At 39.2% G+C, this 112440-nt stretch overlaps 3 protein-coding genes and 1 long non-coding RNA gene across 7 annotated transcripts; all 4 read left to right on the top strand.

The window, feature by feature from the left end:
- Positions 1 to 10304: 10304 nt before the first annotated feature.
- Positions 10305 to 34059, top strand: SLC17A8 (solute carrier family 17 member 8). 2 transcript variants are annotated; one of them, XM_054631937.2, is made up of 12 exons: positions 10305 to 10420; positions 17038 to 17290; positions 19377 to 19495; positions 22872 to 22986; positions 23451 to 23538; positions 25385 to 25471; positions 26397 to 26536; positions 28031 to 28180; positions 29721 to 29853; positions 31130 to 31240; positions 32600 to 32727; positions 33360 to 34059. In XM_054631937.2, exons 1-12 carry the CDS (start codon positions 10320 to 10322, stop codon positions 33696 to 33698), a joined length of 1764 nt encoding a protein of 587 aa, XP_054487912.1. In that variant the 5' UTR covers positions 10305 to 10319; the 3' UTR covers positions 33699 to 34059. The 2 variants fall into 2 exon arrangements, with proteins under 2 accessions (XP_054487912.1, XP_077034119.1); XM_077178004.1 differs by lacking the exon at positions 28031 to 28180 and having other exon boundaries at positions 10320 to 10420.
- Positions 34060 to 57198: 23139 nt separating this feature from the next.
- NR1H4 (nuclear receptor subfamily 1 group H member 4) lies at positions 57199 to 87392 on the top strand. Of its 3 annotated transcripts, none has more exons than XM_077178003.1 (9): positions 57199 to 57283; positions 65286 to 65648; positions 70933 to 71073; positions 74807 to 74940; positions 75450 to 75548; positions 76101 to 76200; positions 77165 to 77311; positions 85978 to 86091; positions 87154 to 87392. In XM_077178003.1, exons 1-9 carry the CDS (start codon positions 57199 to 57201, stop codon positions 87390 to 87392), a joined length of 1422 nt encoding a protein of 473 aa, XP_077034118.1. The 3 variants fall into 3 exon arrangements, with proteins under 3 accessions (XP_077034118.1, XP_054487999.2, XP_054488000.2); XM_054632024.2 differs by having other exon boundaries at positions 70933 to 71085; XM_054632025.2 differs by lacking the exon at positions 70933 to 71073.
- Positions 87393 to 91454: 4062 nt separating this feature from the next.
- LOC143694043 (uncharacterized) lies at positions 91455 to 93812 on the top strand. The gene is made up of 3 exons (XR_013182218.1): positions 91455 to 91548; positions 92303 to 92429; positions 93792 to 93812. It is a non-coding gene; the product is annotated as an uncharacterized LOC143694043 (long non-coding RNA).
- Positions 93813 to 94855: 1043 nt separating this feature from the next.
- GAS2L3 (growth arrest specific 2 like 3) lies at positions 94856 to 103616 on the top strand. The gene is made up of 7 exons (XM_054632143.2): positions 94856 to 94984; positions 95376 to 95494; positions 96202 to 96343; positions 98917 to 98980; positions 99646 to 99784; positions 100629 to 100736; positions 101448 to 103616. The coding sequence occupies exons 1-7, from the start codon at positions 94945 to 94947 to the stop codon at positions 102807 to 102809; spliced, it is 1974 nt and encodes a 657-aa protein (XP_054488118.2). The 5' UTR covers positions 94856 to 94944; the 3' UTR covers positions 102810 to 103616.
- Positions 103617 to 112440: the final 8824 nt, after the last annotated feature.

Genomic DNA, 112440 nt, shown 5'->3' with positions numbered 1-112440 from the left:
TTACATTCTCCTGCAATAATTAGTCAAATAATCAAAGAAGAACCTCCATTTGTAACTACATCAATGAAAACATTGTTATCTTTTACCTGGGAAGCAAGGGGTTTGGGAGCTGAAGTTATAACACAGGCAGCCTTTGTTCATGTCAGTCTGATTCTCCTTGATGCAACCTAGTACTTGTAAGAGTAAATAAAATCAAAACCTTGTAGAGCTTGATTTCCAGCAGGTGACTTTAGAACCACACACCACACAGAAGAATAACTGCTTATCTTCTGGACAGAAAAATCAAATTCTAGAGCGGAGAACTAAAAAAACCCAAGAATTGGAATTCCTGCTATTGCCACACAGATGAAATAAACACTTACCTGTGGTACCAAAGCTGTGAATAAGCATTTTAACCAATGTCACAGCAGTGACTTCAAATATTGCAAATAAGAAAATGCTAATGAAGCAATCAGAGGCCTCTGTAATTACTGTAAATTTCATTTTAAGAATCTATCCTAACTTGGCAACAGATAGGTATTTTTATTATTTCTATTTTTAAGAATTTCTAAAAATAATTGTGTCTTACAATGATAATCTTAAAAAATCAAAGCAGGAGAATCAGGAAAAAATAAAATTAGACTAGAATATAATTTTCATACTTTTGTTGTTGAATGGGAAATTCAATTGTAGATCTTCCTCAAATAGCCTAATGCTACAAACCCTGGCTTTACTTGGCTACAAAATAGGAAAAAAAAATCAAAGTATTTGTAGAACTATGTACAATTTTGATGTAAGCTGTGCTTAAATTATTGATCTGTTATATAAAATAGCAACAGAAGTATTTTCTGTGTAATTTTCTGACTTAGTATCTGATAGATACTAAATGTCATTTCTGCATTTGGGGTGGTTTCACTATAAAGTACTAACATTTTAATCATTATTCTGTGTATGATTAAATTATTGTTTCTCATTTTTATTATCTAGCAAGCAGAAAACTGTTAAATTAGCTGATTTTTTTTTTCAGTTTGATTGTTCTTACTGGTTATATGTTTCCTAAAGAATTCATTGCTTGAGTCTTACTGATTTACAGCCATTACAAACAAAAGATTTGCAGTGAAATAGCAAATACCTCTTGCAATATCTTCATTGCTACATTTTGCAAACCAGAGCCATACAGCTGGAATACTTTGATTTAGCAAACAGTAAATATTTCTTAAGCTAACCAGATCATTAACTGGGTGCTGGGTAGGAAGTGTTATCTTATTCTATTCATGACATAGATAGGACAAAGCTGTGATTTCCGGCACATTGCAGAGATTAAATAAGTGTGTCTTAAATTATGTGAGTCTCTTCACACATAATTTCCAACTTAACTGAGCTCAATCCCACATGTGGCACTTCCTTTGTCAGAATGTTCCTTTGGACCATGTGCCTGCTACTTTTCCAGGCCCCTTTTGGTGAAGGCATTTCTTGCATCTACTTTCTCTTCAATTTTTTCCTGCATCATTGCTCCCTAGCTTTAGAAGTAGAAGGGCAGCCAAACTCAAGGGCGTCTGACAATTTCTTTTTTCTGGTGATGCTTGGTAAGGGAATGCTGACTTTATGACAGTGACAGGCTGAATTTTGTGCTTGTTGCATTTCAGCTGGAGATTGTTGCTTTGCCATGAGGGGCTGCAGAAGGGAACCTAACATGGGGCTCTGCATCTCAGCTGGATGGTCCAGCTCTGGCAAGGCAGTGGAGTGGCCTGATGAGTAGGCATCTGGTTCCCTTGTCATCTGTTCTACAGGCAGTGTGAGCCTGAAGTAGAAGTGTTAAGAGCAGCTGCAGGTGAGTGACCTGAAGGATTACTGAATCCCAGTGCCAGAGTGATAGAGCAACCCTTCAGTGCAGAGAGGCAGAGTTCATGGAATTGTTGAAGGAAAAAAACCAGGAAGGACAGTGGAAACTGTCATCTGCAAAATGCCAGAGTACCTAGTGCCTGCCCTGCAGAGTTGGACCTATTTTCTTTGAAATTCTATCTCCTTCCCACCTGCTCTCTTCACGTTCCTGGGGCTTATGCAGGGAATGCTGCTGGATGCTGTTTTATGGAGGAGCCTGACTGGTCCTGACAACTATTACTGCTGCTGATGGGCAGCTGCTTGACCTCTGCTTTAATCTAGTCTTAACACTCTTATTGGAATGTTTCATTTCTCTGTATTTGTTTTTTGTTGGAAGTGATTACCTTGTTAAATTGAATGACTGCGATTAGGAAGTTGAATAATTAACTTTTTTTCCCAGTCCCTGTTTTGCTGTAGCAGACATTTTCTAGTGAAAGTTAGGTCAAATATTCAGTATGTAAATATACATAAAGGTTAGAGACATTAGAAAGGGACTGTATTAAATCTGTGTGTTTTAAAACAAAATTTATTTGAACAAAAGCAATAGTAATTAAAAGTACTGACCTGAACTGTGAGTTACTAGTCACTGTGTCCTTCAAGAAGCTACAGTTGTTTAATTTAATTTTTCTTCAGTACATTTTAGTGCAGGCATTGTGAGGGAAGAAGCTTTGCTTTCTGTGTTGCTCAGTTTCTTAGTTTTGAAATACTAGTGGTTTTAAATTGAAATAGAGCTGGTTTCCCTTCTGTTCTTTCAAAAGAGCTGCAGGACATGCTAGGTGTTTACTCAGTCATTTCAGCTACCTTAGCAATGGAAATACCTTTAAAATGATGGCAAAAGTATGTGGGTTTTAATTTTTTAATTTATAGATTGTAAAAGATTTGACATATTTAGTCACAGACATCTGTTAATACACTTAACAGTGTATTAATTGACATCTGTTGGCACTTAAGATATTGATTTTAAACAAATATCTTGCTCAAAGAAAAAAAAATCTTTATCATTTTAAGCTGTCTCTATGTCAATTTTAAAACAAGAAAAGGTCACGTGAAAGGTACTCTGGAGCTTATTTTATTCTAACATAACTAAGCCCTAACTGCAGTTCAGCATAAACATAACTCCTCTTTCAAGTTAGCTTGAGCATTTGAAGATTTTCATCTCTGTTTTTAAGATTAATGTGAGTGCTCAGTCATCCTTCTCCCTCATTCCTTCTCAGCCCCTTGCAACTTCAAACCTGCTGCCCAGTTTCCACCCTTGTTCGATGCAAGTGTTGTTAAAATGCCAAAGATAAAGAATTAATGTAAGTTTTATGGTAACTGTTGCCTCATTAGAGGGACCAGCTTTGTACCTCAGGTGAGGGAAGGGCTGTAGGTAAAGATAGGTCTGGTTAGACACTGGAAAATTCATGTAAGGGAGAGCCCCAGGAAGACAGGTTTTGTAGTTTCTGTTCTTCATGTAGTAGTGAGTTTTATTTTCATGTCCCACAGCTTTGGTTTCCAACAGTATGTAAAAGGAAAAAAAATTCCTTAACCTCTATCATGATATTTTCTTTTAAAAAATTTGGATCTAGGATTAGAGAAACACACTGAGCTACATTCTATAATTTAGTGAATCAATCAAGAGACTGTTCACAAATTGGTATCACCATAGGTAGGTATGAATAGTACGTTTTAACTGTACTGCTTGGCAGAGATTATCTGTTAAATGTGGAGAGAAGATAATGCCAAAGACTGTAAAATATATTTTTCTAGTAAGAGGAAAAGGGAAAACACAAATTTGAAGAGGTGGAATGATCTTTTGAGTAACTTGTAACTAAAAGAGTTCTAAAAACATTGAAACAGTTCCTTACTGATAGTGACAGGCTGTAAAATGTTAATTTCAAAATGATCTGTCAGGTACAATAAAACTGCCATAAGGGGTCACTATAACCCAAGAAACTTTCAAATAAGTTCCAAACATTATAGAAATAGTCTTGTCCAGCTACAAGACTTTTCTTCTATAGTTTTGTGAAAGTAAAAAAGACCTTATTTTTAATTAGCAAACTGTATTCCTTTATGCACAGAAATCATCATCAAATATATCTGTGTTAGTGCAATGATGTAAAAACTCTGCCCATTTTTTTTTTTTGTGGAAAAAAGAACATACTTCAGATAGGAACTTTCCACATAGAAATGCTTTAAAAGCCCTCTTACAGCATAAGGTAAGAAATTAGTACTTAATTAGTAGTTTTCAGTAAGGAAAATTATAAATAGGAATTCTTATTTCTATTGTTATTTCATATGTTATTAACATCCCAGGAGCCACTATTTTTATTTTGTCCAACTGTGATTAGATGTTTTTCATACCAGCAATCTGATCAGGAAGCAGAAACTAGAAACTAAAGAGGGATTTTTTTAACCCTTTTTAAATTTAGAATTAGTGCTGGTTTTGCTGCAGTTATCAGGGAAACAAACATGGTTTGGGCTGACTCAACATGAAACGTTTTAACCTGGCAGGAAAGCACTCAGTTCTCATATATGGTAAAATAGAAATCAGGATTCTGAAGTCTTTGAATCTATCCTCATTTATGGCAGAATACTGTAGGTGTAAAGCCATAGGTTTCAAAATCTGAAGGACCAGACTGACCATTTACTCTAAACCCTTATATATAACATGGGATCCCAGATCACCACTTTTATCTTTGACAGCAGATGCTGTAGATCTCGAAGGCTGAATTCCTACAGTACTCCCTTTTTGATGGAATGTTACAATGCCTTTCACAGGTGCCAACAGAAATAGGGTCTTCAGGACACCAGACACTGTACAAATACAAAGGAAGAATTGGCTTAAACCCAAAATTTTGTGCCTAACAATAAAATATGCTTGTCATCTGAGTGGACTCTTAGGCACTGCCTAAGGACACGGTTTAGTGGTGGACTTGCCAGTGCTGAGTTAACAGATGAACTTGATGATCTCAAAGGTCTTTTCCTGAAAGAATGATTCCATGATTCAATGGAATCTACCAGACAACTTTTACCAAGGCCTTGTTCTTGGGCACAGCATTGTCAAACTCCCAGTGCTGTAAACATTAAAGTTTGCCAACCCTAAGACCTATGTGCAGATGAAACCAATATTCATTATCTCTGCTTCATTACTTTGCTCCATTTGCAAGAAATGGAGGCATTTAAAACTCTCAAAGATACTCAGTTTTGAAACATCAAAATTTTAAAATTCAGTTTAATTTTAAGAAATCTTCCTTACTAAGAGAGGTCACTCAGGATTTTCTAGCATTTGAGCTCTTGGTAAGAGCTAAAAAGGCAAAGTCATCTTGCTCTAACAAAAGAAGGTTCCTCCAAATAACAAGAGCAAATTATGTTCTAAAAATCACCTCACAAGCACCAGGGATGTGATCACATGGCCCTGAACTGAAAAGAAACTGATTAAAAATTGACAAAGTCATTCTTGTGTATTTCCACCGGAGGAGCCCAGCAGCCTCTGGTTATTGTTAAGGTTGATCACAGCACAAAGTGAAGCATGCTTATGCTAATTCAGCAGACACCAAAAGGTTAAATTTTCTTTCTCAGGGTGTTGGTGTCAGGGTGTCAATTACTGTGATAATTAAATGCTTGTAAAGAGATCAAAATTTTATATTTTACAAGCATTGGGAGAAGTGACTGCTTGCAAGACAATCACCACATGAAATGTATATGCTATCCAGTCTGCACTGAAAGCAGTAGCAAAAATCTCTTTTAAATGTCCAAAGACTTTACCTGTCCATTATGTTGAGGAATCATCAGTAGGAGCAGCCTAAAGATGGTATTTCAAGGCTTTTCAACAAAAGAAATAAGTGTAATAAATTAGACAGCCTCTAGGTGTACATTTACTTGTACCTGTAAAAAGTACTGTTCCACATAAGTTATGTTTATTGCTAGTTCTGATATTTGCAAGCTTGGTTTTCTTAAGTGTGGAGAGCTTTGTGGATAATTGGCTAGCTGAGAAGGGCCACTTTGATGTGATACCGTTGGATAAGGATAGGGGAAACAAGCTGGGGATTAAGTAATAAGAGTCCAATCACTGACAGAGGTCATGGTGACCTTCGCTGCAACAGGAAGATGGGGGAGAAAATCGTTTGCCAGAAAATGAAGATAGCCTAGGTAGAGTAGCTATAAGAATGTAAACATAGAAACAAAATAATCATTAGAGCATTAGAGAAGGTGTGGTTGATCTAAGTGTGCTTTAACCAATAATGAGCTCAGCTTTTGCAATATGTATAAGCTTCATTAACACCAATATAAATAGGTGTGCGTTATCAATAAACTTTGGGATTTGCTGTTCACGCATATTGTGTGCTGCAATTCTTCCGCCGTTCACGACAAGGGGTTGCTAAAACTCTGAATCAAGCCCTATGTCTGCAAGGCACAGCTCTTGTTAGGAAGGCACATCTCCTGTGTGTGCACTTGACCAGTTTTGAGTTTTCTTGCAGCTCGCTTTACTCTTAAACACCTGAGGTAGTGATGGTGTTATGTGCACTCAGCAGTGCCTGTCTGCATGCTGGTTTAGGTCTGTGTTGAGTCTAAAATATGGTTTTAGTACACTTACTAGTTGTCTCTAGGGATAGGACAACTGTAGTTTCAACAGTAGTAGTTCAATTGAAACTTGTAGTTTCAATCTACAAGCTATGTGAGCCATATAGTTTTAATTTTGCAAAGTATTTCCTTACAAGTGCAAGCAAATTCTGTATCTTGGACTTAGCTCCAGCTTGCAAACAGCAGACTTAAAATGAAATTATGTAATACATTGTGTTTTAAGGAGGTCTGAGATAGCAAAAGAAGAATCACAATGTGGTATAATTTCTGAAAAAGAAAATTAGGGCACAGGTTAAAACAGGAAAGAAAAAGGCAGTAACGATGGCAGCTGGGTCTCTAAGGGCTGTTATCATGTTAGGTCTTATCCAGGAAGAGTTCCTCAGCTGATGCTCTGGAATGCGCGCTGGGATTAGTGCCACAGGCATTGCCATGGCCTCATGCAGCACATTCCTGTTGGGAATTGGTTGGTTCCCTGTGGATGGTGGCAGCAGGAGCAGGGCACTGCCAAGCTGCTGGGACAGTCTCTGCAGCAGGGCTTTGGAATCCAGGCAGTTTGTTAGCTTGTGAGCCTGAGGAGGAGGAGGACACAGAGAAGCGGTGCTGCTCCTGTGGAGCTGCCTGCCCTCAGAGAAGCAGGAGTGAGTAACACACTTTCTCTAGACCTTAGAGAAAGGATCTGTGAATTTCTAAAGGGGCTACTGCTGAAGCACTGCAGACGTGCAGGAAGTGAAGGATTCCTGAGCGTGAAGAGGAGGGAGAGAGGAAACCTGCTGTGAGAAATGTGTAATTCTGTTAATGGTGAGGTAAGGTGAGGGGTTTTGCTAATGAGAGACCCCTACATCCTTGAGGGGAGCATACTCTGCCAGGGGCCAGCCAGGATAGATCTCTGAGGGAACCACTTGAATCAGCCCCAAATGCATGGAGGACAGGCTTCAGACATCTGTGCTAAATGCAACTAGAGAATGTGTGGCTAAGTGAACAAAACACCACATTTTAAGCATAACTCCTTTCTTCTGTCTGCTCTGTGCTCTCTTTTTCCAAACCAGGACCAGAAGACCAGAAAGATGGACAAGATAAAACCCTTTTTTCCACAGCAGCTGGCAGGTATGGGTTTTGAACACCACTTTCCAACCTGAGTTCCAGTCTTCCAAAGTGAATTCCTTGCACTGAAGCTTGCACCATTTCCAGTTTGGAGCTGGGTTCTTCCATGATTTCAGGTGTTCAGCTGTCACAAGAGCATTCACAATACTATCTCAGATGCCAGCAAATACATGGAAGACAATTTTGTTTTGTAGTTTCACATGTATATATTCCCAAACCCATGTGTACCTCTGGTGTCTTGCAGAGGTGCCTGGTGGAAATTGGAGGGGCTGCTTTAATCCACACACGTGGTCGTGTTGGGCTGTGCCATTGTGGTGACCTTGCTGCTTTGCCTGTCTGCACACCCCAATGGTAAACCAAGATTAGGGGTCTGGAGTGAGACCAGGAGGAATTCCTTCTTCTTGCTCAGTTTGGAGATGCCTGAGCAGTCCAAGCCTGGGCAGTGTGAGGAGGAGGAGGAGGAGGTGCAGCTGCTGCCAGGGCAGGGGATGTGCTGCAGGGAGGGTCACTGGTCAGTCCTTGAGCTGGCAATAAGAGCAGTTGCTGTTCAACCCAGCTAGAGAGAAACTCACCCAGAGAAGCCCTGCCAGGGGCATGTGGGTAGTGCTGAGATCTGGAGGTACCCATGTTCTAAATGCTTGCTATGAGAGGACTGTTCTGCAGGGACAAATGTGCTGGCTGTGCTGAGCCAACGCTTCCTACATCACATGAATTATTCAAAGAGGAGAAGAAACTCTAACCAGTGCTGCAACAAAAGAGACTGCAGCAAAGGCAAACTCTCAGCTCCTAAGTATGCTCCCTCTCCCTCTCTTCTTCCCTCCTGGCTTATACTAGGAATAAAGGATTTCAGTGAAAGCTGCTTGCCTGCCTCACATAACCCTGAGAAAATGTATTTTCCAAAATTGCCTTCCTCAAAGTGGAGCTGGGACAATCCAGACATTTGGTGTTTGTATTATGAAGAGTTCTCAAACCCAGAGATTGGGGGTCCATGTAAGGAGCCAGGAGAGGAATGGGTGGATGAATAGTCCTTGCACAGCTTTGGCCCAGATTTACATCCCACTCAAACCTGCTCACTCAGTTCAAACACCCAAATGAGGAGTTTTTAGGTGAAAAGAAGTCAGATCCAGTTTGTTTCTCTGGAGGAATAGTTTTCTGGGTTTCTTTTTTCCTTGTGTCTCTCTGTAGAGTCTGGGTAGATCAAGCTCTACAGAAGCTAGGGTGAAAGTGTGGCTCCTGAGCGTGGAAGGAGATGGACAGTGTAGGGCAGGAGAGAGGGTTCAGAGTCACCCACTGGCTCAGGGACACCAGGTGGCCTGTGGCAGAACAGGAGATGGGGTTGGTGGGTGGGCAGCTGCCTGCCCTCCACATGTCAGCTCTCAGCTGGGGACTTCCAGGGGCAATCAAATCTTATTGTGCTGCTGGCCTGATGAGGCACTGACAGGTACTTAATTTCACTTTTCTTCTAGGAGTGAGGTAATGTGCCAAACACAAAGCTCTCCATTTTTCTAACAATCTACAGAGTTTCTGCCTTCCTCATCACCTGAAGGGAGGGACTGATGGGAGAGGGAATATATTAAATGGTTTGTGGCTTTGGGCTTTTTTTTTGTTGTTTGTTTGGGTTTGGGGTTTTTTTTGTGTTTTTTGTTGTTGTTGTTGTTGTTGTTGTTGTTTTTTGGGGTTTTTTTTTTGTTCTATTTTTTGTGGGGGGTTTTTTTTTTTGTTTTTTTGGGTTTTTTTTGGTTTTTTTTGTTTAACTTGTCCGTAACCCAAATCCAATATCTGAGGCCTTGCCAAGAGCAGAAATTCTTCATTTGACCCCAGCCAATGTGCAGGCATCATGAGTGGAGTGGCCAGCTGCATTTCCACAAGAGTTTTCATTAGGTACTTTCTGCCACGCTAGGAAGAGTGTTGTTGTCACAAAGTCCCACTGAGTTGGACTGGTTCACCTCTTTAAGCCACTTTGTGTTTCAAAAATGCAATGGATTCAATTTATGGCTGGTCTTCCATTGCTAATTCAAACAGCATCGCACCAATGCCCCTCCATGCCTGTCTGCCTAAGGGACCAGCAAAATGAATAATAAATGACCAGGCATGGGAAGGCAGCTTTGGGCTCAAACCAGCAAGTGTGTTGGGGCAGGGGTACACACCCCCCTGAGTGGGGGGTACACAGTGAATGGGAGCTGTAGCTTGCAATAATTCCCTCCCTGCAGAAAGGTCTCGTAAATATTTAATAAACTTCTGGCCCTTGCCATAGATGAGGTCTTATTAGCAAACTGGAGTGGCTTGAGGACAGGTATTGTGTCTGTTACTATAGCACCACCTTGCACAGGATCTCGGTGTGAAAGAGGCAGGGGAGGGAGGGAGGGAAGAAGAGAGAGAGGGATGCACTGAGGATGAGCCCCAGCGAGGCAGGCTGAGGTTTGCCTGTGGAGCAGGCAGCACCTCCTGCCCAGGGAGGCCGGCCTGAGCAGCACCTGCAGCTCCCAGCTGCAGCCCGGAGCCGCTGCCCCGCGCAGGTACCGGCAGCAGGCACCAGAGCTGCTCCCAGGGCCACGCCAAGCCCCTGAGTGCTTCTGGGGGGGCTTTGCTCCACAGCTTTTCCCTTCTGGCTTTGCAAGATCTGACTTAATTTTTTTTATTATTATTTTTTTACCCACTCCTTTCTTGAGCAACTGGTTGTTGTGGAAGAGGTCACCGAGGGGACTGGTGGAGGCTCCTGGCTCTGGCATTGGGAAATATGACAGCAGAAGTGAATGCTCGTTAACATAAGGGATTTACTGAAGAAGAAAGACAAAATGCCTTTCAAAGGGCTTGGTTCACTGAAAGAAAGATTTTTTAACCCAGGAAAGGAAGAGGTGAAGAACACCATTAGTGACTCGCTGGGGAATCTGAGAAGGTAAAACTCAACAGAAAATTCCCAGACAGGTCCATTGATTCCATTTATTAAGAGAAATGTAGTATAGAAAAAAATGTATAAACATAAAACAGACTACAGAGTTGCAAAATTAATATCCGAGTACAGAGAGTGAGACAGCTTGCTGTAAGACAGAAGATGTAAAAGGAGCAGTTACAACAGCATATGACTGTAGATCATAGAATTTTTATATTAAACAAAAAGTTGAAAATAAATTATGAAATAATGTTCTAATATTAAAAAGAGCTTGAAGAACTGTTTCATTAAAAAAACCTTTAAATAATTAAATGTGACTAATTCTGTGGTTTAAGTTGCATGAGAAAAAGCAATAATTTAATGGGAATTAACACTCCCAATGATGCCACTCTTGAAATTAGACTAAATGTTCTTAAATTACAGGTTTGGAGTTTTTTAAAACATGTTCCAAATCAGTAAGAGAAAATATATTGAATAGAGATGTGTATGTGTGAGTTTACTGACACTAGCAAATTAGAGAGAGAATAAGGAGAAGCAGCTGTTTGCTATCAAAAGCAGAAAAAAGATTTAAGATTTTCATCTTAACCTGATGGTTTTATGAACCAAGAAATGGAGGATTCTTATTTTTAGAGAAATGAAAATCTGATGTAAGAAATGACCAGCTTCATAAAGGGGAAGATATTTCCTATTTAAAGAGAAGCTTATTTACGTTTGTAAAGGCTACTGACAACACCTATTTGTGTAATCAATAGATGAAAGCCAGAGAGGTTAGTGGCAATGCTTCAATGCTTGATGTTGTGTTTTAAATCTTTGTGTGGATCAGGCCAATATTTTAACCGAAGGGGTTTCTAGTGACTGAAATGTATTTGCTTTCATATCCACCCCTTTGCCTTCTATTGGGAATGCTATTTTGAGTCAAGAAATAGTATATCTAACCAAGCCTTTGATCACAAGAAAATGTGTAAGAATTTACACATATTATACTGCAGTTATTCTATTTATCGTGTGAACAGAGTATCTGTGTTCTATACAGTTTCTACTTAACTTTTTTTAATTTGCAGTGTTACAGATGAAGCCTGATGTTTTGCTTCTTTTTCTACTTTTACAATACTCTACAGTAATTCCAAGAAATCTGTTTATCTTTTAGAACATTGATTCAAGTAATTTATTCTGTGATAAATTCTCTTTGCTGTGGGCTCTGCTGGTCAATTTGACCAAATACCTGTAAGGTTTGTATCTAGTGAATACGTGATGTGACAGTACACTGGGCTCACTATAGATTATTTAGATTGCTCTCCTCTTGTAGCTATGTATTAAAGCTGTCATGCTAGTTTCTACACAGTACAGGCAGCCAACTTCAGCAACACTGCTCCTGAATCAAATTAACCCAAATATCACTTGAGGTGCAAGGAAGTTTGCTGAACTTAATTATTTTCTGTTTTAAACATAGGTATTTCAGAGCCTTCCTTAGATGTACCAATCAGCAGAGGAAATAATCCAAACTATAAAATCTTTTTATTATGTCTGCAGTCAGATCTAAGTAAGAATTGCTGCAACTTGAGCAGTCCTGTAGGAGATATGCAGTCATCTTTGAAAGTTTCCATAAATGAATGAAACACGCATGTTTTTAATATGAACTTCATTCTCTACAGCTTAGTCTACAAATGACAGCACACACTTGTGTTTTTATATGGTGGCACATATACCTATATACCAGCTTGGAAGACAAACTTGACTTTGCTCTTCATCCAATCCAATTGTCTTTAATGCGGTGAAAATCAGCAAAGAATTTGGTTTCTCTTCTAGCATTCATCATAGTTTGATGAATTATTATAATGCACATCCTTGATTAGACCTCCAAGTGTGACTTCACTGACTGTGGTGTGTTGATGTCAAAACTGGCAAAGCGGGTAGAAAAACATGTTTTAGCTTTGGTAAATATGACTGGCCTGTGCCTTCCTGCCACATTTCCTCTGTCTTGCAAACAAGAGAGAAGCAGATGCCTGGCAAGAGCAGCTGCTCCATGGCAATTATCCACAGTCCAGCTCAAGTGCTAAAGCACAGGCAGCATAAAGCAGCTTACTGCCTCCTCACAGGTGTGCTTATTTGGTGGTTGCTGCAAAGTAAGAGTCTGCTCACAGGAGGAGACTTTAGGGTGTCTGGATCCTGGAAGGGAGGCAGGGAAGACTGAATTGAGAGACCCAAGAGCCATCCTTTCTTTAGGCTGTTGGCAGCTGTTTAATTTGGGAGATCTTAGAAAATGTTTTAGAAAATGTTGTAAATGCTTTGCATAATTTTTTTTTAATTCAAAAGTGGTTTTTTCTTGATTAATTTTATGCAGTGAGGCAGTTAAAAAAATTAGAGAATTCAAGGCTTGGGTGAATGGATATCAGAGTTGTGGCTCTGTCATCATTATGTTTCTCAGAGAAGAAAGATTTCCTGCATATCTTCTTGACAGACAAAAACACTTTGGTCCTTCTGTGAACTTACTGCAGTCAAGGAAAAAGCCAAAGACTGAAGTAAGATATTAGGCTCTCTCTACTCTAAGGATTTCTGGAGTCCTGGACCAGCTAATGGCAACTGTGGAGTTCTTGGTGAAGTGGGAGGTGTTCAAATGGGTTTACAGCCCAGTATTGTCACTTTTAATGTAAAAAGACATATGGGCTATGCCACATGGCTGCTGTATAGAGTGTAGCTCTGATAGGTGTAGTTCTGACTGCTGTAAATGTCCCTTGGTGAATTAGCCTAAATTGCTGAAAACTGCATCTTGAACCTGGGTGATAGACACTTGCATTGGACAGGGCTCCTCTGAATGTGCTGGATCATGGAGTTATTCCTCTCAGATTTTCCCTTTGTGCAAAAGCAGGGGGCACTTGGTGCCTCCCAGACTGCGCAGTGCTGTGAACACTGTGGGTGTGCAGACCCAGCTGATGCACAAGTCCTGCCTTTGTAGCACTGTTAGTGCCAGGGCACAGAGCACTCGTGCAGCACCGCAGCACTGCAGGGGCAAACATCCCTGCTGAGGACAGGATGCCCTGCAGCCCAGGAGTGCAGCACCTGGGCCATGCAGTCCCTCATGTCTGAGCCTTGTTGTGGGTTTCATGGAAATACCATGCAGAAACCAGCAAGAGAGGTCCCATGCCCTGAGTAACTCGAGAGAGTTTGGATATTTGTGCTGGGATTTGGTACCGATGCATCAAATACAGGATTTCTTATGGAAAATTATCACCTGGACAAATCCCCAAAGAATTAATAAGATCTTAGGAGATTGTATCTGCTTTTGGATTAATGATATTTTTTGATAATACTGGTATTTCTGGTTATTGATAATGATAATTACTGGTTTCTGAAGTTACGCAGGGATCATTGTAGTTACTGGATTTGTAGGTGTGAGCTTTGAACATTGTGTATGATTGTGCTCCAGCTGCCTGTGAAAGACTGCCACATCTGGTGAAATCCATTCTACAATGTGTTTTAACACAACAGATATTAACATTGTTTGTTACTGTACAATCAATGAGTTTTTAATAAATGAAATTAAATTCTAGTACACCTAGAAAGATCTAATTCCTCTGCTAAAACCCCCTTAAATACAGAGAGCTGAATGTATATATGCTCTAGGGATTTTATTTATTACTGATAAATAAAATTTTAAAATTTCTTTCATGATGGGATTTTTAAAATTTCTTTCATGCTTTCAAAATTCTGTATATGCCAGAGTAGGCATTCAATAAAAAAGAGAAATTTTGCATAAAGTTTAATGACATTTGGGCACAGAATACGGATGCAGATTGAAATAACTCAGCCCTTACTTGTCAAGTGTTGTATATTTGCTGAAAAAAGCAAAAACATATCTAAGAAGTGAACCTGTCCTGTGCAGGAAAATGCACACCTGCATCTCGTGCATGAGGCTGATAATTAGAGGAGAGCACTGGCCCTGGAGCAGTTTCCTTCTAAGTCATTGGTATACAACTAATAAAAATTTTCACTGACACTACGAAAATACATGGATCAATTGGACGACAAATTTCTCATCATTTCATGGAGTTGCCATATTTTCATTATGTACCTATTCAATAAAAAAAAACAAACAAAAAAACAGTGCAGACACTGGCTTTGTGAATATCTGCACTTCTCTAATACCTATGTGTTTGGACTGCTACTGAAAAATAGTTTTCTCCGAGACAAGCCTGGTATAGAGGCATTGAAATTAATCTCTGGGAGTAGGAAACAAACTATGTGGATTTGGGGTGATGGATCAGTCCTCAACTTGCTTCTTTTCATTAGTCAAATAAAATAGCAGGATAATGAACTTCTCTGCAGAGACGATATTGGCCCATAGGTCTAGTCCTAGGTCACCACTTTTAGCACTGCATTTGGAGCAGAAGGATGTTTTCATGCCAATCTGAATTGACAGCCAGCTGAAGACGTCCAGATGTTTTGGCTTTGCATGAAGTGTCTAATCTTTGCCAGCTGCCCAAAATAATGCACTCCCTAAAGTCTAATGTCTGGTAATATTTGGAAAATTGTTAATTGATTTAATTCCATCAATATCTTATATTCTGTTAGAGGAAGACAAATTATTTCTTTTGGCTTGTTAATAACACTTTGGAGATGACAACAGTTCTAAAAAAATAATTATTCAATTGTTTTTTCACTTCCTGAGGTCTTTATTTTTGGTATCTCATTCTGTTTACCCTTACCTCTATCAGTACATAGAGCACAGAATATTGGTGTCTTGTTTTTCAAGAGCCTGACTGAATTAGTCTCTGTACTGCCATTTCACTAACAAATGCTGTTCCCCTGCAGGTGAATCATAAGATCTCCATCACCCCCATAACACCACAGTAAGATTACATTTTCTGTGTTACCTTGCTTGAATGGAAAGTCTTTGCTCCAGTCTGACAATGAGCTAAGGATCTAACTTTGCAGTGAGCACTGGTTTGAGAAAGGAATTAAATAAAATAATCTCAGGAGTTCCCTTCTGGCCCAAAACACAGTGATTCTAGTGCTTCTTGAAAATGTGAGCTGATGGATTGCAGTATGTTTATTTTCTTTTTGCTAAGACTACGGCTGAAACAATGGTTTATATTGTGATGTAAAAAGGAATAATATGGTAAATGATGCTCCAGTTAGCTGTAGAGCTAAAAATGATGAGATTTTTAAGTGGAACTTTATATTGGAAAGATATATTTAAGTGCACAAGAAGCCATACTTAGAATCTTTATCTGCACACTGTCTAGTGCAGAGTACTATCTGTTAGATTATGGGTGGTACATTAGAATTAAAGCAACTGGGAAAAGCAGTGATTTAGCCAACACTGTCCCAAAAAACCCAGCCCAGTCAGGTGTAGCCCATCCATGTATGCTCTGTCAGCATTTGTTTATGGTAATTTTGATACTGAAAATTGATGTTTCAAATACATATCAAAGATATACATTAGATTTCAAATACACTCAGCCAGATGCATGGAAGAAGGAAAGAAGTTATTCCTTATCAGAAAATAGTGAATGAAATAATCTCATCATTTTCCATGGCAAGCTGGGCTTCCTTTAGGTTAATTAACTGTTCATATTTTCACAGTACTCCATGGCAGGCACAAAAAGAGCTGGATCCTGAGCTCAGTGCTGCTGATCAAGGCCTCTCTTAGTAAAGGCTTAACCTTAAGCTTATGGTTAGTGTTCAGTGGGTTAGTCACAGCTGGCCATGTCCTTAAGTGTTTCAGCATGTCAGGAAAACCATAATCTGCATTTTAAAATACACCTGGAAAAGTAATGTTAGAAAAGGAATTATTTAGCTCTGGTCTGGTAGGTATGCCTAGTGCTTTCTTACCTCACTTTTCCTGCCACAGACTGCCTGGTCCTGCAGCATGATGTTGATGGCCCTAATCAGATTGAGAGACCAAATTAAATTTTAATTGCCCTATCATGCAATTCCAGATTGCATGGAAGTGCCATTTTGTTTAATATGAATATCTCAGGTAGATTGCCTGTAGAAAAAGGAAAGGCTGGATATGCAAAGCCTGAGGAGCTGCACTCCTGTGTTAGTTGGTAGCTGATGGGCAAAGAAAGTCTGGGCCTGTCACTTTTGTGTCTTTAATAGGGGACCTGATGCCAGAGAGGTTTCTCCCCTGCTGTACAGCTCTGATTTTTGTCTCATGGGAGAAAACAAATTCCAGGAAATTTGGGGCTGAGTGAAACCATGCTTTGTGTTGTATTTGCCTTTTTTCTTGAAACATACTGGCGGGTCTGCTTAGTAAATCTAGTCAGAAATTATGCTTAATTTAAATGTAAATTTTCCAAAGAATCAATGGAATTTATCACAAGAGACCTCCAGTCAGATCTCATAGTTACACTCATGAATAGCCTGTGAACATTGTTGCAGTTGGCTGTCTGGCTAGATGGCTCAGATGTGCAACCTTCAGAATTCATTCAGGCAAAAGTGTGGTCTCTGCTAACCTTTCACAGCCTGTTCAGCATTAGGTCACCTCACAACTGCTCGGAGAGAAGCACCTCACAACAGGAGCTAGCAGGTGACTGGAGCACAGAGCTGTCCATCCATGTTTCAGCAAATTTTACTGAGACGACAGGGCACCTTCATTTTTCCTTCCCTCATGTGTCTAGGAAGCTCGATGGCACCAATGTGGAGGAGGAGCCCCTGGAGCTGACGGTGGAGGGGCGGCCCGTGGCAGCGAGCGGGCGCCGGGCCGCGCTGTGCGAGTGCCACTGCTGCGGCCTGCCCAAGCGCTACATCATCGCCATCATGAGCGGCCTGGGCTTCTGCATCTCCTTCGGCATCAGGTGCAACCTGGGCGTGGCCATCGTGGAGATGGTCAACAACAACACTGTCTATGTCGATGGAAAGCCAGAGCTGAGGGTGAGAAAACGGCTTCCTTTCACTGCTCTGAGCAGATCCCGCTGCGAAATCTCCCAAATGCCACATAGCAAAGTCCTGTGTATGTACAGATTAAAAAAGCAGAATGAGGGAGACACATCAGTCTTGATGCACATAGATGAGCAGGCACTTAATTCCTACTTATGTGATGAAGTCACATTAAAAACCTTCAAGATCTGAGGATTTGCAGTGTCATAGAGAGGGTATAAGTACCTGAAATGGGAACTGAATTTGCATGTCTCCCAGGTAGCTGATCTGTCAGCTGAAGACAGATTTTGCTGTGGTGGCAGAAGCTTTTGCTCTTTACTCCCTCTCAGAGAAATGTGCTGTGATGCTGCTGCAGAAGGAATTATCAATTATTTTATGTAGGGCTACAGCCACTACATTCATATCAGCAGATGATTTTCAAGACCTTAAAGCAGTCATTGGCAATACGACATCAGGTTTTTGGCAGTGTAGATTGTTGTCAGGAGCTATTAAGAGCTAGGTGCCAAGCTGTTTTCAAATTTGCAGTGGATGGCATGTGGTCCACAGCAGTTCCTACACAGCTTTATCAATGCACCCCAGCAGGTGCATTCAATCCATACCACAGCATTCCCCATCCTCCCTCAGTATTTGGCTGTGATGTCAAGTGTCCCTTTGTGGATTTCATGAACTTAAATCTCTACATTCGCTCTACTTGTTGACTTATGTTTGGATATCTTTTGAATGTTTTTGGCCTAACAAATTCAGAGGAATCTTGACTCTTGAATGAAATGCTGTGCAAATATTTACCAGCTTTTCTCCTACACCTTTTAACTTTTTGGTAAAGAAGAGTGCAGAAAATGTCTATCATAAATTTCCAATGTTAAAAGTATGCCTGTCTCCATGACTCATGATCATAGGAGCCATGCTTAGACTTCCTGCTGAGTTTGTATTTATTCAGTCTAATCCCTGCTCCCCATGGTCCTGCTGGGACTTCCAGGTTCTGTACTTAAGCAAGAGAAAGTACATGCCTGCATAGGTTGGGAAACTCAGAAGAGGTAGTTTCAGAAAATGGGAGTAAATTTCTTCCACAAATCTAAACTCATAGTGTTTGGGTATGAGCATCTCCTGAATCAGGAGGAACCTTCTTCCATATCTCATGGTGTTTCTGCCTTCAGAAATTAACACTACCTAGAAACTCAACTGGAAATTGCCAGTAGAAAGTTAGGTGTTTAAACAGAAGTGCTTCAGCACAGGAAAGTGGGACACATCAAAATGAGTATTGATGGGGAAGGAAGCCCTTTAGCCTTCTGTAAACATGTCTGGCTAATCAATGCCATCTGGCTGTAGGTCAAATAGTGAGCTGATTCCCAGTTTGCTTCTTTGTGAGCAAAAAATCAATGTAGTGGGAAAAGCTGTTTTTCTTTTAACATGCAGAAAGTAATATTGAAAAAAGAGATGTCACTACCGTTGCCAGTTCTCTGTGGTATTTTAGTGATAACTGCTATTCTGGCATCACTTCTAACAAAAGATAAACTAGTCACTGGCTAGTGCTACCTGGTTTTTTTTTCAGATTGCTTTGTCTTCAGATGTTCTCCTTGCCTCCAACTATTTTCTGCTCCATGCCATTTAATGCTGACAGTGGAGGATCAGAGTTGGGCCCTGACAGGGAGAGCCATGAACAAATCTGACCAGGAAACAAATCAACTCCAAGGATTTAAGCAGCCTTGATAATCTTGGGAAAATGAATATGTCCATTGAAAGGTATCAGGCCCTTCTTATAACTCTGAGCAGTCTTGAAAGCAAAGGCTTCAAGTTTAAGGAGCCCAAGGGGAAGCAGTGGCAAGTGGCAAAGTTGAAGGTCCAGCATTAGCTACTTTATGGCTGAAACCTTTCCCACTCCTAAGAGTGAAAGCAGTAATCTCACAGGGGAATTGAACATCCTTTTGCCTTAACTGGGGGCTTTCAAGCTCAGCAATCCTGAGCAGCCAGTGTAAAGAGGCTTGATTTGGTGCAATGAGTGACTTCTGTGTGACTTGTAAGCAACAGTTACCTTACAATGAGTATGGTTTATCTTGCAGCATGTGTCCCATTTCCTTTACAGACAGCCCAATTCAACTGGGATCCAGAGACTGTAGGACTCATTCATGGCTCTTTTTTCTGGGGTTACATTGTGACACAAATTCCAGGAGGGTTCATCTCAAACAAATTAGCTGCTAACAGGTAAGAAAACAACAAGCAAATGAATTAAGCTTTAGAGCCCGACAACTGTTTTACACTGTGTAAATGGGAATTATTAAAATAGCAAATTAGTGTTTCAGAAATGCACATCTGAAGCTGAAAATTCAGTATTTATCAAGAATTATTATTAATAATAATTAATAATTAATAAAAATTATTTCAGAGGACAAGACTTCCATTATGGATCTATTGCTGTTTTTTTCAATTTAACTTGTTCATCTCAAATATTTATGCATTTCTTCTCTAAACAATAATGCTTTCTGGAGAGTTCAAGGAAAATCACACCTAATGCTTCCAACAAAGTTTGAAGCATTTGTCTTTAAGAAGTTGCCTTAGTGCTCTTTACCTCAACTTAACATCAAACAATGGTTTTCCAGCAGTGTTTAGTCTTCCTCCTTTAACAGTCCACAGTCCCTGTGGACTGAAGCTGGGAATAAAGGAATTACAGAACTATTTATGATCTGAATTCATGAATCTATCCTCATGCACACAAATATCCTTGCTAAGGCTGGATACAGTACTGACTGTAATTAAGATTGCATACAACTTCTAATAGAGCCTCTGATTTCTGCTTGGTGAAGTCTGAGAATCTGCACAGATTTTTTTTTTTACCATCAATGTGTCGGCCAATTTTTATTATTTTATAAAAAATTCAGCTGCTTTTGAAAATGTGAATAAGAAAAACTAGCTAATTTTGTCAATGTTAACTTTGATTTTGTACTTTACTTCAGAACTTTGAATATTATCACAAGAGAGAGGGTTGTTGTCCGAAGACAGCTGGTTGTGAATGAGCTCATGAGATATGCATATTAAGGCTACTTGGAATCTACAGATTAAAATAAAAAAAGATGGCTGATACTAACTTTGTTCTCTGCAAACGAGATGTGACTTATCTGCAAAGTGTCAGGATTGGAAAGGGTCTTTAAGACCAGTTTTATATTGTACTTTGCCCCAAATCAAAGTACTTTGCTTTCTGCATTCTGCAAAGAGCTATGAGGGTTACAAGACTGTGTAGATGTTCTTCCCACCCATATGCCCTTGTGGAAATTTCTCCAGAACAGTCATCCCACAGAACTACCCAGACTGTTCAGTCCCACTCTCCTCTGTCTAGAACCAAAAGTTACTCAGAATTTGGTTTGCACTGCTTCTTCAGCACTGTTCTCATCCTCAATTATTTATTTCTCTACCACATAACAGTGCCTAGGCACAATATTTTTCCATCTGCCAAGTAAGCCAAACAAATTAGCTAAGCTTAATCACTTCTCCAGCCTTTCTAGTCTTGCCACCAGCTTTTGCAGCAGAAGGGCTCCAAAACACAGATGTGCACACTGTTGGCTGAATAATTTGGCATATTATTAGTTTAGCTTTTGTTTCCTTAATTTACTTGCAAGCAGTAAAATAACAATGTTTTCACCATAACTTGATGTGTTCTGTCAGCAGTGTTTCCTTAAGTACAGGCTGTTCACAAGCACAGAAAGCTCTGCATTTATCCCCCATGAGAGTTTCCAACTCAATCTAGTGCTATACTATAACATCACTATCCCCGTGAGAGTTTCCAACTCAACCTAAAGCTATGCTATAACATCACATTATGGATTTGCCCATCATAACTGGGTTGAGGAGTAGAATTTGCTGAGGAACAAAAATAGCTCAAGAGCTGAGCTCAAAGAGAATTTCTATTTGCTGTAATAGGATTCACTAAATCCATGTTTTTCCTTTAATTCTTGTTTACCCAACCAATTTCAGCTTAGGTATGTTCACCAGTGGTGCCAAGTTTCAGTTTCAGTTTCAGGGGTTATTTGCTAAGACACAGGGCAGAAAAAGAGGTGTCATGTGGCCAATGAACCTACCAGCTCTAAAGAGAGGAAAAACTTTCTTTTGTCCCAGATGCACTCTGGAAATGAGATTCTGTGCTAATACTGACCTTATAGATTTAGGCAAAGACTCCTTTGCCACTTGTTTAAACTGTGCAACCTTGAACATATCTACCCACCCCAGGCACTTCTCTAATGCACATAATTATCTGTAATAGTGAGGGATTCAAATGGATCTCATAATGGCTGAAGATATTGAGTTCTTTATGGGTTTGCACCAAACCCCTCTAACAGTACATAATTTACTCAATACATTCACCCAAATTGATGTAGATCTGCATTCCACCAAAAAGTTCATCAGTCATTTACTGCCACCATCCCTTTAACTTGGTGCTTATCCTCAAACATGCATCTAAATGTGATTTCAGAATTGCTTGGTGGATGCATGAAATACGAGGCACCTCTTGATATCAGTTTTCAGGAAGAGCACCCTGCTGGGCAGAGGAGTCTGTAGCTGAAGAAGTCTGTTTTGATCCAAAAGTGGCAGCTGCCCAGGAATTGTGGTAGCAAGGACAGAAGAATACGTGAATTAATTGAAAAAAACTGGAATATTTCTTGTCAAAGTGAAGACAAACTTCTTTGGGATAAACGGCAGTGAATTGATGAAAAGATGCTGCCTCTGTGGAAATAATACTCAACTCTTTAAATAGTAGCAGAAGAGTGACTGGCTCCAACTCAATATAAATTATGCATTTACTACCTAGGAATATTAAGAGTTGGCATCAAAAGAAGTAGCAGAGATTGGAATCTCAGTCTTTAGAGATAGCTGTTTGGATAATTTAACATATTCTCTTTGTTACAGTTTCTTCTTTCACATGGTTATTAATTCACATGGTTTGCTGAGTCAATAGTGTTATGATAACAGACCTGATATTCCTATTAGTGGTAAGAAAGCAAAAGGCAGAAGTCTTTTCTTCAGGGATCACAACAGAGAGATAGTACTTATTTCTCAGTTAAATGTTTACTTGACTTTTAAAGCAGTCTCCTAAATGTCAAGATATGACTGTGGGCTTTGTATTCCAATTCATATTTTCAGACTGTTTTCTATATAAATCAGTTCCTTTTTCACTTCTCTAAGTGACAAAAGAACTGATTTATATAGAAGCCTGCTCAGCTTCTTTGCTTTTGTGCTCATCTGTTTAGTGCTTTCTTGTCACTCAGATAATGAGTGGGTTGTTGCTTTTGTCAACAGGTGTAGAGGATTTAGATCAAACAGTATTGTTCTCTGACTGTAAATTTTTCATGCTCTAACACATTAATCCTACTGTGAATAAGACCAGACACAAAAATGAAGTCACATATATTTCCTGTGAACAAGTTTTCAGAGGCTGAAATGCAAACAATTTAAATACATATTTTAAAGAAAAAGAATTGTAACAAAATATTTTAAAATAAGTTTATAAATATTTATAAAGTGGAACATGAAAACACTTCTGAAGAATGGATAATGATTGTATTCCCTTTCATGCTACTTTTCTCCATAGGGTATTTGGTGCAGCTATCTTTCTAACATCTACACTGAACATGATCATCCCTTCTGCAGCAAGAGTGCATTATGGTTGTGTGATGTTTGTAAGGATTCTTCAAGGTTTGGTAGAGGTAGGAGCACACACCATTTTGGTCCTTTCAAACTGAGCTTGATTTTGAGATTTGGTTCTAGAAGTCATAAGATCTCTTTTGATCACAGTTTCTCATCAATATACGGTTGCTCCTTTTGAGGTGATAATTTTTTAATTATACTGATTTATATTTCTAAGTTTACTTAAAGTAAAGGAAAATGTATATTTCTGGTGCTGCAATTTGAGTTATTTTAGTTTTCTTGTGCCATCAACTGCATATACTAAACAGTGTTTTTATCTCAGAACATGTTACTATTCAGGTGATAGGTAATTCAGATCAGTGTGACATCTTCATACTCAAGCAGTCAAGTTCTTCCAGACTTACCTTACCCTTCCTGTATCATTCCATGGTGACAAACAGCTAGGCAGTAGGAATAGCATCAGCAAGTATTTCAGGTGGAATACAGTGAAAGCAAATAATGTGATGTGTGAAATGTCTGCCAGGGCGTCACGTACCCAGCCTGCCATGGGATGTGGAGTAAGTGGGCCCCGCCGCTGGAGAGGAGCAGGCTGGCTACCACTTCATTCTGTGGTGAGTCCATGGGCTTCTATGGTTCGTGTAAGCATGTGTCTTTATGAGATTTATTTTATTAATTTCATTATTGGAAGGAGCTGCACAGACACTCTGCCCTTTGCTACAACCACCTTGTACCCTAAACTTAGGAACTTGTGAGTCCTTTTTTGTTTAATATGCCATCATTTTATCATTTAAAGCCAACACGCAAAATGGCTCTCATAATAAATGCGTCTAGAGGTTCACATGTGAGAAATTATATTGTATTTTTTTATTTGCATCATCCTTAGGGATTCCATTTATTATACATACTCAATACTTGGATACTCCCAAACAAGCACACATTTAAAAATTATCTGAAATTATCTTCATTGCTTTAGGCTGGTTGCTCAATATAATGCAGTGGAGGTGATGTAACTTCTTGCCAGCAGCTGCCCTGCTTCATTCTGTTTTGAGTTATGATCAGACATATGCTTTGCTCTCTTCTCTGCGTCCCTTTCCAATGCTGACTGCTGAAGATGAATGTCTGTAGGAGAAAATGTTCAGTAAAGATGTAGAAATCACAGGAAAAAAAATTCTGTCCATCAGCAGATGGCTGGGGAAAATACAGCACTAAAAAAAGATAGAAAATAAAAGGAAGTGTGGAGCAATTGGAAAAAACCCCATGTTTGTATATTATGGGAATTTTATTTTTACTACAGATGGCTTCAGGTTTTAATTATTTAGGTGTTTTCAGTTCCTGCAGAAGAAAAGACCCAAAGAAAAGCCTCTCCACTCTCAGTGTTCCTTCCATGAAATTCCTAGCATGGGATCTCTAGAGAAAGATTCATCCTTCAGCTTGACATCCATTTTAGTAGCTACAGGTCACTGATCCTTGCACTTGAAAGGTGCATTGGAGCAGTGAAAAATTAGGAAAATCCAGGTTAAGCAGGTTCCTGGTTTTTCTATTTACATTCTGGCCTAGGGCTTTTCTGTAGGAAAGCTGTAGGAAAAATTAATTACATGAAGATGAAGGAGAAGGATCACTGTGAACCATTGCAAAGAAGTATTTGCTAATGAGTAGAGCATTAACAAATGTTTATTAACAAAACATGTACTACTCTCAAAACCACAAGTATCTGATTTCCTAGAATAATTCAGAGCAACACTCTTCATATATAAAGCCATTGGCACTGTCTTGCACTGAAACCTATTATCTAGATTGCACTTAAGTACTCATCTCTTCCCACAAGACACTTAGAAATATATTTCACCAGTATTATGTATTTCCCAATCAGAAACCTTGGCACAGACAACATTTTTATCCTCTTTTATCCCCCTGTCAACATTTTCCAATTTATTCCAGCTGTTTGTTTATGTTGATATGAATTAAGCATGGTTACACAGACTCAAGGTTGGTTTGAACACCCTCTCTGCTACCAGTGCTTGTGTGGTCATGGGTCTAGGGCCATGACAAGAGCCTCCCAACATACCTGCAGTCATCAGGATTCCTCCATGAAGCTTCTGAAACTTGGTCCTTTATCTTCTCCAAAACTCACCTCACACAGTGCCAGGTGGGATTTCCCACTCAAGAGCACACACATAGGTTATGTCTCTGCTGTTGTCTGTCATCTTGGACTTGCAACTCCTATTTCCCTACAAGGCACGACTCTGCAAAAAGAGACTGGTGATGCATGAGGGGTCAGTGCTTCCTGTCACCCAGTCAAAATTTTGCAGCTTCCATCCCATTCTCCAAGTTCATAAAAAGTCAATCAGACCCATCCCTCCAGTTCTGCTCTCGTGAGCGCCTGTTTGGATCATCTGCTCTGAAAGCTGGGCACACCTACCACAGCTGACATGTTTTACACATCTGTTTTCTCTTCAGGGTCTTATGCAGGCGCAGTGGTGGCCATGCCCCTGGCAGGTGTGCTGGTACAGTACATAGGATGGTCATCAGTCTTTTATATTTATGGTGAGTTGCCTAACATGAAGGACATCTGCCACTAGATCAGTACTGCCAGTTGTTTGCTAAAACCTGTCTAACAAGGATGGATCAAAGTTATTTTGATGAATGAAGAGGTTGCAAATGTGTGCTCCAATTTATTCCCTACTCATTGCAGATTCTGAGAGCTCTCATTTTGTAATCATCTGTTACAAAATCTTGTAAAATTGTAATGACCAGGCTGCAGCCCATGGTCACCCAGTGACAGGATTGGATGTGGTTGCAAAGAAGGTTCCTCTTTGCAAGCACAAACACTTGTGTGGAACCTGCCCCAGAGTGCACACTAACAGCAAAAATTACAGCAAATGCTGCTGACTGGGAGCCAAATGGATCTGAAAACTTCTGCCCTGAGAAATCTTCCCCATGCTACCCACCTTTAATAAAGCAGTTACACCTTTACAAAGTGGTCCCATGTGTATGGCCTTGCGGCTGATCTGCGATGCCTCATTCTTCCCCTCAAAGTACGTGGCAGAGGTGGCTGCAACCAACCTTGCACATCAGCAGCCCAGTTAAAGTGGGTTTTCCCTGTCTTCCCTGGAAATACAGGACACAGCACAAGATTTGCCATTGCCATCTTACAGTGAAGTCCCTTCATGCAGATTCCCACCACTTTCTGGCCCATCTGCTTTTCTTTTTCCCCTAGGTTCAACAGAGAGGTTTTTTCCTGCGTTTTCTTTGCCCCATGCATAATGTAATAAAAGTGACAAAATGCTCAAATGCTTTGCAAGCAGGCATACAATATACACAGAATTAGTTGCCATATTTTGTTATTCCCTGGGCATAATTTCTTTGCAGGTTTTGTTTAACTGGCACTTGAAATAAACTTCAAGGCTTGCAGATACTGAAGTGTAGCTTTATTGGCTTTGAAAACCAAGTTGCTTTTCTGCCTCTTCAGGAATGTTTGGGATTGTTTGGTACGTGTTTTGGCTGCTTCACGCCTATGAGAGCCCTGCTGTACATCCAACAATAACCAGTGAAGAAAAGATATATATAGAAACAAGTATAGGAGAAGGAGCCAGCCTAGCTAATGCAAGTGTAAGTAAAAAAAAAAAGGCTTTCCTTGTTGTCATTTGTGAGCCCTTTGCAGAAGACGAGCATATGACTGGATGGATATTGTTAGCAGGCTTTTCTTTTCAAGAAAATTACAGAATCAGACTCTTGCAGCTGGACTGGATGAGTACAGGAAAACCCGTAATGCTGTTTAAGCTCTTGGCTTATGGAGGTTCTCTGATCTAGGGAGGGAAGGGATGGGTTGGGACGGGGAACCACACATTCTGGTCTCCTGCTCTTGAGTAATTGTCATGCTTGTTCTAAAAAATATCAATGGATTTAGCTAAATAAGAATTTGACTGCAGATATTAAGTTATCCAGCTGCCTTTTGAACTCCTTTTATGGATGATTGCAAATCTAATAGCTTAAGGACTGGGTTTCTGCCCTGCTCACTCTCACAGCAGCTCAGGTCCTTTAAGACTTCTCATCCTCTCTCTGAGAAGATCCTGGAAACTTTGAGTTAAAACCTATTTTCCCATCAAATTTCCCTCTGTTCCCTTAGGCAACTTTTTTGCCAGTAGTGAAAAACAGAGGTGTTTTTTGTTCATTCTTAGCTTTCAGTTTTCAACGCTCTGGAATAAAGTAACTCCAGGTTTTTCCTCTACATGTTTTGGGTAGCAGCAAGGCTGGGAGTGTAAAGTACCAGACTGTCTTTTTGGGCATGCATCTGAAATTCATCTGATCAAGTTTTGGCTGGACATACACACACACTTGTCCCAGGTTGTGGATGTTCCTTGCAGTACAATGGTTTTTATGCAGAAGAAACTGGTACCAACTTCATGGGTGCAGGCACAACCGCAGGCATATGGTGGCCTGTAGAACACAATTAACATTCTTTTTTAAAAAAAAGGAGAATATCAATGTGTATTGCCATAGCCACAGATTTCAGCTTCTGATTGGAATTCGATTAAAAATCAATAGGTCTCTGCAGTATGTTTACTGCTATATGGAGTATTGGAGCATAATACTAATTGAAAATGCCAAAAAAGCAAGTAACAGAAATTAAATTCTGTACCAAAGGCCTTTTCTTTCTGAATTAAACTAATTAGACTGAAGCAGGTAGCTGCTTATTGCTGTGCTACTGCATGTGCCTTAGCTTCGATAACCCTTTTTCCCCATTCTTTTCAATAGAATGTCAAACTGCATCAGCCAAAAAGTGGGGAATGGCACAAGGTTTTCTCTAGTTTTCTTTGATTCTTTTACTGCTCCTATTATCCCACTAGCAGGATTCCAGAAGACCTCATGTAATTTCAGTAAGCAGGGCAATAGCAGTGCAGTATCCACCTTTAACATCCTAACTTCTAAGAAAGATTCTCCACCTTGTTTTTTGTCAGCAATTCAAGAGATATATTTTACTTGCATTTTAAGTGATCTGCGATGTAAGTTGTATGCAATATATCTAATAGACTTGATAATAAAAGATACTGGTTCTTTATTTTGCCTCTATCAACCCAATTTTGTGGGTTTTTTTCCCCCTAGAAATTTAGTACTCCATGGAAGAGATTTTTCACTTCAATGCCAGTTTATGCAATCATTGTGGCAAACTTCTGCAGAAGCTGGACCTTCTATTTGCTCCTTATAAGTCAGCCTGCTTACTTTGAAGAAGTCTTTGGATTTGCAATAAGCAAGGTAAATGTCTGAGAATAAGCAGCGACTTAGGAGATGCAGCAGGGGAAGTTCAGGTTGCACATCAGGAAGGATTTCTTCACTGAAAGGGTGGTTAAATATTGGAGTGCTTTGCCCAGAGAGGAGGGGAGCATCATACCTGGAGATGTTAAAGAAATAACTGGGCATGGCACTCTAGTGGTATGGTTTAGTTATTTGAGGAGATCCAGATAGACCTGGAATCATTACTGTAGATTATTCCCAGTATTTGGGATTACATACTTCTGCTGACCTGAGTGAAATAAAAGTCTGCAAGCATGAAATTATTAGAAAAAGGAAAGAATGGAGAAATTATTTTGGGAAATAGTTGATTAAAAGCCCCCACCTATCATGAAAAACCACTAAGTGAGTAAATAGAAATGTACATTTTGTTTAGTGTTGACCGTTCAGCATTTAACCAGATAATTTTTATCCTCTTCTTGATTTTTGTGACTTTCATTTGCAATGAAGATCAAATTCTTTATAGGTACATATTCGGTGCCACCACCATTTCATTAAAATCAGAATTGTTACACTTCCTCTTCGGCGCATGAATGAGGAATACGGAATAGTTGTTTTAGAAAAGTTTTTAAAACTCTTTCATCTGAGAGTGTAAAGAAGATGAAAATAGGCTCTTTTCATAGGAGGTTCCTTCTGAACATGGGAAAGACTTTTTTGCTGTGAGGCGGACTGTGTACTTGAACAGGCTCCTCAGAGTCCTCAGATCCTTTGATCTTCATTGCTAATGAAAAGTCACAAAAATCAAGAAGAGGATAAAAATTACCTGGTTATCTGGTTGTGGAATCTCCATCCTTGGAGATACTCTGGAGCTGTCTGGACAACATTTCTGGGCATCATTCTTTATGCAACCCAGCTTGAGCAGAAGGAGGCTCCTTCCAACCTCAACAATTCTGGGATTCTGGGAAAATGAAAAAAAGGTGAACATCAGTTTGTAGGCTGTAATCCCACAAGAATAAAAATAAATCAATGTTTTTACATATATGATTATTTAATTATTTGTAAAATTATTTCATTATGTCAGGTTTTATGCTGTACGGTCTTCAGTCCCTGTGCAATGTGCAGGTGCTTCCTTCCTTTACACAGAGGTAGGAAGCAGGGATTGATTTGTTGTTCAGGAAGGAGGTCCTTGAGAACATGAATAACAAAAATATAAAAACACAGTTGAAAACCAAGATAAAGCACTCCAGTATCAGGACAAATGGCAGGGCTTTGTGATGTCTACAATAGAATTTAATATAAACAGTCTTCTGTGCAACTCTTTAGAGCAACCATAAGTACTTGGGATATTGCATGGCATTTCTAAGGTGAGATTCTCACTTGTGCTCTGGTTTCTCCTCCTGGACCACAAGGAGATTTTTCCTCCCTCACCCAGCTTTGAGCACCTACTGTAATCAGATAAAATGATCCAGGGGAAAAGAGGTGAAGAATCATTATGGTTCCTGTTCTCTTGCCTCTAAATCTTGAAGGAGAAATGACAGTTAAGCACGCATTTGTCTAATTGCAGGTTGGCCTTTTGTCTGCAGTTCCTCACATGGTCATGACAATCATTGTGCCCATTGGAGGGCAACTAGCTGACTTCTTACGGAGCAGGAAGATCTTAACCACTACCACTGTAAGGAAGGTCATGAACTGTGGAGGTACTATTGGATTCTAAAAATATGGCATTTCAATTGTGTGCTGCAGTCAGTCCAAGTATCATAGTTTTGCCCATGTTTAATTTTAACAAGAGACAATTTACTCAAGATTGCATTTATAGCTGGTTAATCTGAAGCGTTAAGTGGAGAGCTGATGCCTCATGACATAAATCCTTACTCATATGAGCATGCTTTAAAAAAGGGAGGAGACAAAAAGTCTGGTTAATAATTGAATGGGCAATAGCATAGTATGATCAAATAGGCCTCATCCTGCAAACTCATTCAAAGTTAACCCCGTATCATGGTCCTGGAGAGACCCTTTCCCAGGGGATATATTCTTGAAGTAACTGCCCATGTTCCCATTTGCTACTCCCAGAAGAGCCCACTGACAAGTTTAGACTGGAAGGTTTAGGGTGGGGGTAAAAAGTGAAAGATGAACAGGAAAATTTTAACTCAGCACAAAATAATTTGTTTCCAATTCCATCACTGAACTGAAAAATCAGTGACATGTAGGGTTGATATTGAATTAGAGAAAAGATTTCAAGCCAGACAGCCTGTGGAGTAGTTAGTTGCCCTCTGCCAATTGCTGGCTTGCATTATTTATAGATGGCACCGACTCATAGAAGTGGAGATGCCTGCAGCCAGTGATATCACATAACTTGGCTATGCATCTTCAGAAAGGATGGTTAAATTCATTGTATTTTCAGGGCATATTAATAGTGTCATTAAAACAACAAAACAGAAGGGTTGTAATGTTACATATTAGAAAATAGTAATTTCCAATAATGGCAGAGACTGGAAGCTCCCTGTGATGCTCAGGGATGTCCTGTTGTGTTGGTAACACAGTTGTATGTAAAACACTCTTTTGCTCCATTTACCAAGAACTTCTTGTATCACTACAACCATAAGAAATTAAAGGCAAGTGTTTTTCTTCTTTCACTCAAATGTTTGTGGGTTTGTGAATTTTTCTGCTCTTTGCACATACTTGCTTTCTCAATTGCCTTCCTGTGTTGCTCAGTGAATACAGTGAATTAACTTTACCAACTGTTGGGGTCACGTATACAGCAGTGAATGAGGAGAAAAAAAGAATATATTCTCAAACAATAAATATACAAATACTTCTGCAAATGTACAAAGCTCCCAGTTGTGTTCAAGAATAGCTAAAAGATACAAAATAATTTTCTCTCATTTTAAGCTGCTACTCTGGATAGTGCTTATTAGTATTTTCATGGCAACTAGAAATTTAAATGTAATTCATTCTCATGTGTTTCATTGGAAGGCTTTGGGATGGAAGCAACCTTGCTTTTGGTGGTTGGTTATTCTCACACAAAAGGTGTGGCTATTTCCTTCCTGGTGTTAGCAGTAGGCTTCAGCGGCTTTGCAATTTCAGGTAAGAATTAATCTTATTCTTGCTTTTACTATTCATGATAAAACTGATGTTATTATCCTCATTGTTCTTACTGTCAGAATTTCTATTATTTTGTTTGCTCTTAATGTGGCAACTTATGGGGTGTTTGTTATTTCTTCCCATATCAGAACTAATTTACTTTGGTATCTATGAAACATGTTGCACACAATACCTGAAGCTTTGAAAAGAACCTGCTCTTTATTGATCCCAATTTACATCAGCTTTATGCTGTTATTTTCTAATATACTTTTACATTGTCAATCATCTTTTCATCCTATTTATCTGTATGCCTAAAAGGAAAGAGAGAGAGAGAGGGAGAGAGAGAATTACTCTGCAGTGAATAGTTGCACAAAGGCTATCAGTTACAATTCTGCCCCAAACCCTAGCACCCAATTTCTGCTTTCTATGTCAGCCCTCCCTCTGTTGCATCCTACATCCAGCCCTTCTCCAGAAGTTGTTTCTAACACTTTCACAAGTCTCACCCACGATTTGCAAGTCTCAAGCTGTTTTGTGGCACCATCAGTACCAGCATCACTGAAAAAAAATCTCCTTTTGCTATGAAGATTAAAGACTTTCTTAAGATTGAAGATCTTCCAAGAAGACTGCCAAGAACATGAATCTGTTGAACAAAATTGACCAGCAAAGTAACTGCTGGTGTTCAGTTATTTCAAGATTCTGCAGATGGGAAGTGGTTTTGCTGCTCAGTTATGAGGTGCTTGCATAACTGGTCATTTCTATCAATCAATTTTTATTGCAGGATTTTCCCAGTAGTCTATTTCTTACCTTATTTATTACCATGCACTTGGAATTAATCATCACTTCTTGTGATCAACCACAGTTAATATGACTAATTTTCATTACCTAAGGAATGATAAATATCTCAGCTGACATTTAGTATTTGTTTTTATTTCTTAATAAAATATGTGCTCAGAAGACACACTACAGTAAGGATAATTGTTTTTCCTACTGTCTTATATTCTGGTTTTTTATCATGTTGTTAAACTGCTGTTAAACCACTCAAGTGGTTAAAACACGGAAAGAAATTAATTAAAAACACTACTACATAAATAAAAAGACAAATGACATTTCACTAATTTGTGGCGTTGATTCCTTAATTAAAAATATTTGCCAAGTTCACTGTTCCAGTATGAGAAAATGGAAAGTACAGACACTTTAAACAGGGCCAAACTAAACTTTATTTTCTATACAACATAATCTTTGGAGGTGCACTAGGGAGGTTGCTAGTCCTTTTCGTTTTCTTCAGCCAGAATGGCTGTAGAAAGCGCTGTTGGCCGGGTAGTGCAATGCTGTACAGCTGATTGTTTCTCTCATTTTTTGTAGGCTTCAATGTGAATCACTTGGACATAGCCCCTCGTTATGCCAGCATTCTGATGGGGATCTCCAACGGCGTGGGGACGCTGTCAGGAATGGTGTGCCCACTCATCGTTGGTGCAATGACAAAGCATAAGGTAACATTTCTCCATGTTTTCTAGGAAAAGGGTTAGGTAATGCAACAAATTTAAGACATTTTAAAGATTCCTGGGGATGCCATTCCATCATTGGTCTCTGCACCTGCTTTTTGTTTGTCTTAAACATGCACTTTTTAATTACCACTTTGGCCTAATTCTCAGCTGTTATAACTAATTACCTGTGTAGGCAGATATTTTTTAGTACCACCTGAGCCTGAGTCTCTGCAGCATCTCCATACAACTGTGCAATGCTTATAGGGCTTGGAAAACTCCTCTGCAATGCATCCATACCCCCATGGTAGAGTTTCTAAGCAAACATTAATCTACAATAATATTTGTATAGTTGTTAGAGAAATCCTTGCATTTCCAACTCCACAAATATTTCACATGCAAGAGAGAAACTTTACTGTTAAAAAAAACCAACAAAGAAACCCAAGTTTACTATATCTGCTGTAGTTATATATAGTAAAAAAAAAACCTTTGCAATGGTTCTCATATGTTGTTCTATCTTCAGCATCAGGAATCAAACAGTGCTCACAGTCATTCCTCAATATGAGCTAATTTATGGCATAATTTGGAGAGTGACATTTCTTATAACTGGAACCTTAATGAGACCTGCACCATTCTTTCAGACCCGTGAGGAATGGCAGAACGTCTTTCTGATTGCAGCCCTGGTGCATTACAGTGGTGTGATATTCTACGCTATCTTTGCCTCTGGGGAGAAGCAGGAATGGGCTGACCCCGAAAACCTCAGTGAAGAGAAATGTGGCATAATTGATCAGGATGAACTGGCAGAAGAGACAGAGATGAACAATGAAACTTTTGTAAGTCCAAAGAAAACGTATGGTGCTACCAGTCAAAATAGTGAAGTACAGAGAAGGGAATGGAGGAAGCAAGAGCAAGTAACTCAAGACATGGAGGAACAGACTTCTTACCATTATGAAAATGGAAATTTTCAAGATTTGTCTTAACACTTGAAACTGTAAAATTTGTATAGCAGCTACTCCCATGACTCCTGCCTAGCTGCCCCAAATCATCAGGTATTCACATTTATTGTCTTATTCAATTATATAACATCTGGCCACATGGCTAGATTTGAGGGGTGATAGTTCCTTCCCAGTGGTGTGTAAGAAGCTAACAACAATAGGACTGGGATAAGTGATCCTAAATCTTCTCCTAGCCATTATATGACCTTGGGAGAGCTTCTGTGCCAGTTAGATGACCAGCCCTGGCAGGGCTCCTGCTTGATGCAAGCTGTAGAACTTACTGTAGGAGCAAGGAGCAAGGAGCAACTTACTGTAGGAGCAAGGAGTTCCCTCATCATCTCATCTGAACAGAAAGGACAAGTGATACCAGATGGTGGATCCATGGTGATCTGTGTGATCCCTGGGACTCCAGTGGTGTCACAGTCTCTAGTGAGCAGGCCTGCTTTGCCTTTTTAGGTTTCCAGTAGGGTGGCATTTGAACTGCTTAATCCATGTCAAACCACAAGTTCATGCTGAAAGATCAGAGCAGAGGGAAAAGCAGATTTATGACAGTAGGTTGTAATTAATTGCTAATAGTCACTCAACAAGGGGAAGAGGAACATGTGGCAGAGGTGGCAGGATTGTTTTAACAGTTCCTACAAACTGATTGGCAGATATCTTTATATGCACACCTCACAGAGTATGGATAAGACCATAAAATGGATACTTGTTAAATTTCTCCCCCTCCAAAGATTTTGTGCTGGCATGAGATAATTCTGAATTCAAAATCATCGTTAGTGATGCAATATTAATGATCCTTATGAAAGGAAATCTTAGCCCTGTTTTGGTTAGGATTCTCACTCAATTCATCATTGCGAAGTAATTTGAATATATTTTTCTAGTATTATACTGATAGAGTTCCTGCTCTCAACACCAACAGTCCTCGTTTAGGCAAAGGAGCTTTCTTACAGGAGCATTTAGTTCTGGATCTGTAATTTTCAATGCCTCAGTCTTGGTCTTGCTATGAATGAAGCTCTGTACTATTTGAGAGTTAACAGGGTACCTATGTATAAAAGTAATTATCCTCTGCCATTGGTATATATTTGACAGTATAAAGTGGCTTTAGCCTTTTTCTACCATTTTTAGAATCAAACAGTGGAGCATGCTGTATCATCTCAGTTAGGTGCAACTCAGAGACTCATTGTGGCATTAATACTCTTTTCAGAATGGATAATTTCAGTAAGATGTGATTTAATTTGTCTCTCATTATGACTACTGCCTCATTAAATTCAAGTGAAAGCTATATTGTCTGGCCTACGCTGTGCTTTGTGATGTTTCAGTATTATTGTTCTTGTGTACCACATGCAGACACTATGATGCACACAGGATTTGAACATTTCTCAGATGCATTTTGCTATTTTATTGAAGTGCAATTGAATAGCATGAGTGCAATTACACGTGTACATTCATTTGAATCCATGGATGATTTATCTTCCCTTCAAACAGGTATATTGGGTAGTTAGCTAATTCTCTGATGTGTCTCTTGTGTCTGTTCTACTCAGCAAAATCCAATCTGCAACTGTATATGGGTAAGAAGGAAAGTGAGTTGGATGCCTAATTTGACTACAGTGAAGACTTTCGATATGAGCAGATAATTTAATGAAAGGGGTAGTTTTATGGCACAGCCCAAAAAAACTTCTCACTTTATGCTGTTATTCAGAAAATAGTACTTTTTTTCAAATTCAAAATCTCATTTTAGACTGGAGTTCGTTATTTCACTACTGATATTTAGAACAGGTACAAGAAAATATCTTATTTCTTTCAGGTGATAGTCAGCTTCTGGGGATTTAATTGGCAGGAACTTGGGTCAAATATTAGTCTATCACAGTAGCAGGACCAGCTGCTGTCAAACTATTTTGCAACATTCACCACAATTTACAAAAGAAAGAGGTCCACCACTTTGCATATGTGCAAAGCAAACAGCTTCTTCCTCCCTCTCCAGTAATGTAACATTCATATAGTTGCTACAGGAAGTCTAATAGGGAAAACCATATTATGAAGGGATTCAATATAAGAATCTGTGTAAGTATAATCTGAGGGAGAAAAGAGAAGGCCAGACAATGTATTACTCTAGAAACAGTAACATTTGCTTAGAAGCAGCATCATTTTTCCAGTAATGATGAAGGGTAACTTTCCTGTTGTTAAGAGGAATACAAAAGGAGTGGATGCTGTTGTTATGACAAAGAATTACAAACATCCCAACAGTTTGGGAAATGGCCAGCTGGCCCATGAGAGCTTGGCTGCCTCTCTGGTGAGTGTAGCTGCTATTTTTTTCCTGTTGCAGATGCACCACAGCTGTCACAAGTGACAAGCCACAGCCCAGTTTAGCAGGATCATTTTGTATCCACAAACAGACTGCACTGATTTAGTTCAGTGGAAGTTTGACTTCAGTGGACATTTGAGCATTATTTAATACTATGAAAGAAATAGCTTAAAAACATCTGGAAAACTTTTGCTTTTGAAAACCCCCTTTCTTTTTTGTCTGAATTTAACTGTCTGTTAACTCAATATACCAACTGGGTTGATAATAATATATCAACTCTTACCAGTTGCATACATGCCACAGTGCTTTTTCAGGCACTCACGGTGAGATGTTCGGGCTTTCTCTCTTTCCTTTTCATTTGTTTAAATATTTCAGGTGCATTGCATGAAGTGTAAACATCAGCACTGGTTGGAAACTAGGTTTTTTTCCTGGAAATCTCTGTACTTAATCAACTCTTTGATTACACAGTGGCTTCCACAATCCTGTATGACAAAGAATAAAGACAACCTGTTGAGAACAAATGGACTTTGTAGCTCCAGTTTTGCTGGATGTTTCTATCTGCAATATGCTTCAGTAGAATTTTCTTGTGGAGTCTAAGGAGATATGGTCACTGAGGATATTTTTCCTAAAAAATGACTTTTTAAAATATGTCAGAATTTGGAACATTTAAACATTCAGGGAAACTGGTATATCCTACTCAGACTTCTAAAAAGTCATGTCTCAGATGGTAGTGGATGTGAATAATTAAAATGATATTTTCTATGGAGAAATAGTAGTTTGATTACACTTCATTTATTACACTGTTTGAATATTTTTCTGTCCCCATGTCCAAAATAACTTTTGCATATTTTCAAATATGACAGTGCTCATACAAGTCAGAGTTTGATTTGGAAATGGCTTTCTGATTGCAGAAGGAAGCAAAATTTTCTTTACACTGGAATGGAGATTTTAATTAAGCCAGAGGAAGATTCAGCTCTCCATAAGCTGAAATGGTAGAATAGTCCACAGGAATGAATTCAAGTCTCAGGAGAAAAAAAGCAGTACAGTCCCAGGAAAATGTTCTGTGTTGTTATCTACTGATCTTTCTTAACAAAGAAAGCTGTAGCTTTTATTTCTTTGACAGTTTATATTTTTTAGGCACTACCAGTAGACATTTAATGAGAATTAATACTGCTCTTATATTTTTGTAAGAGTTAAAAAAAATGCTCCTTTTAGTGAGAAAGGCCAAATTAATGACAGAAATGATGAAAAATTCACCTGAGTAGGAATTTCTCCAAGGAAATAATAACAGTCCAAAAGATTGTACAGACTTTGGGGTGAAATAGATAATAAGGGCATCCAGATGTTGACAAAGCGCCAGGAGGAGTCTCATGTGTAACATAATTAACTGAAAGCAGGAAGGCAAAAATTAACTGAAGGTCATGCAAAATGTGTTAAGGCTTCACATGTATGTTTCCAACTGACTTCTTTTGACACTTACAGAGATCTGTAAGTTTAGTCATTATTTTAGGGAAAATTTTGTAAACCACCAGTTTTTTTTATCTTAATTTTCTCTTTATTTTAAATTGAAGATCTTAATTTTAGACTGCTATTTAATTATTCATATTTTAAGAAAGAGGAGTATTTCTTGGGATTTAAAGAATAGAAAGGGGAATAGAGAAAAAGAGAAAGAAAATTGCTGCCACAAGGCCATGCAGACAGAAGGCTGAGGATGGATAAGAAATCAAATTTCAAATCCTGGAAATAGAACTTGGAGTTCTCTAGATTTTTGAGTTAAAAACCTACAGGACGTGTGCCATGGTCTCATATTCTGCATCATCCTAGGGTCCAGAGAATTCACTCTCAGGTCCCATGTCAAAGCTTAAGTCTCATGAAATCAAGAATAGATTAAAAACTCCTCATTCTTATGTCTTCCAAATGTTGGATTAGATAATACTGCTGGAAAAGTAACATTATTAATAATATTGCAGCTCTATGTGTCCATGTAGAAGACAGGCTTCCTAGTAAAAAAGCTTTCAACTACTTACATATTGGTATCAGTTATTTCTTAACTTCCATTTGATAACAGTGTTTAGCTGTGACAGAAAAAAATTGTCCCTTTTTTATCTTGACTTTTTTGGTTTTGTGTTTATATGATTTATCATTTTTACAGCTCTTCTGCATGCAAAATTACACAAGTACAGAAGGAAAATTATGTAAGAAATGTAGTAAGATTGTACTTCTTCATGCTGAACTATCTATAGCATAATAAAAGCCAACACATTTTTTTCCACAGAATATTTGAGTATTTTAACTCTTGATCACAATAAAAGCTTGACCCATTTATTTTGCTGTCTCTGTCCCATGTTGTCTTGTACTGCCCCTCAATTTAATTACTGTATTGGATATCTGCAGTAGCTAGCAGACTAAATTTGTTTATGTATAAGCATATTTATCTGCTCAATAAAGTCAGTGCTCAGACACGTGCTGTACAAGTTTTTGACAACGATTTCACTCCTTGTTTTAGACTTAGTTCTATCCGCATGGCAAATTCAGAACTCCTCTGAGAAGGTCATGGCTGTTTTGTTAAATATGTGTCAAGAAAACAGTGGAACTCATGAAAAATACATCTCCATTGGCTCAGAGTTTTGGCTGCCCAGAGGTGTCTGACAAGTCTTTGAAGCACCAACCAGGAAGACAACAATGTTTATAAAACAGGAAGTATTTGAGAACCCCAATAAAGATGCCTCTGAAGCTGGCAGTCATCACCAGAAGCAACATGCCAGGTGCTTTCTCTTGGCTGGGAATAACTGTAATGAACATAAGGGGAATTCATGGGAGAAACTTGCTGATGCAGTGCTTAAGATAAGAAAAATGGGACTTTCTCTTCTTCTAGGGAGGGGACTTTGATCCCATCTGCTTGTTCCCTGCTCCTTCTCTGGTGTGCAATCAAAAGAAAAATGTCTGCAGGTCCTGAGAGACCCTATTTTTTTTTCCTTGGCAGTGATCAGCCATGTAGTTTGTACTGGTACAAATCTGCAGGAGGCTGGAAGTGGCTTATGGGCCCTTGCTGATTTATGTTGGGCAAGGGGAAACTGTAACACTAACATGAAACTTGAATTTAGACATGAAAGAGATTAACATTAAGGACAAACAAGTGAAGGACAATCAACGTGAATGGATGTAATGTTACTTCTGTGGAATAATGCTGCTGTGTGGTGCAGACATGGGCAACTGGGAGTAACCCTAGCAAGTAGGTTTTCCCTCAGCAAGGGAATGTAATGGAATTACCTCTGTCCTGCACTGTTCCCTTCCCATTTCCCAGTGCCCCATACTGCCTGCAAGTTTACCTGTTACAATGCTTGGATGGAGTGAAGAAGATTATTGCAGTCACACCAGACCCCTATCTTTACCTTGTATTTTCTTGTTTTCATGAGTGGCTTCCCTTGACCCTTGCTAAATGATGGACTGGTACACTGGACACCGGGACAGCCCAAAGCCAAAATTATCAAGGGTTTGCTTTTTAGCATATTCCTTATTTTAGTTTAGTTTACTTTGGTTTAGTTTAGTTTAGCTTTATTTTTATTTTATTGTATTTTAATTTTGCTAGGAAGTGGCAAATTCTGTGCCAAGGTTCGTGGCAGCAGAGGCTGGAACCGTGTCCTTGGTGGGCAGCTGAAATGTTACCCTGGCTGGCCAAAGGTCAAGGCCACGCTGGCCTGTCCTGCCCCCTCTGCTCTGCCAGAGCACACAGCAAACTGTCACGCTTGTAGGGGGCTGAAGGGCAAAGTTGCTGACAAAGCTGGGAGGGGAGCTGCAGTCAGGATCTCTGTCTCCTACCCTTGTTGGCTGACTGGGTACAGGAGCTGTCAGACCATGAGAAACATCTGGTGTTTCTAAGAATTTTCTGCATTCCTCATCCACAATCTTACTATACCCAAGGAACCACTTCTATTCCATTTTAACAGAAAATGGTGAGCAGCTTAAAATGCCCCTTGTCAACTGGCATCTTCTCTCTCCCAAGATGTATCCCAAGCCTGGAGCTCATTATGCATCAGTGCTCCCAATCTCACCCTCCTTCAGTGCCCTTGAGCTGTACCTTTGGTCCATGCACCCCTCTTGTCCCCACCTTTTTCCCCAGCATGGTGGCAGGTGCCCCAGACTGGGAATCATTCAAGGTCAGGGTGGATGGGGCTCTGAGAAACCTGGTCTAGTTGAATATGTCCCTGCTCATAGCAGTGGGGGTGGAGTAGATTGCCTTTTAAAGGTCCATTCCAATCCAAACTATTCTATGATTCTATGATTCTTGGGCAATTTTGTGTCTTTCAGAGAAGATATGGTGCTGACTCATGCCAGATATTGGGTAAGACTTACCTCAAAAGAAATGTGCCTCTTCAAAAAACATGCAGGAGAAGTTTGCTAACAGGTTGTTCTCTGTTTGTGTCAATGGCTGGCATTGGTTTCAGAGGACGCAGACACATATTAGTTTGAAAAAAAATATCACAAAATGTTTTCTTGAGCCATCAAATTACTGCAAGAGCTGAAGGTCAGCAAGGCTTCCAGCCCAACACACCACACATGCATATTTCCTCACCAGGAATGCCTGGTACAAACCCTACTAGGAAGCAAAGCGTTTCCTCCAGTAATACTTTCTTTAGTGCTTCCCCCAAGAAACTATGAAATATCTAAGAATGAGCAACTGAAGTCCACCAAACTTGCACAGAGTTTGAGTTTCCACACCTGATGTTCTCCCCAAATTGTGGCTTAACAGTTTAATCTATTTAGTGATGCTATATTTGGAGAGATAGGTTTCTGTACTAGGGTCTTAGTGAAAGATGCCCAGGTCAATTTGGCTACTCCACAGGGCTATCCCTCCCCAGCTACAATACTTGAAATTCCCTTTGTTGAAGCTTGTAGGATACCTGTCAGGCCATTTCTACAACCTGTCAAGGCCCCTCTGAGTGGCAGCATGAGGAGCTGTCGCACTAACCGCTCCTGCCAGTTTTGCATCATCTGCAAAGCTGTTGAGGGTGTGCTCTGTCCCATCATACAAGTCATTAATGACTTGTATTAGTCTTTAATGACTGGTCTTAGTCATATTAGTCATTAATGACTGGTCTTAGTCTTCGGTCCTGGGATATACCCCAAATCACTGCCTCTAGCTGGGCTTCCTCCTTCTCATCCCAAACCTTTGAGACAAACAATTTAGCTAATTTCAAATAAAACTCACTGTGTACTTATCTATTACGTGCTTTATGATTTTGTCAATTAAGACAGTGCTGAAAGCCTTGTTAAGTTCAAGCTCTGCCCTTGTTCACTGAACCTGTCTTCTTTTCATAGAAGGTTATTGGGTTCCTTCCCTCCTTCCTAAAGACCAGAGTGGTTTGATTGTTTCCCAGTCATCAGGAATCTCTCCCAGTAGTTACAGCCCTTCAAAGGCAAATGAAAGTGGCCTTACAGTGGCACCAGAAGCTCCCTCAACACCCTTAGTACATTCCATCAGAACCCATAGACCTACGCATGTCCAGTCTGTGTAGATGCTCCTTAAACTGATTCCACGGAGGGCAAGACTTTCTTGGACTTTTATACAGGTTTCAGGTACCTGGAATTCCTGGAGGCTGCTCTTATAAGTGAAGACTGAGGCAAAGGCAGCATTGAATACCTTGGTTTTCTCTATGTTTGTCAGGTAGTCCCCTGTCCTATTCAGCAGCAAACCCAAATTTTCCCTAATTTTCCTTTTTCTGCTTATGCACATGTAAAAGTCTTTCTTGTTGCCCTGCACATTTCTTGCCATATGCAATGGTGTGGTCTTTAACTTTGCTAACACTACTTCTGCATGCATTGCATGCTCTGTATTCCTCCTGGATCATGTAACACTGCTTCTACCACTTCTACACTGCTTTTCTATGATTTTAGTTAGAAACTCCTTGTTCATCCATGTGGGCCACCTGATGACTTTGCTTGATTCATGCTTTAAAGATGGACTGCTCTTTAACTTGGAGGAGGTGATTTTTGAATGATATCCAGCTCTTGTGGACCACTCTTCTCCCCAGGGGCATATGCCAAGATATTCTTCCAAACAAGTCCTCAACATGCTGAAGTACACAGAGTTATGGTCCACCATCTTAAGGCAAATAATGGAGACACATCAAATTTTTAATTAATTTCTAAAATTCTGAACTGAGAAGTAGATTGCTAAAATACTGTTGAATTGTGAAATTAAGTGGAGAGATCAAGCATAGGTACAGGAAAAGAGTGTTTTTCCATACCTCACTTATTGCCTTGAAATAATCCAAGGTCAGTTGTAAATGCAGTCAAGGTCTCATTTCATTTTAGCACCTGCTGGCTGACATTCTGATTAGAGAAATCATGTGTCTCTGCCCACTTTAAATGGTAATCTCAAAAAACTGTATCCAGGCAATTATGGATCAAGATTTTCCACCTGAAGAAGCAAGGAACAGTATATTAACAGAACAGAGATTTATTACATTCAAGAAGCCTAAAATATATGGTTAATTATAGTTAATTCCTGGAATAAACTGATGGTATTCCAAACAAGATTTTATCAGCTTCTTTGCAATACAGTCCATTTTACTGGCATGGTGTTCAAAGGTTTCTATTGCAACTCATATTTAGGGGAGTTACATAAAGCTTGGTGTAGGAATAAGTGACAAAGGTTTTGTTTATTTCATATTATTATCTGTTGACTTTAAAAGGCCTAGGTAACAAGACAAGTTAAGCAACAAGTCAATGATTAAACGGATAAGATGGATATCAACTCTGCTAGTTTAAAAAGATATTTAGAAAGTATGAAGAAAAAAACCCACTTCTCTGAGTTGTAAGAAATTTGAAGTACTAAAATGTTTCTGTTCTGCTTATTTAAAGTCTCTGACATTTATTAATTGTCCTCTTTCTCAGGCAATTTCTTTTTTTATCATTTTTAATATTTGAGGAGAGGCATATTTTTGCCATATTCCATTTATAGATCAGCTTTACAATACAGAAAAGTTAGGCTTTGTCAGTTTTCAAAAAAGATTTAAGACTTCTTCAGAGCAAACATCTTGCAATATAGACAGTATCATGCAATAGCAGTGACATAAAGGTCTTGCAGAGTTTAAGGTTACAGTTCATCACCTATCTGAACAGCAGTTCTGTCATTGGGAACATAGCAGTTCCCTCACATTTTCTAACTTTGACTTACCACCCTTGAACTAAATTGAAAGTGGTAAGAGCTAGGTATATTCTTCCTTTGCTCTCTCTGGAATTAACTGGATGTGGAGAAAAAAAAAATGCAATTTCAGGGTTTATAAACATTTCCAGATTGATATCACATATCCAGTTGAAAAATGTTTTCTGTTTTGAAAGACTAATGTTGCTACCTGCATTTTTTTTCCTCCTCTATTAATCTTTTATTTGGCATGTGTATATATGCATGTGTAGCAGCTGCACATTAGTGAGACACAATCTGAAACAGAATCATCTGCCTGTATCTTGATAATTTTCATGCATACAGGAAGGAATCCCTTTTGTTGTTGTGTTACATGAGGGTGACTTTCTGGAGGTATACATTACATACTGGAAGTAATCAGTTTAGTAATATTAGAACAAGATTAGTTGCATCTAATAATCACACTGTTATTCCAGTATTTGGTACCATTGATGTTTCCATCAGCTTCTGCTGCTGAGTTTATCAGCATCAGCTATTATGGGGAAAGACAACTGGAAAAAGAATAAGATATGACTTTTTCCCCTCAGTTGTTGGTGATGTCAATTTAATCACATGTAGAGATTCTCCTTCCTTTGAGTAGAAATAACAACACTTACACATGGACATATGCGTGCTTCACCTCCCAAAAAATTAATGTGTAATTTTGCTGCAGCTGAGACCTATCTGTCATCCTCATGATAACCAGAACAGCAGCTCCCATTATTGGTACTATCTTGTTTTAATTTTTCACTCAAATTTAATAGATGAGAAACTGGAACCGTACTCTCTGTTCTATGTGGTGGCTGGTTCATGTGGACTGCGGATGTTCTTATCAAGCAGTTCTGTACATCAAATGGGTTGGTAGAAAGCCTCCTGAAGCCTACTGGAGCCCATTTCTTTGCTAGTTCCTGCTGGACAAAAGAGTTAACACCAGGGCTGGATGCTCAATCCAGTCACTTCTCTGAAGACCTTCCTAGCTGGTATTTCTGTAACAATAACACCTTCCTTCCCCCATTTCCCTCGTGGTAACCAGTTTCTATGCCCAAGAAATACAAATATGGCTGCAATTGGCTGTGATATGTAGGAATGAATCCTGCAGGCTCTTGAGGATTTATTCCACCATGGATTGTCAGCTGAGAAAAGGCCATTTCCTTATGAGCACAGCGCATCTTCTGGGAAGGCAACTCCATTGACCAAGAGAAATACAAGTTTTGGTGGAAGGCTTTTAAATTCAGAGAGCTGTAGGCACAGTCCCCCCTAACTTGAGGCAATTTTGAGGAAACCTCAAGGGAAAGGATAGAAACCTGTAATTTGGCTCCATACTTGTGAAGACCCAGTGCATAGGGAGGAACAATGGCTTAAGTTGCTGATTAAGTTGCTGAGTAGGTGAGCTGCCATGCTTTGAATTGATTTTATTTTCCCCTTTTCCTCATAAATTTTCTTATATTACACACCTCCTTAGAGAAAGAGTTAATGCCTAAAATTCATTGTAAGATTCCCTCCCTTATGAAGGTTTTGCAGGAGGGGGTCACAAAAGACAAGAAACAGAACTAGACAAACTTTCCATGCATGCAATCTCCTCTAGATAACATGGTTTTGTTATATGTTTTGTGTTTTGGGATGAGATGGTGAGATGGAATACATCAGCCAAGTGAGATTTGACATAAATGAGGGATCTGCCAATGCAAATGATCCCATATTTTGGGATGAGACCAAATTCTGGGCAAAAATGGTATTCAGATTAGATATTGATAAATGAAGCTTTTGTTCAGATTGAGCCCAAGCTAATACTGCTATGAGATAAGTAACCTCTCCATTTCCTGATATGCTTTATATAAATTTAATAAGCTTTGTACATTTAGTTTCTTTCTTCTAAAAAGGAAAGTAAGTTGTTTTCAGAATGCAATGATGTCAACTGAAGATTAGGAAAGAAAGGAAAAGAAATTAATTCTTCCAAGATCTATTGTTCAATATCCCTTTAACTTTCCCTTCAATGACCACACTTTTCCTTGATCTTCAAATCCCTTTCTTTCCTTAGTACCAGCTCTTTACTAGGTGGAAACTAAGAGCATGATCAGATTGACCTGGGCCCTGGTACATGAAACTACTTTTCTGAGTTTGGAAATACCTCAGCAATGTGCAGAGCCCAACATTATCTAATTTCCAGTCTCTTTCATCTCTTCTTAGCTGAGTGGAGTCATGAGTACTCTTCAGCTAAACTTGTGACATATCTCAGTATTTTCTCTGCTAATTGGACATTGAAGGTCTAGTCCTGCTGCTACTCCTCTTGCCTGCCACAAGTGATCATAAGTTCATTGTTTGTCTAAATTCTCTTAGGGAACAAGGAAGAGTCAACAAAAGCTTTGAGAGCTGCTCCACAATAAGGTCCTGAGGTACTACTAAGCTTTAAAACAGCCTCATCTGGAGTCTCCCACATGCCTTACCTGTGGGTTGAGGATGCTGTTTAAGTTCAAGCCTGGCTTTCTAGTCCTGGTTCGTGTTAAGTTTCTGGAAGTGTGTTTGGTATTGTGTCCTCATGCCCTGGCTAATAAGTGGATTTTTCCCCAGGTCGAATGTAGGTGCTAAGCTGTAGCCTGCAATATCTGCAGTCCTTCCTCTGCTCTGCCTCCTGGAAGGAGCTTGGTATGGGCCTGCACTTGGGTGCTTCCCCCTTGGTATGGGGCTGCACGCAGGGTGCTCCCAGCCATGCACCTGGCCCCACCTCTCCCTGCTGCTCTTGGTTGATCCCTGGATGGCCCCTCATTCTTTTTTACGATGTTGTCTCCCCTGGGCCTGGCCACTCAGGCAGTGTGGAGATGTCCTTAGCTCCAGTTTTATCCCCTCATGGAACAGCTCTGCTCCTGCTCCTGCTCCTTCCTGATGTACAAGTGCCTGCCTTGCCAAAGGAAGAAGGCAGCCTCTCCCAAACTGAGCACTGCAGCATTACTTACAGTGGAATCTGATGTTCTCTTTCCTCTCAAATGTCCAGGCAGATGTGATGACATCTCCATCAGCTGCTGAGTGTGAAATATTCCCATTTTTCCCTGGTTATCATGGACTTCTTGGGACAGGATAGGGATATTCCCCCAGGCTTTGTCCTGGGGACCTCTTGTGCATCTGATGCCAGCTCTGCAGCTTTCCCTCTCAATGAGTGAGAGCAGTCATCAGCCTGCAATGCTTCAGGGCATGGTAGAGCCTCCTCTAGAACAATAAATTGTACACCTGAGGGTTTAAGAGGTTAACAGTGACTCTGCCTTGCCAGATAGCATCAGCAGAGCTTGTCCTGCACCTCCACTGCTTTACACTGTCCATTCATATGCTGTCTAGTCTACACTTCCTCTCCCCTCCTGAAAGAAATGGTTCTTAGCTAGCTACTAAACAAGTCCTTTTAAACATCTGTCTTTTTCTTGACATTAGACAAAGTATGAGAAAAAAGTAGAGTTTTAAAAGTTTGCAGAATGAATTTACTTGGTGTGATTATTATAACAATTCAAAAACCCATCTAAAAATATTCTAACATTTATTTATTAATAATACTTCACTGGTCACCTTTGACATTTAGTTTAAGAGAACTACTTATTAATGAAAGGACAGTGCTTTCATTTACTGGAATAGATCAACATTTCTTAACAATTTTATCTCTACAAATATTTACATAAATGAAGGCTAACCCTTATTGAACTCAATCTCTATCACACTGTAAAACATCAAAATGTCAAGAGAAAAAAAACTGTAAGAATAAAGTATATATTTAGCCCGAGGCCTCTAGGAGAACTTCTTATCAGCTAATACTGTACCAACATGTTTAATTTATAGCTGTGATTTCTTTAGGAACTTGTCAACTTGTAACCTCTAGAAGGGGGTAAGGGTGGGGAAGAACATGTAATATCAGTGTGTTAATTAAAATTTAAAATAATGAGAGATAATCTAATGTGGAATACCAGAATTTATTAATAGAAAAACAAATCCAAATTTTCAGTTAAGTTAGCTGGAGGGAAGTAGACCAAGTTTCCCCTACTGAAACTTAACTTTTTGATGCTGTAGCTGATTCCACATATAGTCAGCTCTCCTCTTGCACCCAGGCAGCTGTAAGATGGTATCTTACATATATGATCTCACTAGAGCATGCTGGCTAACAATTAACTGCCTGTCACCAGGGAGGAATTCCCCCTCTTAGGACAGATTGTTCTGTGGTCATTTTACCCTTCATGATATTCCACTTAAACTATGTGAGTGGCAAAGACAGATTATTTCATCAGGGCAAAATATAGGATTATTGAATAAATTTTGCCCTGCTCAGAAACTGAATAATCAGAGAGCAACTTATAATGAAGAGGCTCTGGTCAATGAAATATTTAATCAACAACTAAACTAATCTTAAAAGCAGTAATTCCTCCACTTTTAAAATGCAGGGGGTAAAAAAAAAAAAAAGATTAACAGACATAAGAATTAACTTAAACTTTGCAGGCATTCCTTACCAATTTTTTAACCTGTACAGAAACAACCATAGCTATTAAGATTACTTAATTGTCTTCAGATGATAAAATTAATTGTAAGCATATGATAATCTTGGGCCTCTTTCCAGAAATGAAAAGGTGAGGGTGCCTGAGAGTAAGAAATGGCTGGTTTAAGGAGACAAACCACGGCCCAAAGTGGTGTAGAGGATGTGAATCCTCTGGGTAGCAATGATAAATAAGGCGTGCCACAGGGATGAATGAAGAGCTGAGAGTGACTGCTCTTTAGTGGCAACTGTTTCTGGTCATTTTGTGAACACTTTCTGAACTGAAACTGATGGTTTGTGCTGAGGCACAATTTAGTTTGCATAATCTCTCACGTGTCTGCAGTACCATTCATTCCAGGAGATATAAGAATAGGGAAAAATAAATCCTTCAGCAAAAGTAGATCTTGGCATATGAAACAAACACAGATCCAAGGCATCTCACTCATGACTGCTGCAAATTGGATCTTTTGTCAGGAATGCCCAGGTGTTTTCAAAGTACTGACAGCTCCAGGTGCCAGTTGGAAAAGCTGAATTATCCTTCAGCCAGACCAGACCTACTCCTTGTTGCAACTCTCACTTGCCCCAAGATGTTTCCAGAAATCCCTAGGCCAGGAAGGTATGTTTTCCCACTGGCAAGACAGGAAGTTTCTCCCTTTGCATCTTGGAGAACAGAGAAATTAATCCATTGGCAGAGATCTATCTGGCTTTAGCTCCTCATCCTTACCTTCCCTGTGGGAATGGTTGTCTAATGCAGGAAAGAATCTGCCTCCAGTTGTGCCAGGGGGGATTGAGATTTAATATTAGGAAAACTTTCCTCACCAACAGGGTTGTCAAGCATTAAAACTGTCTGCCCAAGGAAGTGGTTGAGTCACCAACCCTGGAGCTATTCAGAAGTTGTGTAGATGTGGCACTTATGGACGTGGTTTACTGGTGGATTTGGTGGTGCTGGGTTAATGGTTGGACTCATTGACCTTAGAGATCATCTTCAACCTGAACAGTTCTACAGTTGTCATGTGTACAATGTTGTTGGAGCTCCAGAAAACTGGCTGTGAGTAGTCAGTAAGCTTTTCAGCTGCTGGAAGAAAATTCTGAGCAAAAGGAGCAGGTACTGGTTATTTGTGGGTGTATTATTTTTGTTTTGTTTTTGGTTTTTTTTTTTTTTTTTTTTAATGTGTGATGATGCATTCATTTGGATGTGGAAAGAAGGAAATGTTAAAGGCGAACACCCAGCCTACTTTTTTCTTCTTTCCCTCTATCTCTTTCTGTACTACATATTTCCCACCCACACTTTTGATGGCAAACTACTTTGTTTCCAGGACTTGTCTTGCCTTTCCATGAGGTACCTTGTCAGTGAAAGTGTGGAATGTCATTTATTTCAGTGGAGAAAAGACAGAGTAGCAAGAGGAGGAGTAAATGAGCTATGGCAAACACCCCTTTCTTTCATGGAATGTGAAGTTCATGAAGTGGTATTTTCTAGGCAGACAGATTTCTAGCTCTGAATGTTATCTATGTCCCTGATTTTGTTGCTGAACATGTATTTGGACTGCTAATGACATAGATGTAGTGTGGAACACATACTCTTTGTCAATTACAGAAGTAATGTTACTATTGTCTGGAAAAGTTTCAGGATGTCAGATAATATTCTGAAATTTAAAAAATTTTAGAATGCAATGCTATCTTAGAGGAGATATTCCATTTATAAGTATCTGTGCTTGAATATTTCCTCCTTCTATTCTCTCCCTTGATGCTGTGTATGTAATCTCTTGAAACACCACAGAAGATATATTTAATTTGCTCCAATTCCTTTCTTTTCAATTCTCATTTGTACATGAACCACAATAAATATGAACACCTGGCTTTAACCAGTAGTGCCACATGTCATTGCTACGGGCAACATCTCCTCTTTTGATCATGTGGATGATTTCTTTGCTTTTTCCAATAATATCTTGAATATATTGATAAATGGACAAAGCACCACTTTGGCACTTGCCTCTTTATTATTGTAAGGAAAGGAAAAATGTTTCAATGCAACAAATGTGTTGGTGAATAGGGGCATTAAATTCCATTTCCTTTGTGCTAAACTCTTAGCTGTCTGACAAACAACATCCACACAGAGGAAAATGCTTTTTGAGAAAGAACATTTATTGAAAGTTAGTCTCTAGGGACTTCTAAAAAGCAATTGCTCTGTGTCACCACCTATATCAACCCAATGCTGGGGGAAGCTGAATGATGAAAAGGAAATTTCAGATCTTTGAAACCTACCAAGAGACCGAAAGCTCCACGGCACATAATATGACATTTGCTGGATTTCTTGCCTCCACTTCTGCTTTTTCTCCTGGACAAAACCCATCACTGGCCTCAGTATGACCAAATAAATTGGCTTTTTTGGCATACTAAAATGGCATGTGCTTTCTAGGCACCACTGGAGTGGACATATAGTGGAAAGTGTCAGATGGGCTGTTGGCATGCTTGGTTGAAGAGACCACCTGTCTCCTGTGGATAGGGCTGTTTTGGAAGAATTCTCTTACTTGAAAGTACTTTGTTGATTTTGCTAAATATTAATTTGTCAAACAGAAATCTCATTGTTTACAGGAGTGAGATGATGTTCAGAGAGTCAGACATGAGGACTGAGAGAGCCTTAGTCTTAAATGCATTTATCATGTGTCTAGTGCCTGCTGGAATGAGTTGTAGGTATAAATCCCTGGAAACAGTAGTCTCTTGGGAGTAAGTATCCAGTGACAGCCTTATGGCATCATTCTCCCATTGCTCTCTTCAGAAATCTGTCAGACCAGGAGTGTTTGGGTGGCTACCAGGTGAATTTGCAAGGGACAGAACACATAAGAGACTCATTATTAATAATATTTTCATGAGAAATATAGAGAATTTATAGAAAATTTGAGTTGCCCTGATAAAAGCTTGAGGATTAATATACCTTTTTTAAGTATTTTTTTTCCTCTTAAAATGAGGGAAAGTGGAGGAATTTTATTCTTGGTAATTTTAGGGCCAGCAGCTCTCACTTTTCTCAGAGAAAGGACCGTCTTTGTTGCCCAGTGCCTCTCTTTGCTCAAGTAGGAGGCACAGCCTGTGTCTCTGTGTATTCAATCTTTCTCAGACAGTGTAAATATGTAGGGAAGGATGGACATCATATACTGTGTGGCAATCATAAACTCACTTACCACGAGTGATGCTGTCAGTAGTCTCCTCTGACTGAAATTTGTCTCAGTACCACTGTCAGATCAACTCATGCCCACTGGGTATGTTTAGCAATGCAAACCAGGGAATTATTATGCTTCCTGTGCAGGTGGGATGTTGAAATAAAACAGCCTCAATCCATTTGTCTTCACTTTGATTCCCTCTGCAGGGTAAATTGGGATGTGGTCATTCAAGGTCCCCTTTCTGTCGGTGACAACACATCAGCATTTTCAGATACAGTGCAACCCACTCAAGGATGTGGTTTTCCATCTACAGGCACTAATTTCTTCTCCCTGTGCACACCTAGTGCATGAGTTTGATAGATTTAAAATTAGGGGCCTCAGTTTCTTGTGTAAAGCTTTATGTGATGAGCCCAAATCAAAATGATGCAATTTTTTAGAGATTGTTGCAGATACAGGAATTAAACTTCAATGTCCTCGCATCCCTGTGATGGTGAAATTTATAGCCTATTCTGCTTCAGTACTCAGTGTAATGCTCAGTCTCCATAAAAAGTATGAAAAAATAACAGAAAGACTTAAAAAAACAAGTTTATGTCTTGGAATAACATCTAGGCTCTTTGGATGGGAAAGACAAGGAGGCTGAAGATGTCATAAAATGTACGTGTGCAAGGAAAGTGTTATAATTAGCAACAAGGTACTATCACCCCAGTGTCTGAGTTAACTTCCCCTCTGCACTCGATCAGAGTATTAACGAGCATCTCAAATCTCTCTGCTGATGGTCAAGCTGGAATTCACAACATTTTAATACAGCCCATGTTTGGAGAGTTTCGCAAAGGAAGAATTGTTAATGAGTAATCCTTGTCCATTAGGGCACTGAGCCAATAAACCCAAGCTTTGATTCATTGTGTTATCACTACAGGCTTCTGCTAAACATGAAAGAAAAACAAAACAAAAATGTTCCTATGTGAGAATCATTAGGATACTGAACTGAGTGCAGAACTGTCTTACATCCTGCCATCTGCAGTCTTCCAGAAAAGAACAGTAAGTAATAATTCCTTAAACTGATAGCTTCTTGCTGTTGTGTAGTATAAAAGTAATTTTATCACCTGAATTATTTAGTAGATGTTAATGGATTTTTTTATCAGAAACAAAAATTGAAGTGAAGAATAATTTAAGAAGTCATTTCATCCACAAAACTGTCTCAACAGTAGGAATTCCCTTTGGGAAAAATGATAAGGTGAAAAATAAGGTCATGTTGAAATTTTTCTTTAGAATCTGGATTCTATGTGTCACCGGAACAGAAGGTGGAAGTTTGATATTGAGACTTTCTTGCAACAGCAGTATCTAGTTAATTGTGTGCATTAGCTTTGAATTTTTTTTTCTTCTTTTAGAAAGAGGAGATATTTTCAATGTGATTAATGGGAGAATAGAGAAAAATCCAGAAAGGGAAAATTATATTTGTTTCATCCAATTTTTTCTTTCACAGTTCTGTGTGTATATTTCAAGAGCATCTTCCAAAGTTGAAGATTTTAGCATATATTTCACATAACTACGAAAAGTAAAAGGGGGTTTCAAATTTCAAGTGATTTGAATCCATTGCTAGTTTTTAAGAAAATGTAATTCTACTCTGAGTGTTTCTGCTACTCATTTATCTTCAGAAAACTATCACTGTGGCAGAACACATTTCACTTCTGTTATTTTTATTTCTATTGCTTGTGTTACAGAGAACCTAAAGATTGGGAAATGTATTGGAATTGCACTAGTCTAAATGGCAGTCCAAAAACAAGTTAGAAGTGGAGGGCTTGCAGGTTTTTCAGGTGAGACATGAAAACCATGCTGGAGAAAGCAAGAAACACACAGATGGTGTTTAGGCAGTAATCCCAGGCAGAGTCAGAAGCTGGCCCTGCTCTTTGAAGTCACTTACCTGCTTACAGAAATGTCATTGATACTTCTCACAGAGTTTTCAGTTCTACTTGGGACGCAGAATTAAGAAGTAGGAATATTCTATTTTTTTTCCTGTGTCCTGTGTCTCTTTCCTGCTCTGATTTTAAACTCCATATTAAGAAATGTAACAGAAAATTTCAAATAACCCCAATAACGCTCGTCCTGCCTCCGCTTCTCAAACTTGCTCGTGTGGTTGCTCGCATTTTGCAAGAGTTCCTGTGTAGTTGCCTGTAGTGCTGTGCTTGCCAAAATGACCTGAGAGCAGCAGGCTGGAAATAGAGAGCATGAATCTTCCTAATGCTTTCAGGTCCCTTTGATACACTTTAAAACAAATCGGTAAGCAAATAAAATAGCTTCTCAAATAACTGAGGCACTGCATTAAATATTTTACAGAAAGGCTATGAGGCCACATCAAAAGCCTGTGAATGAGATGGGAATCTATCTTCCCATTGATGTTAACAATGTTTGGATTGAGCCATAGATTAATGATGTTATTGAAATTTCTCTTTGGGCAATAGGCAGTCAGATGTGTGAAGAATAGGAAAATATTGGACAGATGGAAGGAAATGTACTTCACTAATATTCGTGAAAGATTTTGCATGTGCTTTGATACATATTCCTTTGCTGAGTAATTGAAATAGATTCAACCATTCTTCTGAAGGTAAACCACAATTAGAGCTGTCATGGAGCTTTTCTGATGATCAAATGTATTTTTACATTTACTTGAAAGTGTGGGGCCATTATGCTTTCGTTTTCAGTGAAGCCAGTTGATTCAACTTTAATTATTTCAGTAAGAGACCTGGCTTTGCTGGCACAGAAGCCAGGGAAAGCTTTACTATTGACCATAGCAAGGTCAGGGTAGTGCATAGATAAGAGCCGACAATACATCTGAAACCCAGAGTTCAGTGGTAAGCCCAGTTGTCTCTACATACCTATTTGTATACCTCAATGAACATGCATCCCATAAGAAATCTGAATGAATAGGTATATACACCCACACAGTGGAAAAACGAGCCCCATATATAATAATATACATGTAAATTTTCTTAGTTAAATATAGAACAAGTAAACACACCTTGATTGTTCTGAAGTATGTTAAAGGTTACGTGTAACAAAATTTTATGCAATTCCGAGCTTCTAACATGCAGTTGAAGACAATAATTTCAAGCAGTTGTTCGCATATTTTACTTTATACATGCTGATCTCTGTTTTCCTTTGCTGTATATTTTAGCCTATGAAATAATCTCCAAAAGTGGTGGAGTAAATTGGTTTATTTAAAAAGTTAACTAAAAATTATTTGGAAAAAAGAATTTTTAATTTATCACATGCCTTTTCTTTTCTCTTGAAGGGCTCTTATTTTGGAGAACATATTGATTTCCTGTGCTACTATTGCCTTTATTTCAGCTTTTACATGTCAGATGCTCTTTGTTTCTGTTGTTACACCTCAAGATGGAGTATCAATCCAATATAGTGACCTACATTATTTCCCAGAACTGAACAATTATGGAGTAAGTGTAGCTTCAATGCTCTGTACTGTGTACCTACTGTAGGTCTTGGAGCTGGAAATCAGCACCTGCTCCTTTTAAATACATGAGAAATTAATTATATGGATAAATCTAATGAAATTATCCATATAATGCTCCTTCTAAATACATGTGAAATTAATTATATGGATAAATCTAATGTAGGCTAGATAGCCCACAGCAGGCTGGACTCAGGAGAAAATCAAAGCCAAATATCAATCAGTATTTAATAAAGAATTTGGTTCAGTGAAATCTCCAGTACCAAAGTTAGATGCATTGGAAAATATATTTCTGGTCTTTTTTATGGTGATCTTGTGGCTTGCAGAAAACCCAAGAAGATAGGAATAATCTCTTCCATGAAATCTAGTAAATGGTCTACATCAGCTGGATATATTAAAGAAAATGAGGTATTAAAATGATGGGAATGGAAAAATCATCATGAACATTTGGCTTGAACTGAATCAATCCAGACAAAAATATATGTGGCAGAAGGCATAGAGTTACAAAACTTGAAATGTCCTACAATAGTGCAGATTATAACAAATATGTCCTCAAGATTCTTACTATCAGCAAGGCAGTATTAAAAACATGAGGGTTTTGTCTTTTTGTGTGCGAAGAAAATAGATTCTAAGGAGTCCATCTTGAAGTTAAAGAGGTCATTATACAATGACATGTTAAAAATGGAATGTCCTCAAAGAAACGAGAAAGAAGTTTATAGACATATCAAAGAGACTATAAAAACATAGACCTTTAGAAAGTTTCTAAAGGCTTTCTATAAGCCTTTAGAAACATAGCTTGCCCTCTTTCTTCTTATTTGCAGCACAAACTAGCAGGATGCAGAATATAGAATTTACAAGCTAAGAATCTATGCATTGAAAGTCTGAGGATATACTGGCAGTAAATACTTTTAAATAGATGTCTTCTTGGGACTGTATTTAAAGTATTTTGATATAGCTTCCAACATTCCCTGAGAAGATAAATTCTAGGCTCTGTATTAACATAGAGGAATTCATAATCCCAGTGCTGATGTTAGGTGTTGCAGTGTTAGGCCCTCAAACAGGGGCTGATGAGGAGATATGAGAAGTAGGATGGCAGTGGTGGAGCAGTCTTCATGTCTGGCTGTAAGGTGAGCTGATCCTGCAAGGAACTCTTGGGGCTAACTCTAAGGGCTGCACTCCCATGGGCTGCAAGGAAGATATTCAAGGGCTGGGACATGAGGAGAGGGAGCTGATGGTCTCTCTTCTCTGGTCTTCAACAAGAAAATCCAGACAAATATTCATTAGCCCTCTGAAAATACCTCATTTTGATGCTTTTCTTGCCTTCTCCCATCACAGAACACTTCTAATAGGCTGTAAGAGGACTCCCATTCTAAGGGTTTGTCATGGGTATTTCATGAGAAATCTGTCTGTCAGGAATTTTAAGACCTTAAAGCCATGTGAGTAGCCCCACATCTTCATTTCAGCAGATAACTTGCCTGGAAAATGAGGCAGCAAGGCAATAAAATGGTTGGAATTAAACATGGACATAGTGGGGTGGCTGGGATGGTTGCCAAACCCCATCCAAGATACAGGGAGTTTTTTTGCTGTTGCAAAACTATGTTTCTGTGCTAGATTTGAGACTGTGTTTATATGTGATTTGCCTCAAGAACCCTATCTGGTCTGTGATACAAGTAGCTTTTGACATTTCTAAGTAAACTGTTTAAATTATCTGTGGGCAGACATTTAAAATGCATCTGTCTAATTAGAGGGCCTCTGTTTATGTTAAAAAAGAACTTAATGAATCCTTACAGACAAATCTGAATATAATTACAGAGTGTGCTTGTCACTCACTCTCACAAGTTACTTCCCAGCCTGCTCAGCACTGGCGCCTCCTTCAGCATTCACGTTTTTGTCAGATGATTTCATTTTTCCTCGAGAAACATGCTGGGCCCTCACTGAGAAGCAGACTGGGCTAGAACTCTCAAATGCCTTCAGTGAGTGGAAATGCAGTCCCAGGGACAGTCCCACGGTAATAAAACCAAATAAAGAATTAAGACTGTAAAACAGATTGCTGACAACTTTGTGCAGAATCCTCTTGGTGTCTGTATAAGCCCTCCAACATTTCCTCATTGGAGCTCTATATTCTCCTGCTGGTCCTGCCTCAAATGCAAATCTGGAGTTGGCCCAGTGCACCCAGGTGAGCTGGGCAGGGGAGCCCCTTTCACTCCTCTCCCAGCCTCCCCAAAGGAGGCTTGTGTGGCTGCTTGAGACCAGAGAGAGAGGGTGGCTGAGCCTGGTTATCAGAGCAAGGCTTGGCTTTCTGCTGTTTCTGTGCTTCTGTGGTTTTTTTCCCATCTCTCTTGTTCAGTAATTACTGAAGACAAGATAAAGAGCTGGTCCCTCGAAATTAAACTTAAGTTTCCCATCTGTGTTCTTCTGATCTAACCATAAACTTACACTTTTTCAGGAAGTGAAAACAATGAAATGATGAAAGGGTGGTGAAAAATAATGCAAACAATTGGTATTGCATGGTAGGGGGGCTGGGCAGCATGCCCTCAGGAGGTCAGGCCAGTGCTTCAGTCTGAATATTTGAATAAATTCAGGCATGAGCCGCTATTAATTTAAAATTACCAGAAAGAGGGCAAAAAAAAATATGCCACAGCAAGGAAAAAACAAACAGGCTGGATGTAGCTTTTTATTTAAAGGCTGAATTAGGTTTTGTAATTTCAAGACAATATTTGTTACAACAAATATTGAAACAACTTTCTGCATTCTGCTTTACACTAGGTACACAAAAGTTAGTTGTCTTGTTTAAAATATTCTTTTTTGCTTCATATTTTTCAGGGTCTCTTTTCAACCTCCTGTTTAATCAGCATATTCCTCCTGAACTGAAGAATAAATGGGATCTGAAATGAATTTAATAGGACATCATCAGCTAGCCTCTGCTGATGGATTTCCTCTTGCTGAAGGTCCTCATTTGTTTGGTAAGTCACCAAACTGGGTTGAAATAGCAAGCTGTCCTATACTCAGAAACCTAGGAGAAAATGGACTGAAATTTCAAGTCAAGGATATTAGGCTGAAATGTGCCAACCTTCTTGAATCTTCAATACCTGTGAGAGGAATAACAAACAATAGATCTGTGGTGTTAATGCAATCCTGCACATTCTTGCTCTCATCACTGCTCACAGTCTCACCTACAACCTGTAGGTTGTTTTTGTGACACTCTTCTAATACTGGAGATCATTTGGCAAAAACAGACCTTTGTATGGAGGCTGGATGTTACCTTCATGTGAGTCACTTAAATCAAGCTGAGCAGATATATTTCCAGTTAATCTGTAACGAAATTATAGTGCAATGTATTTGTATTGCCATATTATGCAAATTTATGAAAGTAATTTCACCTAAATTAAAATCCTTGTCTTATTACGGCCATTAAAAACTTATCCTATTAGTTTCAGTGCACAAGAAAATTTATAAAGCAGGCTGGAAGATTCTCCTTGCTCCAGTTTCACTGGATTTTTCAAGGCTAAGCATGAGTTTGTTAATAAGTGAAAAATTCTTGGTCAATATTTTATAAGCATGGGTAAGTTGTTTTCTGGTATATGTACCACTAAGAAAAAAAAAAAGTAATAATAAATTGTTTTAGCCTTTCATTTGACAAGACAATGGGTCCTTCATTGAATAAGTTATGATACATTGAGGGCCTCACACACAATACAGACCCCCACAAAATGCTGCAACACTTCAGAAGTTTGCAGTCCAAATAAGACCAGAATTCTGCCTTTTTGAGTGCTGGAAAGACCAACACATTGCAGTTTCACCTGTCTGAAACAGGAGTATGGCCTGGGGCCTGGAAGGAAGGGCTCTGGCACGCAGAGCCACTCCAGCTGCAGAGCTCCCAGGAGTCAGGACCATCTCTACGAGTCAGACCACTTGCAGTGGCCCGGCTCCACACAATTAAACTAAAGAATTATCACTAATGGTAGGCAGAACCCACTCCATTATTGAGTGTTACCAGTTTTTATTCCTCTTTGTTTTGGGGCTTGGTTGGAGAAATGTTTTGGAGTTGTTGAAAAAAAAATATGCTAACAGCTAAAACACTCCTTTGCTACCTTTTAATTCCAGTGTCAGGCCATGATATACAGAGAGGAGAATGATGTTCAAATTTAGGGTGCCAAATTTTATATCCAGTGATCTTTCAAAACTCCTGCATACGCGAGCTACTTCAGATTTTTATTAATACATTCCTCCCCAATATCTACTTTTTCATTAATTATTTCATTAATTAAAGGAGTAATTATAAGGTTGCTTAAAAATACAAGGAAGAGTGTTAATGTAAAATACTTTCCTTCCACAGGGTAATCTTACTTACAAATTGTGAAGCTTTCAGAAGAGGCAATGTGTCTCATTAATGGTGTTCAGAGCTTAGCACAATGGAGATTTAATTCAAACTGACATTTCTGTAACATAAAGAAATAATGTACTAAGGAGTTGAATCAGGGGTCTTATTAGGAAGAAAACTTAGGACTCCTGCTGTGTTTCACTTAAGCTGACTTTTCTTTTGTGGGGTGTCACTCTAATAGGGTGTCTTTTTTGCTTTTATAGCTGGAAAAAAGCCTATCAGAAATAATATGCAACTGAGTGCACAGAGAAAGTTACTCATTGTGAAAATATGACTCCATCCCCACAAAACACTTGTAGGAAATGGCTTTGTCTCTCAATTCTTTATCTTTGTAAATTATTTGCAATTTTTGTCATTCCATTTTGGCAGGAAGTGACTTGTGAACCCCAGAAAACAGGAAGAAAGTTTTTCTTTTAGATGGTCCTTAGAATGCATGTTTCTTTTAGGTCTTCTCATACATTTCAGCTCACAAGTTAAAAATTGCTGGCTTACAGACATTACCCTTTACACAAACAGTCTCCTTTATTCAAAGATGCATGCTCTCATTCCGTAAAAAGACCTTGGAAATACATTTTGTTTTCACTCTGCTTTATTCAGTCGATGGGGAGAGTGTTCTTAGACCTTCAGAAGCAAATCTAATTGCTACTCCAAACATTAACTCCGGGTTCAGGTCTTTCAAAAAGAAATGTTGTCAATTCTGAGTTGCTTGTGCTTTGAGCCTCATCACCATAGAAATTCCAGGGCACTTCTACATTCTTTGCCTCAAGACTTTCAGATGCAGCAGGTTTCGGAAAAGGTTGTCTACCTTTCAGTAGATGAAAATTGTATGTTGCCATTTTAAGAGTATATGTCTAAGGTAAAGTATCTCTGGATGTCTTTGGAGGTAGTGTGTTTTAACCATAGTTTTTCACTTCTGCAGTGATGAGTCCCTGGGGAAAGGGCCTCAAAATGCAAATGAGGAAGGATCTTTAACCTAGCTAAATTCAGGGTCCTGCCCTTCCACCCTGTCTTCTTGCAAAACTGCTTTTTTTCTAACTCTCTACTCAGAAAGGTTATATACTTGTGTGGCACCTGAAGTATATACAGTATGTGACCCAAACTGTCATTTCTATGATAAGTAGTTAGCTCCATTTTATTTTCTGTGAAAGCACCTCATATACAAGTTGCTAGTATGCAGGATACTAAGTGTGAAACTTCAGATATCAGAAACTGAATTATTTCTAAGAAACTGAAAAGAAAATAAAATCCTTAGTTTGAATGAACACCTATTTCAAGTATTTTCAAGTATTTCAAATATTCTTGATGGCCTGAAAATGTTTTCTTGTAATGTGATGCTAAAAATATAACAAGACAAGAAATGCCAGCCTCACTGTAGATGCATCTAACTGGGAAAGAAGGTTTTTGGGGGAAATGAACACTCTTAAAAGCTGTGGAAAGGATGAGGAACAATAAGAAAAAAAATGACGTGTAACAAAGGGGGTAAAAAAACCTGTATGCCTAAACTTCTTAATGAAAGAACAACAAATATAATTGAAAATTAATTGTTGTAGACACAGAACAGGGCCTAAGAGTAGCTTAAAAGACTGACTCCTTTTAGGTAAATCTACCTTTTTTTTTTCCGCTTTTTTTCTTGGCTTAGTTTGGATTGGTTTGATTTGTGGTTATTTGGGTTCTTTTAGTTGTTGTTTTTTTGGGGGTTTCGGTTTATTTTGTGAGGATTTTTGGTTTTGTTTTATGGGATTTGTTTGTTTGTTTGTTTTGTTTCATTTGGTCTTTTTTTTTTGTGTGTATATTTTTAAAATAAATAAGAGTGATGAAAAAGTTGTTAGGGTCAAGTGTCCAAACTGATTAAACAGCTTCAAGATCATAAGATATGTTAAATAACTTCTTGTCTTTGGCACCACCTGGCAGTTGATGCAACATCTGGCTTCATCCCTGCAGAGAAGATAATTAGGCTCATAACTGACCCCCAAATCAAAAGGAACAAACCAGCACAAATTAAAACAGAAAACATTGGATGCATAATAATTATTAAGAGAGCCAAACCAAACAGAGTGGCAATGTGAGTAAAAAAATTAATGAGAAGGACAGATTGGATGTGGCTTTCAGCAACCTACTTATGAGGAAGGTATCCCTTTCTATTTCAGGGTTTGGAACTAGGTGATCTTTAAGGTCCCTTCCAGCCCAAACCATTCTGTCTTGTCATACAGGTGTGTCCAGTATGGTCTGAGCACTTTGGCCTTTTTTTTGAGAACGCAACACTTCTCCACTTAAAAACCCTGCTTCCTGTGATACGGGAGTGGTTAATCTATTGCACAGAACCACCTGACCTTACCAAATATTGATTGATAGAAAATTTGTTTGGAACAAAACCACAATAGGTACAAAAATACAATGGCTAGGCTACTTGCAGGCATCCCCTCAAACTGGTAGCCAAATTTTATCCAGGTAAATCCACACTGGGAACAGACATTGTTTCCGGCATCTACAAACAAGTTGCTCGTAATGAAGTTAATTAGTAAACTATACAACCCCTGGTCTGTGTCACTCCTTTCTAATCTTAAAGAAAGTTCTCACAGTGAACAGGACACAGACAAAGCAGAATTAAGAAGTTTTATGTACATGTAGACTTTAGGAGGTCAAAAAAGGAAAAAGAGAGAGAGAGAGAAGGACTGTGGCACCTTAAGGAGAGTATCTTTCATCAGGAAATGGACAGATTGAACGCAGCCTGAGGTAGGATATTGCCATATTCTCCCTTGGATATTTTTGTTATCTATTCTTGCACTCTTCCTTGAAATTGTGGGATGCTAGTAGGCTTTTTACACCAAGTGATCTTTAAAAGATGCACAAATAATTTGTTTGGAATTAAACCAGGATTTTGATAATGGCTATGCCATGGTTTCCGAATGACCTAATTCTGGATATTGTTATTTTATTATGTTCCTTGATGAATAATGAAGGAGAGCCAGGGGTTCATATTTTAAACCTGCTTAGAATTTAGTTCTCTTTGTTGAACTTTATATTAGTGGAACAATAACTTTTACATTAAAATGTGATCTCATTGTAATTTCTGTAATATTCTGCAGAAAATCATATTTAGCTTGTCCAAAATCTCAGTATCATTCTGTGAACTGAAAACAATTTCTTTACTCCTGCAAGGAATATTTCTACAAGTCAAATATTTTTTGAAGCTTCTTGTAAAGTATTCAGTGTAAAATTTAAAGTAACAAAAGTAAAACTCGCTAATAAGTTTCAGTTGCAAGTAGAAAAAAATATTTGTAAAACAATGATCATACACATGTGAAGGTTTCACTTTTTTTTTAGTAAGCGGTCAATATTTTTGTAAAAGGTTTTAATTGAAAAATACTTATTACGAAATATAAGATTTGCAAATTGAAAAAAAATGCAGATGTAATAAACTTAACATTTGTGTGTGCTTAAATAGTCTTTCCTTAAAAATCTGAAAGGTATCCTTCCAAAAGGAAAAAGAGATAAGTGGTTCAAAATATTTAAGACTACACAAACAAAATGTCGGTGTAGTCCAATGTGCTCATTTCTGATTTCACTTTCACTGCTCATGCTACTGCCACTACAATGATTTTACTGGGCTGCTCATGCTTTAGTTGCATGAGACCACTCCATGCCAGACCTCTATTATATATATATATCTGGAGAAAAGCTTATGTACGTTCTGCTTGGTAAGATAAGATTACTTTTCTTCTGTGATAAGAAATTATTTAGTCCAGACTCTCATGTACAGGTCTACAGGTACGTCATGCTCAGGTCTACTTAAAACATACCAAATCAAAACCAAACAAAAAACCCTCAAAACTTCAAGCTAAAGTGGGAAAACCTACAGAGTTGCCACCTAATTATCTTCAAAAATGATACTGGTCTTTAAGCACTTCCCAAAGCTTAAGCTGTGAGTCTGTTTTACATAAAACAAGGCCATGTTCTCTCAGTCTCTCTCAAACCTGTCTGGTTTTCCTTTTCCCTTCCATTGCTCTGAGCATGGACTCAGTTCAGCTAAATTGTTTAAAGTGTCTGATGGAAGGAGAAAGGAGGTGATTTGGGCTGTTTGGCTTTTTTTCCTTTTCTAAACTTAATTAAGACTCTTTTTTGTTTGTTTGTTTGTTTCCTTTGGAAGCAGAGTAGAATTAATGACTGGGGAGATTTTTCTAAACATACTTGTAACCCAAATGGCTCTACAGTTCTTTAAATAAACCCCCAGTATTGTCTCAGGATGTGCTGCAGTCCTTTAGTAATCTGAGTTTTTTAACAAGCCCTGATATTTTTTTCCATGGAAGGAATGTTGCCTTCTCTTCTTGCTTTTTCAGAAGCCCAAGCAGTTCAAGAGGCTGGTATACAGCTGTTGTGGAGTTTCCTGTGTATGACAGAAAGCAAAAAGCTAAAAATCAACAGTTTCTTCCTTTTAATTTTGGGATTGTCCCACTTTCTTTTAGCAAACTCAACTAATTACCAATGAGCAAGTGAAAACTTAGATTTCCACAGTGAACAGTTTCCTTTCCAAAGAGATACTGAATGATTGTGTATCCCACAATTAACCCCATATTTACCATCATCAAGGTACCTGAGGTACCTTGACCAGTCTTCATGAGCAGCAGTCTCTGCAAGTGGTAAATACAGCTAAAATACCACTCATTAAACCTATACTGGATATGAAATCTTTGCTGTCCTCACCCTTTACTTGTTTCATCACTGCTGTGGCTGGCAGGTATCAGTGACAGTCTGCATCTGATGCATGAAGCTGTAGTGTCACTTCCAGGCTCTTTCACAGAGTCCCCAGATGCCCTCTGTGTGTCTATCCTCTTTGTTTAAATGGCATAACCTTGGATTCAGGGAGTGCCTTCTGCTACTCTGCTTCTGCCACTGTAGCACTTGGTGCCCTGGCCTCTTCCAGAGCAACAAAAAGCAACCATCATTAAACTAATTGCTGGTAATAAAGGGCACCATTATTCTCATTTGGTTTTGGCTCACCTTTTTCCAGACATACATCTCGCTGCTTATTCTGGAACTGGGACCTCAACACTTGTGATTGGCAAAGATGTGCTGTGGGCTATAGTAGAGAAGCCACAAAAACCCAAAACACTCGCATGGCTTCTGCAGCATGGTAAAACAGGAAGGGCAGAAAGCTGCAGAGCAAAAGTGTGAGACCTTGAAAGTGAAAAAGCCAGTGTAATTAAAAGGTCAGTTCCTGGCATTAACTGAAGTGAGACAAAGGAGAGGGAAGGATCCCCCACAATAGATTTTAATTATTTTTGTCATTACAGATGTTCCCTGTTCTTAACTGTTGGCATTTCTTCATTGTTTTTGATTCCTCACAAAAGAAGGACACTTGTCCGTGACCAATTTTATGTCAGCAAAAATGTTTTTGGAGTTCTTCTGAAGTACTGTTAAGTGATGGTCACCAATGAGCATTAATCTATGATTTTCCTGTAAATACTGCTGTTGATTCAAATAAGACTGGACTGATCATCTTCCTGGAAATATGCACTCTTTTCCTCAGACTCTCTTCTTGGAACTATTGAAAGAATTGAGAGTCAGAGTTTTCATGAAACCGCAAGATGTGGCTCTCTCCAACCAAAAATAAGAAATAGTTTGCAAATAACTTTTAAATTCAGCTTTTCAGCTGTTTGATGTGGACTGGATTTTACCTATGCCATCCAGGGACTGCGAGATGTTGCTGTGCTTGGAGTACAGAAAAGAAAAGAGGGTTCAGTTGTCTGCAATTTAAAATATGCTATTTAATGAGCAAGGTTAAGGTAACCTTCAGATACTGTGTTGATCCCAACAGGAAAGGTTGCCACTCCTTGTGCCACTGCCAGCTCTGTTGCTGGCTCAGAGGTGACTAATGCTGGCTTACAGAGGTACTTCCCATGAGAGCCTCACTGAGTGGCACAGGGGCTGGGGACCAGGCTGCAGAGTCTGGCTGGCCACTGGAGGCTGGATGGTGAGAAGGTTGCATTTCATCACTTACATTAGGGATATCTTTCTTGTTCTTTCCTGGTAACCTCACCTCCTTATTTCAGGCTCTTCTTGAAGGCTTATTTCATGTTTTCAGTCTTCTAATTAAGCCTCACCCTTGTCATTTTTCCCTAGTGAAGTTTTTGTCTGTCATGATGTGTTCATTCAGAATTAATACAAATTAACATGATGTTCGAGTCTTGATTTAGCCTTCACCAATACCATGGGGTTTTTGCCATTTGTTTGGATTTCTTCCATTCTGCTTTTAGGCCTAATTTGGGTTGTTAACTTCTCTGGGGTGGGGTTGCTCTTTCTAATAAACTGAACAATTATATGATTACCTGCACAATATTTTTCATGATTTTTTTATGTAACTGCCAGTGTTGGACATTTCCACCAATTATAAAGGAGTGTTAGAGAATGAATAAATTATTTTTAAAACTTCTTGCAGTGTATTTGTGTAGCAAATCTGAGTTTAGATAATGCAATCTTTGTGTTTGTGCCTGGTTTTTGAGATAGATGTCTGGAAGCGGAAACTTCTCTGATAACTAAAATTTCATAGTAGTAATAGAAATTGGTTTTGCATTATTACTTTCCAGGTGTCCTTTCAGAACCAATGAGTTCTCCAGTGCAAGAGGCAGATGTGTCACCTTATGCACAGTACAACAATGTGCCATTTCCTCAAGTTCAGCCTCAGATCTCGTCGCCACCTTATTACTCCAACCTAGGCTTCTACCCTCCACAGCATGAGGAATGGTACTCCCCTGGGATGTATGAACTCAGGAGGTTACCCTCAGAGACCTTTTTCACAAGGGAGACAGAGATAATGGACATCCCTGCAGCCAAAAAGCCTAGACTGGGTCACTCCACGGGAAGAGTGAAAGGAGAAGAGCTCTGTGTGGTCTGTGGTGACAAAGCCTCTGGGTATCACTATAATGCCCTGACTTGTGAAGGATGCAAAGGTAGGATGAAATCAGCTAAGAGGCACAGCAGCTACTCAGGTTTTTTGGGTTTGGTTTTTTGTTGTTGTTGTTCTGTGGGTTTTTTTTTTACTTTTCTTGTTAATTTTATCCAAATCGTTAAACATACTAGAGATTTGCATTTGGAGCCTGTGTACCCTGTTCTGCATTTCCCCCAGGGCAGACTGGCAGTGTCTTCTACCATTGCCCTATGGTTATACAGCATAACAGGCCAACCTCCAGCTCTTGAGCACCATTAGCTTTTGGTGAACTGAAGCCTGAGGCTTTCTCTGGAGACTGGCAGCCTGGCTCTGCTCTCTGTGGAAGCTGCTCATGCCATTCTCTGCCTCTGGAAGGAACATGACCATGGAGGCCCCTGGGAGCTGAGTGCTAGGCTGCCCTAGAAAATAGCTAAAACCAGCCCAAGTGCCTCAGGTAGTATGCATTGAAGGGAAGTAAAAGCTGTCAACCCCCACCTGCAGGCTGCTCCCAGGGACTCTCTTTCCCCCAGCTCCCAAAGGATATGATGGGCGTCATCAGGTTTGTGAAATTAAAGGATTTCTAGTTCTGTACTTTCTTCTCAGGGTAGCCCCTATCTGTAGGGAGGGAGCTTCTTCAGGAGAAGGTTTTATCTGTAGGACAAATATCTTGCTTCTTAGAAGAATATTATTCACATAATATTATCAGGATAAATGTGATGTAGAAAATCATTACTGTCATGGTAAACATGATTGTCAGATATTTTAGCAGAGAGGGACAAGAGATTATGTCAACTATCATACCTGAAGAAGTATAATATACCTGTGACAAGGCTGAGGTACATTATGGCCAGAAAAATAGTGCCCCATTTTTTCATCCTGTTCTGTGAATAAATATTTCAATAAAATTTCTGTTTTATGGATAAAGACTAAAGCATGGTCACTACCAAATTACTAAAATATCTTAATGTGGAATTCACTGTTATAGAGAGTGGACCTGGACCTAATGTGTGCTTTATCTATCACAGAATCATTTGTGAGGGAAAAACAGATCACAAGATTCAAACACTCGAAACATGAATACAGTCAAGGCTCACACAGTTTATTTCAATAATTCCAATAAATAAGAGATTCATTTATTTCTGCTGTCTGAGTGAATAGTCTCTGAGACAAAAACTGTGAATTAACTCATATTAATGCTGTCATTATAAACCAGGTTAAACTCAATTTTGATGTGACAATTCCAAGTAATGATACTGTTAAATTAATTCTGTTAGTAAGCTGTTCCTCCTCTTTATTAACTGCAGTATTTAATGTGTGAGAAACTTTTCAAAGACTTAAAATTACAAACTTTGAATTTTGTATAGAATGTTTCTGGAAGAGAGGTTAAAGCTATCAGGTAAATATTCAGACTAAAACCCATGGTGAAAGGAAAAGTGCATCCACTTCCCTACTGATTCAGTTTGAATCACTCTATGTAACCATAATTTTACTGCTTTATTGGGATAATCTATTTTATATTTTTGTTCTGTTTCATGACTGCAACATCAATTACAAAGAATAGTACCCTTGATCAAACATAGTAAAAGTTGAATTACTTAAAGATAATGGATTCTGTTTCTACAATAAATTTTAAAGGTGACTAAAGTACCAGCTGATTCAGTAAAGAGATGTGCTGAGGACAGTAATTCTGTCTGACAAGGCAGAGCAGATACTATGTTTTCTAGATCTCTTGATCATTCTTGTTGTCTGTGGAGTTTTTCACATGGGTATACATTATCTTCAAAGCATGGAGACCAAAATTATGCTCGGCACTTCAGTTGTGCTCTTATCAGTGCAGTATAATAACCACCTCACGTGTCTGTGTCTTGAACCTCAGTATGAGATTATCCCTTCTTTTTGCAACAAGACTGCTAATTCATGCTCAATGTGTGTCCAAAATAATATGCAGGTCCCTTTCTAGTGCTCACCTTGGAGCACCTCTGCTCCATTGATGCAGTGGATGTTCTTATTCAAAGGAAGAAGCTTTGCACATATTTTTATGGGATTCAATCCTCTGTGATGAATATGTTAATTTTTTTATTATTTCTTTCATGGGTAATGTATTCCATTCTCTTTGGTTTTCTTTCTTGTGCAGATGAAACAATATTAGGATCTTATCTATTGTCCTTATGAGAATATTCATCTGAAGATATTGGCAGGAGTATATATTGATATATATATATTTCTTAATATATTGTCATCCATAAACAAATATGTATGAACTATTTCATTGGTATTTTACATAATATTTACAGCACAAGGAGCAATACACTATGTTTAAACTTGCTACTGTGGAGACCATTTCTGAAACAATCTTTGCAGACTAACATCAAAGACATTCTAGTACAGCCTCAGCCTGGACAGTTATACTGGGTTTTAAGGGCCATTTTTAGGTGTTACAGGACAAGTGTGACATAATGTTGTGCTTGTTTAATTAAGCCACAGAATGAGTTTGGTTGAAACAAAAAGTGCCCATCTTTGAGATCCCTTTCAACCCCAGCCATTCTGTGACTCTATGAAAAGCTAGTTACACATCCCCTCCATGCAGGCTTGCAGTAGGAATTTTTGCAGTATTCAAACCACTCCTGTGCTGCTTGATGTGTCTCACACCAGACTAGAATTCTTCTTGCAGAAAGGGTCCTGCTTTAATCTTCTCCTTACACTAACACCCACCATGGGGGCATGGGGCAAAAGAATGCCAGAAGATGTCTTGATGGTCTGACAGAGCAGAGCAGGTGCTTTGTTAGCAACTGTGAATTTCAAAAACTTTTAAATTTAAAACCCTTCAGAGTGCCAAACAGAGATATTTCCAAAGCTTCCATCCAATCTTTTTACAGCTTCCCTCCTTCAACTTTCATAATTTCCATGAGAAAAAATCAGCTTCAGTAACATTGGAGCAGCTCTACCATAATTAATCATATTCATGACTATCTCAGAGCAAAGCAAATTCAACATTTCCAGCCAACATGAGCTTTTTGTAATTTGGCGAGATCAGATAAAAATTAGACTGTGCCAGAAAAACCTTCAGCTTTTGGGATTGCTAACCCTTTGTTAGTTTAACCTATGTTGTTTCAGACTTACCTTTAAATTTTAGTAAAACTCTTCCTGTTATAGAAAGTCACATATCCGGCAGTGTAAATTCATTTTGAATTAGTAGTGGATAATATATACAGAAATTTCATTCATACCAAAAGCTAATTTCCAAATTAGTTATGAAGAAGTCTGTTCAAAAAGACAATGATTCAAGAGTCACTTCACAGAAAACTGAAGCAAGAATAGGGTTAAAACTAGTGTTTGCCAAAAAGAAAAAAATTATTTTGCTTTTCATTTCAGATCATTTCACCTTTGTTTTGAAGAGAAAGTATTTGACTGCTAGAATATTGTTGGTTCCTGGCTTTTGCATCCATATTTTTGCCCTTTTCTTTCTTGTATATCTTAAATAAATTATTTATCAATTTTTTTCTTTCTTCCATCATGAAGTAAATGCACACCTTGTGAATAGGTTAAGTGATAAAGTCATCAATCAGTCTTAGAATGTTATAAATATTGGTGCAGAGCTTTTCAGTGTTTACTACTAAATAATGTATCATAAACAATACGATTTTAAATTTGCAAATAAAACAATCAATTTTATAAAGCAGATGCAGTTGCCTTTAACTGACAGTGAGAACTTACAGCTTAAATCCAGGCTTTTTTTCCTTCCCTGACCAGTAAATGGCAATGTATTAAAACCATGTGAGTGATGAATAAAAATAATGCCTGGGGCTTCTGGAGGCTCCAAGTAATCTGCATTTCAAAAGAGACTGATGCCAGTCAACTGTATTTGTTTGAAAAGCAGCCAATAAGACACACAGCATGGAAGAGATTTCAAGCAGGAATTACTGAAGATTCAGAGAAATGCCAGATTTTTGGGACCAGGTAGTGGAATTGTTTTACTGGTTGCTACACAGCAGTGCATGGACGAGATTAGGCAACTATAAAACCATGGGGCAAATTTGGGAAATTGTCATCTGACAATGCATGATCCTTCAAACACACAGACAATTCTTTAGATTCACAACTGAATGTGCTTTATGATTTGATTATGGGAGACTGGCTCTTATCTGGTCCTTCTTTTAATGCATTAGAGTGTCAGGTTGGAAAACAATAGTTTTATTGTGCCAGGCAGTGGTGATAAGAAAGCAAAAGCTTTTTGAATAGCTCTGGTTAATATAAATGTACACAGAGCTCTAGTTTGAAGTACAGTATAATCAGTGATGTGGCAGCAGAAGCTCCCAGGAGTTTATTTGAGAAACCTGCCCTCACATGGGGAGGAAAACTGATTCCCACTGTAGCTGATGCTAAATAGTTTCTGCCATGTGAAGGGCAATGTAAGCAGATTATAATGGCACAGTGACTAACACTAAAAATTCAGGAAACATTGACAGCAAAGATTCTGTTGCTTTGCGATGACCCTTATTTAATCACATTTATTATCTTGTCTACCCCATGTTTTGCCCACAGTGCCGCTCTCACAGATGGGCAGCAACCAAATAGGAGGTTTGAACAGACTTAGGAAGGGTCCTCTCAATTTTTTGTATCAGTTGCTATTTGCAGCTATAACTGTGCAATTTTTGAGTGAATACAGTGACAATACCAGTAGAACTACCTGTGCAGGTGAAATTAGGTGACTACTTAACTCATCAAGTGGACAGTACTTAGTGAATAAGGCTGGAGGATCTTGTAAACAGGGGCGGAGGCCACATGTACAATAGGCAGGTACAGTGCAACTTCCTTATTAAACTTGGGGGTGGGTGAGCAGAGCAGTATGTGGAGCTTCTGTTGCTCCCAGGAGCAGGGGGAAGGGTGAAGAATTACTCATCTCTCTTTCTGCACATTCTGTACATTCTGCACATTCTGCACCTCAAGAGACTTAACAGACTAGCATTTTTTTTCACTGGCTATTTGTATGGTATCACCCTACGGCTCTAGTGCTGGTGCTCAGCCTGCTACAGGCAGGTTTCAGATTTGGGTCTGAATTTTCCCAAAATTCACAGTTACAAGACTTTACTTTGGACTAATGTCGAGTGCTTGGGCTCATTTTAAAAATTATATAACTTGAATACAGTTGTCAGTACAAGTATCAAGATTTTAGTCATCCAGGCACTGACATAAATTGTTGATCTGGCAGAACATGCGTCATTTCAGTGCAGATGGAGGTGAACTTCACCTTGATGACTTTACTTCTGAGTGTTTTCTTTCATCTATGTCACTGCTGTTTTGTGCAGGATTCTTCAGAAGAAGCATCACAAAAAATGCAGTATACAAGTGTAAAAATGGAGGCAACTGTGAGATGGACATGTACATGAGGAGAAAATGCCAGGAGTGTCGTCTAAGGAAATGCAAGCAGATGGGCATGTTGGCTGAATGTATGTATACAGGTATTTGCATCATGCAGGCAGAGAGTGCATTAAATACTGGATTTACTTGAGTGGTCTGGGTTTGACAGTAAAGTTATAAAAGATGTCATTTGGCAGGTGGAAGGTGTATGAAAGAAGATGCTGTGCCTGTGCATCAAACCCTGTTGAAAGACAAATGCACTTTTAAACAATGGGATTTAACTGGTGGTCAGGGATATGAGGGCATAAGAGGTGAGCAAATGGTGAAGGAAGGCCAGTCCTGCACTGGATGACAGCTCTTAGTCTGCTTGAGTGGGAAGGAGCAGGGGAAGTGGGTCTGTGGGAGACTCCCCAGGAGTCAGGGTTTTGCAGTGTTATGGAAGCCAGAGCAGGAAAAAAAAAAAAAGCCTGGCGTTTTTCTTTCCTCCTCTTTCTGGGGCTCCCCCAGTCAAGTTCTTGCTGGCCAAGTGAAAGTTTTGGCACATACACAATGCCATTTTCAAGAAAAGAGCGGGAGTGTTGCTAGCAGGAAGTTTCTGTGGACTTGCCAAATGTATGTTCCCAGACCTCACCCAGCAATCAGGCAAAGCCGGGTAAGGGCTGGCCCTTTTTTATAGTCTCATTAGCTTTCCTCATGGTGCTACAGGCACACAGGTAGAACTCATGGACACATAGGTCTCCAGAAATGAACCCAATGGATTTTAATAATGTTGCACAGTAAAGCAAATATTCTATTCAGACTGACAGTTTATAAATTTTATTGAGCTTCAAGCTGGATAACTTAGAACAATGGGGATATTGAAGTACAACTTTGAACATGTTTAAAGCTTCTCTTTGAGTTATTGCACTATTTTTGTAAGCCTGCTCCTGTAAACACTCTGTAAACATCTGCTCCTTTGCCTTCCATGAATAAGACTACAATTTATTCTTCTTGATGGCTCCAGTCACTTTAGCATACACGTATGTGTGAAATCAATTTAGGTTCATACAGGAAATTAATCTACTTGGAATTTTTAATATATTTCTATCCTTCAATCTGATCAGAAGATGCTATAGTAACTGTTGGTTATATGAGAAACAATAAGCTCCATCAATATTTCGAAGGTGTTGCCAGCATAATGTAATTAATCTTTCATTCTGCAAATTGAACAGGCTGCAAAGATCCTGAGATAGGACATATTCTTGTGCAATACATAAATATATGAGCAGACCCCACTTCGATGGAAGAACCAATGCATTCTGCGTTGTCAAAGGAAAAATAATTCCCCTGTGGAGCTCACCTCTGATCCATTGCTTCAAAATTTTGAGAATTCAAAATAGCTTGAGTCACTCAGTGCAGCAAAAAACCCAACAACCCACTGCTGAAAAAATAAAACCAGGTCAGTGTAAATAATACTGACTGGGACCACATGAAACTTTTATGCTGGCCTATCATTTTCACAAGCTGGCATAGGGGAAATAAAAGCCAGTGGGTGCTGCTGCCATTTGACTCCCTCTCTGCAATGGAAACACGGGGTATCTTGTGTTGCTCATGACTTAACCATAAGTGTGCTCTAATGCACTGCAATGAGGATGTTTGGCAAGGCACCATTTAATGGCTTTAAAGTAGGAGTGCGTTGTATAATTGCTTTTTGTTCAAGGCAATCTAGGACAGTAAAACATGAAACTTCTGGTAGTATAGGGCATTTATTTGAAAAAATATGACTAGGAAATAAAAGGTTACCTTGAACTTTGTTTCACTTACTCATTTTGTAGGATTGTAATTGCAAGCTCTGGGGATTCTTTTTTCTTTCCCTCTGAACAAGGAGCTAAAGTATTATAAATATTTATGGCACAGCTACTCAACAATCTTTCTCCTGCCCTTTATGTGCAAACTACAGACAGACCAAAATTACTACCCATCAATTTCAGTCATTTGCTGTCATTTGGATCTAAACTGCAAGTTTCTTGGGTGAAATGTCTACCTAGGGAAGACCCAGGTTCTGCCACTCTTCTGGAATTTAATACCCCTTGAAACCTAGCTATCTCTGAGCTAAAAAGTGATGTCCTGTCTCACACACAAGTTTTTCATATGACTTAAATGGGAGCCAGAATAAGATATCAAGGTAATACTTAGTAGCAAGAAGCATGAGGAAAATCTGTCTTAATACTTAAGGTAATGTAAAGCAAATATTCCCTAGAAAGGCAATAGACCAGAACCTAAGCTGGTGGAAAACAGCACAAGCCCATTAACAGCACCAAAGGATGCACTGAATAATTTAGAAAAAGAAATCTATGGTGCTGTGTGGCACCACAAATTACATGGCTCGATACCAATTATTATCTCTATCATTCCCATTCCCTCCTTTCAAGGTATTCTTTGCAGGTCTTATTTTAATCATGTAAATTTCCTCTTCTCTCAGCAGTTCAGGTAGGTCATTTTATATAGGGCTTAAACAGGAAATTAAAAACATTCACAACGAGATTCACTGGTTTCATGGTATCTTCCTCCACATCATATACTCGCTGAATGGGCCTCTTTTCCTGCTCTGCATTTTTAAAGGTGAAGAATGGGAAGAATACTTGAGAGAAAAAAAAGAAAGAAAGAGAGGAAAGAGAGAAAGAAAGAGAGAGAGAGAGAGAAAGAAAGAAAGAAAGAAAGAAAGAAAGAAAGAAAGAAAGAAAGAAAGAAAGAAAGAAAGAAAGAAAGAAAGAAAGAAAGAAAGAAAGAAAAAGAAGTCCTATGCTTAAAATAAATAGGTTTGTTTTTAGATGAATACTTAGGTGTTTACTTGTTCATTTGTGACTTCTGACTGTCTTCCACAGATTGTGTAGGGTACCTATTGTTCCCTTCTTTTGTTGGAACGAGAAAATGGATAGTTTTTAGGACATCCAAACAAGGATGCTTCCTGGTTCAAAGTACTGAAATGTAGTCTAGAACAAAAAAAAAAAAAAAAAAAAAAAAGAAAAAATCCCATACCACAAATTCAAAAATCATTTTTTGCAAGTGAAGCTCTATAATCAAATCACGGCTTTATGCACTTCTCTAATACAATGAAAAGTAAAATAACAAGACCAGCTGGGTAACTTCTTAAATGCATTTTAAAGGTATTTTGCCAGTCTGAGTTACTTCTGAGTTTACGTTTTCAGCTTTGGTCTACCTGTGTAGGGAGGTACTAAAGGCTAAAGCCTGGGCATGCCCTCTTCTGTGTGGACTTTCTTTCCAAAAATTGTGCACAACAGACCTAATATTGCTTGAGGATTATTGAAAATATCCAATGCCCTTCGTGTAAGAACAGCTGCACCTCCAGCACTGTTTTGGATCAAAGCAAAAGAACATTACTTTGATGACAGTCTTCCAGTTGTTCCTATTTTTTTGCACTTTGGTTCAGGTCTTGGAGCACAGGAAAGGCTTTTCTCTTCTATAAAACTGAAACAAATACAGTATACTTTCAGCACTAATAGGCTTTTTTGCCTGTAAGAATAGATTAGACCTGGTCCAAAGCAAGACCCCTGACATGCTCGGTGTGTGGATTCTGGGCCAACAAAGCCAACTGTTTTCCTCTGCAGATAAGCTCCATGTGGGGTAGACCACACATAGTGTGTGCCTAGCTTGTCTCAGTAGGATCACATCCAAAGATAGTGACACGTTCAGGAGATGATCTGCTCAGGTAAGAGGGGTGTTGGTGTAAAGGGCATTCATGGGCATGTCTAAGTAAAGTACCTCTTCAGTACCTCAGGCATATATCAATCCAATTGCTTTGTGTTGCATTATGTGTCCTAGGTCTCTTAACAGAGATACAGTGCAAGTCAAAAAGGCTACGGAAAAATGTGAAGCAGCCCCCAGATCAGACAGTCAGTGAAGACAACGAAGGCCATGATGTGAAACAAGTAACTTCTACAACTAAAATATATAGGGTAAGAGAATTCTTGTAATAGCTCATTACTATAAGGTGATATGATTTTTGTTAAGTGCATCTAGTACAGTGAATAAAGGGTATTGAAAACCCTCTGGAGCTGCCTGTGTTGATTAAAACTCTATCTTCAACTAAGTCAAGGAAATACCTTGAGTGTAGATGCAGTTCTGATATTTTTAGTCAAAACCCTGTAAAGCATCTGTAAGATCCATGCAGTATCTTTTCTGTGGTACCTATATCACATACATTGAGGTGTGATATTAAAACTTGAACACACCTAGTCATTTGCTAATCATTTCCTTATTTCTGATAATTAACCACACAAACCTATGCAGTTTAAAAACATTATACACCTCTCTTCTGTACACTACAGTGACAAGAAAACCTCTTATGTCCTTAGTCTCCAAATGGTGAGAAATGGATATATAGCTTTTGCCTAAAGCAAGCGATGCTACATCTTCACTATGACTGCATTTCATGATGGGCTTTTTTTTTTTTTTGCCAGTATAGGAGAAGGTAGAACTTTCCCCAGAGCAGCAGAAACTTCTTGATTATATTATGGATTCATACAGTAAACAACAAATACCCCAGGAGGTGTCAAAAAAACTAGTAAGTATATTGACAAATTCATTTTTGAAACACTGATAATGAAGTTGAGGATTCCAAGGCAAAAAACATAGTCAGCACAAGTAGATGTAGTAAGTAGAGCAAACTGTGGGCTTACACTTTAAGTATGCTGAAAGTGGGGAAGAATCTTTCCCATTCAGTCAAAAATTAGACCACATCTTAAGAAACTTAAATGTTAAGAAAAATCTTTCAACTGTAGGATAAGACTCTTATGATCAAATCTAACCTTTGCTGATTGGAGCTTTGTTTTTTCCATTTTCAGTGTAGGCAATGATTTGAATTTGACTTGCTGTCAAGCTTCTTTTCCTGTAAAGACATCAGTCTGGAATCTTGAAAATATTTTCTAGAGTAAAAAGACACTGTCTACTTCTTATGCTGCCTTCCAAAATACTTGGTTTTGACAACATTGGAGACAAATTACAGTGTTTGGTGGAGCTCTTGCCTGGTCCAATCCAGCAGTTATTGTATTTTATGCTTCTAAATAGGAAATGTCAGTGAAAATTAACAGATTTTGTTTGGTTTGATTTTCAACAGTTGAATGAGGAATTCAGCGCTGAAGGAAATTTTCTGATTTTAACAGAAATGGCCACCAGTCATGTGCAGGTTCTTGTGGAATTCACTAAAAAACTACCAGGTATATCCAGGGTGTTGGGGAAATATTTGTTATTGCAATGCTTACATGCCTTTCTGCTGCCTTTTGGAAAGATTTGCATATGTTTTAAAGACTATTTAAAAAATGCCTGATCCTTCTACACAGATCCTTCTATCTGTTTAGATATTGTATAAAGTAAAGGTGCTTTGTGGTCAGAAGAATAGTAGACTGAACAATCCAAACTGCTACTCCAAGATGTGGCACCCTTTAGCTATTGACAGAGAAAATGCTCAGAGAAAGGATTGTGTCTGTAGAGAGATTTTATTTTTATATATTGCTGCAGTGCCAAATAGTCTGCCTCTAAATTACCACTAACACTTGCTAGACTCTGCTTGACTCCCTTTGCTGCTTTTCTAGCTATGCTTCTAGGTTATAACACCCACTGAATTGTGAGTCCCACACAAGAACTTTCTCTAGCTGGTGGCACCAATATTTATGGTCCTTGCCTAGTGTGTTATGGACAAGTACTGAAAATCTGAGTTTATTAGCATTTTTTTAACTCTCAAGTTCATGTTGCCTCAAGACTGAACACTGGGCATATGGTAGAGGTCCCTTTAACTAAGGAAGGTGCATTGTAACACTGAAAGCAGCATGGCAGTGGGAAAGGAGTGTAGAGAGCTCTGGTGGAAACACAACAGATGATGTTATGGAGCAACATCAGGTTAGATAAAATTCTCACTATTTGTTATGCCCCACTACCCTTTGCTGATCCTCTAAAATACCATGAACACTGAAATACATGTGTAATCCTCATAAAATCTGGGGAGGTTCAAATTAGTGTCATGTGCTGAAGTCCAGTTTTGAATGTCTGCAGCAATTAGCAAGCCTACTGACACCAGCATCAAGGTTATGCAGATGTGTGGCACCTCACATGCAGGAATTGCAGGACAGAAAGAAGTGGGAGCTGTTTCTGCTGCTGTCTGATTTGTCTATAATGTGTCCTCAGGCTTCCAAACCCTTGATCATGAAGACCAGATTGCTTTGCTGAAGGGCTCAGCAGTAGAAGCCATGTTCCTCCGCTCAGCTGAGATCTTCAGCAGGAAACTTCCCTCGGGACACACTGTCCTTCTAGAAGAGAGAATTCGCAATAGTGGTAGGTACCTTGTTCAATGAGGCAAAACCAAACCACACCATTCCACTTCTGTGTCAGTATTTGGCCCTTGGGAAGCTGGTAAGATTGTTTAGTAGCATTGAGACAGATTTATCTGAATGTTCTTTACACTAACTAGAACAAATCTAACTGAGCCTCAAGTCTGAAGTTCATAGGGTAAAGGATTCTTTACAAGTACCTTGCAACTTTTATGAATAATGCTACATCAAATAAACCTAGTGCATGTCTTCAGTGATAAGAATGAAAGAATGATGAAGAAGAGCTACTACCATTTCAAATTGTTCACATAAAGTATTGGTAATTATGCTTTCAAAGACAATCCCCATAAGCAGAAAAGAAAAAAATATTGTAGGATGTTAGTGAAGATGACTGAAGGCAAGCACCTATTCTTAGGGTTGTTCTGGTAAAATTGAATCACACTGAACAAGGTCCATAGAAGAATTATAAATACAGCAGGTTTTGAGTATGTTTTTTTCTTCTTAAAGTCCATTGAAAGCTCAGTGACTCTGATAAGTTCACTGGTTCTAGACATAAAACGTAATAATTTTGAAAAGCCAAATGGGGCTAGATATTGTTTGTTCCTTATAGCAGAAGTTGTGTTGTACATTATTATGTATTCTTTGTGCTCCACCAATACAATACTGAATGTTTGCTTTTTTTGGTATTGACCAGCAGGCTTTATCCAACCCTCAGATACCTATCAATGAATATTCAAAGGGATCAACAATTCTGAATGAGAGAGTCAGTCTATAGATTCTGCCTTCTGACTTTCCTTTTTAAGGATCAGAAGGAGAAGAGACATGTAACCTTAATATTGGTCATGGGAATGGGCTTGAACTCAGTTCAGAAACTACTACTGATGTAGGCAAAATTAAGCCAATATTTACATAGTTGATCCACTGAAAAGGTTCAGAAAACTTGAGAATAATTCACTAGCTGAACATATGTATTTATTTTGGCTTGGCACACTCATGTATAATTAGTAGTTTTTTCTATTTCTTTCATTTTCATTGATTATAAGAGGGTACTATTTGATGGACTGGAAACAGTGATTTCCAGAGTGATATGAACAACTTCTGGTCCAGGTTCTGCAGGCAGAGAAGTATGCCAAGAAGGTCAGATATGTTTCCTGGAAACTGTAATGAGTTGTCACAGATCCAAATGTCTTCATTAAGAGATTTTTTTACTGGATTATAACCCAAATTTTTGATAAAAATAGGTTTTGGAGAAATGAATCCATATGGCAACATGATTACTGAAAACTTCTCTAATCTGTACAATGAGTATGAAGCTTCTTTGTTCCAGGTATCAACTATTCATTAAAAAAAAAAGCAAAAAACCAAACCCAAAAGCAAGAAATACTTTAATCCAGAACATTGCATAAGCCCTTATGTCATACCAATAATTTTCCTTAGTCATAATGTAAAAATATTCTGTTCATTTTCTGCAGCTATGGTATCCAGATGAGATGCAATATTATATTTTACAAGTTTGTGCTTGGCTTCATGATAATACAACTGGCTGGAATACTACGTTGTATCCTGCCTCAGTATTATTTACCTGTTATGTTGCAGATTTTAAAAAACCACATTTTGTATAGAACAATTTAGAAGAAATTTGTGTAGAAATTTCAAGACAAGTAACAAATGTGGTATGTTTCCTGCAATTCTTTTTTTTTTTTCTGTGGGGAAAAACTCCAGGGTAAATTAAAAGCAAACTCTTAGAACAAAAACCTGGGCTGAATAGTTCCCAAAAAATGAAACACAATAACTTTTTAAACCTGTACGCATGTATAAATACAAATGTGTAACTTCTTGCTCTTGGAAGAAGCTTTCTAAAATATCTTTCCTCAAGCCAGGATCAAGTTGAAGACATAAGAGGAAATTCTGATGTTAGAACTTCCCCCCCATGTATTACAAAAGGATAATGTATTATCCAGCTTACTGCTTCTGACTGCATTTTTTCCTTCTATTAATAGCCAGAATAAAAGAACTCATATATTTTATTTCTTTACTTAGTGCAAAGTCAAACCTACTTTAAAAGATTTTCCTTTGCTGCATTTAATGGGGCTGTGACAATAAAAAAAGCAGCTTGTAAATATTTGCATTTCTAGTTTAATTACTGCTACTGGACCTATTTAACTTTTAAATAAACTAAACTTTGAAATAGTTTTAAAATATCTACTACAGAAATAGCTTATTTTTGCAGTTTAAATACTCATTATTTTCATGTGTCAAAGTTTAAACAAAATGATAGAAAGGCATCCAAATTCTTCTGTTATCATTGTTTACAGATACAACTTTCAATAATATTTCAATACTCTGTAATATAAATTATAGTAAAATAAAATATTACAAGTATTCAATATTAAAAATATTAAATATTATGCAGTTCACACCCCTGAATGTCATAGAACTCAACACCAGGGCTCTAGGTTTCACGGTAGCCTGTACCAAATGTGACATTAGAGTAGAAATGTAAACAATCTTTTCCAGTCTTAACCAGTAAGGACAAATGCTACTAAAAGCTGCAGCTGCCCATTATCGTGTTATAGACTGGTCCAAGAGACAAGACTGGCCAGAAGAGATTAAACTCCTCTTTTTCCATATGCCTCACTGGAAAACAAACAAATAAACACAGAAACAAAAAAGGCTAAATGCAGCAAACTGAAACATATGAAGACAGCAGAGAGCATCAGAAGAAATTCAGTGATGGCTGAGTGGGAGCTTGAAAATCAAGATTATAGGTAACAAATGAAAAAATAGCATCAGGATTATTTATGGCTCCTAGTGAGGTCCTAAATATTGTCATGCCAGCAGCCATAAATTATTGCTGTTAGTCAGAATTTCTGTCTGTATATTTTTAGGTACAGACTAATGTCTGAATATCAGAAGTTCTATTGTCAAGCTTTGATGCCTGTATCCATAAAATCAGGGAGGGTGGTGGTGATTCTGCCTAAAAGTCACAAGCTGTCCAGTATTCTGTCACCTGCCACCATGTCCACTTTGAAGCTGCTCTCATCTATTAATATTTATGTCTTCTCTGCTCTGCCTGTACGGAATTTTTGGGGTTTTTTTTTCCTGATAAAGAAGTCAGAGATCTGGTGGTGATGACCTTTGAGCATTATCAGCATTCATTTTCATTCTCATGCTGATGAGGCATACTTTTATTTCTCAGCTTGTGCATATTGATCAAGTCCTGCTGCACCTCAGAGAATGCCTTGGTTGAGCCCTGATGGTCTTTCTCTGTAAGCCATTAGGAAAATTCTTGCATTATGGGCTCCTGTGACTGAAATCCTCTCCTACACACCCTAATATTGAGACTTAATGAGAAATACAGACTTTTTAAATTTAATGTTACTGAGATTTGTTGCCATTTACTCATCTTATTTGGTGCTTCACTATGCATATACCATATGTGATTGACTCATTCTGTGAAAGGCTGACATTCTAGTAATTTAATGCTTAGTGTTTTTCTGTTATTTTGAAAGTAAATTCTCCCCATTATTGAGCAGTACACTATTTTTAAAAAACAGAGCTGAGATACAGAAATTTTTCTCTGTGAGTATTTGTAGTTTTGCTAAAGATACCAGGTTTCAGTAGTCATGAAAAGATAGAGATTTTTATTTCATCACTTTACTCTACAGAGCAGTTCTAGGAATTTGAGTATTGGGAAATAAAATACTGATATTGACAGAAAGGGAAGAATCTGGACCCAAATTTTAAGTTGGCAGCAGGAGCTCTGACATTGTGAAACACACTGTTGTCTTCCTGGATGGGTTACAGGTGCTGAAGTACACTCAGATCCAAGGGAAAAAAAGAAATAGCCGCACTTTCAAAGCACTGGCAAGAGGCCACCTCCTGCCATCGAATGTGGGATACAAAGTTCCCACTGATTTGGATAAGAGGCTCCTGCAACCAAAAGCAAAGTTTGATATTGGAGCATGGATACTGAATAACTTCCATTGCCCTTGTCTTTTATAATTTGGTTATTAGTACTGAGCAAGGGTAGCGCTTCAAACCCCCCTTGTGCTGGGGTTTGTGCAGAGGAACAAAATGATCTTCACTGACGTGTCCAAAGTGTCTAACCCTCCAAATGGTCATGTGCATCCTCGTGGAAGGAGACACATCAGCCTGTGACTCAAGGCAAAACTGGCACACTGCCCAAAACATTAAGAGATTTTGACCACTCTACATTGCAAAATATAGGAAAGAGCTTTTCTGTCCACACACCTTTCCTGCACAATCTACCACACCGAATCATCCGGTTCTAGGTACCTGAACCACAATTAAAGTTGCTAAAATTATTTAAATCATATCTACACAATAGATCTACACCCATGGAAGCAAAACAGATGTTAGGAACCCAATCTCTTTCCTTCTGCATAAGTGTGTTTCTTCAGGCCAAAAGCATTTTTAGACTGTGCCTATGAAGACTAGCTGAAGGCACTGCAGATGCTGCTACTGTGGGCCAGACCACATTTCTCTCTTGACTCTTGACTCAGGCCACTGCTAAAGGAGGGTATGTGGAAAGGTCATTTGCACCCTCCTTACAGGCTTGGTTTGGTTTTTTGTTTTTTTGGGTTTTTTTAACTGGGGTTTTTTTTTGGGTTGGGGGGTTTAAACTAAGGTTTCTTTGCTTGCAATTATGACTTAACAGAGGTCCTATAGATTGCTTTAAAGAAGAGGGGGGTTTGGTACTTGGTTGTGAGTTCTGCTCAACACATGCTAAGTCTCATTTAAGCTGGCCATTTAACCCCTACAAGACAACAGCAGACAGAAAAGAATATGCCCATGCTCTGGTGTGTCTTCTCTCCTGGCTAGATTTTCCCCTGGTTTGGCACTCAGCATCACAGGCGTGAATTTGGTCAGTGTTTAAAGCACCATTTATGCATTTGAATAGCTCAGAAGGGAGAGCTAATAAGCAGCATGAAAAACAATGCTGGTAGATGGAATAATGTGAAAGATAAAATATAAGTTTGAGTAATTAGAATATTTTATTTGCATAAAGCAGCTACTAATATACCCTTGGATTCATATTCACTAATGTTTAAATGTTTATAAAGAAAAAATGATCTCTATCTATATTAATAACACAGTGTTAGTTACTGTTAATTAGCATTTACTCTCAAGCTTTCTTCTTGCAATAGATTAATTATTCAGTTTTGCAACACAGCCAAAGTAGAAGAGAGAATGCTGCCTCAAAAAGCTGGCAATACTGACCTGATATCACAGGAAATACACATATTCCAGAATTATGTTAAACAGATAATTATTCAGGGCCTGAAACTGCAAACCTTATGATATCAGGTATCAGTCATCTTACCTTTAAAGAGTAATCATAGCCACAAAACTCTAAAAAAGACAAGATCTAAAGTAATGCTGTGCCTTGAACTACAGATGGGCATGAACTTGTGCAAGTAAGGGATGTGAATGAATAATGTTAATGGGTTTAAATCTGCTCTAGTTTGATGCTGCAAAGCTGCACTCAGTACAGCTTATATTTCCCAGTGACCACACTTGGATTTACAGCCAGACATGCATGAACACAACACAACAAAATAATTAAATGATCTGCAGCACCTTCTGCAGGTGTCTGAGCTGGGTAAGGTAGGAATTTGTACAACACAGAAAGATGCCCAATGGCATGTGAAGGATCAGCATGTTCTTACTGCTGTAATGCTGCCTGAAACAAGGTTTTTGAAACCTTTTTGAAGAAAGTTAGGAAGGAGGCACTATTAGCAGTGACCAGGAAGCTCTGCCTGCCTGACAGCACTGTGCAGGGCTCTCATCTGATCTAAATATAGAAATATAGAAGGTAAGGCAGAACTAACTTTTCTGTTCTCAATGAAGCCAGAAATATAATTTCTTTTTTTTTTTTTTTTTACTTTTGAGCTATAACTTTGAGGTATGACTTTGGGAAAATCATGTAACTCACTTCTTCTCTAGCCTTTCCATTTACAAGCACCAAATCACCTTTAATTCTTGTTCTGATAATCTGAAGTGGCAACATCTCATACAGTAGCTAGGAAAAAAAAGTAAGAACTATAAACATCTGTTTCCTGTGTTTCCTCGTTTTTTGGGTTTTTTTTTTTTCTTTCTGTTGGAGCTTATTAAAGCCAAACCGAAGCTTTTACAATCACATTAGAGAACAGCTCCCTCTTGTGACAGAAAAGCAATTTGTGTGACGTGCATGCCGGAAGATGAACTAATAGCAGGGAAACTTCAGCATAGGTGGGATGACAGCAAAACTACTAAGAGAAAAGATTCCATTATTCTAGTTCCAAAATTGCTCATTTTTCACGGATTTTTTTCATAATTGTCTTGTGACATATATCAGTTTAAAGATTTTGAAGTTCTGTTCTCCCTTGGAAAAGTGGTAAATCCCTTGCATTGCTCAAACATACCTTTATAATTCCCTTTCATCTCTATGGTTTTATTTCTTTGTTTGCAGTACACTGATGCAGAGTTCTCTGCAGTAATTTCATTTGCTTTCACATCTATACTCATTTTTTGCTTTACCCTTCCATACTTAATGTTACCTTAGAAGCTGTCTGGGCAGGGATTGTTTCACTATATGCTTAGGCATTGTTTGGAGCAGTGAGGATGTGAATTTAGGTCCTCACTAGCTTTTCCATATCCTGCTTGCTAGCACCATTTTCATCCTACTTCTGCTATACAAACAATAGAATTTGAGGAGTTTGGGGTCACCAAAAGCAATAAATCAATCTAGCTGAAAGCTAGCCTGACCTTCAAAAGAAAAAAGAGAAAAAACCTTCAAATTATGAATATGAGAAACAAATGGGAGTCAGCCACAGCCCACTTCCTACCATTTCTTGTTTCCTGTCAAGATGATTATGCCCAGCAGCACAATACCTTGCACAGAGACTTCTAAAAATATCAACTTTGTCTTAGACTTTTCTCATGTTGCTGCTGAGCTACTCATTTCCATGAAAGGAATTAATTTGCTCTGCTTTAGGGCCCAGCTTTTCACTTCTTTTTTTTCTACTTTCATGCAAACTTTAAGACTTTGGTGTTCCATATATATGTGCTACTTACATATATAAGGAACCTTGGCATTTCAAACCACCTGAGAGGGAGACAGGGGGTCCCCAAAAGTTAGCAATAACAAGTATTCAAAATTCTAAGTAGTTAATACTGATGACTAACAGCATAACCCTGCAGCACATTAGATGCTATGACTATTGTTTGCCCTGAAAGAAGGGCCAGCTGTGTTACTAACTTCTAAAGGACAAGCTGACCCACATCATATATATCCCTTTAATTGACTTAGTAGTATTGAACTCATCAAGGAAACAAGATTTGTGGCTTGTAGTCTGAAGTGAACATAGGTTGCTCGTGTCATGTGTTTAAAAACATGACTCAGCTGTGAAATAAACCACACCCTACAAGATGATTCCTTCACTGTTGGGACGCATAACTATTCCACTGCTTGAAGTAAATTCACTGTCACAGCAAAATGTGACTGTTTCATAGTTGAGTCAAGTGACTTCATGTTTCCTTTCTTTAGGTTCCACATGCTGAGTTTCAGTTTGAATTGTGCCTACTGGGGGCACTCCAAACCGCACTAGTCCTGGACTTTAGCTTGTTGTTGTACACAACACTCAAACCCACATTCATTCACATGGTTTCCAAAGGAAGTTATAAAGACTTCTCCTAGAACAGCTCAAAATTAAGATTAAATCTACAAGAGATCCTGTGGCCCTCACCTGTGGGAACCGAGGAGGTTCCCATCCTTTTAGCCAAGGAAGGCCAAAAGGTTCTTGCTGCAGAACCACTGGTTTGGATGTCCACACTGCTTCAGAGCTGCAAGCAGCCACTGACAATAGTTTAGTGTCTGCTCTGAGTGACTCACATATCATTTAAAAAAGGAATAATTTTGATGTCACAGAACTTCTCTTTTACACCAAAGAGTAGGATGGAGTACATCTGTAATTCAAGGCTAACTTAGAACATTGTGACCTGATGACAAAGTCAGGCTTCTGCTGATGGTGAATCACATGATCATATTCTTAAATAGGCCTGGATTTTAGCTATTTTTGGCTCTGTATTTTATAATACATTATTTTATGCTTTAAGGTAGTAGTAGTTGCAAGCAAGTTGATCTTGGACTGCAGGTAATCCTAGACCTAATGAAAGTTTCAGGCTACATAAAAGGAGTAATTAAGTGTCTTTATGGAGAAAACTGAAGCAACTGCCCAAGGCAGTTTGCTGTAGAGTTGGGCTGGAATTAAACCATACACCCTGAGAGGTTTCCACATAACTAATGCAGAGACAGGGAACACAGGGTCTGCTTCCCAAAGAGGATTATCAACAGACAAGGAAACCACCTATGAGACTTGTCCTGAAGATCCAGATGGACAAACCTGCAGAGTGAAATGAATTGTTTGAAAAAAAGACTTTGAAACCATGCAAAAAGAAATTGCCAGTGTTTGCCTATGTCTAGTTTGCTCTGGAAAACAAGGATGTGCTTGCACTTCTGTAACTAATTGTCTTGCATCATGATTTCTGTAGTAGCTTTCTCCCACCAAGACAGTCAATATGAAATATGAAATAATTGCTGTGTAGCAATAAACCAGAATGCTTCAATAATTAAGACATACTATAACTATTTTTTCATTCTCACAGGTATCTCAGATGAATTCATAACTCCCATGTTTAATTTTTATAAAAGCATTGGAGAGCTGAAGATGACACAGGAAGAATATGCACTGCTCACAGCCATAGTTATCCTGTCTCCAGGTAACTTCTCATCCAGAATTAAATATTAGTGGTTCTGGAAAGAAAGCATGAGGAGCAGATGTGAGATTTGTAAAAACTTACATTCTGCATGGAGTAAGTCAATGTGCATGCTCATTATGTACATTCAATTGTTAAACCAGAAAAAAGCACAGAAATGCAAACTCCAAATGTCCTGCTACACCATTTGGTTTTGAATACAAGGAAGAAACTGCTTAAATAACGTTCTTTTAAAAATTACATGTAACTCTTCACTGCTTAGCAAAACAGGCTTCTTCCTTCAGAAAACCCCAAATGTGGCTTCATAAGCACATTACCCCTGACCACTGTGGAATGCTACTTATTTTAAAGGGGAATTGGGAAACCCTATAACTTAGAATAACTAAGAGTATGGCAATGGAGGTCTTCAGAATTTATCGGGAGGTTTCCAAACCAGGTTTCATGAAAGATGGGAAGGTGAAGCATTTCCATCACTCTTTGAGTCACTGTGTCTCAGGAAATTTTTTTACACCAAAAATCTCATCCTTCTCTTCTCCTCCCAATCCAAATATTCAAACACATTTCCATATGAACAAAATAAAATACAAGTATTTTCTAACAAGGAAATTTAATCTGAGGATGAAGATGTTTGATTTCCCCCTGGTGACCTGCTTTTACACTCTTCTTCTGGCTAAATTCCCCAGTACTACACCTCCAAGAATTTAGGGTGTTCAGCTTTTGAAATGCATTTTATGACATACTCTGGTGCAGAACCAGAGTATGGAGGGATTGACAGAACTCCAGTGAAATGTTGCAGAGTTAAAACAGTTCCGTTTTTAAGAAGGTTAAAAATTTTCTCTAGCTAGAAGTGGGAAGCTAACATGAAAACCCTAAGTTTATGCACAAATAGAGCATTAAACATTTTTATTTCATATTAATTTGAAAATAAATATTCTTTGTAGGTATGAATATCAGTGGCCAGTGTGAATATTTGAATATTTTTATTTTAACTTTTCAGTGTAAATAATTGCAATGTATAAGGGCATATATTTGCTAATCACTTATTTTCTTTAAAACCATAATCAGATCGACAATATATAAAGGACAGAGATTCTGTGGAAAGGCTTCAAGAACCACTGCTGGATATTCTACAAAAAGTCTGCAAACTTCACCACCCAGATAACCCTCAACACTTTGCATGCCTCCTGGGCCGTCTCACAGAATTACGGACATTTAACCATCACCACGCAGAGATGCTGATGTCATGGAGAGTGAATGATCACAAATTCACACCTCTTCTCTGTGAGATCTGGGATGTGCAGTGATGGATACTTCTTTATTTTATTTTAGGAGAAATATCTTTTTAAAGGACCACATAGCACTTATTTTCATAGAGAAGTTCCCACGGTGCATTATATTTTCTTTACTGCATTTTTATGCCATGGATTCATAAAAGTCATTTTGTCCACTATACACAGAATATTGTATAGCTATCAGACCCTCACACGTGAGTATAACTTTTTCTGTATTTATACCCCTTGACCAGAAAGAGCCCACCAGCTCTTCAGAGGAACCCAATTAATTCCTGCTGCAATTAAGTTGATTGCAGTAACTGTTCCTCTGTAAGGAAAAGGGGAAATTTAAGTTTCCATTCATAATTTTTCATTGCAGTGTTTTTTTGTTCTTTACCTCTGACAAAGAATATATTCCAGATTGTTACAGTAATAAACCAGCTGAAATGGTTAATGTCAGTCATTTGCTGTTCAACTCTGAAATGCGTTCATGTTAAGGTACACAAGATATTATTTCTTCACAAGATGAAAAATTATGTAATGGAGAAAAACCACATACACACAAACTCTTTTAATGATATAACATGTAACTTCAATTGCAATATTATTTTGAAGTAAAAATTATAGCGTATCTTCACTTTGTGAGAGTGTGTCACAGGTTATTTTGCTTTATGACTCAGATTGCTTGTGCTTAATACCTCTCAGAAATACCATCGGCAGCACCCCTGGGACAGGTAAGCGTATCTGGATGCCGTGCGCGGGCGTGCGGATGCCGCCGGGGGCTGCAGGCAGGATGGGGGGGACTCTTCGTGCGGGGCTCCGCTCCCAGCGACGGGGGCAGCGCTGTGCCGAGCGCTGCGGGCAGCACGCCCGGCTCCCAGCGCCCGGGGCTGCAGGCGGGCCGTGTCCCAGCCCGAAGGCGATGTCCCAGCCCGGGGCCGTGTCCCAGCCCGAAGGCGATGTCCCAGCCCGGGGCCCGTGTCGCACCTCGGAGGCGGTGTCAGAGCCCTGGGGCCGTGTCCCAGCCCGCGGCCGCTGTCCCGGGAGCGGGGCGGTGCCGCGGCTCCGGGCCAGGTGCGGCGGGCACGGCCCCGCCCCCGGCGCCGATTGGCGCTTTCGAAAGGAGCGGCCGGCGCGGCGGCGCCCGCTGCGCTGTGAGAGCACGGAACAGCACAGCCCGGCACGGCACAGGACGGCACGGCAGAGCAAAGCACGGCGCGGCGGAGCAAGGGACGGCGCGGCAGAGCGGTGGGTGTGACAGCAGCCCGCACCGGGGGGTGGCGGTGGCCCGGCCCCGGCCCGCGGCGGAGCTGAGGGGGCTGAGGGGCCGGGCGGGCAGCGGGGCGCTGAGGCGGAGCCCCGCTCTCCGCGGTGCCCCGGGCGCGCAGCTCCGGAGCGGCGGCGCTCGGGGGGTCCCGAGCTGCAGGGGCAGCGCTGGGAACGCGCTGAGAGTCCCGCGTGTCGGGGAGCCCCGGCAGAGCCCGGTGCTGGGCGGAGCCGCTCGCTGCCATCGGCCCGGTCACACGTCCAGCGGTAGCAGTTCATCCAGCGTCTCAGTCACGGATGTCGGAAGGGAAGTGCCTCGAAACTTACCCTGGGGAAGGGAGAGGGGAGAGCTTTTGCATAACCGCCTTCAAACCAGTATCTCCTGTGCCCTACGCAGGCGTTTGAGGATGCAGTGCTGTTTCTGTAGGAAATTTGCCCCAGTGCTCTTGGCTAAAACACTCATTCATTTTGCTTAATAAGCCAAAAAGCGTCTGGCTCCTTTCTTTGCCCAAAAGCTGGCCGTGTTCCAGGGATGCTGTGTGTCACCTTTGGCATAGTACCAGATCAAGACATGGGAAAAAGTACATGTATTCCTTTGGGAGCTATAAGGCAAACTGGCCTATGCATTTGAAATTGTACTGGGTGGATCTTTCAGAATAATGCATGATTCTATATTTAAATCATAATAAACTACTCCTGACTGTGGCCAGCCAGCAGCCTGCTGAATGGGCATCGAAAAATGCTTTGCTGGAAGAAGTGTGGGTTAGAAATGGGAGGGAGAGAAGAATTTACCTGTGTATGTGAGGGAGCAGCTGGGGCAGTGTGTCTGGTGTTAACCAGCCTCTGCCCAAACTGGATGCTCCTGTGGGAAAGCAGCCGTCTGCATGTCTCCTGCGGAGATGGCAGCTGTTGAGACGAAGTGCTCCTCCCTGATTTCGAGTGGGTTTCTCTGCTCTGACAGGTGTACCCGGGCCCTTTGTTGCCATTTGGTAGGGGAGAGCGTGCTCACTGCCTCTGTTTGTGTGCACTTCATGGACAGGTGTGGAGAGGCAGTATCTGGGGAGAACAGTCAGCGTGCTTTAATGTAAGGAGTTGGTTGCCGCCTTAAAGCCCATCACCCCGGACTGACCAGTCTGGTTCTTTCTCTTTCGTGCCTCTGAGGCCTCCCCAGGGAAGCAGAGCTCCTGCTGACTCAGTAATGCAACAAAAAGGCTCTGAAATTGCTGTAGTGATGGAGAAGCACTCCGTTCAGTCTCTTGTGCCTACCCCTTTTCTTTTGCGTGTTGGTAGATTTGTCTAAAAAAAATCTTGACTATCCTGTAGTATGTTTCAACAGATACTGACATGACAGCTTCTTTCATTTCGGTCTGTTTATAAACAAGAGTTTCAGTAGGCACTGTCAAGACTAAGCCAGTTGCTCTGGGTTAGACTGTTGTGACTACCTTTGGGTGTTGATGGAGTAGAAGATGATATTATATATCTTAAATATAGGGTGAAGATGTAAAAGCATTTCTACCCAAGTGTTTCCTTAATGAGCCTGTTAACAGAAGGCAGTTTAATGAGCCTGTGAATTCCTTTAGGTTCCACTTAAGCTAGGTCAATGGCTGCTTCATCAATGTTTTAGCTATCTGTAGAGTTGTGGATTCTGTTTGGTTGTTTGTTTACATGTAAACTGTTCAGTCAAGTAAAATGGGATTTGGACTCGGTTCATCTTGTGCTACAGAATGAGTTGTAATTAGTGTAGCATGTCTTGCTGGTTGGGGCCCACTGAGTGATCCATACATCCTGATACAGCTGATCCTAAGCAGACTATCTCACGGAGTATCTAACAGCGTGTGTTAGCACCCTGAAGTATTTGTGTAAAGTGCTTTAGTATTTGCTGACTCTGCTGTTTCTCAGAGTGTCTGGGGGCAAAGTGCTGGGCATCTCTGTGGAGAGCAGAGGCAAACTGTGGTCTCACAAGTCTGTGTGGGTCATGTCCAGGGTGTGTCTGCACCCCCTTTCCTGAGGAATGCCTGTCCCTATGCCACGTATCAATAGATAGGGATGTTTTTCTCATCTCTCTTACCTGGTGTTGATCCATAGCTCTAGTCCTTCACTGGAGGTTTGGCACTCAACCAGCTGAAAGCAATTCTTGCCTCTCCTAGTATATAATTTGTGGCTGACCACCTGTCTCCCAGTAAATCAGTGTCTCTCTATTGATCCAGCTGCAAGGTGTGGCTTGGTGATAGCTCCTCTCCTTCCATCCCACAGAGCCATTGGCAGCAGAAACACCAGCAAAAAAGAGGGGTTTTCTGAAGGTGGGGTTGGTGGTGGGGGATCTCTATGCTTACTGAGCTTGGAACTGGGCTGGTTGCCCCCTGGTTGGGAAAAGATAACATTTCTGGTTTTTTCCTTGTCTTAAGGGGTGAAGCAGGGAGGGGAAAATGGGGAAGAAACAGCACCAGAAACAGTAGGAGGAAGGGGAAGAATTATTAAAAGAATTGTTTCTGCTGTGATGGGCTTATTCAGTCCTCCCTCCCAAGGGACCTTGAGGATATCAAGGTCTGCCTGGAAATGAGAATGGCACGGCCTGAAGCTGTGCGGGGGATGTGTTACAGTGTACTTTTATTCTGAGCTCCTTTCTTTCACAAACTTCAGTGTCTGAACACCAAATGCATGTTGAATGAGAGTTGATAAAACTGGCATGTGTAGAAACTGATGCAGTCCTATCTGGAGCTGCCAAAATTCAGTATCAGCTACTTACTTCATTCATTATGTACAGCTTTTTGATGCAGGGAACCCAACTGGTTTTAGAAGTCAGATTTGGTTATGACTCTGCCTGGTACTGCAGTATTCACCTCACCACAGCACCTTCTGCACATTTACAGGCAGACTACTTGAAGGTGGCAGACCTGGGTCTTCTCATCCTGTGCCTCTCACAGTAAGTGATAAGGCTACATTAATCTGTATTCCCTGCAAGCTCTGAGCTGAACACTTTGGCATCTGAAAATGGCCAATTGTTACTGTATTCCTTTTCAACTCAAAATTCATGTACTGTAGCTCTCATCATCAGAGGGGTTTTTTGTTAAGTGTTTTTCAGATGCCCTGATAATAAGTGAAGCCTTTTGGCTTACTAGGGAGCTCTGACATATGGACTTACAAAATAACTTGTTTAAGAAGAGCAGGCCCTTGGAGTTCAAGTGCCACAATTTCCCTCAATCTCCTATTTTCCTTTTTTTTGGCAAGACTAGTTTTTGTTAGGCATGCCACAAAACTGCAGATGCTGAGCATTCCTGTGATAGCTGCAGTGTGAATATTTTGCTTTGTTCATGTTTTGAGTGCTCCCTGTGAATTAGGCTGTCTTTTGTTTTCCCTTGGCAGTTAATATGCTAGAGCTCTTGTTAGCCTATATGGAACTCCTTATTTTAATGAGACCAGCTTCTCTACTGGCTGTTCTGCTGTTGTTTTATTTATTTTTTTTTAATCAATGAAGCCTCTTATTGAGCTTGTCTTAGGACAATAGCTTTCTTATGCCAAAGGAAAATGTATTCCACTGGACAAAGCTGTGGGAAGCATAACATGCTCATTAGTAATGCTTGGTATATACCCTTCCCTTCCCTTGTTCATTCATAGAAGGAAAAATGACATCAAGGAGAGGATGTCTCTTTCTTTTTTTTTTTTTTTTCCTTCCCTAGAAATAAAAGGAAGGGGAAAGATATCACTGGAGTGTCTCTGATAAGGTCTGAGAAGTGCTAGCAGTCCTGGTACAAGGAAGTGTCTTCACCTGAAACCAAACTGGTTGCTCATTTGCCAGTCGTAGAGGTAAGTTGTTTGAAATGCCTACTACATGTAGTAGCCTAGTTTGAAATGCCTACTACCACGTAGTCTGTGAGGTTTAAGGCAGTGGGAAGGAGCAAGGGGGAGAAAATGACACTATTCTGCTTTCTATGTAGGATGAAAGGGTGAGAATTTTTACAAGAATTGTGTTTTCTGTGATGGGCATTTCAATATTTGTCATAGGAAGGCCAGGTTGTGCAGGAGAGAAGATGCCATCTACTTACAAAGCCTAAATATCTGGGACAGGAGAGGAAAAATACTTAATTTTAAATGAAAACAGATGAGTTAAAAATGTCTGATAATGTCTTCAATATGGCTTTCAGTTTAATCTGTAAGATGCAATTTTATTGCAGCTATTGAGTAACAGAGCAAGTAAGTCTTTTTCAACAGGTTTCAAGACGCAGATAGGAACTTTTTGACATTGTAAAATACCACCGGAAAATGATTATGGAGAAATACCCTCTGTACACATGCATGCAGCTAACCTGGCAATGCTGCACATCTTTAGTCCTGGAGCCTCCAAGGAAAGACTTAGTAATCCTTAGCCCAGTGTAGAGCTTGTGCTGGATTTTCCCATGGTTGAAAGTATTGCTGGAAAATACAGTGTTGGCTTCAGGAGAGAAAGAGACTGGATTGTATCTAAAGTTTTCCTAATGTTCCTTTTGCCAGGGATTTGTTCTGATAACTATGTTGCTGCAATAGTTTGCAGCATTCTGTTGAAAACTTAGTGCATGCATGCTGCCAGCAAAGTCACAATTGCAACAGAGATTTATAAAAACATTGATTTCTCCCATGTGTCTATGCTAGACCTTGATGATCTTTGAGATCCCTTCCAATGCACACCATTCTATGATTCTGTAAGAGAAAATCTTATTTGTCAAAATTATTTCTTTGTTTTAAGGTTTTCATGATATTCCAAGTATTTAATGTGAACTCAGGATGCATATATCTGTTTGCACATATGTATGAGATGCACTTGTGATAACTTGGAAGGAAAAATCAGAGCCAACAGTGTTAAATCCAAAAATGGTTTCAAATATGTGCATTACTCTTTGACAAAATAAATATCCTACAGCTCCTAAAAATCTTGCCAACTTTGGAGCACTGTTTATGCATACAAAGTTATTAGCTACTTTTGCTGTAATAACTGCATTTTTATCTAAGGGCAGAGAACTGAATTTGACTGAGTACTGGATCAAAACTTTAGCTACTAAGATATTTCCCTCTTTCCCCTTCCCTTCCTATTAGACACATTGTTATTTTTCCAAAACAGCACTGATGGGTTTTTCCTCAGGATTTTCATGAAAGCAGGAGAGACTGCAATAAAAATCTCTTCTTTTTCCCCAGGAGGAGAAACTAATGTAAAGCAGGTGACCATGCAGAATGCAGTTCAGGTAAATGCCTTTTGAAGTGTTTAAATCCTGTATACATGTATAATACTTTTTCTTTTTAATACAAAAGTTTACCCTGAAGCAGATAAAATACTAGATTCCCCAGTTACCTCTGATTAAAAAAAAAGTAGTTGTTTTCTCCTTTTACAAGAAACAATGTGACAAGGATAATCCACTGTTATTATCAGATAGATGACCCATTCACTTCTTAGTGCTGTTAGCTAAGGTTTTGAAGTCAAAGCCTGAGATTATTGAAAAATTTCCATCATGATTAAGAAGTGCTTTTTTAGTAACCTTTTATTCTAATTAATCACTTAAGTATAAATAAATAAATGTATTTTACATACACACTGAACTGAAGGAAAATAGTTAAGAGTACCAGAAAGATTCTGGTAATATTCAGTCAAAAATTATTCAAAAAAAAATCTGGAAATTTTTCTTCAAAAATTTCAGTATGGTCCTTTTCTTGAAGTGTAAGTTACCTTTCATTTACTAGATATACAGTTCTGAAGAGAACTGCTAAGTATTTGTGTTCAAGAAATATGTTACATCCTTGCATGGAAACATTTCCTCTTTTAATGCTATAATTTTAATGATCTAAGCACAAAATGCCTCTGAAACATTTGATTAAGAAATCAGTAGTAAATTATATGATAATTTGCAGATTTCGTGACTTAAAATGTGCTGAGTTTAAAAAACCCGAAGCATTTAATGCATGTTGTCTTTATTCTATACTCAGGCAAGTATGTCATTTTAAATCCAAGGGAGTCAAGAGGAGGAATGCAGTGGTATATTGATGCAGGAGTTGCTAGCAAGAGCAGAACCATTTGATTGCTCTGTTGGTTTGCTATACCTGTTGAAAGGGAAGCGAACACTCTTTGAATAATAGTTCTTCAGCCTAATTCAGAAGCACAGGTTTTTTTTTATCTGACTGCAAATATTAGAGCCTCCTGTCTTCAGCTTACTGGACTCTTGTGCAGGTGTGGTTTGGAGATGAGCTTCCCTTGAGTCCCCGAAGTCCCCTGACTCCGAGGCATGGGCCAGGTCTGGCAGACGTGTGCCTCTATGACCAATGGATATCTGTGAGGCACGAGGCCACTTTGGTGCCCATGCAGGAAGATCTCTCCATTTGGCTGTCTGGCTTGCTGGGTGAGCTTAAAAATAAATCACTCTCTCATGAATTTCAAAGCACTTCCAATGTTCTAGTCAGCACTGATGTGTAATATCTATAGTACTGTTAAGAGCTGGTGTATTTGAGTTTGAATGGCTGGGAGAATTGCATTAAAATGTATGCTTTGATTTCAGTTTTATTAGCTGCTACCTCTTAAGGGTTGCACAATTAATAATTCTAATTTATATTTATGAATCTTGTTAGTCTAATTAAAATCTAATTAATCTAATATTTGATTTTATTTTACTTGTATATTTCTTCTATTTTTCAGTCTTTAACACTGGAATGCTGTTTGATTTGCCTCTAAGTTCATATAAAATTCTTTACCTTCATGGAGTAACTTTAATATTGACCTTCTTTTTCTTAAAGGAATGGAAGTCAAACCAGAGCAACTGCTAGAAGAACTTGATAATGGGGTACTGCTTTGCCAATTGATTGATGTTCTTCAAAACACAGTTAAAAAATGTTGTAGCACAAATAACTTAAGGGTGAGTTTTATAATGATTTTTTTAAAATACAAAGTCCTAAGTCTGAAGTAGTAGTTACAGGGAAAGCAGGTGAGTGAGGCTTCCCAAAGAATTGTTTTGTATGCTGTGTATCCAGAGACTGATTAACAGCAAAGTGGCTTTATAGATGGATAACCTCATCCAATAAATTGCTTGCTTTGTTAATCACATCCTAAGGTCTTTACTAGGTTTTTGGTTTGATTTCAGTAGAAATCTTGCCAGAGGAAGATCTAATCCAAGTCTGGAGTTTGTTCCCCTGACACCAGTGTGGGTTGTTACTGAGATATCCATTTGCACTTGGTGATATGTTTTATGCCAGAAAGTGGTGGCTGAACTCAGGTGTACAGGTCAGCCATAAAAGTATCCAGACCTGCAGGTGGGCTTCAGTGTTTCCATTGAGAGGCAGTGCTCAGTTGAAGTGTGAATCTCAAGCAAGTCTCTGTTACTTTGGAGTACAAAGGCTGCAGAACTGAGGACTGTTCGTTCAGTGACTGTTCACAATGATAAAGTAGAATGCCTTCTATATTAGTGTAGCTTTTTTCATGGAATACATAGTGAGGTGAACACAAAATAGTTACAACTGTTTCTGTACTCTGAATTTAGGGTGTATTTTCCTTTGCAAATATGCTTTGAAATCTGTTGGCAATGTTGATGTGTACAATGTACTTTTTGTTTTCTTCCCTTGCCAGAATTTTCCTATGAGAAAAGTTCCGTGTAAGAAGGATGCTCCATCAGGATCTTTTTTTGCCAGAGATAATACAGCCAACTTTCTTAACTGGTGTAGAGCCATTGGAGTTGATGAGACATACCTCTTTGAATCTGAAGGCTTAGGTAGCTCTCTCTTTTTGTTAAATTTGCTTTGATCTCTGTGTGAATCACTACCTGGTCAGGGAGATGCCTTGTTACAGACTTTTGAACTTTTTCTCTTGACTCTGCATGTGTTGTGCAAGCTCTTATTTATTTTAAGGTAGTGTCCAAGTAAAAGCATTGAAAAATCAGTTCAGTGACTAATATAACTTGCATGATGCTTTTGCAAACTTCTGAAAGTTACTGTGTGGGATGAAGTGGGGACTGAGAGCTGTGCAACAAAATACCGTGTTTTTCTTCAGTAAAAAGAACCACTGAGAAACAGGAGAAAAGTGTGGTTTCACTTTCTGTGTGTGGGAAGACCACAGGGCCATGGAGTCAACTCATAATAAGATCCTTTATTTGGTATTACAGCTCATTCTTCTTACAAAAATCCCTCAGAATAATATGTTTAAGATGGTTAAATTTGGTAACGACATCAGGGCGTTGTGTCTGAAGTGGCAGCAGCCTGTTGGTAATTAACATTTACTTCAGGACACAACATTACTCTAAACCATTTGTATTTTTCTGTTTATAAGACAGTTATAAAAATAAATATTACCAACTATGAGTATGCCTGCCTCAGTGCACAACTGGTGCTGTACAGCATCTTCTAGACTGGTACGATGGAATAAAATTTTTTTGACTGCTAGTTAAGAAGATTGTACTTTCATCACATAATAAATAAGGAAATGCTCTTCTACCAGCTATTATGTCAGTAAAAATTAATTAATACAAAACTTTCTATGGCAAGCCAAATTCTGTTTTTGTTGTTTGGCTTTTTTTTTTTTTAGTAAGCAAAATATCTGCCTGTCAGCAGACTAGCAAAAAACTGAGAACTATCTTTGTTTTCAGTAATTCTATGAAATTGTCATAATATTTACTGTATTTTGAAGTCTTTGTTCCATTAATGCTATTAATTAGCATTAATGCTAATTAAATGCTATTTACATACTGGCTGGACTGCCCATGCATCTCTACTGGATAAGTCATCTTTTAAAACAGTTGAGAAAACTCCATCATTTGCATGTTTCATTTTGATTAACTAGTGAGTGCATCTTTTTTCAGTGCCAGGAAATACAGAGTAGAACTGAGTTACAAGAATATTTGAATTCTTTTTTTAGTTCCTTGTACTAATTATATTGCTTAAACATGTTAGTTCCTGTAAGTGGACAGGTAACTAGGACCTGTTTATCTTCCCTGTGATAAGCAGACATGATTTCCTAGTGCTGTGGCTTTCACTCATTGCAAAGAAGTGTTTTGAAGTCTGTAACTCTTGACACAAGCTTGCTTTGTGGCATAAATATCTTTTGTGAGCCTTTTTGGCAGTTGAAATGAGCAGACTTGCAGCCTCCTAGATGAAAAATTCTTTCCACTGATGTTTTTCATCAGACTTTGAAGCCATTCTTCATGAATGAAACAGGGGAAGGATAAGTTGAAAATTGTCTTTTACCCATCAGGGACATATAGCAGCACCTCCTGAAAAATGTAGATGATTGGGAAGGAAATAAGTCAAGAGGCTCCTGAGACAGCAGAAATAAAGAGTAGGCATTGTGGGGTGCCCTTTGACATCAAGCCAAAACAAATGTCTTGATCCTTGCTAGGGATGTATTTGGATATTTCCCTTTTGGACTCAAGCAAATTAAAACACTTTTGTTACAGCTGGCAAATTCACACACACACATGCACATACACTAAAAAAGAGATTGATTGGCCTCTAAAAGTAGCTTTGAGATTATGGCTTTGTCAACTTTCTATTCTAGATTTACCCTTCATAATCAGATCTTTTAAACAGCAGACTTAGAAACTGGAGTAGATGATGTAAACATCATCAGAAAATCTGACTTCATACTTGGACTATACTTTAGGAAACACTTTTAAAACAAAGGCATTTCAAATATCAAATTGATATCAGAGGGATGTTGGATTTCACTTGTAAAGATAGAGCTGGAACTTTTGAAGCAGTGATAAGAAAAGATCTTACTTGTTGATTACTGAACTGGTAACAATCACCCAGATTGTTCTTTCCCAGCAGAGGTTTAAATCCACTCAGGCTGACTGGCTGTGTAGCCATCCACTTGTGAGCTGGGGCCCTTGCAGTGTATCTTTTTGTGGATAATAACCTCCAGAGTGCATGTACCTAGCTGTGTCTGTAGGCATGAGCATGAACAGATCTGTGTATTTTCCTTTTTGTCATTTTTAAGTGCTCTTCATCTTTAAGACTGTGATATTGCATTTGGGAGTAGGGAATGGGAAGCATTCACATCTCTTTCTTTCCTGTTCTCATCAAGAAAGGAGATTATAAAACATATTTCTCTTAGGAGGAAGAGTGGTTTCAGGAGTGCCAGGATGGGTTTAAAGATTTTTATGGAATAGAAAATTAGAGTTGTAAAGCATGTAGTGCATTGTCAATGATAATGTACCTTGCCTCTGGGTAGGATGATGGGAAATTTATAGTCATGGATACCTCATCTTCCCTTCTCTTGGCTGTACCTAATTGCATAGGCCTCCTGCAATAAATATGAACTATAACTCCTCTTTATTCTCTTCCCTTTTAGTGTTGCACAAGGATCCAAGACAAGTGTATCTTTGTCTGCTGGAAATTGGGCGCATTGTATCCGGGTAGGTGATCCACACACGCTCCCAACAAGAAAATTGAAGGGCACATCCTACTAAGTAAAAGCTAAGACAAAGTTAGAACATTATTTGCAGCTGTCAAGTGATGTTAATTCTGTGCAAAAAGTAATGAGTAGCTTTTCTAGGACCACCGTACAATATGAATGTTTTTTTCAAATATTTATTGGACTCTTTCCTTGGAGAGGTACTGTTCCATGCTGGTTTCTATAGCTGTGTGTTTAAGTTATGCATTCATCCTATAGATAATGTGTACCTCTTGGAACAGCTTACTGAGCATTAAATACAATTCTAAGGGTTTCAATTTTTCAGCTTTTTGGAAGGTATCTCTTTATTATCTAAATGTAGACTTAATTTATTTCTAGTGCAGAGCTGGAAGCTTTAAAATAGTCCATCTAAATTGGATGTGACCTCAACTGTATAGTTTTGGCAGTATTTTTACTGCATCCTCTGGTAACACCAAGGCTACCTTAGGAAGGGCTCCTGCTAGAAACTCAGAGATGCTCCTTCTTTTGGATTATCAAGGCAATTACTCCTCTGATTCAGATGTCCTTGTCTGTCAAGCCATTATAATTTTACAAGTTTGTTTTCATTCATTTCTTTTCGTTTTCTTTAATAAATTAGTAATTAAACACTCTGCTTTGGTCTTTGAGGTTTGGAGTTGAACCTCCTGTACTTGTAAAACTAGAGAAGGAAATTGAGCTAGAAGAAACCCTGCTGATGACCTCTGGGCCACCATCACCTCTTAGCACACCAAAGTCATGTTGTCACCATGGGGAGCTACACGAGGCAGTAAGTACTACTTGCTTAGTGGGATATAGGCTTTAAATTAAACTCTTAGTTTTAAACTTGTATGATCTGTCTCAGTATGGACAGGCTGGTTTTCATCTAATATGTATAAGCCTCCTCAAACAGAAGGCTATGCACCTCTTTTAATCAATTTTTTTTGTTTTGTTTTGAAAATATAACTAAAATGCTGTTCTATGTGTTTTGGAGTGCATAGAGCCTACATTGTTTTCCTTTCCCCTCTTCCTTTTCCTTGCTTCTTTGAGTATAGGGAATGATCTCATTCCATTTTTCTGGTGTCAATGTTCTATGACTGCAATGAATGTTGCTCTTCAATTTGATCTTTTCATAAAACTTCATCAGGTGTTAAAGTAGACTTTGATGAAAGTCTTTTGAAAGAAGATTTTTAAATTAAACCTCTGTAGCTGTACCAATTGGAAATGAATATATATCCAGAAAAGGAAATTATTTGTACAGCTTGTAAACTGGTCCAGAGGAAATGATGAACAATTTTCCTATTCTGCTTAAAAATTCATTTGTTTTGAAGGTCCTCTGTGTTGTAATGTAAAAAGTCTGTTTCTTTGGGAATGTCAGCCACCAGATTCACTTTCTCTGGAAACTCACTATTTCTCCTTCTTGGCAATAGTCTCACCCTTCCAATTTGTTGCATTTCTAAGTGGCTCTTAGAGGCAGATCTTCTCTAACCCAGCATTTCTTTGGAGACTCCTTTTCCCCTTTTTTCAGTTGTTTCCTTCTTGGGTCTTCCATCTTAATAGAAGATTAACTCAATAGATGGTTAAACTTGTTCTTCTGTCAAAATACTAACAAATGCTTTCAATTTAATAACTAGGTAAAACATATAGCAGAAGATCCTCCCTGCAGTTGTTCCCATCGATTTTCAATTGAATACTTGTCAGAGGGACGTTATAGGCTGGGAGATAAAATACTCTTCATACGAGTAAGTAGTTTTTTAGAACTCCAATTTATATTTATTTTGGGGAGAGAAATGCTTTTAAGTGAAATACCTCATTTTTATGGAGTTGTTTTAGAATTACAGAATTATTTAGGTTGGGACAACTTGACATTCGATCCCTTATTCTAAATAGGTTTAATTACTCCATTCTTTAGATCTTTGATCCACAAACATTGATTTTTACAACCACGCTAAACTAAGATAATGTTTCTCTGTGGTGTCACTAAAATTTCAGTAATGACTTGCAACATAAATATGGAAAATGCCATAGAATATCCTGAGAATGTTGCTTGTTCAAAACCTAGATTCTTGGGGTTTATAATTTGAAGGGTTGTTGAGTACTCTTGTACTCATAAGAGTTTGTGTTGCAAGGACATAATCTAAATTCAGCCCATGCCCAGAACTACGCATACTAAACAAAGATTCTTACAGAATGGTTTAAAGGTCTTCTATAAAGATGTTTCCATTATTTCCTGACACAAAATTACTACCTGTGCAGGAGAAGCTATCTAATAAAATAATTGGGAAGCAAAAACCTTGTTTATCACATAATTTTATTTTGAAATGTTTCTCTGTAAGAAAGGAAGTGCTATTTTTAGTCAATTTCAATAGGTGGCAATGTAAGATGAAGAAAAATGAAACAAGATAAGAATTTCTCTTGTTCTTCTGCTCCTCCTCCCTCTTCCCCATTCTCAGATGCTACATGGCAAGCATGTGATGGTACGTGTTGGTGGAGGCTGGGACACTCTTCAAGGTTTTCTGCTCAAATATGATCCATGCCGAGTGCTTCAGTTTGCAACTCTGGAACAAAAAATCCTGGCATTTCAGAAAGGGGTCACCAGTGACAGTGTCCCCAGCTTGTCAGCTAGAAATCAGGAGCCTCCTCTTATGAATCCAATGTCAGCTGTCAATATGTTTCAAAAGCAGCCATCAAAACCTCCTGCTCCTGTTTTAGGTCTTGGGGCCAGTGCCAAGAAGGCTTTAGCTAAACGTCCTCAGTCCCCTGCCCTGGCATCACCCAGAGTGACCCCATCTTCCACTGCCAAGTCATCCACAGTCAGGTCAAAATTACAAGGGTCCTCAGCAACAGGTGTGCAGTCTCCTTTCAAACCATTAGCTGGCACCTCAAAGAAACTGGAGTCTCCTGCGTGCAACTCACCAGCTTCTGCTCCTCCACAGCCTGGAAGCAAAAGTTCTTCACGTGCAGGAACAAGGACAGCTCCTGCTCCCTCTGAAACATTGCGCAAACGTATTCGGTCCCCCGATGCCACCAAGGTGAAATTTGCCCTGCCTCGGGGCTCCCCAGCACCAGCACTCCATCGTGCCCCCTCACCCTCTAAAAAACAACCATCTCTCTTGTCTGGAACAACTGGAACAACCACTTCAAAACAAAAGTGTGTCCCTGCTAAATGCAGACCTGTATCTGTCACTAAAACCAAGGTGAATTCGGCTGCTCCCGGGGCTGCTCGGCCACCGGTTACAAATCTGCACACTGTTGCCAAGTTTGCACATTCCCAGCAACTCCTTGCAAAACCTCCTGAAAAAGATATTCAGATCTCAGGTGCTGGGTCTCAGCATCCTCTGAGAGCCCCACAAACAACTTCTCACCTGGCAAGAAACTTGAAAACTGCTTCTGAGCTAAAACTTTCCACTTCTGCACCTTCCCTTGCCGTTAGCAAAGCATCAAAGTCACCACCTCCATTGTTACCTACAAGCAAATCAGCTGGCATCAAGAAGCCAAATACCAGTAATCCCCCTCAAGTTGGAGCCTCTTTATCCAAACCTGCTGAACGCACACCTTTGTCTGTCGTACGGCTTCCTCAAACTTCAGCCAAAGCAGCAGTGACCAAAAAGCCAGCACAGCCCTCCACAAAAGGTCAGCATTCAACCAAAAACTTGCAAACAAACAAAAGCTTGACCCCAGGAGCCAAGAAGCCACTTCCAAAGGAACAGGCGTATAACAGAGGAACACCTGGTGCATCAAAAGTTCCTCTTACGAAGAGCAGGCAAGATGATCACTATTTTGTTATGACAGGGACTAAAAAGCCCAGAAAGTAAACTAATTTGTTACTTTCTGGGGAAGTCCCTGTCTTGTTCAAAAGGGCCTCTTGTAACTGCTACACTGAGGACAAGGAAAAAAAGCTAAATAGCACTACATTTAATATGAAATATTAGGTATAACATGCCTTTTGCTGCCTAACTTAGTGTATGAACTGTGTTTATTTTGCGGTTTAGAAACTTCTATTTGGATATGTTTAGAAGTAGCTTACTTGCTGTGTGGCACTGTGGAATGGCAAATATCCTTGATCTGCTGCAAAAAAGTGTGGGAGAGGAAAGGGGAATTAAGGCTGATGCTTTTGCAGCAGAACTCTGGTGGTTCTGGCACATCTGCATTGAGGTGTGTGGCAAGTAACAGAGCTGTGCAAGCTGTAAAATTTCTAATACCTCAATGCAACAAGCTGTAAAATTTCTAATACCTCAAACAAAACTGTTGGTTTGCTTCACTGGTATCCCAGAACCCAGTCTGGGTCACATGTTTTAGAAAGAGAAGAATTTTCTAGTCCTGTTTAGATTTGACAGATGCTGTTATGAGTGTTCATTGTGTCCCCCCCATATGCCTTAAAGTGGATTCAGCTCACTTGGAAGTGGAGCTTGGTTTGGTTTAAATTGGACACCAATAATCATGGCCTTGATTGCTCACTTTCATTGTGCCTTAGCCTCTCAAATTCAGAACAGAACTCTCCAGTGAGCAATGCTACCTTTAAAACCCCGGGCAGATAACCTTGCTTAGTCCATATTCAAATCTGACTAGCTTTCCTAGAAAGCTCTTGCTGCATGGAGGGATGTTTCTGTGTTCTAGGGAAGACACTTGCCCCTGGGCTGGAGCCCCACGCCAGCTCCTACTCCTGGGTTTGAGCCCCAAAACAGCTCCTGCTGCAGCAACACTGAGCTGCAAGCATTGACCTGTTCTAGCAGAGCTTTACTGCTCTGCATGAGTGGCCTTTGCATGGAAGACTGAATTGCCAAATGCTTTTCTCAGTGCTATGGGTTAATTTTTGTTGGCACTCTAGTCTGCAGGGGCCTTTCTTGTTTTGTTTGTGGACACCTCTTTCCTGGCTCTCCTCTATCACTCTCTGGAGGTGAGAAATAGTTTCTCAAAGAGGAATATAGCCTGCATTTGCCTTTAAACATCTTAAAGTGCCAGAAAGCTATGCACTGTTTACACCCAGCTCCTGAAGTCTTTCAGTGAGTTAAACATCTGTGGTGCTCAACACCTTTACCCTTGGGGAGTGAGCTTCATGGTAGATTGAGAACTACTGTCTTTGGGACTAGTGCTGTTTGGGTTATTTTGGTGTTAAGGAACAGTTGTCCCTCCAGACTCTGAGGAGCTCTGAAGGTCTTTGAAGACACACTGGTGGTTTCCACAGACCATCACTTCTGCCCTTCATTCCCAGTCTATTTATGGGCAGGAGTGGATGTCACTGCCTTAAAGGCTCCTGCATAGTGGAACTGGGAAGTCTTTTTAGAAGAAGAGTTCCATGGAATATATAGTTTCTGTTGTTAAGGGATTTTATTTTAGTTTGTTTTTTTTTTTTCTTGGAACTAGTGTAAGCAAACATCGTAAGCTGAGTTCTCTTGCGATGTGGCAGAGTCATAGAGCTGCTTTTCTGAGCACCTTGTTAGCTTATTTTATTTAATTTATGATTCTATTTATGCATATCTACTGTACAATACTGCTCACAACCTGCTGGGAGTAAGCAGTAGATGCCAGTATCCAAACTGTAGGAGGAAAAGAGATCTGTTTTGATAACATGGACACAAGTCCCACAGGATCCCATACAAAGTTGTATGTTTGGGGAAGGCCTTGGTCTTGCTTGTTTTAAATGTACGCTGGTCAAAGCCACTGCTTCAGTGTTAGGCAGAGTATTGACTACAGTGGTTTCCTGTCAGGTTTGATAAATCTGGCACATGGCTTCATGTGCTGAAAGCGTTTTACAGTAGATGACTTGCTTTTTATTTTTGGGCTTCCAAATGGTGAGTTACATGTGATATGCAGATTAGCTGACTTCTTGGGGTTTTCTTTCTGTAATGGGTCTGGAAGAGATGGAGTTAACTTTCTTCATAGCATCCCCTGTGGGGCTGTGTGTTAGGTTAAAATCTAAGCCCATGTTGATAACGTGCTGTTGTTTGGGCTGTTGCTGAACAACCCTTCCAGAGTCAAGTCTTTCTTTTTCCTGCTCTGCCCCCACAGTGAGTAGGCAGGAGATTGGGAGTGACATGGCTGGGAACTGGCCAACCTGAACTGGCCAAAGGGCTATTCCATATCATAAAGCATCACCTCAACAATAAAAAGAAGGAGGAGGTAGAGAAAGAAGGGCGTGCAGGTTGTGTGGCTTCTACGGTGGTTGTTTGCCAGCTGGCTGGGCATCAGTCTGTCTGTGGGAGTAGTGAAGGATTGCCTTTGCATCACTTGGTGGTTTACTTTTCATATCTTTTCTTCATTCATTAAACTCTTTATCCCAGCCAGTGAGTTTTGCTTTTGCTGCTCCACTCTCCTTATCTTGCTGGGGGTGGAGGAGAGATAAGGAGAGCGAGGGGAGTGCGCAGGTACTTGGCTTCTGAGTGGGGTCAACCCACAGCGCCTTCTAAACCATTTACAAAGTTCTTAGCATCAATTTAAACACTGAGGCTCTTGGATCATGGTGTCAGGCAACTTCTGCCTTTCTGAACTACAGAGAAAATTAAGCAAATGGCTTCGTCTTTGTCATATATAATGTCATGTAATAAACTGAATTTTAAAGTTCAAAATTGAGATAAAAATGCAGAAACTGTTACAGTTGAAACCTTAATAAGCTAATCTAAAGTTACACATGGGTAGACTTGTTTGGTTTTATTATAAAAATACTGTATTTGAGCGTGATCCATCTTCTGTGGAAATTGTTATCACCAGCTGCATAGTCATGTAACGTGAGGTGAGCCAAGAAAAAAGTGTAACAAAGTACCTCCTAATGGAAATGGATACTATTTTTATGAAAACTGTTGCCAAATAGCAAGTCTAATCTTCAGTTTATATTACCTTTTATGAGGGAAAGATAATTTGGAGGGATAATCTGACTGAATTCTCTATGTGATATCAATGTCCTCTGTATGAGTACTTATTTAAAATAAACATACACTGCACCTTTTTATGTGCACACGTTTCTTCTCCTGACATCTTTTTGCAGAGAGGTAAAAAGAATGCATTTCAGAAGGCTCATGTTTTCCCTCTGCCACCACATAAATAGTAGATTCCATCTCTGGCATAAATAGCTGAGTCTAATCCATTGCTTTGTTTGGCGTTCAAGACATTTTTACTCTGACTCTGTTGTCAGTCTGACTAATTGTGGGGAAGGGGCATCCTCATCTAGGAATGAGCCTAAGTAGTTTCAGATATACCAAAAAGTTGTGTTTGCAGCTCTACTTGAAATATAAAGCATCTGCGTGCCATATTTTCCCTGCTTATATCTTGTCAACAAAAGATCTCTCTGTCTGTTGCCATTAATGACAGAAATTTAATTAGTTTTCTTGGGTGGAGAATTGGGTGTTCTCACTGGAACCACCTAATTAACTTTTTTCCCCCTTCCCTATTCTATTTTTTTTTTTAAACTCTGTTAAAGCCTGCCTTTGTCTGCTGTTCCAAAGTGTCTTCAGTTCCTGGCAGTGTGGTGCTGGTGCCTAATCACACAGACTTACCCTTCCACTTCAGCTGTGACTAGTGAGCACGTGCAAGTGCCATCCACCATCCTTGTTCCTACAGGACCAAGCTCTGCATAGGTGTTAGTTGTGGCTGTTTTTTAAAGAGATGCTGTTAAAGCTGGCCCATAAAATGCAAAGGCAGTCCAAGATTTTCTCAGGTAAGTATTCTAACGCTTTTTTATATATCCAAACCATATCTATCTATCTACCTGGTAAATTTCAAGGCAGTTTTCCTTCTAAAACTTGAAGCACCCATAACTTTGAACATCAAACTAGGCAGCTCCTTTTCTTTTTCCCTGCAGGGAAAAGGAAGTCTGTTAGGTGAGTGAATTCTATGGGGTCATCTGGTGTCTGTTAATTTTCTAGAGACTACTTTGACAATGTAAACCCCTTAACTTTTCTAGAAATGCACAGACAAAACTTTTCTCTTTGATTCAAATAAAACCTTTAGCTAGCAAAATCCAGATTTGGCATGAAATAAGTAATGCAAGAGACATTTAATGCTATAAGACCCTTTCATTTCATGCATGTACATTCTTGAAAACTTCCTTTTCATTATTTTTTAAAGCCAAAATTGAAGCTAATTCCTTAATAAAAGTTTTGAAAAATTAAATTGTCTGAAATGTAGATAAGTTCAACACTTAGTACCTTTCCGACATTTTAATAAAAAATAAAGCATTAAAATATTTGAGGGGTGAGATCTGCTCACAGTTCAGATCTAGCTAGCCAGCAATCCCCATTAACTGAGAAATGAACTTTCAGGTGTGTCACCTGGTGGGAGTGCCAGCAGTGGACAAGCTTTCTACTTGGGGAGGGGTACTGATGTCTAAAGCAAAGCTATTATGGCATTTTGTGTGAAGTATTTTGTTCCAGATGGAAGAAAACCCTTACAGGATGGGAGCAGCTGGCCATTTCTCCAAAGAATGTAGCTAGGCAGAAAGTATTGACAGATTTGTTGTGCTAAGAGTTTTTAGAAGGTAAGATTGCAGCACAGAACTTTGATGTAAAATTGGCCTATAGTGCTGAGTCAGAAAGTACTGTGCAAAGCTGAGGTCCTATTAAAGAAAGCCAAACTTGCCTGCTTCCTCAAACACCCTCTTAGGATATTCACTCAGGAAAAATGGAATATATTAGTGTTTGTCAAAATACTCAGACAGGGCACCTCACAAGAACCATGTTAAAGTCAGTTACATGCATCTTTACAGTGAAAGCATATACTTTACCTCTTGCATTCTAAAATAAAAGTAATTGTTGAAATTCAGGTTGAGAATCTTGTAATTTGCTGAACTTTTATTTAAGCATTATTATTATTTACTTTTCTGAAGCCCTGCTGCTGTAACAAAAAGTGCCTTGTAGCAGAACCTATATTCCCAGAAGAACAGAAATAATTACTGTGATGTGTCATCCTGATGAACAATATGCTGCTTCACAGCTTTTTTTTCCTTTTTGCTGAATACACTGCTCTATAGACACCTGTGAAATAAAACTAAAATAAATTGCTTTTACTGTGTACACATTGCAGCATTGACCCTTGAAGTACTGTGATGTTATTTATTGCTGCATCCAAAGAAAAGAGCAGCAGAACGACTTTATTTAAAAATCAAACTAAATATCTGTCTGGATCTATAGCCCTGGAATTAGGGTCCACTATAATACATTAGATTTTGGAGGTTTTTCTGACTACACAATTGTATAGTCTGGATTTTAAAACACTTAGCTGTAGTAGGATATTTTGCTAGGTCAAATTATTTACAAATATATCCATGAAAAAGCATTTTTGGTGATGTACATGACAATGGCCATAAGAATGTGTGCTAGATTTAATTGTTTAATGAAAAATATTGGTAAGTTTCTTTGTGATTTCCTTCTTAAAACCCCATGAGTTTCCCCAAGACTTGGGTCCTTAAGTCACAGTTCATTTACACTGGTGTGTAAAAGTAACACATTAGGTCTGTGGAGTCAAACATTCACAATTTAGAGAAAGGTGTAATTCAGATGGGTACGTGTGACTGTTTCACTAGCATACATGAAGCACTTGGAGTACTGTGCTCAGCTCTAGGGCCTCAGCAAAAAAAGAACATGGACCTGTTTGAGCCAACCCAAAGAAGGGCCATGAAGATGATCAGAGGGCTTGAGCACCTCTCCTATGAAGACATGCTCAGAGAGGTGGGGTTGTTGAGCCTAGAGGAGAGAAGGCTCTGGGGAGAGCCCATTGCAGCTTTTCAGTACCTAAAGACGGCCTTCAGGAAAGCTGAGCAGGGGCTCTTTATGGGGGCACGTAGTGAGTGAGAGGATAAGGGGTAATGACATTAAAGAAGGTAGGTTTAGATTGGATGTTAGGAAGGAATTCTTCACTATGACAGTGGTGAGGCATGGGTAGCTCAGAGAAGTTGTGGTTGCCTCCTCTGTGGAAGTGTTCAAGGCCAGGCTGGATGGAGCTTTGAGCTACCTGGTCTAATAGAAGGTGTCCCTGCCTGTGACAGGAGCATTGGAGCTAGATAATCTTGAAAGTGTCTTTTAACCCAAACCATTCTCTGTTTCTATCATTTTGACACAGATGTCCATTATCAATTATGATTTCATCAGAATGCTGTTTCCCTTAGGCTGTAGAAGAGACAGCTCTGCCTGCATAGGCAGTTGTTCAGGACTGGGGATTCTCTCTGTACATCAGTGTGTGGCCCCTTGCCTTATTTTTTAGCCTGTGCTGAAGACAGTAAATCATTGTCATATGGGCATTTGCAGGATCTTATCCCAGCACCTGAATGTTTCTTGAAGCTTATCTCCTTAAAAACTGAGAAAAGTCAGGGCTGAAAGTCGCTGAGATTAAAGTATCCATTCAATTGAGTCAATTAACTTGCACTTCAAAGTAGTTAGTGTGATAGTGTGGTGATACAGGACTGAATAACTTGGAAATTTCAGGTGACTTGGCTTTATATCTTGGGAGTGCTTAGCAGCATTGCAAATTTGAGTAATGAGCTTAAGTCAGACACTTATAACAAGAAAGTAAAGTAGCTCTTTGTGAAACAGTGAGCTTATCTCAATTGTCTAATATCATGCAGGGAGATAGAAAGAAAAAAGAGAACATATAAATCTTTTTTACTTGAAGCAAATCATACAGCTTTCCTGTATTCTTTCAACATGTTCATCTACGTCTCCCAAGGATGCAGAACCAATCTTGAGGAATTTACAGTTCATCTCATCTTAAATGCACGTAAGGGATCTGAGTTCAGGAGCTACAAGCAATTCTGACCAAATTATTTCTGTCATTTCCTAAACTTATAATATCTGCCTCTGAAATTATTTGACTGTTTTGTATGTTGAAGACATTCTGTAGAATGAAACTAAAAGTCTCTCTGTTCCACAATTTCTGGACCACAGTGTAAGTATTGTTGGACAAAATGAATGGCATAAGTCCATTCCAATTTAGCTATTCTGCTCCATGTCACCACACATGTGCTCCTGTTCAAATCAAGCAAAGGTAGGTGCTTGTACTAGTGAAAGATATAGCCAGGTTCAAACAATGCTTGAGTTATTCAGCTGGGTTTGGGCTGTAACCTAACAGTATAATGCCAAAGGTGAAGGGAAGAAAACAATGAGGAAAGATTAACTGCATACAACACACAGCTGATGCTTCACTACTTACCATTTTTTATTATTCACCTTCTTAGTCAGTCACTACCAACTTGGTTAACAAACTTCTTGTGAACATTCTAATGGAAATGGGTGCCTGGAGAACTGTAATTTGTGAGAGAGTGTTGCTCTTGCTGTGACTGAGCAAAAAAGGCATTGTGATTGATTTTCCAAGAATTGGGTTGAGAGGGTTTTATAAAGCTTTAAAATAAGCACATAAGTTTAATTTAGGTCTTTTACTTTTTACTGCTTTCCCCTCCCTCAATAAGGAAATTATATTAAGCAGTCATGAAGTCATACCTTCAGTCTCAAAAACCTTTGCTGAAGTTTCTACAGCAGCCCTGTTCAGGCCTTGCCTTCTCCCTCTTCACCCCCTGACCTCCAATCACAACCTAGAACCACCACAACCACATAATGGGGCAGGCAGCATTGTCTCATTTGGAGGATTAAAAATCTGTATCTATCTCCAAAAAATAAAGAAAATTTTGACCAAGAACAACCTGGTGACTAGGTGATTGTCAGTGGGTTGGATGACAGGATGTTGCCTTTGGAGTGCTAGATGCTTCAGTAAGATCTCTCTGAAGCAAAGTTTGCAGGTGAGCTCAATCTTGTTCTCAGCTCAGCTTTTTGCTTCTCTGCAAATGCTCTTCTTGGGAAATTCTCATCACCAAATGTTCTAGTAGAAAATGAATTATGGTAGTGTTTGGCTTAGTTTGCCTTTCCCTTGACACATATACAGATACTCCTGTTGACTGAATGTTTGAGTTAGGAAGAGACATCTGTCTGACACACAGATAAACACAAAGGAGTTTTTAAAAACCAAATTAGAAATGTGTGTTTTGGAAAATACTGCAGTGTCTTTAAAAACAATGAAGTGGTATTGTGATAATAAAGCATTTGGTTTTAGCTGAACAAGTACTGCTCTCAATAAAATCTGATTCTGCATAGACTAATAAAAATTCAAGGGCATGTGCTGTTACATTGCCTGAGTCTTCACAGATTTCTGCAGTTCATAAAGTAAAAGACAAACGTGAGATGTAGCGATGTCTCTCAAAGCTGTGTGAGCTCAGTGTTTTAGGAGGAGCTGGGTATGTAGTGGTGTTTTGAGAGGCTCTTTGGAAGGAAACAAGGCTCAGGCTCTCTGTCTGCATGCTTTATCCCTATACAGCAGGAATTCTCAAACTGTACTCAGGCCAATGGGATCCTTAAGCTAAGCTCAAGCCCAGAAAGTTGCAAAAATGTACCTTAATGAGCAACCTCATAAAATGCAGTAAAAACCTATGCTTGCCCTTCAATTCAACAAGTGAAATTCAGCAATAACAAATGAGAGTTTGTTACATTTAAAGCAGCTATTTTTGTACATGTTCTTTTTCTCATAATCCTATTCCAAGAACTAGAAAAAAATCCTTTGATTTTTTTTTAACAGTGAAAATTGCTTATGACTCAATTATTAAGGGCTAAGCAATGAAATAGCAGGACAGAAATATGTGTTTTGAAACAGAAGTAAAAACATTAGGTGTGGGGGCATAGAATGTAAGAAACCAGAGATAGTGCAGAAGGTAATCTCACCCCTGAGGAGTTGCAGCTGTACTAATCACCAAATATTAGGAACAGGCCTGCCCTTAACAGGCCACAGCTGTATCCAATGAGGATGAGTGCTACAAAAGAGTGGGTTAGCTGGTTGTGAAGAGAGCTGGAGTCAGTTGGCTGTGCTGTGAAGAAGAAGGAGCCAGTGCTGTAAGGAGCTGCCCATGAGAAATCACTGAGAAGGTATGGGAACTTTGCAATAAGATGACAGTGCTTAGGAGTCTTTGTGTGGCTATGTGCTGAAGTCAGGAATGAGTTTGGAAAAGGAGAATAATCATTCAAATTTCGATGAAGTTTTCACTAAGACTACATTACCCAGTGACAATGAAAACTAAGCTTTGCCATTTGCTATCTATCAAATTGTTAATTTTATTTTGACAAACCTGGGTGGTACCTGCTGGAGCCCACTGCATTCAGAATATGTTCTTCTTGCAGAGGAGCAAGGTTACCCTACATTCCAACATCAGCATCTGCAAAGGTGGGGCAGACATACCTCAGCCTTCTGGGCCTTTGGAGGCAACAGAGACTCTGGAGGTTTGTGTAGAGTCTGTGTAAGACAGGAAATTGGTAAAAGTTACCAAGCTGAGAGGATTTGTTCTACTCTGTGCAATGGGAAGGCTTAGTCAGTTTGCTTTGCTTGCAGAGCAGAGGCCTTTCTTTAAAGGTGTAATTTGTATCTTATACAAGGAAACTCTGCTGTAGAATTCAAAGCCCCTCTGTGTCTCTGAGCATGCGC

The sequence above is a fragment of the Agelaius phoeniceus genome, chromosome 5, assembly GCF_051311805.1.
Source record: "Agelaius phoeniceus isolate bAgePho1 chromosome 5, bAgePho1.hap1, whole genome shotgun sequence".
Lineage (NCBI taxonomy): Eukaryota > Metazoa > Chordata > Aves > Passeriformes > Icteridae > Agelaius > Agelaius phoeniceus.
The sequence above is the reverse complement of the archived record's forward strand: the minus strand, read 5'-3'. Positions and strand labels throughout refer to the sequence as shown.

Bases quoted from the DNA above. Each gene is read 5' to 3' on its own strand.
- SLC17A8 (XM_054631937.2), top strand. From the start codon at position 10,320: ATGCCTTTCAAAGGGCTTGGTTCACTGAAAGAAAGATTTTTTAACCCA. The intron at 29,854-31,129 runs GTACTATTGGAT...TTTCATTGGAAG, and splicing joins GAAGGTCATGAACTGTGGAG to GCTTTGGGATGGAAGCAACC. The intron at 32,728-33,359 runs GTAACATTTCTC...CCATTCTTTCAG, and splicing joins GTGCAATGACAAAGCATAAG to ACCCGTGAGGAATGGCAGAA.
- NR1H4 (XM_054632024.2), top strand. From the start codon at position 57,199: ATGGGATCTGAAATGAATTTAATAGGACATCATCAGCTAGCCTCTGCT. The intron at 74,941-75,449 runs GTAAGAGAATTC...TTGCCAGTATAG, and splicing joins CTACAACTAAAATATATAGG to GAGAAGGTAGAACTTTCCCC. The intron at 77,312-85,977 runs GTAGGTACCTTG...TCATTCTCACAG, and splicing joins AGAGAGAATTCGCAATAGTG to GTATCTCAGATGAATTCATA.
- GAS2L3 (XM_054632143.2), top strand. From the start codon at position 94,945: ATGCAGGAAGATCTCTCCATTTGGCTGTCTGGCTTGCTGG. The intron at 95,495-96,201 runs GTGAGTTTTATA...TTCCCTTGCCAG, and splicing joins GTAGCACAAATAACTTAAGG to AATTTTCCTATGAGAAAAGT. The intron at 100,737-101,447 runs GTAAGTAGTTTT...CCCCATTCTCAG, and splicing joins ATAAAATACTCTTCATACGA to ATGCTACATGGCAAGCATGT.